The 134392-nt window shown below is 45.4% G+C and overlaps 1 protein-coding gene across 3 annotated transcripts; it reads left to right on the top strand.

Moving 5' to 3' along the window:
• Positions 1-28108: 28108 nt before the first annotated feature.
• Positions 28109-103157, top strand: BLK (BLK proto-oncogene, Src family tyrosine kinase). Of its 3 annotated transcripts, none has more exons than XM_038573650.1 (13): positions 28109-28283; positions 82053-82161; positions 84368-84419; positions 86178-86271; positions 87145-87243; positions 88418-88521; positions 91898-92044; positions 92488-92640; positions 93915-94094; positions 95209-95285; positions 97299-97449; positions 98693-98824; positions 99482-100773. In XM_038573650.1, the coding sequence occupies exons 2-13, from the start codon at positions 82054-82056 to the stop codon at positions 99685-99687; spliced, it is 1503 nt and encodes a 500-aa protein (XP_038429578.1). In that variant the 5' UTR covers positions 28109-28283; position 82053; the 3' UTR covers positions 99688-100773. The 3 variants fall into 3 exon arrangements, with proteins under 3 accessions (XP_038429578.1, XP_038429579.1, XP_038429577.1); XM_038573651.1 differs by lacking the exons at positions 28109-28283; positions 99482-100773 and adding exons at positions 79063-79224; positions 101133-103157; XM_038573649.1 differs by lacking the exon at positions 28109-28283 and adding an exon at positions 79063-79224.
• The last annotated feature ends 31235 nt before the right edge of the window (positions 103158-134392 follow it).

Below are 134392 nucleotides of genomic sequence, written 5' to 3'. Positions count from 1 at the left end.
TAAATTCATCTCACCTTCTCCCACTGGAGAATTTTTGTGCTACTCAAGGGCAAACCCCACTGTCTAAGGCTGCTGTATATCCCTCATGGTGATTAAAATTTGGTCCCCATTCACTGAATGAGACAAGGAAGGAAGACATTTCTCTTTGGCCACACTGTATGAGACCATGGAGGGGTGACGCCCTCTCCTGCTCCAGGGAGCAATTAAGATTTGCAGTCCTAGGCCAGAGTCCACTAGCTTCCATCATCTGCCCTCAGGAGAGACTTTTCCATCCAGAGGCCCCAGTGTTTCAAGAGGATCCAGGAAGTGTTTGTCATTTGGCATTAATGCTAGCAACAATAATGGCTGTTTTCTGCCCTTATCTCTCAGAAGGGGTTCATTTGGGCTGAAACATGGAAGGGAGCCCGGGGGCCAGTTCCCATCTTGTGGGGAGCTCATTAGGTCAATGAGCATTTGTAGGTGGCTCACTCTGTGTGCCCGGGTACTAGGCATTGGGGTATGGTGCCTGGGAAGATAATTAACAAGAACTGACTTGAGAACTGGACTCAGGGAAGTGATGGATGTCATCCAAGCCCAGATGAGAGGGATGAATGGGAACTGGTTAGGAGAAGTTTTGGGGAGGCCTGGCAGTGGCAGTGGAGGGTGGCAAGAGAGGGAAGGGCAGAAATGCACTTGAGCAGATGGCAAGAGGCCACAATGGACCCAGAGAAGGCCTTTGGAGATGATCCTGAAGGAATGGGTTAAGAAGGGAGCAGGTTGTGGCTTTTGTATCTCAGAGAGGCTGGACTGGTGTGGGGACAAGACAGGAAGCAAGGTGACCAATAAAGAGATCATTTGCATTTCACTGAGGGTGGGAGGCACTGAAATCTAGACCCATGACAGGGAGGGGCTCACTGCTTTTCCTGGGCGAGGATGGGTGTTGGGGAAGTAGCATGGTGAAGGGGAACAGCTGGTATCTGGAGGCAGGCAGACCCACGTTCAAGTCCTGGCCTGTAAAAAGTCACTCGAGTTTTCTAAGCTGCAGTTACTTCATCTATAAAACATAAATAATTTTAATAGTACTGTCCTCCTAATGGGCAAGAGGGCCTGCCTTGTATCCCACACTATAGAGAGCCCTGCTCTGGGCCTCTCAGAAAGGGTGGCCATGGGGTCAGGGGACATGCCCACTCAAGGTCCACTCCTTCCCTCCTACTCTAAGCTGTAAATATCCAGGACCCAGGAACTTCCAGCCCAAATTTGGGCCTTGTACAGGCCTCTTTTCTGATCTATGGAATGTGGGAGAGGGTTGGGGTGTCCCCCTGCTTAAGCACAGGGTCCTCATATAGGAAAAGAAAGAGGAAGGGCCTTGGCTGGAGCTGAGGCCTTCCTCTGCCCATCCTTCCAGGAATCCAGTGGTACAGAATTAGAACCTGCCTTTGAGGTTGTTATAAAGATATATTTGTCAAGGCAAGAGGAAAGAGCAAATATTGTCCAACAGTTTGTTAGCCTGGTTTATAACTCTCAAATATTTAGACACATGGCATGTGGGCCTCCATTTGTACGTTTGCCTTGGACCTCTCCAGTGTTAGTGGTAGGCCTGATTACAGGCCTGCCTTGCCGCCTTGTTTAAGACGCAAAGCACACTGCATGCTGCCGGCAAACAGGAGCTACTGCTCTCTGGCTCACTCACTCCCCTATCATGGAATCGCAGTATCTCCTGTCGAGTTTGTCCTTTTATCTTGTGGTCACTTGTAAGAATCATGATCTAGAAGATTCTGCAGAGATTATTTCCAGCACCAGCACCAGCACATCCTACTGGGAAGGAGGCCTCTCTGGACATGGGCAGGCAGTATTTGAAGGAAACCAGAAACCATTCCACTAATGTTGTCAGTGAAGTAGCCCTGATGGGCAGGGGAGAGCCTTCTAGATTCTTCTAAGCATTATCTCACCCAAGTAGCCTGTTTCCTTCGAAAGATGGAAAGGAACCAGGAGATCCAGGCTCTAGTCCTGGCTCTGTTACCAAGCAGACCTTGTCAAATCATTTCCTACCCACCACCCACCTGATCGAGGAGGTTGAAAAGAAGTATATTGTAGTGCACAGTTCAGGTTTTGGGGGCCTTGGGTCTCGTCCTTGGTCTGTCATTGGCCCTTAGGCTGCTTGGGGGCAAATATTTAACCCTTCTGAGCTCCAGTTTCTCATCTACACATTGGGGGTAAGTATCTTCCACAGTGGGTTATTGCAAAGATTAGAATTAATGCCTATAAAACGCCTGACATAATGTTTGGCATAAAGCAGGCACCCAAGAAATGATGTCTCTTCTGTCGTCTGTGTGCCAACTGATGCTTCGATTGTGTACCATCTGAAATGAGGCGTGCCTGTTGCTCTTTCTAGTCTAATGCACAGCATGAGCAAATGTTAAACAATCAGGCTGGCAGTACTCCCGAATATCTTAGCTGCCTGGTTTGTCTTCTTAGAACATGAGGTAGCTCTGTTTGGAATCTGACACCAGGAAAACAGGATGAAGCATGGGGCAGACAAACATGCCCTGCAGTTGGGCCACAGTTTTCAGGCCCGGATTCAGAGCACTCTTTGGTAGGGAATGCAGCAAGCCGCCTCAGCGTGGTCGGCTGCCATTCTGCTGATTAACATCTCATGACATGGACCGTTCCTGGTTCACAGAGAGAACCAGGCAGGAGACAGAGAAAGAATAGATGCAGGCACACGGAGCTGGGCTTCCTTGATGTTCTCAAGGATGGGAGAGACCAAGGCACAATTGACAGAATGATGGACACAGAGAAATCACTTCTGAAGGATCCCCTGATAAATCACTTCCAGGTTAATGTTTCATGATTGGTTCAAAATGTTCAGCAAACAGAATCAGCCCTCCTTGAAGATGGTTGTTTGTGATGATAGAAGTTTCTAAGAAGGAAGAAGAGAGTACGAGAGAGACATAGGGAGGGAGGGAAGGGGAGAGGGGGAGAAAGAAAGAGAAGAAAAAAGGAAGAAAAGAAGAGGAAGATGTTCAGAGTAGTGCTATGATCTACGTGTCCTCCCCCTCCAAATTCATATATTGAAACGTGACCCACAATGTGATGGTATTAGGAGGTGGGGGCCTTGGGAGTAATCAGGTCATGAGATGGAACCCTCATGAAAGGGATGAGTGTCCTTATAAAGAGACCCCAGAGAGCCCCTTCTCCCCATCTGCCATGTGAGGGCACAGTGAGAGGACAGATGGCCAGCTATGAACCAAGAGGTGGGCTCTCACCAGACACCCCATCTCCTGCAGTCTTGATCTTAGACTCCCAGCCTCCAGGACTGGGAGATATAAATTTTCATTGTTTATAAGACACCCAGTCTGTGGTGTTTTGTGATAGCAGCCCAAAAAACGAAGACAGTGGGATACATTCTCCCTCAGTGGCCTGGTCTCCTGGAGTCAGGAGCTTCTGTAAGTGAACATGACACAGCCAGAATGAACCCATAACCCAACTCTTCCTCCTGATTCTCCCCCCTGCTCCTCTGATGAAGATCTTGGTCCATGTAGGCCCTGGTGGTCTAACTGTTGTAGGAAGGGCAGGGTCAGCCTGGGGCTAAGAGCTGTGCAGTTAAGCCATGCCTTCTCTCTGTAGGACCCACTCTGTTCTCCCTGAACCTGACCTCCATTTCAAAAGCCAATTCCCCACATGGGCATTTCTGCATCCTTGCAAGTCAGGGCTCATGGCACAGAAGAGGTTGGGTTCTCTTAGAATTTTACTAATGGGGGTAAATGGCCTGTTGTCAGTAGAGAGAGAAGAGCAGCTTAGAATGACTATATAAAATCCTCTCAAGCCCCCTCCCTGGCCCCTCCCTCCCCCACTGTCCTTCCTTACCCTGAGGTCCAGCTGTGCAAAAGACTCAGGCCTGTGCAATCTCATAGGCTAAAAGAAATCAGATGGAGCCCAAAAGAAAGTAGTCAGAGGCCAAGTTTAAAATAAGACTCAAACTTTATTTTTTTTTTTAAGATTTTATTTGTTTATTCATGAGAATACACAGAGAGGAGAGAGAGAGAGAGAGAGAGAGAGGCAGAGACACAGGCAGAGGGAGAAGCAGGCTCCATGTAGGGAGCCCGACGTGGGACTTGATCCCCATCTCCAGGATCACGCCCTGGGCTGCAGGCGGCGCTAAACCGCTGAGCCACCGGAGCTGCCCCAAGACTCAAACTTTAAACATTATAGTCCTTCTGAGCTATGTCTTTACAAAAGACTTCTTGCCATCAGAAGAACCATTAGATTTTTTTTAAAACCCACTCACATACACACATGCAGACACAAATAAATCCCATATCTCAAAATATGACGTCCCAGGCTATTTATACTTGTGTGATCTACTTTAAGTGTTAGAAGCGAGTAGAGATGTTCAGTAAATGTTTAATAAATCTAGTCAGATGTCCCTATTTCAGATCCTAGAAGACATAGATTGTCCAATCTCTCCCTAAATATATTAATTCTGTTTCTCTCTTCCCTTCCCCCAATATCCACTCCTCTAGCTTGAGACATTCACCCTGAGGTCGAGTCCCTTGTCCCTCTCTCCTATAGATCCTAAGCCCTGTGAGGTGAAGGATGGTGTCTAACTTCTGTCCCCAGTGTCTGGGACAGGGCTGGAACTTGGTAGGCACCTAATCAGTGACGCTTGTATAAGCGAACAAACGAATGAGTGAATGAGCGTGAGTTCTTATAAAACCTTATGCCTAGTCTCCTCTGCTAAAGAAGGAATGGGTGGGAAATGAGCTAAGTCAGGGATGCCAGGAATGTTCCAGATGGGCAGCTGGCAGTGGGATGGGTGGTTTGAAGGCTAGGCCGTTTTTCCACTGGCACCTAAGAATGAGCTTGTTGGGATCTATGAAGGAAGTAGATTACCTTATTTCCTTTTCCAGAAGTCAGCAAGAGGCAAACTGCCACGTCCTTTCTGCAGATGGAGAAGCTGAGGCTAAAGAGAGGACACTTCCCAAAATGAAGGGAAGTGGGCTCTTCAGCAGTCCTGCTGCTAGCCCCGGACTTCCTTCTCCTCCAGCCCTGAGCTCAGGAGGAAGGCACCTGGCAATGTTTTCCATTCAGGAGTCACACCTAGGAAAGTTCCACGGCTTGCCCCACCTTCCCCCAAGCCCCAGGCAGCTGAGGTATGTCATGCACCTGGGTATCAGAATATTCTTGAGCCAAGCAGGGGCAGAGCAAGGGAAAGAGGCCCCAGTGGGTTTCCCACCTTGAATCTACTCCTGTGATGGTTGTCCCTCCTGATGGCTGGAGCCAGGGAGTGGAAATTCAGGCCCCCTCAGGCTTCAGGCCCTGTGGAGGCCGGAAACTCTCCCATGTGTTTGGGAGACTGGTTTTGGGCTGGAGTGTGGGAGTTGGGCTGAGGCAATACTAGTCACTGGGAGAGAGACTGGGTTGGAGGGTGTAGTGAAGGCAAAACAGGGGTGACCCACTTCTTGAGAGGCCCGGACAGAAGAATAAGTGAGGCCTATGGGTTAAGGCAGCCTGGGTCTTCTCACTGCTGACTCTGGGTCTGGCCTGGCCAGACCCTGACCTGCTCGGGTCACCACTGAGACCCTTGTTTCCAGAGATAGTCCGGAGACAGAGGATTTGTGCACTTGGTTTTTAGTTTGGTCCCATTTCTTTGCAGAAGTGGGAAATGTTTTGTGATTTTTTTTTTGAGATTTTTATTTATTCATGAAAGACATAGAGAGAAAGAGGCAGAGACACAGGCAGAGGGAGAAGCAGGCTCCCTGTGGGAAGCCCAATGTGGGACTTGATCCCAGGACCCTGAGATTACACCCTGAACCGAAGGGAGACACTCAACCACTGAGCCACCCAGGTGCCCCAGAAAGTGGGAAATTTTAGAAATAAGGAAATCAAAAGGTTCTAAAGGCAAAGAACAGTCATACATATTTCTACCATTCATAATTATTATTAATATTTCAGCATATTTGCTTCTACATTTTTCCATAGTATATATTAACAAGTATATTACCTGTAAGTAGATTGATTCTTTCCAAGGCTAAGCCCTCTGTGACCAGCCTCTACCACTTTGCCCCTCCCCAGGACTACTTCTTTCTCCTGCTCCTCCCAGAAATAAGCACTACCATGAGTTTGGGGTACATTTTCCTTATTCATGATTTTACTTTCACATATGTATGTATACAAAGCACACACACACAACTTCATTCTGTTTTTTTTTCCCCCCAGTGGCATAATCCTACATGTCTTGCTCTACAATTTGCCTTTTGCTCACCAGTAGGGTTTGGTGGTAATACACATGGGTCTGAGCCACTTGGATCCACTCCTTTCCTGATGGATATTTCCAGTGTTCCCCATCACAAGAGTGCACTATCATCCTCATCTACCTGTGCTTCTCCAAAGTTGGTTCCTGGGGTGACTTTTCGTTTTTGCTAGATACTGACGCATTCCCCTCCATATAGAGATGCAACAATTTACATCCCAACGGCTAGTACCCATTTACCCATTAACCAAGCCGACTCCTGGTACTGTCTGACCTTTTGTGTGTGATGTGGGATAATGGTATCTTGCTGTTCTTTTTTGTTTCTCAAGTTACCACTGAGGTTGAGTATATTTTTTTCCCTACCTGGATGTCCAAATACTCCAACATCATTTATTGAATCATTTATCCTTTTCCCACTGGTTTAAAATGCCAATAGGGGGGCGCCTGGGTGGCTCAGTTAGTTAAACATCTGCCTTTGGCTCAAGTCATCATCTCAGGGTCCTGGGATCGAGCCCCATGTCAGGCTCCCTGCTCAGCGGGGAGCCTGCTTCTCCCTCTCCCTGTCCTGTGCCCCCTGCTTGTGCTCTCTTTCTCTCAAATAAATAAATAAATATATAAAATCTTTAAGAAAAATAAAATAAAATGCCAACTTTTTAATATATTTTATGTTCATATACACACACATCATTCTAGTTAGTTCTACTTACCAAGTTGTCTATTCCCGAATCAATGTCACCCCGTTTTTATTATTATAACTTTATTATATACCAGTAACTATCTCAGTCATTCCAGGCTGCTATAACAGAATACCACAAATTGGATGGTTTAACAACAAACATTTATCTCTCATGGTTCTAGAAGCTGGGAAGTCCAAGGACAAAGTGCTGTAGATCTGCCATCTGTTGAGAGCTCTCTTCTTGCTTTGCAGATGACCACCTTCTCGTGGTGTCCTTACACGATGGAGAGAGAAACAATCTCTCTCATGTTTCTTATCATAAGGGCACTAATCCCATTCATGAGGGCTCCACTCTCATGACTAAGCCCTTCCCAAAGTCTGCATCTCCTAATGCTGTCACAATGGGGCTTAGAATTTCCATGTATGAATTTGTGGTGGGGGAGTGGGCATAAATGGTCCTTAACAGTGCCAATATGAGTTTGCTAATCCTAATAGAAATTCTGTGAGGGTACTTGTTTTTCTCTTTTTATAGATGAGGAATCGGAGCCCAGAGAGGTAACATGATTTGTCCCTGGTCTATCTCACTCAGGACCCAAGGCTGAAACAGGTTTCAAATGGGGTTCTGTTGATTCCTCTGCCTGTTTTGTTTTCCTCAGGTCTTGCCAACTTTGGTGTGACGTGAGCTGACTATGGTGCCCTGCAGAACACAGCCTCATCCCTGAGCTTTTGTGAGGAGTACTGAGGAGTTATGTCCTACATTATATAGTGTTCCCCACCCCCCTACCCCCAAGAGGACCCACCAGACAACTCTGGAGCATTGGATGGACTTTTTTTGTGTGACCTCAGCCTCAGAAGAACTGAGCTTTTTTGAGCAGCTGGTTTGGTTTTCTCTTTCAGACATTCTGATTCTTGAGCTGTGCTCTTCACTCTGGGTTCTAGAAAACTCAGAGCCAAGTGTCTGGCCCTCCTGAGCAAGTGGAGAGGACTTCATAGCAGGCTTTGGGTCTACTGTCCTCATTCCTGGTTCCATCTTCCTTTTCTACTCATTCTGTCCTTTGACTCATTCTTCCTCTGATTTTAAAATGTTTTATTTTAGTGTATTGTTGATAATGTATCTTTTTAGTTAGATTGCAGTCCTTTCTGGAACAAAGTAGTAAGATGACCTATAAATGAAAAGTTAAAGTATTTCAGATAGTGGTGGGAGCTATTTGGGGTGTGATCTCAGTAAGTTAGAAGTTTCCAAGGTTGTGTGGGGGCCTCTTCCACCTCAATGGGGAGAATTCTCCAGATTTCAACCCCTGCAGCCACTGAGTCTCTTCAGCCTCAGCCCCAGAACTGGCCTGAGGCTTGGTCTGTGTTTTACTGAGTTGCCTGTTTCAGTCTCAGCTTCTACTACTGCCCTGTGAGAGGCCAGGACCCTTCTGGGCACTCATCCCTGAAACAGCTTCCACTGACTCAGCCATGACTCACCAGCAGTGGGCCCCCAGCAGGCCTGGGGGTCCCTGGGAGGGTTGTCTGGTGAGGGCCTAGAGTTGCCAAGCTGCAGACATTGCTGACCTCTCTTCAAACTACTGAGAAAGTCTGATTTGTGGTATCTCAGCCTTCAGGGTTTGAAGCTCCTGGAACATCTGCTCTCAACCCAAACCAGTCATTAGTGGGATTGTGGAATGGAAGTCTGGGAAGAGTTTTCTAAACAGCCAAGTGTTGGAGAGAAAAGAGGACTGGACTATGGGTCAGGAAACTTGAAATCCAGTCCTGGTGTTATGGCTTGCCAGCTTGCAGCCTTGAGCAGATCTCTTTCCTTCTCTTAACCTTATAAAATGGGGATCCTTCAATTATTCAATAACCATGACCAAGCACCTTCAATGTACTAAGGACTGCTTAAGGGGCTATGGCTACAGTGATGGATGAGAAAGTAAGGCCCCTTCTTGTGGGGCTTACCTATACTCTAGTGAATGAAGACAAGCAGTAGAAACCAAATAAACCAATGAACAAGGTAACTTGAACTGTTGATAAGTACCATCAAGAAAATAAAATGGTGACTCAAAGGAAAATCCTGGGGAGAATGGAGTTGAAAAAGTGCTAGAGAAGGCCACTGATGCCTTGTACTGGAGTGACAGCCGTGGAAGTGGAAATAAATGGGCAGATTCTAGATCACTTTGGAGATAGTGCCCATAGGATTTGCTGATTGGGATCCAGAGGATGACTAGTAGACATTTTAGATTGAGTAGCAGAGTCAATGATGATATTGATTCATTGAATGGGAGAAGTAGGTCTGGGAGGCAAAATCGAGAGATTGGTCATGGACATGTTAAGTCTGAGATTCTAAGTTGACACTCAAGTGGGGATAAGATGAAGGCAGTTGGGCACCCTATTTCAGAGTGTGATATAGAGCTGTAGAGCAGATTCAAAGGGCTCGCACATGGTGAAGGGCTAGCAGAATTGTTTGTGCCAGTTTCTAGGGTTCTTTGTACATAGCCCACCCATTCCATCACCTTTCAAATATCCTCTCACTGGCCCCATCTCCCATTGCCTTAAGCATCCCAGTGCTGGCCCCAAACTTCCTCTGTAGGTGGCTCTGGGGCTGTACTCATTTCTTAGCACAAAATCCATACCAGTTACATCCTGGGCCCAGGATGGGCCCAGTTAACTGACAAGTAGGAAAGCAGTCACAGACTACCTTTTGCAGAGGTTATCAGTGATAGTGGGCATCTTTTTTCTCTGGTAGGGTATTTTCCCCCTCTCTTTCTGGGCAGGGGGTAGGGGGTAGGCGGAAAGTTCATGTAGGGGCAAAGGAACAATGCCCCAATCCAAAGGCGTCATTGGTGAAGTTGTTGGCATATTTTAGGTTGGGGTCTGGCTTTGAGCAGTTCAGTACCCTCTGAGGCCTTAGCATCTCCATGTGAGGAGCTTTCTGGTGCAGGGGAAACCCCCTTTCCCAGAGGGAACTTTAGAAGACAAAAAAGATGCCAGTTCCTGGTAAAGGGGTACACCAAAGACTCCATTTGGCAGCTCTCTTTCTTGCATCAGGCATTCTTGCATCTTATAGGTTTGGGTACAGCTTAGAGATACAGCTAAGGTCAGTAAACTCTGGGATAAAGAAACATCTAAGCAATTCTACAGATAATAAGCTCCATTGTCTCTAGGTTGTACTAAAGTGATGAGCATCTGATCCTTGCCCAATATGAGATCCCTTTCCCTGTCAGTTCTTTTTAAACCCCACAATCAGTCTGTTCAGTAGATATTGACATCTTCATTTGCAATCAAGGAGCAGGATGGCTGATTAGGCTGATTAGGGGCTGTTGGCCAAGTTGAGATCTTTACCTCATCCTCAATACAAGGCCTGGGATCTTTGCAAGAGGGCAGGTGAGTTCTGACCTGCTCAAAGGTCCAGCAGAGAATAGCTTATGCTCAGTGACCGAGATGGGACTCAGGGGCCAGCCCCATCTCCCTCTTGCCAGAGGAAGGCCAGTGGAGAGTAGAGGATGCCAATGTTATCTCAGGGAGGGTGGTTTTCAAATACAGTGTGTCTGCTGCCTCTTCCTTTGGGCACTATCAGCTGAATGACCATGCTTCTTTGTTCTCTGCCTGCTGGGGAAAATACCCACCCACTGTCTCTAGCTTAGTGTCCTAAGCAGACAGCACAGGTACTAGAGTCAGACTCTCTGGGTATCTATTCAGCTCAGTCTTTTGCTAATCTTGTGACTTTGGGTAAGTCATGTAACGTCTCAGGGAACAGTGAAAGAAACCACCCTATAGAGTTATTCGAGAACTAAAAGAGATAATACCCATAAAGGGCTTAAAACAGGAGGTGGACATAATAAGATAAAATCAAAGTTAGTTGTCATTACTGTTATCACTACAGCAATCAAAGGGCTCTTGTTGGCCATGCTGAGGTTTAAGACCAATCCCTATTGTCAGAGACGTAGGGTATTATGGCTGTGACCAGGGAGCATGTCTCCTACCAGAAGTAAAGGGATGGGAAATTTTGAGAGGCAGATAGAAAAGGCGAATAGAACAAAACAAAAACCAAAGCAAAATGAAAAACAACCTCTACAGTCTTCCACAGATTGCTCCATACTGTTTTGTCTACTGTCTTAGAGAACAGTAGGCAACTTAAATGGACACTTCAGCAGCATGTAGCCTGTGGCCGTCCATCTGGAGTTGAGTGTCATGGAACTCTGTATTGGATGACTAGTGCTACCATAACAAAATATCATAAACTTGATGGTTTACGCAACAGACATTTATCTCATAGTTCTGGAGGCTAGGAGTCCAAGATTAAGGTATCAGCAGATTTTGGTTCCAAGGCCTTTCTCCTTGGCTTGCAGATGGCCACCTTCACCCTGTGTCTTTACATGATCCTTCTTTCCTTTGTATGTTTGCATGTTCTGTGTCTCTTCTATGTATTCAAATTTGTCTCTCTCCTTCTTTTTAAAAGATTTATTTATGTATTTGAGAGAGAGTGTGCATGCATGCAAGCAGGAGGAGGGGCAGAGAAAGAGGAAGATAGAATCTTTAGCAGACTCCCAGTTGAGCATGAAGCCCAATGGGGGCTCAATCCCAGACCCTGAGATCATGACCTGAGCCAAATCACAGTCAGAACCCCCAAATGACTGAGCCACCTGGGTGCCCCTCTGTGTTCAAATTTCTCACAAGGATGCCAGTGGGATTGGATTAGGGGCCATTTCAATGGCTTCACCTTAATTTAATCACCTCTGTAAAGGCTCTACCTCTAAATACAGTCACATTCTGAGGTGCTGGATATTAGGGCTTTAATATATGAATTTTGAGGCGGGGGGGCACAATTCAGCCCAGAACTAACTCCATCCACAGAATTCTGAGATGTACAGAATAAATACACAGACTTTAGGAAGTTTTCAGAAATCACCAGCAGGAACTCAGGAACAGCCAGATGGAAGAGATGCATAAGGCAAAGTATGGTGAAAGGGGTTGGAGGTTCTATGCCTCTTTTGATGCGATGTTCTCCCCAGATCTTCACCTGTTCATTTACCAAGAAGTTCTCAGAAACCTGCCCTTTTGTTTTTTTTCAGGAAGCTTCCTTATATAGGCACGATTGATTAAATCATTGGCCATTGGTGGTTGAACTCAATCTTCAGCCCTCTCCATGGCCCAGAGTTTGGTGGTGGGACTGGAAGTCCTACCCTGTAATTACTTGGGTGGTTTCCTCAGCAACCAGCCCCCATCCTTAGGCTATCTAGGGGCTTTCTAAAAGCGACCTTATTAACATAACAAAAGACACTTTGTCAATGCACCACTTAAGCAATTCTAAGGATTTTAGGAGCCTTATGCCAGAAACTGGGATGAAGACCAAACATACATTTCACAATATCACATGAAGACTTGAACATTTGCCAGCCATCTTTATCCTGCATCTATCCCTGCCCCTGCCCCCAGCAACACCTGTTAGATTTGTTTTGTTTTTCAGTCAAGACTTTCTGCTGGAAATAATTGAAAACGCAACTGGAGGGAATTTACAATCTCATAAAACTGGAGAGTCTAGAAGTAGGACAGACTTCAGGCTTGGTTTAATCCAGCAAAACAACAACATTGCAAAGGACTGGTTCCTTTACATTTTTCTATTCTTTCACCTGCAATGTTGGCTTTCCCTAATCCTGCTCCTCTATGATCCTAGGATAGGTACCATGGGTTCCCAGACCACATTGCAGAGAGAGGGGTATTTAGAGAAAGTAGGACGTTCAAATCAAGCCCTCCTATCTTATAATTCCAGATGAGAGTTCTGTTATTCACCCTGGTTAGATCCACTTTGAACAATTTTCACCACTTAACCAATGGCTATGGTCTCAGAGATGGAATATGCTGATCAGTACCTAGGTAGTTTGGGGCCAGATTTCCTCAAATCACTTGGACTTGAAAAGGAGAGGAGAGGTTCCCCGAATAAAAAGCTGAGTTTCATGAAAAGGGGGAAAAGGAGTGGATATTATAGGCAACCACAGATCTTATGACATTCGCTAACTCTCTCAGCTGCCCGCTCCTGGTAGTCAGGCAATGACGGGAGTCCTCACCTCTGTCATTTGGGTATGAGAAATGTGCAAGTGCAAACTTTGCTCCAAACTCTTCTCAGTTCTCCCTCGCAGACATCTTTGCAGACATCTTTGATGAATGTCTTGTATATACTCAACACCTGCCACTCATTTCTTGCCTGGTTCTGATGCCTGAGTAGGCCAGCTGCCCAAATCCATACTATAGTTCAGATCCTAGGACATTCTGAGTGCTCAGACAGCCCTAAACAACCATATCAAGGCTCTGCCCATCCTTGTTTTTGCATATTACTCTAAGCTGGATTCTACCTCATGTTTACCTCTCTCCTCTGAAGCAGGGAGGGACAGTCCAAAGGTGTGAAGAGGCCTTCTAAGCAAATAGGTACAAGAGCAGTGCTTTTAAAAGATTTAACAGCAACAAGTCAATGCAGAGTTTGGCTGCAAACCATCGGTGCAGCTGTGCCAATATGGACGTGCCAAATGTTTAGTGCTCCCTGTCCTCCCTGGGGAAACTTGGCTCTTTTCTCACTGTCACTTGTTTCCTGAGTCCAGCCAACACAATTACAGTGATGATGGTCAACTTCTACACAACCTTCAAGTGTTGCTCCCATGGCAATGATAAATGTCTACACAGTATTCATGTGTCATTACAGAGATGGTGGTAAGTGTCTATACAGCATTTATATGTCAGAAATCATTCTAAGTGGGCAGCCCAGGTGGCTCAGCAGTTTAGCGCTTGCCTTCAGCCCAGGGCATGATCCTGGAGATCCAGGATCGAGTCCCATGTCAGGCTTCCTGCATGGAGGGAGTCTTCCTCTGCCTGTGTCTCTGCCTCTCTCTCTGTCTCTCATGAATAAATAAATAAAATCTTAACAAAAAAAAATCATTCTAAGTGCTTTGTATATATCAGCTCATTGAATCCTCACAAAACCCTAAGAGACCCTAAGGTATTATTACTGACACAATTTTAAGGCAAATAAACTAACCCCAGCTAGGTTAAACACTTCCCAGGTTCTTGGGGCTGTTAAATATCTATGGTTTGACTCAGGTAGTCTTACTTCAGACTCCAAGGTCTTAACCACTAAGCTATTTTAGTGAGGACTCACTTATAAGGACCCACATTCTTGGGGTATTGTGCCATCATTTTAAAAGAAAAGCTAATGAACATTTTTTGAGTGCTTTTTGAGGGCTGGGCACTTTGCATATCTGCTGCTCAAGAACCCTCAGGGTTGGGTTTTGTTATTTTAGTTTTAGAGTTGGCAAAGTTGATATTGGGGGCAGTTAGGTGACACAATAGATTCTCACAGCTGGGGATTTTATAAAGGTGGGATTTCACCTTCAACCTGTGCAATGGTAAAGCGTGTGCTCTTCACTCTGGACCCACTTGCTTCCTAGGCTCCCAAAAGTCAAGGTTCTTTATGCCAGTGGTTTTGGCTCCATGGAGCTTGATGACTGAATGGTAGTAGAAATCAATTTAGTATGTCAAAACCAGCATTTAAAAAACTGAAATAGGGCAGCCCGGGTGGCTCAGCGGTTTAGCGCCGCCTTCAGCCCAGGGCCTGATCCTAGAGATCCGGGATTGAGTCCCATGTCAGGCTCTCTGCACGGTGCCTGCTTCTCTCTCTGCCTGTGTCTCTGCCTCTCTCTCTCTCTCTCTGTGTGAGTCTCTCATGAATAAAATAAAATAAAATCTTAAAAAATATATATATATAAAAAACTGAAATAGAACAAAGAATAAAGCATACAGAAGAAAAGAGATAAAAATAGAATACAATAGTATAAAATAGAACAGAAAATATAAAAAAATAAGGAGAAGTATTTCTTGGTGAAACTTTGCATTTAGTTATTCACATTTATGAGTTGTAATGTAAACTCTGGGTCACAGTAAAAAAAAAAATTGGAAAATACTGCTCTGTGCTCTCCTGACCCTGTTTGTAGGTAACTCCTCTAAGGCCCAGGGGTTATGATATTTATGACAAGCCCTGTTCCCTCTCCAGTTTTGAACTGAGCTATTTCTGAAAAAACAAGTCCATTTCCTGTTGGTATACCCAAGGATAAGGGACAAGACCACCAATATGGTCAACTTCAGGATGGCTGCTAAAAAACACATTTATGAGGCATCCAGATGGTTTGGTCTGTTGATCTTAGGACTCTTGATTTCCGCTCAGGTCAAGATCTCAGGGTCCTGGAATGGAGCCTGAGCTCAGTGGGGAGTCTACTTGAGGATTTCTCTCCTTCCCCCTCTGCTCCTTCCCCAGCTTGTGCAAGCACTTGTGCACACTCTATCTCAAATAAATAAATCTTAAAACAAACAAACAAATAAACCACCTTTCCTTGCTACCTCTTCATCCAGCACTCAGATTTTTCTCAGCGCCACAGTCCCAGAGTCTCCCTTTGTGTCTGGGCACTATTGCACCTATGGGCAGAGAACATTTCCTCCCCATATCCTAGGTCATCCTGTTCTCTCTCTCGATTTTTCTTCTTTTAAAAAGATCTCATTTTAGTGTCTATTAAGGCCATACATGTATGTGTTTTAAAGACTCAGAGAGACTTGCTATGAAAACAAAGGGCTTTCTTTGCCTCTGCCAACTGCCTGCCATTTTCTGCTTCCCAGAGTCTTAACATTTCCAACTGATACTTGTGACATTTACTTCCATTTCACCAAATAGCATGCTTGGATTGCTATTTCTTGATCTTTCAGTTTTAGACAAGATCTTTTTACTTCTTACTATGAAATAAATTTAGCTCTTTTTCAGTATCTCAGAGACACCCTGCTTATCTTTCCTGTCTAGCTATATAATAATTTTTATTAGATAATTCATTGTATGCTGATTATAAAATCTACTACAGCTGAAAGATACAGTATACTATGCTTATTTTTTTCAAACACAATATTAAATTTTCCCTGGATATAATTGACTTGATTTTGCATTTGCTTCATTATCTATGTGTTTATCACTAATTCAACAACCCCCCACACCCACCAAACTAGTTGTCCGTAGTTGTGTAAATCTCTTCTCAACACATTGAAATACAACAAGCAATGTGGTAATATCACCTCACCAAAGAAATCCTCTAAGAGGCCTCTGACCTGCTCCGAAGTATATGGGTTGCTTTCTAAGCATGCTTCACAGCTGTACCTCTCCTGAGAATCAATGTTTTAAGATGTTGCATGCCCCCAAATTGACCTTATTCTGCTCTCACCCTAATTAATAGTTTGGCTTAAGACAGAATTCTAAGTTGGAAATAACTTCCCTTAAAATTTTGAAGACATTATTGTATTACTTCTTAGCTTCTGGCATTCCTTTGAGGAGTCTGAAGCTATTCTGGCCATTGGTCCTCTGTTCACTGGTTTCCTCCCTGGAGATGTGTAGATATTCCTTTTACTTCATTGATCTGATATTTTATGCTGCAGGCCTTGGTTAATCTTGACCCATTGTGCTGACCCTTCAACGAGTCTCTCCAATCTGGAAACGTGCATCTTTCAACTCAGACATTTAAACTAGTTCTTGAATAATTTCTTCCTTTCTGTTTTATTTTTTTTTATCTTTGTGAGGTTTTTGTTCTTGTTAATTTAAAAGTTGGACCTTCTTGATGGTTAATTTTCATTTCTTTTCTCTATCTCCTTTCTTTTTCTCTATTTCTTTGAGATTTCTTCAGCTTTATCTTTCAGCCCTTCCATTTCTTTGCTGATCCCTAAGACTCTTTTTATTTTTAAAGTCTCTATTTCTGGGATGCCTGGGTGGCTCAGGGGTTGAGCATCTGCCTTCATCGCAGGGCGTGATCCTGGGGGATCGAGTCCTACATCAGGCTCCCTGCATGGAACCTGCTTCTCCCTCTGCCTATGTCTCTGCCTCTCTCTGTGTGTCTCTCATGAATAAATAAATAAAATCTCTAAAAAAAAAATAAAGCCTCTATTTCTTCTTTTTTAAACATCCTGTTTTTCTTATATCATGGTTCAATATTATTAGCTAACTCTCTAAGAATATCAGTCAAAGTCTTTTTGAAGTTGTCCTTTCCTGTAAGGGTTCTGTTTCCTCCAATTTGTTTTTCCCCACCTCCTGTTTGTTTTGTCTCTATCTGATGTAGTAGAGGCTTTTTTTCAAATACTTATTCTTGACTAGTTGCTCATATTTCAGAGTAATGTACTCAAAAATCTTTTTGGAAACTCTGAGCCCATGGGTGGGGACTGTCAACTTGTTCCACTTAGAGAGTGATATGGCATGAGCTGTTTCCCTGGAAACTCTTTAGACTCGGGGCTGGTCAGAGCGCCCAAAGAACTTTCTATTCTCCAGCTTGGAAGCACAGGCCTTGATGCCTGTGCTTTGGACGTAGAGTTGGGAAGAGAGCTGAAGTTGGCAGTTCTCAATCTTTATTAAACAAATTTTCACTCACTCCCTCTGAGATCAGTATATAGCTGTATCTTCAGTTGTGCCTGGAATCTCCCAGTACAGGGTCCCTCTGTTGTAACTTGACTGAGAATAAACCTTTAGGCTTCTGCTAGGATGAAAAGGGGCAAATACCAATGCGTGCTGAGTAGGAGACAAAAAAGCAAGGGGGTGGAGCCTAACCGATTTTTAAGTAAACTTTCATCAATTGTTCTGTTTTTAGCATCCATTTACCCTCATTTTAAATTCCTGAATCTTCTGGAGATTCTGTGTTGAAAATGGGGTCTTCTCTTTTATTGATTGGTCTAAAGGATTATCAAAACTATCATTTGGCTTCATTGATTTTCTTTTTGTTACTTTGTTTGCCCTCCATTTCTTTGGCTCCTACTTTGATCTTTATTATTTTCTTTCTTCTACTTACATCAGATTGGATTTGCTCTTTTTTTCCCATTGAATTTAGATGTTTCTTTTATTCTTTTCTAACGTTGACATTTAAAACTATAAATTTCCCTATAAATACTATTTTTGCTGCTGCCATAAAATTTGATGTACTTTTTAAATTTTTGATTCAGGTCAAGATATTTCCTAATTTCCCCTCTGATTTCTCTTTTTTGAGGTTATTTAGAAATGTATTGTTCATTTTCCACATCTTTGGAGATTTACCAGATTTATTTTTATTATTGATTTCTAATATAATATCGCTTGTGGTTGGAGAATGTGCGTGTATAATTTCATTCTTTTCGCAATCGTTGGGGCTTCTTTTAGGCCTAGAACGGGGTTTATGCTGGTAAATGTCCCATGCAGACTGGAGAAGAATGGATATTCTGATGTCCCTGGGTGGAGTGTTTATATGTCAGTTAAGTTGAGTTAATTGATAGTTATTTCTCAGATCTTTCAACTTACAAGTTTTCTTTCTACTTATCTACCAATTCCTGAAAGAAGACTATCAAAATCTTCAACTATAATTTTTGGATTATAAACTACATTTTTAAAAATTATTTATTTGAGAGAAAGAGAGAGTGAGAGAATGTGCGTATACACATGTGCAAGTGCGGGAGGGGTAAGGGGAGAGAGAGAGAATCCTCAAGCAGAACTCCCAACTAAGCATGGAGCCTGATGCAGGGCTTAATCCCAGGACCCTGAGATCATGACCTGAGCAGAAATCAAGAGTCAGCTGCTTAATTGACTGAGTTACCCAGGTGTCCCTAAAGTTTTAACTTCATATGCTTCAAGGATTTCGTTGTTAAGTGCATACACTTTTATAATTTTTTACATTTTCTAGCTTTATCGACCTGTGTTACTTGAAATAAGCCTCTCTTTCAGTGATAGCTCATCTTAAAGTCTATTTTGTCTAATATTAATAGAGACACTCTAGTTATATTTATTGTTAACATCATATAGGTTTTTCTTTTACTTTATTTGTTGGTCTAGCTTTAATGTTGGTCTGAATTTATTTATTTTATTTTTAAGGATTTTATTTATTTATCTGAGAGAGAAAGAGAGAGAGGAGGAGATGCAGAGGGAGAAGGAGAGAATCTTGGTCAGATTCTACTCTGGGTGAGGAGCCTGATGTGAGGCTTGATCTCACAAGCCTGAGGTAATGACTTGAGCTGAAATCAAGAGTTGGTTGCTCAACCCACTGAGCCACTCAGGAGCCCTTAAATTGGTCTGAATTTAAAGTGCATATTTTGTACTCGGAATGAGTTTGGATCTTGCTTTTTGTTTTTCAGTCTGAGACAATTTTTGCCTTTTGATTAGAGTGTTTAATCCATTCATATTTGATGTAATTGTTTATATTTAGATCTATGACTTTACTATTTGTTTTCTATATGTCTCATCTCTATTTTGTTCCTGTATTCATCCTTTATTGCCTGATTTTGTATTTGGGTACACCTTTTTAATTCCTCTTTACTTTCTCCATCAGCTTTTTTCCTTTATTTTTCTTTCTTTCTTTCTTTCTTTCTTTCTTTCTTTCTTTCTTTCTTTCTTTCTTTCTTTCTTTCTTCTTTCTTCTTTCTTTTCTTTCTTACCATGTTGTCATAAATGGTAAGATTTCCTTCTTTTTAAAGACTATTATATATATATATGAGTGTGTGTGTGTGTATATATATATATATGTATACATATATATGTAAAAACTTCATCCATTCATCGATTCAGCAAACACTTATATTGTTTCCATATCCTATCTATTTTGAATAATGCTGAAATCTACATAGGAGTGAAAATCTCTTTGAGATGCTGATTTCATTTACTTTAGATATATGTCCAGAAGTGGGATCATAATGTAATTTAATTTTTTTTATTCCTTGAGGAATCTCCACACTATTTTACATAATGCCTGTATCGATTTACTGTCTCACCAATAGTGTACAAAGATTCCTTTTTTGTGGTGCCTGTGGTTCAGTCAGTTGAACAGCCAACCATAGTTTTGGCTCAGAGCATGATCTCAGGGTTCTGGGACTATTTAGTGGGGAGTCTGCTTGAGGATTCTCTCTCTCTCTCTCTCTCTTCCTCTGGCCCTCTACTCACTCTTTAAAAAGTAAATAAATAAATAAATATTTTTTAAAAGATTCCTTTTTCACCACATACTTGCCAACTTGTTATCTTTAGTCTCTCTGATAATAATCATTTTAATAGATGTGAAGTAATACTTCATTGGGGTTTTGATTTGCATTTTCTTGATGACTGGTGAAGTTGAGCACATTTTCATGTACCTGTTGTCCATTTGTATGTCTTCCTTTGAGAAATGTCTATTCAGATCTTTTGTCCATTTGTTTTGTTGTTGTTGTTGTTGTTTTCTTGTTTTGTTACTGAGTTGTGAGTTCCATATATACGTTGGATATTATTCCCTTATCAGACATGGTTTGCGAATATTTTCATCCATTTCTTAGGTTGTCTTTTCATTTCATTGATTTTGTCCTTTGCCGTGCAGAAGCTTTTTCCATTTGATGCAATCCTGTTTAGCTTTTTTTTTTTTTTTTTTTTTCAATCTGAAGAGTTAAAGCATTCCTGCAAGTCATGTGTAGTGCTGATCAACTCTATTAGTTTTTGTTTGTCTGGGAACATTTAACTCTCCTTCATTTTTAATGGATTATTTTGCTGGTTATAGTATTCCTGGTTTGTAGATTTTTCTTTCAATACTTTAAATGTATTATTTCAGTCTTTCTGGAGTAAAGAAAGACTATTCCAGAGTTATGGAAATGCAAGGTTTCTGCTGAGAAATCCACTGATAGTCTTATGGGGTTTTCCTTAGATGAGTCTCTCTTCTCTTGCTGCTTTCAAAGTTCTCTTTGCCCTTGACTTTTGGCAATTTGATCATACTATGTCTTGATGTAGTCCTTTTTAGGCTAATCCTATTTAGGGACTTTGAGCCTCACGAATTTGGATCTCTTTTCCTCCCAAGATTTGAGAATTTTTCAGTCATTATTTTTTAAAATAAGTTCTCTCTCTCCTTTTTCTAGAAACCCCATTATGCATAAACTGATTCATTTGCTAGTTTCCATAAATCGTGTAAGCTTCTTCATGTTTTCTCATTCCTTTTTCTTCTCTAACTAGATAATTGAAAATTGTTGAGTCTTTGAGTTTGCAGATTATTCTACTTGGTCAAGTCTGCTGTTGAAGCTGTCTATTGCATTTTTCATTTTATTAATTACATTCTTCAGCTGTTCAGTTCTTTTAAATGACTTCTATCTCTTTGTTAAACTTCCTCATTGTATTTATGTATTGTTTTCCTGATTTTACTGAGTTATCTATCTGTATTCTCTTATGGCTTTCTAAGCTTCCTTAAAAAAAAACAATTATTTCGTTATCAAAGATTTATAGATTTCCATTTCTCTGAGATCAGTTATCAAGACATTTTTGTGTTCCTTTTGTAATGGCATGTTTCCTTGATAGTTCATTTTCATTATAGCCTTGTGTTGATGTCTGCACATTTAAGGAAGACCTCTTCCAGACTTTCCAAACTGGCTTTGGTGGGGAAAGAGCTTCATCTGTGGCTGGATTCTAGGGCACTGCATGGGTGAGATGCTGCGTCTCCAGCTCTGGGTGCAGAATATGGTTTTAGCTTTAGAACTAGGGAAGGCACAGTGGTGTATCCTCTGTTTCAGCTCCAGCAGCTGAGGTCAGCATCAGCAAAGACTGCGGAGGTTCCCAAGGCTTCAGGTCTTCCCAGTGACAGTGATGGGTCCTTGTGTGTTGGGGTCTCTGTTGGCAAAGGTTTTTGGGATTCTCCTGTTCCCTTTATTCTCTACAGGGGAATGTTGTGGACAAGAAGATCTTTCTTGGTGCTGGGTTTATATGCAGTCATGTTCACTATGGTGGTAGCACCAATGTCTGAGTGCAGTGAAGTGGTCATAGTACCAGGTCTGGTGCATGATCATGTGTAAGGCATCTGTAGCTCCAGAGTCAGGGGTTCAGACATGCTCAGTGCAGCAGGAGCACTGCTGTCTAAGATGTAGGCAAATGTCAAGTGACCATGGCTCTAGAATCAACAACACAGGTGCAGTTGTGGTGGTCATGCCATTGTCTGAAGCATGACTGTACACTGAGCAGTTGCTGAGCTAAGGTATGAGGCATGCATGCAATTGTTGGGCAGGGGGGTGGCGGGCATGGCAGCCCCAGCCCTCGGGGATACAGCAGCTCCTTCTTAGGGCAGGGAGCACAGCAGTGGTTCTTTGGGGTCAGGGAGAGGGCATAGCAGTGGCTTCTTCTTTGGGTAGGGGGCACAGCAGCATCAACTCCAGGTAGCTTCATCATCTGAAGTCAGCAACAATAAATACTGTGGGAGTCTTTGGTGGTAAAAGCATTTGGGTGCCTGTAGCATTGGTAAGGTCTGCTGAGATCCTCTTGATGTCCTTTTTCCACATATGAGGAAGTCATGCTGAGGGAATGTCTTTTGATACCAAGTTATATCAGGGGCATAAGGTGGTCCAGATAAGATACTTTCCATGCTTTTCTACGCAGCCATTCTTGGTTTTGTGCTCCATTGCATTGCTGCAAGTTCTTCATTGTATTCCAGAGCTCTCTCAGTGCTATTTTCATTTTTTTTTGTAGTTCTTTATTTGTACTTTTGTTGTGTTGTGTTTTTTTTGTTTGTTGTTTTTAAGAGAGAGACAAGCACTAGGGACCTCCTACTATGCTCACTTGGTAAGATCACCTCTTTGCATCTTCAATTTATCACAATTGACTTCAAATGAAAACTGATTTTTTTTTTTTTTTTGGTGAAAAAAGAAACTTTGCTCTAGTATAGCTCCATTTCTCATCCTTCCTCCATGTTATTATTGTCATATATGTTTATGTGTGCTATAAACCCTCAGTGTGATGTTGTAATTTTTGCTTTGAACAATCCTCTGTGTTTTTAAAAGTTAAGAGAAGAAAAAAATGTATTTACATTATTTACCTTCATGCTTGCCATTTCCAGCAATTTTCATTCCCTTTTGTGAACTGGTTACCACCTGGTGCTATTTTCTTTCAGCTAGAAGGATTTCTTTTTTTCTTACTTTCTCTCTCTCTTTCTTTCTTTTCTTTTCTTTTTTTTCTTTCTTTCTTTCTTTCTTTCTTTCTTTCTTTCTTTCTTTCTTTCTTTTTGTAGTTTAAATCAGATAAAAACAATTTCTCTCACTTTTCTTTATCTGTAAAAGGATTCATTTCACTCTTATTTTTTTAAAAGATTTTATTTATTTATTTGATGGAGAGAGAGAGCGAGAGCACAAGCAGAGGAAGCAGCAAACAGAGGGAGCGGGAGAAGCAGACTCCCCGCTGAGCATGGACCCCCCCCCCCCCCGCCCCAACACAGGGCTTGATCCCAAGACCCTAGGATCATTTACCTGAGCCAAAGGCAGATGTTTAACCAACTGAGAAACACACCTCTTTGCTTCCATTTTTAAGATAATTTTATTGGATAGTAAATTCTTAGGTGATAATTCTTCAGTACTTTTTTCTTTTAGCATTTTAAATATGCATTTCACTGCCCTTCAGCCTCTATTATTCCCAATTAAAAGTCAATCTTGAGTTGAATTGTTACCATATAATGTGATGCATTATTTTTCCTCTTGCTGTTTGCAAATTATCTCTTTTCTTTGGTTTTCTGTATTTTGACCATGATGTCTAGATGTGGATCTCTTTGTATTTATGTTACATAGACTATGTGGCTTATAACAACATATACTTATTTCCCACTGTTCTAGGGGCTGCAAAGTACAGGATTAAGGTGCCAGCAGATTTGGTGTCTAGTGAGGGTCCACTTCATAGGTGGTTATGTTTTCACTGTAACCTCACATGGTGAAAGGGAGGGGAGGGCTCTTTTGGGCCTGTTTCATTCTTGGGCACTAATTTTCATTCTTTTCCAAATAAATACTACTGAGAGAATTTGATTCTATACAACCCACATGAGGCTCCACTCGCATGACCTAATCACCTACCAAAGACTCTACCTCTTAATACCTTCACTCCAGGAATTAGGTTTCACCATATGAATTTTGGGGAGACATAAACACTCAGATGATAGCATTGACTCTTTAAGCTAGTGTTATTTACTAATGGTGGAGAATTTTCAACTATGTTTTCTTCAAATTATTTTTCAGCCTTTCCTTTTTCCTCTCCTTTGGGGGCTCTATTATATTTATATTTGAACCATTTACATTGTCTGGCACATCTCTAAAGCTATGATCATTTTTCTTAATCATTTTTTTGGGGGGGGCGGTGCTATCCTTCTTTGGATTGGATTACTATTTATTGCTCTATCTTCAAATTCATAGCTTCTTTCTTCTGCCATCTCAGATCTGCTGTTGAACCTATCTAGTGAATTTTCAATGTTAGTTTTGTAGTTTTCGGCTCTAGAAAATCCATTTGATTCTTTTGTAAGAATTTCCATTTCTCTGTTGAGATTCTGTTCTTCTTGGTTCATTAACATAAACTCCTTTCATTCTTTGAGCATATTGTCCTTTAACTCCCTGAACATAACTATAATATTTGCTTTGAAGTCTGTCTGCTAAATACATCTGGGCCCATTTGGAATCAGAATCTAGTGACTTTTTTTCCTGTTCCTTTGCATGTATGATAGTTTTTAGTTGAAAATTGGACACTGTCATGACTCTGAATTCTGTTTTATTTTCCTGAAAGTTGTTGATTTTTTTTTTAACCAACTTACCTGCACCTAGATTGTGAAGTTGTTTTCCTCCATGGTGTGCAGCCACTGATATCACTGTGCAGTTCTTATTTTTGAGTATTCTATTTTGCTTTTTAGTCTAGCTTTCTAAGGATAACCCCTGTTTCTGCACTGTTTAATGGTCAGGCAATTATTTGGACAGAACTTATGCTCAGTCACCTTGAATAAGTAACCTTCCACCTTCAGCTGCCTGAGCTGTGTGTGTGGTTGGAGGAACAAATTCAAATCAAATCTACAGCAAGCCCTTAGGTTTCCCTTGGTTTTCTCTTTTTGCTTCACTCTCTCAGTTCTCCCCAACTCATGTACATTATAGCACTTTGCCAAAGAGGTAGGGGGTGTTTATTAGCTCAACCATATCATGGCTCTCTTACTTCCAGGATTTCCCCCCATTACATTTCTGGGTGATTTACTGCCAACTCTGAACAGAGGCTATAACCTCAAGCAAGTAAAACTTCAGATTCTCACTTCCTGTTTAGAACTGATTCCATGACCTTTAACCCATAAAATCAGATTTTCATCTCCTCATCATAGACCATATCTGTCACCACTAGATGGTAAGGTTACTGTTTTTCACTAACTAACAGCCCTCAAACCAAGCCCACCATTCATTCCCACTGGAAAGTCTGTGATTCTCATCACTCAAGCTAAGGGTTGAGAGACGGGGGGTAGAACCAGTAAGCAAGAAGACCATAGACTCATGGTCCTTCTAATGCAGTAGCAGTTTTTTAAGATTAAATACTTCTTAATTTGTTGTCTGCCTTTGGTCATTTTCCAGTGTCCTGAAATGGTTGGTTTTGACATCTTGGTCTAGTTTTATACTTCTTTTCTTCAAAGGGAGATTGCCCAGCTTCTCACTCCACTATTCCTGTAGTGAATTTTTGACTGGAGTATTTTAATGTTTCTCCTACTCAAATATTTTATTGACCACAGGTTTTGATTTTGATCAGAAAGGTACTGGTGTCAGGAGGTTGTTGTAGATACATGGAAGCAGAGCTCCAAATTTTGCATAAGTCACCTCAAAAGTGCAAAAATAAGTAGGGGAGCCAATGAGGCTGAACACTAAACTGGGGGTTTCAGAGTCCAATCTCAGTGCAGCTATTAAGAGCCCTCTCTGAGGTTCTCTAACAAACATATCTAAAAAGGATACTCCTAGCCTTACCTAACACGTTTCACTGCTTCCTATCTTCTCCCCTGGGTCCTGCCCCCACCTTCTTTCTGCCTTTCTCATGGATTCTATGACTCCGTGAGGGTGAAAATGGCTGAAATTAACTTTCACTTCTGCTCAGACATGTGAAACCCAAGAGCAAGGTCATTTCCTCGTTCTTTTCTGAGTGGCTGCTAGAATCCATTTTTGTTTTTTTTTCCGACCCCTGACTACTGGAGGTGGATAGAAAGGTGACATTTTTTTCCAGACCACACAAAGTCCAGCTTACCTTCCCCTTCCTGCAAACACTCACATCTTCTTGTGTTCTAATCTTGAATAGATAAGCCAGAGTCAGAGGAAAATAGATTTTCTCCTTCAGGAGGTAGATTTCCTGCTCCCCACTATACTCTCAATATCATCAGGTGCAAGTACATAAAATTTGTCCAAAAGTCACTTGTCTAGTCATTTATTTAAGTAGGCATAACGGGACATAACTCAGGCAGCATCACTACATCCTTGTTCAGTAAGACTCAACATACGTATCTGCCTCTGAGAGTTTGAAGGATTCTTAGTCACAAGTCATGTTCAAAGCCATCTGCTTGGTAACTTCCCCCAATAATCCCTGATATTCCTATTGCTCCTGCCTCTGTTCTAATACTGTGCCTTGTTGGGTTCCTACGGCCACACTTCCCACATCCCATTATAATGTGAGTCTACCAGACACCCTTCCCAGGCTCCCTAGGCTGATTCCCTCAAAGGAGGGTAATGCTCATTTATATCTCTACCCTGAGCATCTGACGTGTCCTTACCACAGAGCAAATGCTCAAAAAAGTTTATTGTGTTAATTGAATTGAAATAGTAAGGCTAGGGGATCCCTGGGTGGCTCTGCAGTTTGGTGCCTGCCTGTGGCCCAGGGTGTGATCCTGGAGTCCTGGGATCGAGTCCTGCATCAGGCTCCTGGCATGGAGCCTGCTTCTCCCTCTGCCTGTATCTCTGCCTCTCTCTCTCTCTCTATCTCTGCGTGAATAAATAAATAAAACCTAAAACAAAAAAATAGTAAGGCTAAATAATCGCAATTCAAGTCAGCAATTTTTAAATAAAAAGTTTAAGGAGTTTGAGATTCTTTAACTTGTGTTTAATGTTTAGATCCAACTCTTAGGTGTCAGGAGATGAATATAATAATAAATTAATAAGAGCTATGATTCACTGAGCACAGTTGGTTTGGGTCATTGTTCTGGGCTCTTCATTACCAAGGAAAAAATAAGAAAAAGCAGTGTTAAGGATCAAATTTGGGACTTAGATTAGGTGCAGTCACATCAGCTACCAGTTATTTGGAGTTTATTATGTACTTAACACTGTAATACATATTTTTTATGCATTAATCAATTTATTGTCACAAAAACCTTTTGCGGAAATCAGATGGATTGTTTTCAAGAGGGCTTAGAATCCAAAAACTCTTTGTTGCTATTACTATGAAATCTGTCAAAAAGCCCTTTCTTACCAAAAGTTCACAGCAAATTACTGTCTTGGTTCTAAAATCCATAAGGAAACTGAGATTCTGGACTGTGGCCCCAGGCCAGCAGTAGAAGCAAGCCTGTCTCAATCCTATCACTACCAAGGTTCCCAGATGTAAAGGCAGGAGAGGAGCATGCCCATGGGCTCCCTTTCATCCCTGTATCAGAAAATAGGTGAGCAGTGGCTTAGCATGTGTGGCTGGACCCACAAATCTCCTGAGGTTATCTCAGCAACCTTCGAGGTCCTATTGGTCCCTCAGCTGGTGTACTAGAGGACAGCACCTCATCACTCCAGATAATAGGGTCCTTCCCACACCACCTCCATCATTCTCTGCTCTCCTGAGTTTTCAGAGCCAAGTGAAGTAGCACAATTGAAGAGGCTCTGCCATCAGAATCAACGACTGGTTGGAGTCCTATTTTTAAAAAAATGAAGAGTTAGTGTTTATTGGGAACCAATTCTGTGCTCATCACTCACAGCCACTTTATCATTTGTGCCCATAGTATCTCTGGACTAGGTATTATCAGCACTATTTGGAAGACAAAACAAAACCAACAAGGCTGAGAGAAGGGCTGCCCAGGCTCACACAGATGGCACAAGGCTGCAGAGACCAAGCTCTTTCTTGTCTAGCAGATAAATGCTGCAAAGCAGAGTGAAATACCTTGTAGGGTTAGCTTGGAGGTTTACTAACTGCCAAGTTTGGTGCAGAAAAACACCACCCATGTTATTAAACCAAAACCCCATGAGAAAACATTCTAGTGGCAGAGGGTCATTGGAACAGTGGCCCAGGGCTTGAGAAAGACCAGCTGCTTATGGTCCTTCCTCACAGGTTTTTCTGGGTCAGCGGTGCCCACTGGACCCAGCAAACCCACAGAAGCCTTCAAAGTGCTTTGTGAGAGGGGCGGGGCTCCTTGGGGGAAGCTGGTGAGGCTCTGACCACAGACCGGTGAGCCTGCCACCCCTGCCTGGTGCTTGCCACCAGCAGGAAGCCACGAGCAACGTGAACCGATTGAGACAACAGGGATGGGCTTTTTCTTTGGGATTGTATCAAGAGTTGCTGGTTACAGCTAGAAGGCTGCTGCATCACAAGGGCGCTGGGATTGAAAAAGCTATGGTGACAAGCCACTGAGCATCATCAAGGTAAGTCTCTGCATCTTTTGCTTTTTCAACCATCTTACTCTTTTCAACTGTGCAATGCTCTGAGGCCTGTAGTTGGGAGAGGGGAACATTACTTTGGATGTTACAGATAGAGAAGACATTAATATGATCTTAGCCACAACTGTGAATAGATTGTCCCTTTTTTGGTTCATTTCTACATTAGAGAGTGTTTTGTTTTGTTCTGGTTTTGATTTATAAAAGTTCAGCCATCCAGGGAGATTCGCTTCTTGAGCTTTCTAAGCTGGAAAAGTCAGAATGTGCCACAGAGGAAAGACAGAAGAAGTGTGTGGGGTGGGAATATGGGTGGGCACATGCATGAGGGTTGTGGGGCTCCAGGCAAGTTACTCAGTCTCTCTATAAACAGGGTAATGGTACCTCAGGGGCAGACATAGGAGAGGTGAGCAGTGATGTATGGGGAGTGTCTGGCTCAAGGCAAATGATTGGTGGTTGCCCTTTTAAAATTTTGTTTGTTTTTAAATATATGGTTTTCCATTTTTCAGACTTCGGGGGTCGGGTGATGGAACAGGTTTAATGATGACGTTTTTGGCTAAGAGATCAGTTTCTGAAAAGGAATGAGCAGTTGATAACATATTTGGAGAGGAGTTTTAAAATTCTAGGGTTTAGACAACTGTTCCAGTCATTTGCTATTGGGCCACTGTTTTCACCCCCAACTATCCCAACATTACCCAGGAACTAAAGAATTGTTATCAGTGTGTTGCCATAGTTAGAAAAATTGTGCATGATATATGTAGATACTTCTCCTTCCTGGATGGAGCTTGGCTCCCCTCACCTTCAGTGCAGAAGGGACTTAGAATAAAGCATGGAAAGGAAAGAACAGTAGCTCTGTGGTGAGGAATGCTGGCAGACACCATCTTAAGCAGGTGAATCACGGGATTCATCTCAAGGGATAAGTTGTGTTGCATCATATAACTTTGGCTATGGTGCAAGGAAAAAAGTACTTCCCCTCTGTGCTGTTCTTCCCCCAAACCCTTAACCCCAGTCTCATTATGAGAAAACACCAGACAAACCCAAAGTGAGGGACAATCTGCAGATTACTTGACCTTTGCAATTGTCAAGGTCACCGAAAATGAGGAAAGATGGGGAAACTGTTATACATCAGAGGAGAGTAAGGAGACATGACAACTGAACCTGGAGCTCACATCTGGGATTGGGGATTGGAGTAGATCCTAGGGGGAAAAATACCCCCTGCATTTTTACCATTGTCTCTCCCAACTTCCCCTACCCCCCACCCCTCTTAGTCCTGGAAAGTTCTATATTTCTCTCTCTCTCTCTCTTTTTTTTTTTTTAAAGATTTTATTTATTTGATAGAAAGACAGAGAGAATGAGCATGAAGGAGGGGAAGAACCAGACTCTCTGCTGAGCAGAGAGCCCAATGCAGGGCTCAATCCCAGGACCCTAAGATTATGACCTAAGCCGAAGTCAGATGTTTAACCAACTGAGCAACCCAGGATCCCCTATATTTCTCTTTCTTTGTGGCATTTCTCATTCAATTATTCTTTTATTCGACACACATTTTTTTGACCTCTGTGTAAGGGGCTTTAGGGCTAAGTACCTCACCCTCTGTCTGTCCAGCAGAGTTCACTGTGCTGGCTCAGGCTCTCAGGACTCCAAGTGCATGCCCAGAGACCCAAACCTGACCCCTTACTTGGTGACGAAGTGGAAGGCCAGAACAGAAGCAAGTGAGGCCCCTGACCTTGTGTGGAATACCAGGATGGAACCTGCCATCCTCTGGGCCCAACCATCCCCACAGAATCTGTGGCCAGCCAAACAGCTTGAGCTGTGCTGGAAAACAATTCCTTGTGAGCCATGCTGTGGGCTTAGGAATGTAGGACCAGCTCCTGCTTTAGTGACAACCTGGCCTGGGAGCTCACTGTACTTGCTGCCCTTGAGTCTGCAGCAGCCAGACAGAGCCACGTCTGGCCCATGTCAAGGGGCCAGCATCTTTGTTTGTGAGGGTCAGGTGTGTGGGGAAGTAACAAGGGAGACAGAGAGACCTGACCCCACTCCTCCCCCCAACCCTCACTCCCAGGCCCAGCAGAGCAGGTGTGCCCTGGTTCTAGGGTGATGTCCCAGCCAGATTACAGAAAGAAAGAATCATGAAACTGTAGGAAGACAGCACTTAGATGAAAATCACAACACACAGATGAAGATCAGAACTGAGATCGTCGATTACTGCTGGGCCTGGAGTACTCTTCCTGTCACATCTCCTGTTCCCCCCACTGCCTCCCTGTCTGTTTTCACTAAGCCAGCCTCACTTCTCTGGACCACTCCAGGCCATGCTCCTGCTGCTCCCTCAACTTGGGACCCCCTCCCCACCTTCTCATCTGGGCAAGTTCCACCTCTTCAAACTCCTGGGATCAGTGCCACTGTCTTCTCTTCTATCACCAATGCCCAAATCCATCCCTGTGTCCCCGTGAACCTCTGACACATGCCAAGGGCTACTTGTTTGCAGGAGTTCTGGACCTTTGCTCCCCCAGGACAGGGAGCTGGTCCTCTTTCATCCCCCTCTGGGTGCCAGGGCTCAGGACAGTGTCTGGAGCAGGGCGGGTACCCTGTGAAAAGGTTTTTGAGGGAAACGGAACAAGGGCAAGCTCTGGAATGCCAGTGAGGATTAAGACAGGAGGAAGAAAGCTTGAAGGTAGAAACGCACGTAGATTTAATAATGACCCTTAGCCACAAAGAGCTTCAGTGCTGTCGCTGTGCCCAGGGTTTTAACGGGGGCCCTTGTGGCAGAAGGTGTTTGTGATTACGTTTCTGGTGTGTTCTGCTCACTGCAAGGCAAGGTGTTGGCCGAGGAAGATGCTGGGCCTTGGAGCCAGCCAGTTCTGCATTAGGACTGGATTTGCCACTTCCAGCTGGAGGAGTGTGAGCAAAGGACCCAGGTTTCTGTAAACTAGCATTCAGCTTCAAGCCCAAATATGAGAACTAGATTGAGCAGGATGATTGGAGCTGGAGCCTGAGGCATAGAAGAGGCTCTGCTGTGTTGCCTGCTGACCCTGCAGGACCTTCACTCATCACAGACTACTGTGTGCTTTCTCACCAGAGGGCTGATGTTTCCAAAAATCAGGTTGCAGAAGAAGGTTCTTCTGGGTTCCTTGTCGTTTACCTCTTTCTGCTGGCTCCTCTGCATACCTTGATACTTGAGCCGCTGGGCTAGGACTGGGGTGAGGCAAGTGAGTCACCTGGGGTGCAAAGTGTCAGGAGGTCCTCACTCTCAGGGTTGCTCCAGTGCAGGAAACGTTTGCGCCTGTTTATGTAGTGTCTTCAAGGACATGAGGTGGTCTGCGCTTAATGGATGGAGTTGGGAGTTCCAACCTCTGAGACTTCGGACCCTTGATGAGTGTCACGGGGTCTCGGAGCTCTCTGAACTTGTCTGCAAGCTTTTATGCACACACATACTCTTCCACTTGGAGCGCTCCTGGCTTCTACTACATTCCCAAAAGGATCCACTAACACCAAATATTTGGAATCACCAAGTCCGATATTTAGTAATGATAATTTAATTTTATCTCCCAGTGGGTTGTGGCTCCCATGAATTAGAAAGAATGTGGGCATAGGAGTACACCAACAAAGCAGCTGTGGCTCAGGGATTCTCTAACATAGAGGTTAGATGGCCAGCCTGTGGACCAGAGGGCTTGAGTTCGAGATAGCACTGCCGCTTCCTGACTATGTGACCTTGAGCAAGTCACCAAATGTTTTTGTGAAATAGCAATCGTTGACCTCACTCTGTACTGACATAACTCGGATAAGTTGCTTCTACCCTGGAGTCTTATTTCTTTATTAGTTGGTAACAGCACATCACGGTGTTCACAGGGTTAAAAGAATTAAACCCCAGAGCCCTAATTCTTAGGTGAGTTAAAACTGAAAAGTCCACAATATTTCCACCTAGACTCTATTCAGTTCTCCATGTGAGAATCACCAGAGGAGTCCTTGTAATTTGTAAAAAGCACATTTCACGTTGTAACTTTTAAAATTTGCCTTTATTCACAATATTTATTTTGAAATCTCAAAGGGAGATCATGGTTTTGTTATGTTTCTCAAAGAGGAAATGTGTTGAATACAACTGAGAAAAATGAATCTAGTTATTTTGGGGATGCCCTCCCCCCTCCCCCACCTCTCTCCACCGTCAAGCTAGTTGGTCCGAGAGCTGTGTGTCTGGATCTCAGGGATTGCATTCCAGAATCATGCTCGGGCACCCTTTCCTGGTGAGGGCATGTCATCCTAGGCTAGAGCTGATGGCTGCTGTAAGAAACAAGGTAGGGAACTTACCGTGTCATCGTAAGCATCGTAGCCGAGACTGCTGTCCACCATTCCACTCAGGACCACAGTAAGAGTTGCACAATTACTGTCAGGCTCCAGACTCAGGAAATCCATGCTTCTCTGGAGCAATGGATGTCCTAAAGATACTGACTCTTCACACCAATAATTTCCCACCTTGTGCTTTGGACTCCAGGACACTTAGAGCCTAATTTGCATTTAACCGCTAGAATTGGGTAGCCCCACCTCATGGTCTGTGTTTCTGTGTACCAGCTTTACCCTTAATTTGTTTCTCTGCCCTAATTTACACCTTGGTTGTGATTTCTTCATCTATTTTTCTCTCCTATTATTTCATGTTTGTTTTTATAAGTGGCTTCAAATCTTTCCAGAAGCACCAGAAAATGAATAAATGAACAAAAACGGGATAGCATTTTTGAAAGAGCTTGGTGCATATGTGGGTGCTCAATAAGAATTAGTTCCCTTTCTGATGAATACCTACCATTTTCTTTGATGTGAATGGAACTGGAAGGCATTACCCTGAGTGAGATAAATCAATTGGAGAAAGACAATCATCATATGGTTTCACTCATATGTGGAATATAAGAAATACTGAAAGGGACTATAAGGGAAAGGAGGGAAACTGAGTGGGGAAAAATTAGAGAGGAAGAAAAACCATGAGAGACTCCTAACTCGGGGTGACAAAGAAAGGGTTGCAGAAGGGTTGGGGGTTGAGGGATGGGGTAACTGGGTGACAGGCGCTAAGGAGGGCACTTGATGGGATGAGCACTGGTTGTTATACTATATGTTGGCAAGTTGAATTTAAATTAAAAAAATTTTTTTAAAGAATTAGTTCCCTTTCTTTGTACAAAACATAGACCAATTCCTTGTTTATTTGTTTTACCCAAGGGGCCAACCTATGGTGAAATACTTGGCTGTGAGTCTATTGTAGGTATATAAACAGCTTGTTTCACTGTCTATTTTTACAGATAGTCCATCTTGTATTGTTACAGAGATTATATGTAGTTGTTCCATGGTAAGATTCTCTTTATTCCTGCCATTTCTATGGTACAAAAAAAATTTAAAGGTTTTATTTATTTATTCATGAGAGACACAGAGAGAGGCAGAGACATAGGCAGAGGAAGAAGCAGGTTCCCTGTGGGGAACCCAATGCGAGACTCAACCCCAGGACCTCGAGATCATGACCTGAGCCGAAGGCAGACGCTCAATCACTGAGCCACCTCGGTGCCCCACAATCAATTTATTTTTAAAAAGAAAAATTTTTTTTTAAAGATTTTATTTATTTACTTATGAGAGACAGAGAGAGAGAGGCACAGAGACACAGGCAGAGGGAGAAGCAGGCTCCATGCAGGAAGCCTGATGTGGGACTCGATCCCGGAACTCCAGGATCACGCCCTGAGCCGAAGGCCGGCACTTATCCGCTGAGCCACCCAGGCGTTCCTAAAAAGAAAATTTATTTATTTATTTATTTATTTATTTATTTATTTATTTAGAGACCACATGCATGAGTTGGGAAAAGGGTTGGGAGAAGGGAGGTCAGAGGAGGAGGGAGAAACATCTTAAGTAGCCTTCATGCTCAGTGTGGGGCTGACGTGGGGCTTGATCCCATAACCCTGAGATCATGACCTGAGCCAAAATCAAGAGCCAGACGCTTAACTGACTGAGCCACCCAGGTGCTCCACAAGAAATTTACTTTTTTTAGTAGTATTACATTTGGAGATGGGATCAAAAGTAATAAATAATCCATTTCATGGTTTTATTTGGGTGGCTTAATGGGAAAGGCTCAAATCTATTTTCCCCGTGCATTCATGTGGAAAGGAATCATTTAATGTTGTGGTATCTGTCTGTCTGTCTGATGGGCTCCCTGGCAACTGTCAGTGCAGCGGTGGCGGGAGAGGGGGTGGTGGTGCGGTGGGGATGTTAGGTGAAAATAGGTATCTTCTAGACTGAGAGCAGTAGTATGCTGCTAAATGTTCAACAACCCAATCTCCGAGGAACAAATGTACACACACTCATACACACATACGTTTATTATCAATTTCACTGGTATAAAGAATATGTAGCACATAATTTACAAATAATAACAACATATGCAATATTCTTTATTATAAATAACACAGAGCCATTGATTCTCCATAGAGTGCTTTTGTTGACTTTCACCAAATTCTTGTATCCACGGTCAAGCTACGACTGCAATTGACATACAAGTACAGGGGCGGCATGAATGTTGCAGGTATTTTCATTTATGTTAAGACCGAAGTGACAAAGACATATTGGAATTGCACTTGGTAGGCAGTGAGGTCACTGGCTTCTTTGCCAAACTGGATAATAGTTTTTAAATACTCAAAAAACGTTTCTCAATTTTTTAGTGCTATTAATGGCTACACATAGGACACATTTTAATGTTTAACCTACATTCTTAACATTTTCTCCATCACTGTATGAAGCCCATACAATCAACAAAAAAAGCAAATCAACCCAAGTTTGAAGCCCTTGCCTCTTCCTGTGGTGTAAACACTCCTAGCTAGCCAACTTCAAGCTGCCAATGTGACCTGACTGAACAGGGGGCTGGGAAGAAATGTGCAGTAAGCACATCATTATACAGCATTTCCACCACCCAGACATGATTGATGTAAACAACCTGGAAAGCAGAAATAACAGTGAAAGGTAGTGAAATAAATAGGGAATGAGGACATCTGAGAATTTATTATTACCTTCGTTTTTAATATAATTCATTTAATTGTGTTTTGTATAATTTAATTTTGATTTTATATAATTTAAATTTTATATGGTTTAATTTTGAATAGTGATGTACTTAACAAATGGCTCCCAGAATTCCCCCAAATTTAATAACTGATTCCTACAAACCTGTACAAGTTGACCTGGACACACTGCTGATGAGAAGCAGAATATCTCAGTTTCAAACCACAGATCAGCATCTTCTCTGCATCTGTCTTTGCAAAACAGAGATGAGTAGAGAATAACCTGCCTCCTGGGATTTCCTGAGTTCTGAGCCTTGTGAAGGAGGCCCAGGCACCCAGGGAGTCCTGCTGTGTGTTTGGTGACAGGAAAAGAGAAGAGAGTGCATGATCCTAGATAGAGAGCCTCTCCCTACAAGGGTCATACCCCTACACCAGTTGCTGTGGCTAGTGACCTAACTTTTGGAGACCATGGATCCCTGATGAGTTTCCTGGAGCTTATGAGCTTCTGAAAGTTGCATGCAGGCATTTGTGGACATGGGCAACCTTCTGCAAAGACCCATTTCTGGCTTTCATCAGATTTCATCAATTCAGGAGGATTCGGGACTGTTGGCACAAAAAGGATTGGCTTCTAATTAACTGCCAAGGAGTAAAAGTGGCTTTCCCATGTCATGGGAACATGGGTCAACATGGGATTCTATTCCTGCTCCAAGAATCACCTCTGAGAGGTCTTTGCCACCAGTGTCAGCTAGATATACAAAGCAGGGGTGAACCGGGCTCAGTGAAGTATGGCGTGTTCATTGTTGGCAACTCTCTGAGGCTGAGATTGGCAAGGCGACAGCTGCTCAAGTCTGTCTTGACAACCATGCCTGGTGGCTCTCTCACACGTGTGGAAGAGGTAAAGTAGGGTGTCCTTTCTACCCATATTTCTGCCAGAGCCTAACCTTAGCTAAAGCTACTTGCCTCCTGGGCTGTCAGAGAACAGAACCAGCTCCCATCCTCTCTTCCCAGTCAAATACATCTTCCCAGGCTCCTTTGCTCCATCCTGTCACCAAGACAAGTGACCTCTGAGAACCAGCAAATGGGAAGTGGAAATAATACCCCCAGAGACGCTTCTGGCTCAGACATGAGGGGACAGGCCCTGTGACTGACATCTTCCTCTGAGCTAGGACTGTGACCTTTAGAAAGATCTCATTGGCTTGTATGATAGTTTCCTGGCAGAAAGATCACTGTTTTGTGGTATAGAAAAAGGGTTTAAAACCTTCCTCCATGAGGCCCCTTGGTGAGGCTGAGCATGGTGTGCAATCCTTTCAATGCATCATTCACTGGGTTCCTGCAAAATGACACTGTAACATTCATCCCTGTGGGTTTGGAGCCTTCTGCTTTCAAATCAGGTTCCTCTAATTGCTGCCTGCACATAAAGCCACTTGTATGATGTGCACTCCACCCTCCTCCCCATTCCGCTCCTCCTAGTTATTTGTGTATTATCAAACCTGCTACTAAGAGACTGCCTGTATGTAAGCAAATTGACACCTCTGTGTTTGGTCCTTCTCTTCCTGTTGATTGGAAAGCCCATTGACAATTGAATGAAGAAAGAGTAAGAACTATGGGCCCTTGGGAGCTGGTTTTGTCCATATATAATGCTGTCATGAGTTTCATATTTAAAACCTATGGATACTCATGGTTACATACCTTTAGCTCCTTGCAGTTGGGAGAGGCTGCTAGCCATTCTCCACCAAGCATGTGCTCAAAAATGTCTCCAATATGGTAGTTTGCTCTTGGAGTTTGGCCTGAGTGACTAAGGGTGTCCTGCATCCCCCACGCCCATGAGATTCGGCCTGAGAAGGGCTTGTGGTTTTAGCCTTAGACATCCTGGAGCTCTCTGCCATGTGGTGTTTGGGGGAAGCTGTCCATTTTGGACCTTGTTTTAAGGATTTTATAACTAGAAAGACAGAAAGTAAATCTCTTCAGGGAAGGAGGGTATTTATTTTTTTTAAGATTTTTATTTATTTATTCATGAAAGACACACACAGAAAGAGGCAGAGACATAGGCAGAGGGAGAAGGAGGCTCCCTGTGGGGAGCCTGATGTGGGACTTAATCCCAGGACCCTGGGATCACAATCTGACCCAAAGGCAGACACTCAACCACTGAGCCACCCAGATGCCCTGGGAAGGAGGTTATTGATGTAGGATATGGTCTCTCTCCATCTCACACACGCACACAGATACGCACAGATACGCACAGACACACAATCACGTGGACATGCGCACACACACAGACACACACATGCACAGATGTATGCAGGCACACTCACAGCCACAACAAACGCATACCCATCCACAACAATGAAACAGCACAAATGCCGTTGCAACAAAATGAAGGAATAAAGTCTGCCTTATAAAGAGATTCCCAAGCTTCATCTATTTTGTAGAAATCCAGCTGCCAAAGCATCATCCTCCCTAAAGTTGTTCTCATTCATTCTTTCCACTGTACAAAGTTTTCTGCTGCCAAATGGCAAGAAATATCTGTCTTCTAGTCTGAGTGGGTCCTGAGAAGGGAGGGAGCATCCCCTTCCTACCTCCCTCAGCTCAGAGCCCAGACAGGTACATGGATGGCCAGCAGCTCCCTGGGGGCTCAGGGCTCAGGGATGGGGGGGGGGGCTTTCTGTCACAGGAGAGGCCCATGGAGCAATAGAGAAGGAAGATGAAGGAGGCTCCAGGTGTGCCTCTTTCCCTGGGGGTGGCCTTCCTTTGGCTGATTCCACAGTGAAGAGGTGGGGTCTGAAGCCCTCAGGCTCCCTGTCTGGTCCTTTTGCCGCCCTGCTAAAGGTGACTAAGTCCCCTGGCATCTCTAGGAGGGGGAACTGTTCCCCACAGAAGAAACCTAAAGCATGGGGAAAGTGGGAATCTCTGCAGAGACCAGGGGGTGAGCTCACCAGTTTCCCTGAGTGAGGGCAATGCTGTAGTAACATCTGTCCCCGCCTTTCTCGGACATGTCCCCAGATCTCCATGGCTTCAGCTCAGGCCATTTGTGCCTCTCGACTGGACACTGCCACATGCTTAGAGCTCCTGCCTCCGCCCGCAGTGGCCTGCACTGCCCTCCGTCCTCTGTGTGGCCAGCAAAGTGTGTCTGAAGCTCAAAGGTGGCCCTGTCACCCCCAGGGCAAAATCTCCATTGACTCCTCAGTGCCTGAGAACAAAGCCCAGGCCTCACAGGACCAGACATCTGGGTGTCCCATCCTAGTTTCCCCTCTCGTCATCCTTCAGGTATGTGGCCCCAGCGGTCCTGTCCCTGGTGACTCCCTGTTGCCCCTCACACCTCAGAGCTTGTGCCCAGCCCTCTTCTCTGCCTGAAGTGCCATCACCCGGAGAGCTCCTGAGCATCGTGGAACTTCCAGTCCCGAGATCTCAGGCTTGGTGAGCCTTCCTGTGGCCAAGCCACCTCGACCCAGGCACCAGCAGGCATGGCTGGCAGCTTCTGTCACTGAGACCAGCAAGTGGCTATGATGGCAGAGGCCTCCAGCACTATACCAGGTGAACGCAGCTCTCCACCCTCTCGGTCCCCATGTGCACAACCCGCTGTGGTATCACCAGGTCCCAGTGGCACCCCCAGAGAGTGGAGTCCCTTTTTTGAGGTCACACAGCAGTAAGCCACCTGACCCTCAGGCTGGACCTCCCAGCTCCTCACTCTGCTCGGCCACACTGTAGGGTGTCTCCCTGAGGCAGCCATGAAACCACCCTGAAGCTCTCCTGTGACCCCTTTGCAAATCTTAGGGTAGACAACGCACTGCTGAATTTGTCCTTTGGCTTTATTCTCTTTTACTTTCCAAAGGTCACACTCAGAAATATGTATTTGGCTCATTTATCGTTCATTTAAAAGAATGTGCTATTTTCGAGAGCAATGAGGCTAAGGGGAAGTCTTTGAAACTTGGCAAGGACAGCAGCTTCATAGAAGGTAGACGAGTGGGTTGAGCGAGTTTATTATGAAGGTGGTCCTAATGTCTGGACAAATATCAGGAGGGCTCAGGGAGGTGATGACAGAGCAGATCTATGTGGGGTGAGTAGGAGTCTCGGTCCACACTCAGTGTTCAAAAACAGAATGTCTAGTCTGAGTATCTTGATTTCTGCTGTGTAGTGGAAAATAATCCCAGTGAGCTCAGTGCTCTCCTCCTTTCTCTAGGGTTGGGTCCCAGTTCTGGGGGATGCGGGCACAGGGCTTAGGACTTTGGGATGGCCCATCTGGTCTTCATTAGCAATCCACACAGGCTGCTGCTAGGATGTCTCATTCCAACCTATGACTCGAGTCTAGCCTCCCCGCCGCCCGCCCCCCCCCCCCCAGGACTTCTGGCCCACATCATGGGATGCCGGAGTCCGCCCAGCACTCCCGTGCCACTCTGGCCGGAGGGACTTTGGTGAGATCCCCTGGGCTCCTCTCTGTCCGGACCAACATGCTGCATTTCTCTCCATCTGAGCCAAGAGAGTTCTCTTGTTTCTGCTTTCTCTCTCCCTGTGGCAATGGCTTAAACATGGACAAGGAGCAAAATAATAAATGAATAGAAAAAAAATTCATTCACAACCCCAAAAAACATGTGTCTGTTCTACCTGCGGATGGATACCATGGATAATCAATGCTGGACTTGTTGATTAGATTTTTTTTTTCCAACACAGAGTGCCAATGTAAACCTTGTTTCCATACTGGATCTACACACTGGATTTTTTTTCTCGTTTGGAGAGTTTAATACATCTGAAGAAATCATTAATAAGTAAGGCCTTACACAATTGCCATTTTGTTTATTGTTTTCTGAATGTTCTGTTGATCCAGAACATTTCTGAATGTTGTTTTTTTTTCCAAGATTTTATTTATTTATTCATGAGACATAGAGAGAGAGAGAGAGAGAGGCAGAGACACAGGCAGAGGGAGAAGCAGGCTCCACTGGAGGGAGCCCGACATGGGACTCCATCTCGGGTCTCCAGGATCAGGCCCTGGGCTGAAGGTGGCGCTCATAGGAGCTATGAGAGCTCCCATGGATAGAGAAGAGTAAGGGGAAGGGAATTGAGGCAGGTGGAAGGAGGAAGGATGACTTGCCAACCAGTTCCAGCTCTGGGAGGAATGACACAGGAACTTAGAAGAAAGCAGAGCACCCCGCCTTCTTACCTGTGGCAGACCACCCCAGGAATGATCCTGGATCTGCCAAGTGTGGCCTAGACCACCAGGGGGGTATCAAGATGGGCGCTGATGGATCCTGCTGAGGTGGAGTGTATCTCCGCCTCTGAGGAGGGCAGATTACCCTGATTGGAGGGGAAGACAGCACCCACATCCTCGGAGCCATCAGAGGAAGGAAAATGAACACTCTAAAAGAACTTTAATGGGACAGAAGCCTGGTGACTCCAATGGAAATAAAGGATCCAGCTCGGGAGGCCAGACAGTACTTGGAATCTAGAAGTGGCCAATCAATCTAGAATTCTAATGGGCAGTCTTGACAGTTTGGGGAAGGATACAAGGGTTCATGTGAAGAAAGGGTGGAAAAGGTGGAAAAAAGTGGAAAGGGTGTCAAAGATCAGCCTGGCATTGGGGGGTGCAGATGACTTCAGTAAGACAGGATGGTAATCTCAAATTAGGACTGGAGGAGCAGACTGAGACAAATAGTGGGGAAGAAACCAGGAGAGCTGAGAAGAGAATGGCCAGGAGTGCCAAGCTAGTTCTGTCCCTGAGACTTTCTACAACTGGGCACTGGTGTCGCCATCTCGGCTGGGGCATTTCCTCTCTCTGGGCTCAGTTTTTGATTCTGCCAAATGAGGGGGTAGGCTAAATGGGCTCTGAGTGTTCCTTCCAGTCAACCCTTTGCTGATCTACTCGGCATATGATGCATATCCTGTCAAGTGTGGAAGAGCTGCCAGTACTTGAGTGCCAAGACATGCACCAGGTGCTTTGTGCAATGATTTCACTTAATTCCCACAAAAGCGCTGTGGTGTCATCAGGAAGGAACTCACCAAATACCAGAGCCCAGATGCAGACGCAGGTCTGTGTGACTCCAAAACCAGTGCTCTTAGCTTTTCATTATTTGGTCTTTCAGCTGCCCATTGTGAGTAGAACCCTGACCCAGGCCTATGGTACGGGCAAGAGAAACTTAGTGCCCACATCAAGGCAAAGGCTACCCGTGTGCTGTGAAATCCTAGCTTGCAGAACCACAGGCAGCAACTGAGCCAAAATGACAGCCAAGGATGGAGGAGCACAGGGTGGCCCTCACTTAGCATCCGAGAAACCTCTTCCCCAAGGAGGCATCTAGCACAAGCTTGCCTGAAGAAATGGCCCTCCAGAAAATGCCTCTCTTATCCTGTGGGCTGGGTCCTGCCAGCTTGCCTTTCCCCTTCTGGGTCAGCGTCACCCCTGGCAACCCAGTAGCTCAAGCCTCCATGACATCACTGTTCATTTCCCTGTTGCTCCCCACAGCTGTCCACCTTTGGGGATCTGTCCTCTCCTGAAATTCCTCCTGCCCCATTGTCTCCCCGCCCGGGGGACTTGGCTCAGTTGCCTATTGTTATTTTTTGTGACATGCACTAAATCAGCCAGACACACACTAGGCCGTGAGGACACAAATGAGAGCTGCTAAGTCAGACATGTACAACCACCCTCCCCACCCCAGTTTGTCTGATAGGCCTGTCACAGAGATCCTGCCATATGCTTTGGGGCCATCCGATTAGGGAGCCACTCATTTATCCAGGGGCCGGAAGAGCCATGATGGAAGAAGTTCAGGAGGAAGGGTTTTACAGGGCAGAGTGAACCAGGCCCCAGCTGAGTGCTCTGGGAAGGAAATGTGTGTGCAGCATGCAGGCAGGTTGCTGCCCCTACAAGCCACATGCCCTAGCTGCAGGCACCTAGATGACAGGGAGGCAATTAGGCACTTGTCCTGAGAAAAGTGAGCCAGAGGACGCACTTCTTTTACAAGTGGTCCTTCCAGCAACCTCATAGGCCTGGGTTCTGTACTGAGTAGTGTGTTGACTATGACCTCTAAGAAGGCCGGGTGGCCTCCTGATAGCTGAAGCTGCTGCTATGGCTGCAACTTTTCTGTAATCTCTTCATGTCTGTTGTGAGAGCTGCCAACCTCCCAGCACCAACCTGCCAACCTCTCTGATTCAAGAGACCCCATGTCTTTATCCGGCACCAGCAAGCATCAGACAAATCATTTACTTCTGATTCTGGAGGGTCAGCTCCCTTGTGTGTGGCATGAATCTGAACACCAGAGGCTTACACGGATTTGGACATGGATGTCCTCAGGCTGCTTGCATGAACCTGTCTCCCCACTGGCTAGGTTCAGATGCCAAGGACCTCGGAGGGTCCGCCAGGGTGGTGATGGAAGGTGAGAACAATGAATGGGCTCTCACTGCTCTTTCAGTGGCAGGCTTGGTTTTGTGGGGAGTAGGGGAAGTCTGGGGGGGCTCTGATGGGGTCTGCCCACCTAGCCTGCTCAGAAGGGAAGTCACAGAACGAGCCGGCTGTTTGGAGGCAGGACAGGGCCATAGCCACTTGGAAGAACAGGCTGGTTTTGTACAGATTTATCATTTATCTCCTTACTTGGCAATTGGGAACATTAGATAATACCAAAAAAAAAAAAAAAACTTGAAAACAGATACAAATCATCAATAATTCTACTAACCTCACATTTTTAATCCAAGTGCTACTTGTCTTGGGTCATAGATAGTTTTTATGGCTGGAATCATAAGGGGCATAACAGTTTGGATCCTGTTTTTCTTCCTTTTCTTCATCATAACATAAGCATCTTTTCCATGGTGACATGGCTTCATGATGATCATTTTTGTGGATGCGTAACATTTCATTGTTAACTCTACTTCACCATTTCACCTGGACATTTGGTTTGATGATTCTTCTTCTTCTTCTTCTTCTTCTTCTTCTTCTTCTTCTTCTTCTTCTTCTTCTTCTTCTTCTTCTTCTTCTTCCTCTCCTTCTTCTCCTTCTTTTTTTTACATTATAGAGGGCTATGATTAAAAAAAATAACATGTAGTTTGCAAAGCCATGCTGAGCTCTATGATGTAGCTGAAGCCTATTTTTTCCTGATCCTTTCAAGGAATGCCAATTATCCAGGGAGCCAAAATGTTCATTTTGAGGGTGGAGTCAGGTGGACTTTGAACTGCATTTGATGTCATGGTAATAGTGGCCTGTGTGCTTCACCCTCTCCCATCCAGCATCTTGTGGTCTGCAACCATGTTTGCCAGCTGGGGTGACCAATGTGGTCTTGGCCAGAGAACAGGCTTTCCTCTCTACGAAATGAAGTGACTCATGGAGAAACAAAACTGGGGTGCCTTGGTGGCTCAAGTGGTTAAGCACCGGACTCTTGATTTTGCCTCAGGTCACAATCTCAGGATCCTGGGATTGAGCCCCCTGTTGGACTCCATAATCAGTGGGGAGTCTGCTTCAGGATTCTCTCTCTTTTCCTCTGCCCTTCCCCCACTCTCCCTCCCTCCCTCCCTCTCTCTTTCTCTCTCAAATAAATAAATCTTTTAAAACAAATGGAAGAAATAAAACCCATTGCTTTAGCTTTAGCTTCATCTGTCCCAAGGTTCTTTTTTTTTTTTTTTTTTTTTTTAGGATTCTCTTTGTTTATTTGAGAGGGAGAGACAGAGCACAAGCAAGGAGAAGAGTGCTGAAACTGGGCACAAAACTTGGTACTGTGTGTACAAAAGTATATTTTCTGGGAAAAATATGTACTCTCATCAGATTCTCAAAGAAGGCTGTCACCCCAAAAATGTTTTAAAAGACAACTGATCTCTCTCCCATTCTCTCTTTATCTCCTCCCCCCCCCCCCGCCCCTGACCAACACACACACACTCCTCACAGCTCCTCTTGGGAGGCTGGGATTAAAATGAAAGAATCCTAAAGATTTGTGTCTATATACAGAGGTCCAGTCATGGGATGGAGAACATATTATCCCTATTTTAAGGATGAGAAAACTGAGGCTTGGAAATACTTCCAAGGGCTTACAGCTAGCTTGCAGGGAGCTTTGGATTTGAACCCATGTCTGTTTCATACATATGAATACCCATTATATGCATACCCATTATGCTAAGGTGCCTTATGGTTGAGAATTGTTTCTATTTTTATTTCTTTAACCAAAGCTAATTGCTCATGTGTTAAGGTGAGGGACTTTGCTATGATTATGGCCATCCATGGTGCTTAACTAAAGGAAATATTTTGGCATTTTTTAAAGCCTTGCATTTTTCTCCAGGGAGTCAGGCTTATACAGAAATATTTGTGGTTGGTTAATTGTTCTTTCCGGCTACAAGCATTAACCATAGGAGGTGAGCTGTGTTTATCAAACTGAAATGTTATCACTCAAGGCTTAAGGAGCCAAAGAAACTTTGAAATTCAAGAGACCAAATTCGATAGTTCAACCCAACAGGTGGGAGCTTTCGGCTCATGATCTCCTGAATATCATTGGGCTTTTCAAACAGATGTTTTATTAACAACAAACTACTTGGCACCAATAAGTGACTTTAGCTTCCTAAATGTATTTGACTTCCTTTCCCTTAGTATTCCTGTGCTAAATCTCTGTAAACTCCAGGGCTTACCTGGAGGCAAAGAAGATGGGGCGTAATTCCATTTCACTCTCCTTGCTTCCTCTGGGAACCTTTGCTAAATTACCCACTTATTATTACTGAAAATTGGCAGCCCTTCAAGGGGTAAGATTTCCTCAATGGTAATGTAATAGTTACTTGCGGTGAGCACAGCAGAACACATAGATTTGTCAAACCACCATGCTGTACACCTGAAACTCATGTAATATTATGTGTCAACTATACTTCCATTTTTAAAAAATAGGCGACTTCCTGAAATATGGGAAATAATTATGCAATAAAAGAAAGGAAATTATAATTTAATTTTGGGCATCTTAGATATGATACAACATTAAACATTAGATCAATGTGCTTTCTTGGTCTTGAAGTATTGGTTAATGATCAATAATCAGTATTTAGAATAGCACTGGCTTTGGTATAAATGGCACCTTTCTATCATTGTCCTGGTGAATTAAGCTGTTTACTCTTCATGGCAATAGGGTCCTAGGGGTGGGGGGATGGTTAAAAAGGCATTTTCTTATGTTTGGGTTTCTCTGATTGATTAATTCATCCATTCATTCAAAACAAGAGAAAGATTTACTGCGTATTTAATATGTTCCGAATGCTAGAATGACCCTGAAGATAGAAAGATTAAAAAAAAAATACTCCCTTCCCTTGAGTCTGATTTAGAAGACAGGTGTTACAACTGATTAATGCTTGAACACTACACCTGAAACAAATGATGTGCTGTCTGTTGGCTAATTGAATTTAAATTTAAAAAAATATATATATATATAAAGAAAACAGACATTAAACTATAGACCTAGTATACTGTGGTTGGTGCTATAAGAAGTGCTGTGGGCACAGGAGAGGGGTGACAGGACACAGAGAGTCAGGAAAGGCTCCCCAGAGCTGACAATGCCTTGACTAAGTCTTAAATGAAGACTTGTTCTTCAATCAAACCCATGGAGTGGGGGATCCCTGGGTGGCGCAGCTGTTTAGCGCCTGCCTTTGGCCCAGGGCGCGATCCTGGAGACCCGGGATCAAATCCCACGTCGGGCTCCTGGTGCATGGAGCCTGCTTCTGTCTCTGCCTCTCTGTGACTATCAAAAATAAATGAAAAAAAATTAAAAAAAAAAAAACCCATGGAGTGATACCCAAGAAAATGATGTTGGGTGTTCTTTAGCTCTTTTCTAGAACCTATTATCATTTCTTAACGTGATCTAATCAGGATCATTAGCATGAAATCCTCATTCTAAACACTGTACTGCAATCAACGTGCCAACACATCAGTTGTCCAACAGGGATGTGGACAGTCTGAAGACTGATGGTTCTAAACTTTTAGGCTTTGTCCCTGTGGTCTCAACAGAGATTTTTATATGGTGCTTTATCATTTACAAATTACTTAATGATTTTGTTTGATCCTTTAAGGCAAGCAGGAAACCTAGTCCTAACCCCATTGTATAAATAAAGCAATCTCTGAGGCTTGGAGAGATTTAAAAATCTCTTCCCAGTGGTGCCTGGTTGACTTAGTTGGCTAAGCACTGGACTCTTGATTTCATGATCTCAGGGTCATGAGATCAAGCCCCATGTGAGGCTTGTGCTGGGTGTGTGGAGGCCTGCTAAAGATTCTTGCTTTCTTTTTTCCTCTGCCCCTGCCCCACCCCTGCTCACATTCTCTCTAAAAAAAAATCTTGTCCCAAATCACACAGACTTCAAGATAAATAAATATGATTGTTTCTTGATGGTTTGGAATCACTACTATTATTGTACCATGCTATAATAATAACAACAACTGACATTTATTTAGTGCTATACTATGTGGTAAGACACTGTTCTAAAGTACATATTTTGTCTTATTTGATATAAAGTCATTCAGGAACTTCCCTTCATAAAAGCATTTTTTACTTTTTTGCCTTTCGCTCATTTTACAGATGAATCCAGATTATTCACTTTCAAGGTTTTCTGGGCAACATAACATGATTGCCTTTCTAAAACATTAGTTATTTATTCAAGGAATACTGAAGTGAGTTTTTCTCAAAATTTTTTGGCCCTTGATAGAATATTTCTTTTCATATTTTGCCACAATTTACCTCATCCTTTACCTCCACACCCACTGCCTGGATTAGCCCCTGACGTCTACACCCTGGGCCTGGTTGAGGCTGCTGATGACACTGTGTGGCTGGTTCAGGAACCAGGACTCTGAATCTTAAAGTGAGTGTCAACAGGTTGGGAGATAGAGCTGCCCAAGGCAGTGCAGTGAGCCTAAGGGTGGCAGAAATGAAGATCATGTGATTCATGGACCATGATGAGGGCAGAGGGAGTTGAGAGGAGAAGAGAAACCAGGGATCCCTGGGTGGCGCAGCGGTTTGGCGCCTGCCTTTGGCCTAGGGCGCGATCCTGGAGACCCGGGATCGAATCCCACGTCGGGCTCCCGGTGCATGGAACCTGCTTCTCCCTCTGCCTGTGACTCTGCCTCCCTCTCTCTCTCTCTCTGTAACTAACATAAATAAATAAATAAATAAATAAATAAATAAATAAATAAAATTAAAAAAAAAAAAAGAAACCAGAGAACCATTCCCAGTGGGATCTCTGAAATCACCACCTTGGGCTCCTTTGGGCAATGAGAATGCAGGGGCAGAATCATCTCTGTATTCCTCCTCATTATCAGGAGCCTTCAGCAGAGCCCGGGGTTCCCCCAAACTCCACTGTTCTTCTGCACCTCCAGAAATCTGCAGTGGAATTACAGGCCCACAACACATTAGGGCTGAGGGCTGAGTGATCATCCTTCTAAAGCCCTTGTCACGGGTGAGGAGGTGGAAGCAAAGAGGGGAGGTGGCTCACCGGAGATTGCACCATGGGTTACTAAATTGATACTGAATGACCCAGGGAGGCCCTGAAGGCATTACAGAATGCTAAAGTGCCTTCTGAATACTCAGAAAGAGATAGGACATGCTTGGAAGAGGCTAGGAGCATTTATTAAATTCCACATTACTTAAACTTGGTCAGTTGGCAGACCGCTTATCTTGTATTGTACGAGGAGGCTGTGTGTGAACAAGATTTTGGGTAACCAGAACAACCCACCAGCCAGATCTCAGTGTTTACCAAAACGGAGAAGCCTATGCCTTCGAGGGTATTTAACTTATTGGTATTTTGTGAGGGGAATATTTAGGATTTTAAAAAAGATTTTATTTATGCATATATGTATGTGTTTATTTGTTTAAAGAACTCAAGTGGGGGCAGGGGCAAAGGGAAAGGAAGAGAGAATCCCAAGCAGACTCCACACTGAGCACAGAGCCTAATATGGGGCTCGATCTCACAACCCTGAGATCATGACCCAAGCCGAAATCAAGAATTGGACACTTAACCAACTGTGCCACCCAGGTGCCTTAGGATTTTTTCTTTTATTGGTCTCAGTGGCTATGACATTTTACTATATCGAACCTAATGAAACTTGTAATGACACCTGGTCTGCTGATCTGTCTGAACTTTCCCCATCTGGTACAAGGGACCATTTTGTTTCAATAGCTAGGAGTTTTAAGGACAATCCTCTCTTTATATAAATCAGGTCTAGACAGGTTCTCTGTCCCTGATCCCTTTTACCGTGTGCTGCTAATTGCTGAGTCAAGTGGTCCTTCCGGCTCAGCTGAAAATCACAATTAAAGTGATAGGGCCACAGTCTGTCCATGGGGTCCTCCCATCACTGCTCTGTTCACTTTGAGATAACCCAGTTGTCCCTCTGCGAAGGATGCATTCATGTCTCAGTCCCACTCTGAAGCCAAAGTCATAAGCAGAACTAAATGTTGGGACAAAGGTATCTGGGTACCATCGGTAAGATACCTGCAATGGCCTCCCTCGGGGTGTCTGAGGCCCAGCAGACCACTCAGTTCTCACAAGCCCTGAAGAGCAGAGTTCTTGCTCTGAATGCTGAGCTCTGAGAGGTGGGAGGTGGGGAGGAGGTAAGTGTGTGGAGGTGCAGGGGTAGGGAGCAAGCAAGCCTGTGCAGAGACACTCCTGGCTGCCCTGCCCTGTGTGTCTTCTCTGCCCATCCCACCCCTGCAACCATCCCATCTGCCCGCCTCTGGGTTAGAGTAGCCCCTAGGCCACTGTCTCCTGGCAGCTTCGCTGGTGAATGTGTTTGTGCAGCTGGCAGCACTCAGAGCTGGAGGAGGGTGGCAGAGTGGGGGATGTGCTTTAAAAATACAGATACCTGGCCCCACCTCAGACTTCCTGCATCATGTGAGGGAGCCCAGGAACCTGTTACGGTCCCAGATGGTGCCTAACACAACCGGCCAGGATGCTTTGCCTGCACAGGAATTAGGACCCGCTGACCTCACCTCTGTCCCACCTGTTCCTGGCCACTTGCCATTCCAGGGTCAGTCACAATGGCCCAGCCTCCTTTGGAATCCTCCTACCACTCCCCAATCAATGCCTTTTCTGGGAATCCTTCCCTCCCACCCCCCGCCTGCCACCCCCACTCCCCGGCCCAGCAGTCACCACAAACACCCATAATCCTTATGCATATGTCTTCAGGGTTTTGCCATCCTGCTCATAGGCATAGCACTGTAAGGAAGAGCACCCTCTCTGGGCTGACAGTGGAGATGGCCACAGCAGATGAATGAAGGTGGGCAAGCCCTGGGTTGCAGCCCAGCCTGACTCCACACCTGGCTGAGGAATCTCAGGCAAATCTTGCCTCTGTCATCCCCATTTTTTTTAATTCGTAAAAAAATTGTAAATTTATTATTTTTTTTATTTTTAATTTGTAAAGCCTATGTGGTGGTGGGGCTGTGTGGGTGGGATTAAATGGGAGCTAGAACAGAGTGTGAACCCAGGGAGCTTGTCAGTAGCTTAACACCACATCCCCAGGGACTGGCCCAGTGCCCAGAACAATAGGTCCGTGGCACCCATGGGCTCTCCCCTTGCTCCTTTTAACTTGGCATATTTCTCAGGACATGACTTTCCTTTCTGTTGCCCTGTTTCTTTGTTTCCTGTTGCCCTAATCTGTGCATTTTGTTTTCTCCTCCCTTCCATTTTCTAGGACTTACTCTTTTCCTTCTTACCTCATTCATTTGCAGGTCCTTGCTTTTTCCAATAGTAGTAGATGCACTTAAAATACAATTTTTCCTTTGAAGGACAATTTTAACCCTGACACTCCTTTCTATCTAATGCTCTGCACAGTCGTGTTGTGCAGGGGCTTTGTAGGACATCAACTCCCTGAGTCACTTCGTTCGCCTCTCTGTTTCAGAGCAGTGGTTTCAAACAAGGAATCATGGCCCATTAGTTGTTTATAAAATCAACTCAGTGGATTGTCACAAACCTTTAAAACATGAAATAAACAGAATAGGAGAAAATATTTGCAAATCATCTATTTGATAGGGGATTAATATCCAAAGTATATAAAGAACTCCTACGACTCAACAGCTTAAAAAACTACCTGATTTAAAAATGGGCAAAGGACTTAAAGAGACATTTTTCCAAGGAAGATACACAAATTTCCAACCCCAGCATAGAAAAGATGTTCAACATTACTAATTAGTGAGGGAAATACAAATTAACAGTGCAATGAGAGATCACCTCTCATTCTTTAGGATGGCTACTGGCAAAAAAATAGAAAACACTTGTTGGTGAGGATGTGGAGAAAGGGGAACCCTTGTGTACTGTCGGTAGGAATGCAAAGTGGTACAGCCACTCTGGAGAACAGTACAGCAGTTCCTCAAAAATTAAAAATCGAGCTATGATACCTATGATACAGTAATTGCATGTCTAGGTATATGCCCAAAAGAATTGAAAGTGGAGTCTCAAAGAAATGTTTGCATATTCATTTTCATGATGGCATTGTTCATTGTAGCCATGCTTGAAGGGATAAACAATGGATAAGTAAATTGTTGCATATTTGTGCAATGGAATATTATTCAACCTTTAAAGGAAGGGAATTCATTTTTTTTTTTAAAGATTTTGTTTATTTATTCATGAGAGACAGAGAGAGAGAGAGAGAGAGAGAGACAGGCAGCGGGAGAAGTAGGCTCCACGCAGGTAGCCCGATTTGGGACTCGATCCCAGGACCCCAGGATCATGCCCTGGGCCGAAGGCAGGCACTAAACCGCTGAGCCACCCAGGGATCCCTGGAAGGAAATTCAAACACATGCCACAACATGGATTAACCTGGAGAGCATTATGCTAAATAAAATGAGCCAATCAGAAAGGATGAATTCTGAATGATTCCACTTAGGTGAAATAGCTACAGCAGTTAAATTTATAAAGACAGGAAGTAGAGTGGTGGTTGGTTGGTGGAGGGAGAATGGGGAGTTGTTCTTTAACAAATATAGAGTTTCAATACTGTAAGATGAAAAAGTTTCACAATTGGTTCCACAAAAAGAAAAAAAGAGAGAGAGAGAATTGGTTCCACAACAATATGAATATACATCACTGAATTTCACACTCAAAAATTAAGATGGTAAATTTTATGTTATGTATATTTTACCACAATTAAAACTTTTTTTAAAAAATGAAGTAGAATAGAACAGAAAATATCCAAGTGCTTTGCTTAAAGTAAGAGTAAAAAATGTTTCATGAACCTTTGTTTCATAGTGGTAGTGGTGGGTGTATGCATATGCGCACCTGCGTTTGCTCTAGCTTACAGATGTACAGTATTTCTTATCGATGGTCACAGTGAAAAGGAAAAAGAATTTTGACAAACACTGCTGTGGACAACCTCAGACCGCAGGGTGCAGGGAGGGCCCAACCACCTGTGTGGGGAGAGCTCCCCTCCCTGTGTGGTGCCCCAGGGAGAGGTCAGAAGAAGGGCTGCTGGTGATGGTTCATCCCTTCCCAGGGTCTTTCTGAACTATTCAAGAAACACTTGCTGATGTCTGTTGAGAAAAAGATAATCTAGTATGTCTTATACATTCTTCATCTTCCTCCATTTTGCCCAAGAACTAAAATCAGAACACTCAGTGGGTATGGAAGAGAAAAGGAATGACAAGTATTTAGCACACTCAGTAACTGTGGAAGGAGGGAGGGAAGGAAGGAAGGAAGGAAGGAGAGGGAAGGAAGGAAGGAAGGAAGGAAGGAAGGAAGGAAGGAAGGAAGGAAGGAAGGAAGGAAGGAAGGGGTCCCAGAAGGCAGGAAATAGGTGGGAATAAAGATGGATTGGTCTAGATTTCCCAGGCTTGCAGGTTTTATGTAAACCATCTGTGCCCTCAGGAAGCTAAGAGGCTCATTGGAAGCCTTCCCAGGGCATGAACAAGGGTCTGGAAATCTCAGGTCTGGTCTGTAGAAGTGACAGGGAGAAGCACTCCGTTCTGTGGGGTCTTCAAGGTGTACAGTGTACACACCAGGTCTCCTGGGAAGGGAAGAGTGCCTAAGGACTGCCTTACCGGTGTGCCCAAAGGGAGACATTCTTTCTCTCTAGCAATTATGGAGGGGAGCCTATTGAAAGTGAAAGTGTGGTGCGTGTGTTTAATAAAGCAGCTACCATTAGCACGTGGCTTGTAACTTTTATAGATTGCTGCACACATCAGATGCCAGCAGCTCCTCTGAGGGGCTCCCAGAGGTGCAAAGAAGCCGCCTGAGCTGTGACTGACAGGCATTCACTGTGATTTGCAAATCCTACCCTTCCTGCTACCTTGGGGAAAGTGACAGCAGTGGTCTGGGCCCTGAGGTGAAGAGAAAAGCAAGGGCCTGAAGTGAGGGGGAGGGGTTCCTGTTGCTTCATCGTACCCTCCCAAGCTCAGCACCTTCTCCTCTAGAACCTCCCAAGGCTGCTGCGAACACATTAGATGACCTGTTGGATGGCCACTGTACATACTAGGACCGGTGCCTTGCTGGAAGAGGGGCCAGCGTTCATCCAGCCAAAGGGCTGTGCACGGTTACCACGTGCAGGCAGCGGAGTTACATCCAAGGGCAAAACAGAGGCCTGCCCTCAGGGGGCTTACTTTCCAAGGGGGGGAAGCGGATCCTGAACAAATTAGTAAATACACAGTGTCGTGGGGCGATCGGGATTACGGAGTAAGATAAATGAGAGTGGAGGCCTGGGATGGGGGTAGATGGGGTTTGTGTTATCTTCCGAGGGCAGGGAAGGCCCCGCTGCTACTCAGGGGGCATTTGAGCAGGGTGACATGAGGTGAAGGAGCCACAATGTCTGGGGAAGGATGTCCCAGGCAGAGGGAGAGCGAGGGCAGATGCCCTAAGGCGGGAGCCTAGTGGCTTGTTGACTGCCCAGTTGGGAAGCAGTGTGCTGGGAGCAGTGGGCGCCGGGAGAGTGGACGCAGCCGGGAGGGAGAAGAGAAGGGTGTGGATCATGGGCTTTGCCTGACATCTAAGGACTCCGGGGGGTGGGGTGCACGTGTGCACGCAGTAAAATATGCATCTCGGGGAAACGGGCCATTTTAGGTGCACAGTTCAGTGGAATTGAGTACAGGGGCATTGCTGTGTTACCCAGGACTGTCACGGGCCTCCCAGCCTCCAAGCACACCTGGACCCTCCAGACGCCTCTCTGTCACAGCTCCTGCCTTGCCCTCTGCGCCTCACCTGCTCTCAGTCCTATCTGACACAGAGCTTTCCCGGGCTGCGGAGTGAGTGGCACCTCGTGCGTGCAGAAGCCAGCCGCCGGCTCCTGAAGCGGGGCGCAGCCCAGGGCGCTCCGCACTCCCAGCTCTCGACCCTCTGATATGGGGGGTCCTGCTCCCCAAGGCCCCGAGGATAGGACCGGAGTCAGGGGCCCCCCTCTCGGAGCTGAGCGGACTCCCGGAAAGCCAGGGAAGTACCTCTTGCCTGCCTCACCCCACCCCCCCCAGCAGCCCAGCAGCAGCAGCCCTGTGCCCCCAGCGGGGATCAGCGGGGAGCCCAAGGAAATCATCAGAAAGCTGTGGGAGCTGCCTGTCAGTGGGTGCCAGGCTCTCAGAGTGCACTTCACAGAAGGGGAAACTGAGGCCGGGAGAGGGCAAGGGAATGCACAGGGTCCATAGCCCATCGAAGGTTGAGTCAGGCCCAGGACCTGGTCGTCCCCGTTGCCGCAGAGCTGGTGGCTCCCCAAGGAGCAGCCCCACAGCCTCACACAGGCACCAGGACCCTTCACCCACAATTCACAGACCAACTTTCTAATTCAGGCCCCAGTGGAGGCTTTAGATGGTGGGTGCCCCCAGATCAAGTACCCACTTCCACCTGTGCTTACTCAGCGCATTCAAATTTCACAACTGGACCTGTGAAACCCCTGCTGGATACGGGGTTCTAATTCTGAATGCAGACGCCCTGCAGCAGGGGGCAGGGTGTGCAGCAGGAGGTTCTAACTCCTCAAGAGGTCGGAGGATAATCTCTTCCCTCTCCCCTGCCCGCCACATCTGAAGGTCATCCCCACCGTGTCATTGGCATCCTCCCCGTTTCTATGAGCTCCCCCCATTTCCACCGACAACACCCTGTCTCACTACTTGTCACCGTGCCTCCTGGGCCATCTCCTACCTAGTGACCCTGCTTCCGGGCTCGCACCCCACAGTCTCCTCCACGCAGCAGCCTCACGGATCTCTCTAAAAGGTAAGACAGCTTTGCTTAAAATAGCTTAACGTGGCATTTCGAGAGAAAGCCCAGCTCCTTCTTTGCCTGCCCCCCAGCTTTGCCTCTGCCTCCCTGCCTTCCTGCGCACCCTGTCCCAGGCACACCGACCCTCCTGCTCCTAGGATGTGCCAAGTGCACGCCCTCCTCGGGGCCGGCCCTGCTGCTGTTCCCAATGCCCTTCCCGCCCTTTGCAGGGCTGCCACCTCACTTTAAAAAGCTCCCTCCCCCCTCAGGTCTTTCCTCATCATCTGAATCACCCAGTGCCTCTGAGGTCATTCTATCACACCGTCCTCTACTTTCTGCCCAGCGCTTACCTCTTTTGGAAATGATTGGCGTTTACTTATTTCCCCTCCAGCTTCCCCTTCATTGGCCACCTGGCAACTAGAAAGAGCTCTGGAGAGGGAGCCTGGACTGTCTCGTTCCCACTGTGTCTGGTGCTCACCCCTCAGTGTGGCCCAGGGGACAGATCAAGGTCCTCACACAGAGGAATGAGACAATTCTGGGCTGCTCTGGGTGCCAGAGGACCCTGCTGCAGTCAGGTGGGGCTCATTCTCACATGCAGCTCCTGGGAGCCCACATTGTCACAGTCATTCTGGAAAGCAATTTGACAGTTTGGGTGAGGAATGCTGAAACAGTTCCACACAATATTGATCCAAAATAGTTTTTCTTCCGAGAGCCTAAACCAAGGGGGGATAAACAAATCTGAAATGTAGGCAGCAATTTGTGCACAAATATTAGATAAAGCTGTATATGTGTGTTTGTACACACATGCAGTGTGTGTACACAATTTTTAAATTGTGTTTATTGTAAGTGTAAATGATATGAAAAAAGCCTATGGTGTAGTATTCAATGATAAGAGGAATACAAAAGTGTACTTAAAGCCGGTAATAGCTAAAATGTATTCAGAAGGTATTTGTACCAGGCACCATGCCGAGGACTTCTATCTCCCGCTTCTCTTTCTCCCTGGGAGGCAACTATTATTTTACTGACTGGGAAAATGTGATTTCAAAAGATGAAAGATATTGATGAATGTGATGTAGTTTATAAATCATAAAGTCAGGATTTAAATCCATTTCAAAGATACCATTTTCAACCATGCTGCATACTGATTTCAGTTTTGGAAAAACGCCATCCCCCACATTCAAAAATGACTAAGCTGAAATACACCAAAATATTAACAGAGGTTGCTCCTGGGTGTTGGGATTGATTATAGGACATTTTCTTCTTTGTAACTTCTTATATTTAAATTTGTTGCTATAATGAATACAACAAATATTACAACATTTTTAGTTTTATGAAAAAATAAGTTGTCACACACAAAACTATAGATAAATTTGGCTGATCAATACAGGAGCAAAAATATTTTTTAAAGCAATTTGAGTCAAATATTATATTTAATATATTGTAACTAAGCAGAGTTCATTCCATTCTGAAAGGGGAATTAAACATTAAGAAAAATGTCAATCTGTCCCATCAGCAAGTCAAAATAGAAATATAATTGTTGACAATTGTCCTGCTAGGTATTTTGAAAGACATTAAACAGAATTCAGTGACATTCCTGTGAAAGCTTCTTGTAACCTACGAGAAAGGAAAACTTTCCAGATATCTATTGAAAGCCAATAGCCAAATTCAAGATAAATGAGGCATGCCTAATGTTGATATTATTAGCTTTCTTTTGGAAATTTTAGCCTGTGTGATATAAGAAGACAAAGCAGTAAAATTACATATTTAAGGAAAAGACATAACAGGTGATATATTTGTCTTCCTGAAAACTCTAAAACAAGTAATTGAAAAATTATCAGAACTAATACTATAACTCAAATATACAAAGACCAATACCTTTCTTTTTCCTTTTTCTAAAAAAAGATTTTATTATTTATTTATTCATGAAAGACACAGAGAGAGAGAGAGAGAGAGAGAGAAGCAGAGACACAGGCAGAGGGAGAAGAAGGCTCCATGCAGGGAGCCCGACATGGGACTTGATCTCGGGACTCCAGGATCAGGCCCTGAGCCAAAGGCAGGCACTAAACCGCTGAGCCATCCAGGGATCTCCTACCTTTTTTTTTCCCAATAATAACATTAGCAAACCTATTTTCCAAGAATAATGCATGGATTTAAATGTAACACCAACAAAAATTAACACAGTCATTTTTAACTTGTCAAAATTATTTTTAAATTATGTTAGAAAAGTGAGAAAGAATAATAAAGCCTTAAAAGAAGACATTGAACTGTATTATTAAACTGAAGTAATTAATACGTGTGGTTCTATGCAAGAACAAATAGAATCCAGAAATAGGCCCATGAATATGTGGAATTTGAGTATGTGACAAAGCAAGTGTTTCAAATCATTAAAAAAAGGATTTTTTTTAAAAAAAAAATTTTAAAAAGGGATTTTTAAAACTATTTGTTTATTTATTTATTTATTTATTTATTTATTTATTTATTTATTTATTGAATGAGAATGCAGGATTTGGGGGTGAGTGCAAAGGTTGAGGTAGAAGGAGAATCCCAAGCAGACTCCTGCTAAGCCTGATATGGGGCTTGATCTCACAACCCTGAGATCATGACCTGAGCTGAAATCAAGAGTCAGGCACTTAACTGACTGAGCCACTCAGGTGCTCTGAGAAAGATGGGCTTTAAAAAAGAAAAAAAGGGATCCCTGGGTGGCGCAGCGGTTTGGCGCCTGCCTTTGGCTCAGGGCGTGATCCTGGAGACCCGGGATCGAATCCCACATCGGGCTCCTGGTGCATGGAGCCTGCTTCTCCCTCTGCCTGTGTCTCTGCCTCTCTTTCTCTCTCTGTGACTATCATAAATAAATAAAAATTAAAAAAAAAAAAGGGTCATGTCCCCATTTAAAAAAATAAAAAATAAAAAAATAAAAAAATAAATAAAAAAGAAAAAAAATTGGGGATCCCTGGGTCGCTCAGAGGTTTAGTGCCTGCCTTTGGCCCAGGGCATGATCCTGGAGTCCCGAGATCAAGGGCTTCCTGCATGGAGCCTGCTTCTCCCTCTGCCTGTGTCTCTGCCTCTCTCTCTCTCTCTATGTCTATCATGAATAAATAAATAAAATCTTTAAAAAAAAAGAAAAAAATTATCATGTAATATTTGATTTGTCAACAAAAATATTTCTCTTTATAATTGAAATATTCTATATACTTTTCAAAAGTTCTAATTTTTGCCCTTGACATTTCATTCTTCCATCAATTTGAATTGGACAATTGAAAGCAATTGTAAGGTAAGGATACAGTTTCATGCTTTTTCTATAGGGAAAATCAGTGGTCCCAGAATTGTGCATTGAATGGCTTGTCATTTTCCTGGTCATCTTCTGTGTCTCTTCTGGAATGTACTACTTTTCATGTGGGTGAGGGTCTGGTTGGGTCCCTCTATTCCGTTTCCATGTTCTATCCGTGCACCTCACCTCAATTGCGACAGCTTTTAATAAGTGTTGATATCTCATAGAGGTCTCCTATCTTATTCTTTTTCCTCAGGGATATATTTCTTGTTCTTGAGCCTTTGCTCATGTGTAAAATCTTAAAATCAACTTCTAAAGTTCCTCAAAGCAATAGTTGGAATGTTGATTGAAAATACATTCAATATTTGAGTGTTCAGGAGTGTTCAGGAAGAACATTCATTTTCAAGATAGGAGTCTTCCTAATCATGATCATAGTGTAACTCTCCTTTTCTTTAGGATATTTCTTCAATGTCTTCCAATAAAATTTATATCAGCATACAAATTTGCCCATTTTTGTTAGATATATTTCTAGGCAATTATATTTTTACTTGGTATTAGAAATGAGTTCTTTTTTAAAAAATCTGTCTTTATCTAAATGGTCAAAGGATATGAAGGCCATACACAGAGGGAAAACCCATATAAACAAAAAAATCTCAAAAGTAATCAGGGAAAAAGAAATTAAAATGAAAAGATTCCATTTATCACCCATCTGATTATAAAAAGTAATGCCTTATAACAGGTTTGGCGAGAATATGGAGGAAATGGGTACTGCTGATGGGAATACAAATTGGTACTTTGGAGACCATTTTGGGAATTTACAGTAGAGCTGAAGGAGCTCTCTCTCTTGCCCTGTAAGTCCACAAAGTCACTTAAAGCTACATTGTTGAGAGAAATTCTAACAGATGGGCACAAGGGGACATGTTCATCACAGTGCAGTTTGTCTTGATGAAAAAGTGGAGCCAACGTCTCTCAAGTAAGAGTGAATAAATGGATAAATAAAATGAGGTTTTTATTCACTTAATGGAATAAGATAAAGAAAAGAAGAACTAGAGATCTATGTAGCAAAATGAAGAAATCTTAAAAACACAATCGTGGGTAAAAATAAAAAAGCAAGTTGCAAAAAGGTGACGTGCATTATGAAGTCATTTTTGCAAGATATACTGAGCAAGAGTATATATTGTTTGTGATTGCTTATCCATAGGTCACAAATGTACAAACTCATACATGGTGATAGGACTCACTAACTTCAAGATAATGATTACTTTGACGACAAAGAAAAAGGAAAAATAATGATTGAGCTTTAGTTTTATCTGTGGCATAAAAAGGAAGAAGAAAAGGTATGAAGGAAGGGAGGGAGGAAGAGAAAGGGAATCGAAGGAAATGTACATAATATAAATATTTGTTTGATATGAGTGCTGTTAACAGTCTCTATGCTTTTCATACACATAAAATATTCATAATTAATAGTAAAAAATTTTAAACTAGTTGTATATTTCTATCATCTTGGAGTGGTAAAGATATTTCTTTTTTTTTTTGGTAAAGATATTTCTAAGTGTAAATACCAAAGGCAAAAATTGTTAAGGAAGATTAATAAACAGACTAGATAAAGATGATGCTCCTTTGTGTATAATAAATACCATAAATAAAATTAAAAAGCAAAAGATAAGTCAAGAAAAATAATTTACAATATATATGACAAATTAATGTATGAATTAAATACAATTATCACGAAAGGGGTCCTATATTATCATTGAGAACATGATAAGCGCCTGAATGTAAAATGAGGAGAAGATATGGACACCCAGTTCATCACATGAGAAATACAACTGGTTGATGCATACAGGACAAATATTATTAGAAAATGGAATTAAAACTATATTGTCACTGCAAGTTGAACAGATTGATAAAGATTCCTTTAAAACTTGATAAAAGGGGGATCCCTGGGTGGCTCAGGTTTGGCGCCTGCCTTTGGCCCAGGGCGTGATCCTGGAGTCCTGGGATCGAGTCCTGTGTTGGGCTCCCCGCATGGAGCCTGCTTCTCCCTCTGCCTGGTCTCTGCTTCTCTCTCTCTCTCTCTCTCTCTCTGTCTGTCTCTCATGAATAAATAAATTCAATCTTTAAAAATAAATAAATAAAACTTGATAAAAGCCACTGACGAAGAACCAAACGCCCTTCCAAATGGGTTTGTGCCATTGCTGTGAGAATGTCAATGAGCATTACCTCTGCAGAGATTTGTAATAGTCAAAGGTTGCAAATAACTTATTTGGCCAATTTTGGTTAAATAAATTAATGCTGAGTCTGTACAGTGCCATGCAATTAATTATAGGTTACTGTACTGTTTACTGAAATAACTATATTATAATAGTGTATAAACAGTTTGGTCCCATTTTTTTTAAAGATTTACTTACTTATTTACCAAGACAGAGTGAAAGCACTCAAGCAGGGCAAGAGCAGAGGGAGAGAATCTTCAAGCAGAGTCCCCGCTGAGTGCAGAGCCCCAAAGGGCTCAATCTCACCACCCACAAAATCATGACCAGAACCAAAACCAAGAGTCGAACACTTAACTAATTTAGCCACCCAGATGCCCCTGGCCCCAGTTTTTAAAAAGTGTATAGGCATCTATAAAAACTCTAGAAATTAATCATCAAAGTGTTCATAGTGGCTCTCCATATGTGGTGGGATGACGGGTAATTTTTATTTTGTTCTTTGCATGGATCTGAATTTTTCTGACTTTCAACATGCATGTATTACTTGCTTATGAAAAATTAGGTTAAAAAGTAAAAGACAACTTTTAAAAAATAAATTAACTTAGTAAGTATAAGCAGAATAATAACCTCTATCAGAGAAGGTACAAGGAAATACACACTTGTATACTGTGGTATGAAATGCTTGAAGGCTGATTTGGAAAAATATGTCAGAAGACTTCAATGCATTATGGTCTTGTGCCTAGTAATCCCACTTCCAGGACTTTTACCTCAACCAAGATTAATGGGGGACATGATCAAGGATAAGTATATGAGCAAAGGGCATCCTTGCAGCATTCCTTCTGAGACTAAAAGATGGAAACAGCTTGGGTGTGTACAAAAGAAATGGGTAAAATAAATATGGTGCAACTTATTGATAATATGCCTTGCAGCCTTGCATACTATGCTAACACGCAAAATGGGTAATGCCAGGAACAGATGGCCATGGTACACACTTTTAAAAGCAGGTCACCAAACAGGATGTAGATAATGATCCCAGCTTTGCTTTTTTTTTTTTTCAAAAATGGCAATGGAAAATAACTACCAGAATGTTAATAGTGGTTATCTCTCGGGATGATGGTGTTGTAGGTAATTTTTGTCTTCCTCTCTACTTTCTGGATTTCCTGTAATAAAAGCAGATGATTTGTGTAAAGAGGAAAGCATATTTAATGTGATTCATAAGAGGAGGCCGAGTCCCCCAAGTATGGGTGGAGTACATGAAGGATAGAATTCCATCACCTCGTTCATCACTCAAGAGCACATGTCCCTATGTATTTTTAGGTAGTTGGCTACTTTCTTTTTTTTAACTTCACATTTTAAAATGATATTTTACAGTATTACATATTTAAGCATATTACTTTGTGTTTAATCCAAACTGTGCTGAGGTATGTAAAGCAAAATTGTAAAGTCTGGGGCACTTGGGTGGCACAGTCGGTTAAGCCCAAGACTCTTGGATTTTGGCCCTGATCTCAAGGCTGAGATGGAGCCCCTGCCCAGCTCCACATTGGGCTCTGTGCTTAGCAGAGTCTGTTTGAGATTCTCTCTCCCTCTGCCACTCTCACGCATACTCTCTTTCTCTCTAGAATAGATAAAAATATCTTAAAGAAAAAATCTTCCAATCCGTTGGCCTGTGAATTTCATTCTCGAGAAATGTCTGTCAGCAGTTTCATTTATATGAACGGCTTCCAGACATTTTCTTTTCATTTGCAAATATATTTGTACACTGCCAGCCTCCCCACTCTCCCCCACTCCCGCCTACAAGGATCAACATGACAAGGATCAGATTATACAAAGCTCCCGCAATTTACTCTTTCCATCACAATAATATATTCTGGACATTTTCCTTTGTCAGTTAGATCTCTTTTATTCTTTTACTAATTAACCTACCCATTTGTTTACTGAGTTAGATTTTATTATTATGTAAGTTATCCATGAGTATCGCTTTTCAAAATGTGCAGAGCCCCAAAAGCTCTAAATTGAAAAATGAAAGTTTTCCTCTCTGCCATCACCACAGAAATAAGCAATAAGAATAGTTTTTGTGGCGGGGCACCTGGGTGACATAGTTGGTTGAGCATCTGACTCTTGGTTTCGGCTCAGGTCATGATCTCAGGGTCGTGAAATGGAGCCTCACAGTGGGCTCTGTACTCAGCACGGAGTCTGCTTCTTAGCTCTCTCTCCCCTTGCCCCCTCTGCTGTGCCCTGTCTCTCTTTCTCTCTTAAATAAATAAATAAATCTTTAAAAATACTTTTAAAAAAAAGATTTTATGTATTTATTCATGAAAGACACACAGAGGGAGAGAGGCAGAGATATAGGCAGAGGGAGAAGCAGGCTCCCTGCGGGGAGCCTGATGCGGGACTCGATCCCAGGAAACCAGGATCATGCCCTTAGCTGAAAGCAGACTCTCAACCACTGAGCCACTTGGGTGCCCCCCAAAAAAATTTTTTTAAAGAATATTTTTGTGAATAAATGTCTTTTTCATTACTTTTACAACTTAAAGCATACTAACACTTTTAAATACATCTCTTGGCTAATTATATTGATTCCCATTCTGAAAGATGCAGAACACCTTACCTTCCGTCCACCTGTACCCTCTCCTCTCTAACCCCTATGCTTCTACCAGTTTTTTTCATCCTTCTAGTTATGGACTTTATGATTTAAAGTAACATATTTAAATCTTTATATCTTGATTTATGAGCTTGAGACTATATCTACTGACCCCACCCCCCTACACACACATTCTCCTTTCAACTTCACAACCTACTTTTTGTTCTCTTACCTTTTACATAGGCTCCCACATTTATATTCTGTTCTATGTCTTTATTACCTGTACTGTGCCTCATTGACAGGTTCATACTTGAAATTTTTAAAACTGACAAATAGTAATTATAATTATTTGGTTACATAAATGTTTTTTGTAGAATCAAGCAGAAAAATTGGATATACAGAGAAGTATCTATGATTAAAATTTGTCACTAAAATTTGTCATTTGAGGGGGGGATTTTCCAGATATCAGGGTTTAATGTAGTCTCTTTTATTTTCCCTTATTTATTTGGAGTCACACTCAGTTGACACTATTTCTCTCTCTCACTCTTTTTTTTAAAGTTTATTTATTTATTTAGTAATCTCTATACCCAACATGGAGCTCGAACTCATGACTCTGAGATCAAGAGCCACATGCTCTACAGACTGAGCCAGCCAGGCGCCCCTCTGCCAGTATTTCTTTTATCTTACATGCCATTGTCTTTCTTGGATACTTTTTTCCCTCATTTTTTCTAGAGTCATTTATTTCATACCATAGTGCTATTAATTTTCCCCTATGTACATATGCGCTTGTGCCTGCATGTGAGGGAAGGTTCCATTGCTATTAAGGCTTAATTTAAGATGTCTGGACAGGAATAAGTCTTCCATCATGCTAAGAACTCAACATACCATGGAATATACAACTCAACATCCTTCCATGGCTTCCAAGTGCTCTTTTGAAAAAATCAACTTTAATGAGGCATAAATGACATTTCATAAAACTCACCCATTTTAAGTGTACAATTATGGAGTTTACAAATATATACACTTGGGTAAACACCACAGCCAAAATATGGAATATTTCCATCACCCGCGAAAGTTTCCTTGAGGCCTGTTTTGTTCAATCCCTTACCCCATCCCCTTGCCCCTGAGAACCATCGATCTGCTTTCTGTTACTGTAGTCTTGCCCCACACAGAGTTTCATATATGTGGAAATGCACAGCATGTTTTCTTTTGGGTTAGGCTTCTTTGTCTTAGCACAATGCTCTTGAGATTCACTCAGGTCCTTATAGGTACCAACCGTCTGTTAACAGTCACAATGTTTTAAATCCATTCATCAGTTAATAAAGGCTTCAGTTGTTTACATTTGGCAGCTAACATGAGTAAAGCTCATGTTACAGATGCATGCAAGTGTCTCTGTGGTCCTATGGTTTCATTTCTCTTTGATAAATAACTGGAAATGAAATCTCTGGGTTAAAAGACAAGAAGTTCCCAGACTGTTTTCCAAAGTTTCTGTTCCATTTCTTTCTTTTTTTTTTTTTTTAAGGTTTTACGTATTTATTCATGAAAGAAACAAGGAGAGAGGCAGAGACATAGGCAGATAGAGAAGCAGGCTCCCCGTGGGAAGCCTGATGTGGAAGTTGATCCCAGGACCCCGGGATCAAGCCCTGAGCCAAAGGCAGATGCTCAACCACTGAGCCACCCAGGTGCCCATTTCTGTTCCATTTCACCTTACCATCAACATTATAAGAAAGTGTCAGTTTCTCCACAGCCTTGCCACAACATGATATGATCAGTCTTGATATTAGCCATTCTCGCGAGTGTAGGGATATCTCATTGTGATTTTAAATGCCATTTTCCTAAAAATTGATACTATTGAGCACCTTTTTCTGTGCTGGCTTGCCACTCACCTATCTTCTCTGTTCAAGTATTTGTTCAACTGAATTTTTATCTTTTTTTATGAAGTTATAAAATTTATTTATATATTCTTATATCAGATACATTTTTTTCCAAATGTTTTTTCTCAGTCTGTGGTTTACCTATTCATTTCCATAGCTGTGTCTTTTATTTATTTATTTATTTTTTTATTTTTTTATTTTTTATTTTTTTTTTGAGAGGGAGAGAGAACATACATGAGTGGGGGGTAAGGGTAAGGAGGGGGCAGAGGGAAAAAGAATCTTAAGCAGGCTCCACGCTCAGCACAGAGCCCAATACAGAGCTCCATCTCATCACCCTGAGATCATGACCTGAGCCGAAATCAAGAGTCAGACACTTAACTGACTGAGCTACACAGGTGTCCCCATAATAATGTCTTTTAAAGTACAGAAGTTTTAATTTTGAAAAAGTCTATTAATATTTCTTCTATAGTGTATGGTTTTAGTCTAAAAGATTTTTTACCTAAGATTTTTTTACCTGAAGATTTTCTGCTATCATCTTTTTATAGAAATATAATATATTTATTTGTTAGCAGCTTTTAATTTTTTTTACGAGTGGGTTTTAGCAATTTGATCATGATATAATTTCATACCGTTTTCTGCATACAGGAGATTGATTGATTTTCTTGAATCTTTGGTTTTATAGTTTTCAACACCTTTGGATTTTTCATCTTTCATTTCTTCAAGTATTTCTTTTTTTTCTTCCAATTCCTTTCTGATAGCCCAATTACATGATTTTTTGACTGCTTAATACTGTCTCGTGGTGCTCACTACCACCCTGTTCCTTTTTCCCAGTTTTGTTTCTCTCTTTGCTTCACTGGATAGTTTCTACTGCTATATCCACAACTTCAATGACCTTTCTTCTACAAGGTCTAAAGTGTTATTAATCCCTTCTAGAGACACTTTTTTGCCTGTTTGTTTTACAGATCATAGTTTTCATCTCTAGAAGGTTGATTTAGTCTTTTTTTTTTTTCAAGATTTTATTTATTCATGAGAAACACAGAGAGAGAGGCAGAGACACAGACAGAGAGAAGCAGGCTCCTCGCAGGGAGCCTGATGTGGGACTTGATCCTGGGACCGAGATCATGCCCTGAGCCAAAGGCAGACGCTCAACTACTGAGCCACCCAGGCGTCCCTAGGTCATTTTTTTTTAATAAAGATTTTATATATTTATTTGAGAGAGAGAGAGAGCACAATTCAGGGGAGGGACAGGATGTGGGGGAGAAGCAGACTCTCTACTGAGCAGGGAACCCAACGTGGGGCTCGATCCCAGGACTCTGGGAACATGACTAGACCCAAAGTCAAATGCTTAACCGATTGAGCCACTCAGGAACCCCTGATTTAAGCCTTTTATCTTTCTTTTCTGTTCCCATTCTATTTCATGATTTTCAATTATACACTTGAGTCTATTTATGTAATTTGTAATGGCTGCCTTAAGGTTCTTGTTGACTAATTATATAGACTGTAATTTCTGGTTCTGTTCTTGTCGATTCACTTTTCTCCTGGTTACAAGTTATGTTTGTTTTACTGTTTCTTTGAATGCCTAGTAATTTTTTTCTTTTCTTTTTTTAATTATATAATTAACATACAGTGTTATATTAGTTTCAAGTGTACAATATAATAATTCAACACATCTATACATTACTCAGTATATAAGTATATATAAATAAGTATACTCTTAATCTCCATCACCTATTTTATCCATCCTCCACCCACCTCCCCTCTGGTAATCACCAGTTTGTTCTCTATAGTTAAGAATCTGTTTTTTTTTTTTTGGTCTCTTTTTCCCTTGTTTCATTTATTTTGATTCTTAAATTCCATGTATTAGTGAAATCATATGGTATTTGTCTTTCCCTGTCTGCCTTATTTCACATAGTATTATACCCTTTAGGTCCATCCATGTTGTTGCAAATGACATGTCTACTAATTTTTATTGTATGCCAGACACTGATTTTTATCCAATAAAAGTGAGTGTTGAATATTGCTGCTTCTTTAGAGAGTGCTAGGCTTTATTATAGGACACTATTAAGTCTCTCGTGGAATACTTTGATCATTTCAAGGCTTGCTTTTAGGCTCTATTGGGGCCTGTCCAGAGCCTTTATTTTAGAGCCAATTTAGCCCCACTACTAAGGCAAGAACTTTCAAATAACTTTGCCCAATGCTCTATGTACTGTAGAGTCTTTCTACCCTGGATGGTGGGAAGTTGAACTATTTCCAGCCCTGTGTAAACTCTAGAAATTGATAAGACTACTGTTTCCTAGTGATTCTTTCTGGTGGTTTCACACCTGCATTAATTGATATTCAAGAGGAGACCAAAGACTTAAGTGCATCCCTCTATGATTTGTGGTGCTCATACTCTCTTTGTCAGCAGCTCCCTCTTCTTCAGCTTTCTGCCCAGCATATTCTAGGCACCTTGGCCTCTTCATTACTCCAATCTCTGTTCTCTCAACTCAGTGAAACCACTATGTTCCTCAAAGCTCTGGCTTAGGATCTGCTTTCTCACAGTAATTGGGACAATTGTCAGACTTCATTTATATCCTCTTTCCCAGGGATCATAATTCCATGCTGTCTGTCCAGTATCTGAAAAGAGTTTTCGGTCCAAGTTTCGACTTGTTTTGGAGAAGAGGGCAATTTCTGTAGAGTTAAATATTCATGAGTGGAGGTAGAAATTTTTTAATATATATACAATGTAATCTTGAATTTTCTGAATTCTTGCATATTCAAAACTGTCCTTGCCTTCAAACTGGATTGATCATTTTACTAGATTTGGAATTCTAGGCTTGAAGTATTTCCCATGAGGAAACTTAAAAACCTGGCTCCATTTCTAGTATCAAATCTAACGATCATGTGTGCACATTTCCTATAGGAAAATTTTTTCTATGGAAAATTTTAAGGCCTCTTATGTATTCATGGAGTTCTGAAATTTTCTCAAATATGTTAATATCTTTTTAAAAGATTTATTTATTTTAGGGATGCCTAGGTGGCTCAGTGGTTGAGTGTCTGCCTTTTGGCTTCAGGGTGTGATCTCACGACCGACTTAATACATAAAATCTTTAAAAAATATTTATTTATTTTAGGGAAAGAGAGAGAGTACGCACACAAGAGCAAGGGGAGGGGCAAAAGGAGAGGGAGAGAAAATCCCAAGCATACTCCACGCTGAGCATGGAGCCTGAGGTGGAGCTCGATCTCACAACCCTGAGATTATGACTTGAGCCGAAACAAAGAGTTGGACACTTTTTTTAAAGACTCTATTTATGTATGTATGAGAGACACACAGAGAGAGGCAGAGACATAGGCAGAGGGAGAAGCAGGCTCTCCACGGGGAGCCTGATGCAAGACTTGATCCCAGGACTCCATGACCACGACCTGAGCAAAGGCAGACACTCAACCACTGAGCCACCCAGGCACCCCAAAGAGTTAGACATTTAACCACCAATGCCACCCAGGTGCCCCAAATATGTTTATCTTTTTAAGAAATCTGTCCAGTTACCAGAGAGTTGTTTCTGTTTTAAGACTTTCTTTTTTGATTCTTGGAAATTTCTTTTATTATTTTTAATAGTATTTATATTCCTCTATGGTCTTTATTCTTTTTATGGTACTCTCATTGTATGAGTGGGACTCATAGTGCTATTTTCCTAATGATTATTTCTTAATTTCTCTTACATGAATTGATCATATATTAGCCTTTTTTAAGTTAAAAGACTTTACTTTTTGGAGTTTTATGTTTACAGAAAGATGAATGGAAAGTACAGAGAGTTATCATATACCTCCCTCACTTTCCCTATTTTCCTCTATTATTATCTCACATTTGTGTGGCACATTTGCTATGATGAACAATATTGGTTTATTATTATCTAAAGTCTATAGGTTAGGGGCGCCTGAGTGGCTCAGCGGTTGAGCATCTGCCTTTGGCTCAGGGCATGATCCTGGAGTTTTAGGATTGAGTCCTGCCTCGGGTTCCCCACAGGGAGCCTGCCTCTCCCTCTGCTTATATCTCTGCCTCTCTCTGTGTGTGTGTGTCTCTCATGAATAAATAAATAAATAAATCTTTTAAAAAATAAAGTCTAGGGGATCCCTGGGTGGCTCAGCGGTTTAGCGCCTGCCTTTGGCCCAGGGCGCGATCCTGGAGTCCCAGGATCGAGTCCCACATCAGGCTCCCTGCATGGAGCCTGCTTCTCTCTCTGCCTGTGTCTCTGCCTCTCTCTCTCTCTATGTCTATCATGAATAAATAAATAAATAAATCTTTAAAAATAAATAAATAAAAAATAAAGTCTATAGTTTATATTAGAGTTCACTCTCGATTTTGTACATTCTGTGGGTTTTGACGAATGCATAGCATGTATCTACCATTACACTATCATAAAGAATAGTTTCACTGCCCTAAAAAGCCCCTGTGCTCCACCTCTTTGGCCCTCTCTCCCTCTCTCCCAACCCCCTGGCAATCACTGACCTTTTATTGTTTCCATAGTTTTGCTTTTTAAAGAATGTCATAAAGCTAGAATCATATAGTATGTAGCCTTTCAGATTCTCTTTTTTCACTTAGTAGTATTCATTTAAGTTTGCTCCATGTCTTTACATTGCTTGATAGCTCACGTTTTAAAAATACTGAATCATATTCCATTGTCTGGATGTACCATAGTTTGTTTATTTATTCACCTGTTGAAGGACATCTGGGCTGTTTTCAAGTTTGGCAATTATGAATAAACTGCTATCAACATGCACATACAGGTGTTTGTGTAAACGTAAGTTTTCAACTCCTTGGGTAAATATCAAGGAGTATATTTGTTTAATCATATGGTAAGAGCATGTTTAGCTTTGTAAGAAACTGCCAAACTGTCTTTCAAAGTAGCTGTACCGTTTTTAATTCTGACCATTAATGAATGAGAGCTTCTCTAGCTCTGTGTTCCCACCAGCATTTGGTATTGTCAGTGTTTTGGATTTTAGTCATTTTATTAGGTGTGTAGTAATATCTCACTGTTGTTTTAATTTGCAATTCCCCAACAATATATGATATTGAGTATCTTTTCATATGCTTATCTGCTATCTGTATATCTGTTTTTGGTGAGGGATGTGTTCAGAACTTTTGCCCATTTTTAAATTGGGTTATTTTCTTATTGTTGAGCTTTAAGAGTTCTTTGCATACTTTGAGTACCAATTCTTTATCAAAAATGTTTTGCAAATATTTTCTCCCAGTATGTGGTTTGTCATTTCGTTCTCTCAACAGGATTCTTCACAGAGTACAAATTGTTTATTTTAATGAAACCCATTTATCAATTTTTTTCTTTTGTGGATTGTGCTACTATCACTATATCAAAAAATCATTGCCTCCTCAGATCCAAACCAATAACTTCTTCATGTAAACCATCTTCAAGATTGGCAAAGAGGCCACCTCTGACTTTGCTAGCAATAATTGTCCTCCAGATTACACTTCTGAGGGAGCAGGGATTTGGCACAGAATTTGCTTTAAAAGGGAATGCAAAAAAAAAAAAAAACAAAAACAAAAAAACAAAAAAAAAAATAAATAAAAGGGAATGCAAGAGTGTCTCTCATCTTTGTGTAAAAAGAATAATTGTATTCATTCTGACTTTTTAACTGTTTGACTCACTTTTGTTAGTTTGAAAAAAAATAATGGTTTTTCTACTTGGCTTTGAGGAGGACAGAAACATCTCAGCTTTCATCAGTATGATATGTAGAGAGTGCACTCTTTAACCAGACATCATTGCCATTAAATTCCTTCTGAGCTTCATGGAAAGACTTTTTATGTTAATCAGACTTCAGGAGCCAAGGGGGTCATTTATCCAATTGACTAAAAAATGTGGTGATACCCATTTCAAAGTCTCTTAAGGTTTATGCTTAAAAAAAACTTAAATAGTTGATCAAAAAAGTTCTATTACTTTATCCTAAGTTAAATTGGGGGAAATGTGTGTTTAGTTTCTACTTATTTAGAAACTGTAAAATAGGTGTAAAATAGGAAAAGGCATACATTTTATATCTTCTGATAATCTAATGAACAAAATTTTGGGTCTGCATACAAATTGCTGATAAAATATTGACTAAGAAAGGCTGAAGATAGAACCCTGAAGTATGTCACTATAGTCCTTCCTCAATGTGAGATTAATTATTATTTAGCATTACTCAGTAAGGTGGCTCACTCAAACAAATTTGCCTGGCTCTGGGATAACAAATGTCCAGAATGTGACTTCCAACAGTGATTATAGATAAATGAATAACTTAAAAATCACCAAGATGCTCGTCCTATTGTAAAATCCTATCAAAATCCACCTTTAATTGTCTATCACTCATGTATAATTTAATCAGTTTCACATTCTTCACAGATGTCATCAGAAGTGTCTTATTTTCATTACTTCCCATACTTTGGAACAGAGTAGCATCAGCCAGACCTCAAAGCCAGATAGAATTGGTTTTTAAATATGTCATTCACTATGGTCTTTTTTTTTATTAATTAATTAATTAATTAATCCACACAGAGAGAGGCAGAGGGAGAAGCAGGCTCTTTGTAGGGAGCCCAATGCGGGACTTGATCCCAGGACTCCAGGATCACAACCTGAGCCAAAGGCAGTTGCTCAATCACTGAGTCACGAAGGCACCCAACTCCCCCTCCCCACCCCAGGGTCTTGAGCAAGTTCTTAAACCTCACCGACCCTCAGTTTCTTTGCATTTAAAATGGGAAGGAATATGCTGTCAGGCCTAGATATACTGTATGTAAAGCACACAGCATAGTGTCTAGCCTTGAGTGAGAAGGAGCACTAAGCACTGTGCTAGTGATCATTAGCATTCATATTTTCATGTAATAGGCAAATCCTACAATGAAAATTTTTATATGTTAATTTTAAATCTCTGTGTCTCTAGCTGGACATCTGTGTCCTTAGAGCCATTTAATAATCACAATTAACCCAAAAATGTCAGAGGCTGAGACCTCTTTGTTCTTTTCTGTTTCTGTCTTTAATCTTTTCCAGCTTCATCTCTGAAAGCATAAAATAGAATCAATTTTTCCAGTTCATGTGTGCCCCTTGCCCCCTGAAACCTGATAGATAGAGGAGCTTCCCTGCACAAGCCTCCCTTCTTTTTACACATTCCATCTCTGGGTTGTGTTTAATAAGCGTTGGAGAGGTGGCTTGAAAAGACTGAATGATGGATAGTGTGGGGTTTTTTTGTTTGTTTGTTTTGAGAGAGAGAGAGAGTGCACACACATGCATGTGAACAGAGTTGGGGGCATGAGAACGGCAGAGAAAGAGAATCTTAAGCAGACTTTCCACTGAGCACAGAGCCCTATACAGGGTTTAATCTCATGACCCTGAGATCATGACCTGAGCTGAAATTAACAGTCACATCAACGGAGCCACCCAGACACTCCAGAGAGTATAAAAAACATATATATTTTTTTAAAAAAATATTTTCTTTAAATTCAATTTGCTAACATATAGTATAATACCCAGTGCTTATCCCAGCAAGTGCCTTCCTTAGATAGTGTCTTTTTTTTTAATAATAAATTTATTTTTTATTGGTGTTCAGATAGTGTCTTTTTAAAGAAGTTCAAGTTGTCGACAGACAGGCCTGGAGAGATATCTGTGAGATCAGTAGGAGAAAACAAAGCTTTGAAGATAGAGATGAGACTCAAATTCTTATTCTGCACTTCAGTTTCTTTACCTCTCTACTTTCACTGTCCTGTCTGAGAACTAGGAGGATGATGGTAATCTGTTTAGCTGGGGATCCCTGGGTGGTGCAGCGGTTTGGCGCCTGCCTTTGGCCCAGGGCGCGATCCTGGAGACCTGGGATCGAATCCCACGTCGGGCTTCCGGTGCATGCAGCCTGCTTCTCTCTCTGCCTGTGTCTCTGCCGCCCCCCCCCCCCCCCCGCCGTGACTATCATGAATAAATAAATAAAATCTTTAAAAAAACAAAAAAAAAGAAAGAGTAAATTTAAAAAAAAATCTGTTTAGCTCATAGGGTCATTTTGAGGTTTCTAAGATACAATGTATGAAAATGCTTTATGAACTGGTATCATAGAAATGCTAGCTGTGATTACAGAAAGGGAAGTTATTTCCCCCACGTCAAAAACTTGCAGAAATATATTAATATATAAGGAATATATGTAGAGAATAGAAAAAATTCATTTCATTTAAAGACAAGAGGATCACTGGCAAAAAAACAAGAGTATTATTTATGAGGGACTCATGTGAAGAAATACCCAAAGCTCTGCAGGACTGTCTTTTAAACCTGTTTACAAGTAATACCTGCAAAGTGCAGCCAAATTAAGAAAGGGTTTTGTGGGGGCACCTGAGTGGCTCAGTGGTTGAGTGTCTGCCTTCAGTCCAGGCTGTGATCCTAGAATCTCGGGATCGAGTCCCACACCAGGCTCCCTGCATGGAACCTGCTTCTCCCTCTGCCTGTGTCTCTGCCACTTTCTCTGTGTGTGTCTCATGAATAAATAAATAACGTCTTTAAAAAAGAAAAAAAAAAAAGGAAACCTCAGAACTCCACTCTGGTCCAAATAACAGAACTGCTAGAGCTGGGCCTCAGGAATTTGCAAACTCCCAGTTGGTTGTATTGCAAACTGAGGTTTGAGAATAATTGTGCTAAGGAAGTATTATTGACTCCATCAGGCAGTAGTGAACTCATGATTTGATTTTTCGTTCAATTTTTTTAAAAATGCAAACAATGCCCCCAAAATTTGGAAATTGAAAAGTAAATTAAGGCCCCATAGTCCCATCAGTACAAAGTATAGCAGTAGTTGTATTTATGCTTTGGCATATCTGTGGCATGTTTTAATTATCACTACTGTGGTTTTTTTGAAAATATAAATTTGCAATTTGTCTCCAAATAAAGGAATTTTATTCACAGGCTAGTAATTATAACAAAATCTTAGATATCAACACTGTGCCATTTTTCCTCATAAATGCCTACCAAGTTTCAAGCTTCTCTATGTCAGCAGAATCAAATGTAGGTGACTCAGTAAACATGTGTTTGCATTTCACTTAACATAGTTTCACGAAGAATGCGGTCTTCCTTCCTGAAGTTTGCCCAGCACCCTCAAACTTCTTACCACTTGAAAATCTTTCCTACTAACTTGACCATGGTGGGGAGTAAATTTCCACTGTGGAAAGATTTTTACTCTACAAAGTTGAAATAGCTACATGTGTGTCTCCTCCTCACTGTGCCCAAATTGTCAGCCATTCTGAACCACAACCATGTCTCAAGTCATCACTGCCAGCTTGTCCCCTGGCAGCGGTTTGTATGTGCCTGGGGGCTCCACATGCTCAACCAGGAGTTACAACTCTGTATCTGGTCCTATACCAGTACTGAACAAACAAGCTACTAGTATTTAAAAGTATCGCACGGGAGCACCTGGGTGGCTCAGTCAGTTAAGCGTCTGCCTTCAACTCAAGTCATGATCCCAGGGTCCTGGGATTGAACCCTACGTTGGGCTCTCTGCTCAGTGGGGCATCTGCTTCTCCCCTTCTCCCTCTGCTTCTGCTGCTCCCCCTCTTTGTGGTCTCTCTCTCTCTCTCCTAAATAAATAAATAATCTTCAAAAAATTTTTAAAAGGATTGTGCAAAGTAGAAACTGACGTTTCTTGAATAATCCTATTATATGCTTCATAATCCAGTGTATAGAAAAACTCTTCTTGAACAAGTTTCCTATCTCCATGTCTCTGGGAAAGCCCTATTTGTTTATATGCAAATACTACCCAACTCTGGTAGAATTATGATGGCATTTTTTCCTTTCTGATCCTTTATTTTCTCAACTCCCCACCTAACAAATGTGGAAGGAATGATGGAATTAGAGCATCAGTATTTAGTAGTATTTAGTAACCCTTAATGGAAACATTAGTTGAAGTGTTGATGAGGAGCTTGTCAATGGAGAAATCAGACCAGCATCACTTGAACCCAGATCTGTCTTAGCATCACTAAAGTGGTGCAGCCAGACAGTGAGAGCCTCCTGATAGTATGTGAGGTGGAGCACATGGTCCTTCCATAAGACATCCCTAGGAGAAAAAGATGAACCTGGATCTAATGGAGCCCATAGAGTTAACTCTATGTATGAGGAACAGGGAGAGAAACAAGTCATCAAAATCCAAAATGCAGAACATTCTATAGGACCACTAAGTGGATTTTTACAAACTGATGGCATAAAATTAACCAAAGTGGGGATTGTGGGCTCCTCGAGTAGAGGGAGAGACAGAACAATCATATATGTGATGTATGAAGCTTGTTTGAATCCAGAATGGGACAAACCAACAGCAAGAAGCCATTTTTGAGATTGGAAATTAGATAATACTACGGAATTATTTCTAGCTTTGTTAAGTGTGATAATGATATTGTGGTTATGTGAGAAAATGTCTTCATATTTTAGTGAGGAATGCAAAGTGTGTGGAAGTGACCTGGCATGTTTCACAAGCCATTTGTTTCATTTGGTTTCAGAAAGTTTCAATCCTTTATTTATAAAATGATTTGTCTTAATATCAAGAAAGTAATGTACAATTACTGAATGTGGATGATGAGTATGTAGGTGTTCATCATACTCTTTATTTTTATATTTTAAAATTTTTCATTAAAAATAATTTTAATCTAAAAAAATTACATGTGGGAGCAGCTGAGTGGCTCGATTGGTTAAGCTATTTCTTAGACATACTATTAAACTATATTATCCTATACTATATATACATACTCTATATCATGCTATTTTCTTAGGCATACATAATCTAAGGCCAAAACAACTGGCACTTCTGTGAAGTAAAAGTAAAAAAAGTAAGTAAAATATAGTTGTGGCAGATATTTGTGGCACAAAGGAAGCAGGAAGGATTTTGATTTTTTTTTATTTATTTATGATAGTCACAGAGAGAGAGAGGCAGAGACACAGGCAGAGGGAGAAGCAGGCTCCATGCACCGGGAGCCCGATGTGGGATTCGATCCCGGGTCTCCAGGATCATGCCCTGGGCGAAAGGCAGGCGCCAAACCACTGCGCCACCCAGGGATCCGGATTTTGATTTGATTTAAGAATTGTCATGACTGGGAGCGCCTGGGTGGCTCAGTTAGTTGGTTAAGCATCTGCCTTCGACTCAGGTCATGATCTCCGGGTCCTGGGATCAAGCCCCACATAACACTCTCTGCTCAGTGGGGAGCCTGCTTCTCGCTCTCCCTCTCTTGCTCCCCCTCACTCCTGCTTGTGCTCTGTCTTAAATAAATAAGTAAGTAAAGTAAGTAAGTAAGTAAATAAATAAATAAATAAATAAATAAATAATCTAAAAAAATTTTTAAATAAAAAAATTTTTAAATTACATCTGAATTGTCCTTCAAGGTCTAGCTAGTATTTTCTTCCAGATGGAAGTGATTTCTTCTTGCTGAACCCACGAAAGCTCTCTTTAGTATGTAATTCTGTCTACCTTGAATTGTTGTGACTTGTGTAAATGTCTCACCTCTTTATCCTACCATGAGGGCAGACTCCTTACTTGTTTCCTATCTCACTTTTTCCCTGACACAGTACACGGTTGACAGCAACTGAATGAACACAAAAATATAGAGCTCTAAGAGCCAACACTGCTACTGTTTCATGTTTGCATGTGGAGGGATCAATATGGAGGCAAAGGTGAGGTGGTCTCATTCAAGTTGAGTTATCTTGAAGTTGAGACTCAAAAAATGGGTGTCAATTCAAGTTCTTTGGTTTCTTCTTTGATTCAGAGTCACAGGGCCATTACTATACTTTTCTCGTCTAGGAAATGGACTTCATAGGGGGCAGGACTCAGAATGCCTGGATATTGGCAAACATTCCATGAGGAAAGGGAGAACTCACCGAAGGGAAGCCAATATCTCATCATGGCAGTCAACATCCGGGGTGAGCCCTGGCTTTGCACAGGCTCACCTGTTCCACCTCAATGCTGCCCACCCATGCCTGACGGGTCAAGTAAGAAAAGGAAAGCTTTCAGCTACTAACAAGGCAAGTTTCCAAATTGCCGACTTAGGAACCAGTCAGAACTGGGTGTAAGGTCAGCACCACCGCTTACCAGCTGCTTGACCTGGAGAAACACTATGTCCGAAGTTCATCTGTCTGTAGAAAGAGGGTAGTCAAGCCTATCTTACACAGTTACTGAAAAAATTATTGGTAATTTGCATATGCAGAATAATAGCAAATAATTTATTAGACGCTGACTTTAGACCAGGCTTTGTTCCAAGATGTCCTCAGAGCCTGTAATAACTAATTTAATCCTTGTAACACTGTTGTAAACTGGTATTATCCTAAAACTAAGAGACAGAAATGTTAAGCAACTGGCCCAAGGATACACAAGTAGAAAAATAGAAAAACCAGGATTCAGAGCTCAGTATTCTTGTCTGCTGTGTTGCGTGGTCTCTCTCAAACACGACAGTGTATGTAGTGTGTCTGGCACATGGGAAACACTTAACACATTATAGTATCTGCTATTTAAAAAAGTAAACCAGGGCAGCCTGGGTGGCTCAGCGGTTTAATGCTGCCTTCAGCTCAGGGCGTGATCCTGGAGACCCTGGATGGAGGCCCACATTGGGCTCCCTGCATGGAGCCTGCTTCTCCCTCTGCCTGTGTCTCTGCTTCTCTCTCTCTCTCACACACACACAAATAAATAAATAAATCTTTAAAAAAAAAAAAAAAGGTAAATCAGAGTCAACTTGAGTTTTCTGTCATTCCATAACACATAACATAAATGTGTGAGACTTTTCTTCAATCAAATCAAGCCTTGGCTCTAAAATAACATGCTTGAGCCTCTGGAACAGAGAGTACAGGTAGAGGGACTCAGAGCCATCAACACTTTTCTGGGCCGCACAGCAGCCATCACCTACATTGGCCTTTGTCGCCCTGCCCATCAACACCACCAAATACCCTGGTTTCTAAAAAAAAAAAAAGAAAAAGAAAATCCCAGTGAATCCCAGGGCCACCTTTGGGTACCATGAAGCTCTAGAGAGGGAAAGTGTCATCCAAGGAACTCTGGGTGTCCTCTAGTTAATATTTATTTAGCACTCGCTATGCTCTGTTCTTTTCCCACCCTCACCTTTTTGGTTCGTGTGATGACCAGGAGAATTATGTACAAGCTGTTGGTCTTGACCTTTATAAAACCTACATATTTGTGTGTCAATATCCCAAAATATTTTCCATATGTTGCATTTGAATTTGAGCACGTCAGCTGGTGGAATGAACATTCTCAGCATCACGGGGGCCTGTGACCACCTGCCAACAGCTTGGTCTTGGCAGGACAACGATTTTCTCCTGGGTAGTAGTGTTTGCACAACTGGTTTAATATTTTGGGGCATTTTTCTCTAATTTGACACAAATAGTCAAATAGTCATTGAAATTACGCCCATAATGATGGGTGAGTGCATAATTCAAAAACATCTGTGAGACGCTGAAAATAGACAGTAAAGATTTGCCAAAGAGACAAGACGTAATTGAGAATTTCATAATATGGTTTAACTCTGCAGAAAACTGCTCTCTCCCCACAAAGCAGCAAAGTCAATTGTTTGACTTTTTTTTTCAGCATTCACCTTTCAGTATGCTTTTTCAGAGAGGCTTTATGTATGAAACCAGGAAAAGTTTCATACTTCCCCACTTTGTAGGCCAGGAGACTGAGACTCAGAGAGATGAAGGGATTTGCACAAGCTCACATAGCCAGGCCAGGACGTAGCTTGCTTCTGAGTCCAGGTTCCTTGAGCTCCCGACTCCCCACACTGCACCAAGGAGGGGAGAGAAATCTGCCTGAGTGTGCCCGAACTCCAGGGGGGCACACAGCCCCCAGACGTCTCTGCTCCAGCAGCTACCCTCGAGGTTTCACCTCTGGATGGAGGGCTTCTGAGGCAGGTGGAGGTCCCCACAGAGGACTTACCGGGGTATCTAGACCTGAACCTGAACTGTGGGTCAAAGGGGATGGAGCTCCAGGCAGGGCCACCTGTGCACCTGCTTTGAGCAGTGAGTCCCAGGCAGTACTGAGCAGAGACCACCTCCAGCTCCTGGCTCTGTCGCCTCAGCGTGACCTTAGGCACCCACTTCGCTGCTCTTATCTTCAGCTATAAAAGGAGGATAATTATAACCAACCTATTGATACTTTCATGAATATCAAATAAACGCTATATGCCAAGTGTTTTCTACCTGTGAACTGCTAAACAACTGTAAATAAAGGTTTCTAGTTTCTCTATTTTTAGTTGCTGCCTCCACCAAATCCCCTGTCAGGCTGCTGTTGTGTGTCAGGCTTTGAGTATCTCAAAGGGGCAAACACTGACCTCCCTGCTCTGGTCCAAGTCTGCACGGGAGGGTTGAATCCATTCCAAATATACAAATAGAAGTCCCTTGCCTCACCTTCCCATCCTTTTGCTAGCCGCACCCCAACACACAAGCACACACACAAGCACACATGACATGGATACATGCACACGTTTGCTCTGTCACATACCCCCATACAGGTGCACATGTGTACACTCTCTCTCTCCTTCCTTCCCCACTCCATCTCTTTCTCTCTCTCTCTCTCTCTCTCACACACACACACACACTTTTCTCCCAACCATCCTCTGTCCTTCACCACTGGAAAGGAGGCCAGTGTCTTCTCAGGGCAACAAAGCCACCTGGAGCCCCCCAGGACCTGCACATGTTACACTTTGGTTTTGCATGGACTTCTGCATTTCCTGGCTCCGCCCAGTCTGAAACTGCTGGGCGAAAATTTCACAGCAGGGTGGCAGCCCCAGCACCCAGTCACAGCTCTAGTTGTCACTTGGCCTCCTGAATAACTCTAGTCTCCAGTCAGAGCCACTGGGGAGGAGGGACCCACAGAGAACCTATGTCTTTATAAAAACCATGGAGAATCATCTGTGTATACCCTGCTAAGGAGTCAAAGGACAAAGAAGTGTAAGTAGTGGGTGATTTGATTTTAGGAATTTCCTTTTTGTCAAATAATTTAAATATTCAATTATGTTGTTTAAGTGGACATAAACATTTGTTCAGGAAGTTTATAGTTGGTGGCAATATGGCTGACTGGATATGGCTGATTATTTGGTCAGTAACAGAAGCAGAAGTCCAAGTTGGGAAAATTCTAGAAGCTGCTGCCTGCTGACCCTTCATTGAGCAGGAGGCAGGGAGAGGTCAGGAAAGGCGTGAGGCTCAGGCAGCCCTGGTGGCTATTCAGTGGCCATTCTTAAGAACAGGGGCTGACCCTGGCTCCAGGCCTTGGGCCTCTCTGTTTTTGGACAAGCCATCAGCATTTTCTCTTTATTTTTCTGTTTGTACCAATAATATATGCTTCCTATTAAAGAATTCAAGGAACATATAAAATTATACAAAAGAAGGTAAAAGTCACACGAAGTCCTATCACCTGAGATAAACAACATTAACATTTTAGGAAATAACTTTTGGGCGCTCTGCCTCTCAGTAACACCCACAAAATGCATGCACTCTCACACACGGTTTTCAAAATTTGCTTTTGTTTTGCTTTGTTTGTTTTGTTTTCCACCTCCCTTGTCTGTCTCTACTTCTCCCCAATAACGAAAGTAAACAACTTCATGTTCATCCTCCCAAACCTCTCTCCATGTAACATAAAAAGTGTATGCATGTATCTACATAGAGGTTTCTTTTCTCATTCTTTCGTATTCCCAAATATGGGATAACTTCACACACCTCTGTGTACCTTGCTTTTCTCACATAACAGCATGTTATAGAAATTTCTCTCAGCTTCACTTGTAAAGATCTAGCACATTCTTCTTAAGAGTCGCATAATATATTAGACTTTTAGAATGCAGATTTATTCAACAATTCCCCAAATGCTGAGCTGTTACACAGTTTTTTTTTTGTTTTGCTTTTTGCAGCTGCAAATATTGCTGCCATAAACATTTTTATATCTCATACATTACTACATAATGATGTTTGATTACTTTCTGAGATTTCCAGAAGTAGGATTGTAAATTGAAAGGTATATGTATTTTTAAATTTTAATAGAACTGGAAAAATTTTTACACATTCAGTAATATTTCATATTTTATTTGTCTGATAAATATTTATTAAGCCCTTCCTGACTCCTTGCCAGGCACATTTTAGCAATTTGGATTCAACAATGAGTAAGACAAAGATCCCAACCCATATAGAGGGTTTGTCGTAAAAATACAGTGGGGAAGAAGAGATGAAAGAACAGTAACTATAATACTTTCATATTAGAAATGTATGAAAGCACAATTCTCCTTTGCTTTTCCATCAATTGTTGATACTATCATTCCTTTTATTTTTTTCCCAATCTTACTGATGTAATGTAATATTTTATTACCTTAATTTGCATTTTCCCATTGGTAAGTAATTTTAACATTTTTCACATGTTTATTTAGCTACTGGGATTTGTGTTAGATAAACTGCCTGTTTACAATCTTTACTCATTTTTCTATTGAGTGGGTTGTATGCTAGACCCATACTTCTTGTTAATTTTCATGAGCTCTGTGTATATTATAAATACACATTTGTCTGTGGTATGCTTTGCAAATCTTTTCCCCAATCTATTGCTTATGTATTGACTCCATAATCGTTTCTTTCACCATAGAATACCTTTCACGTTTATAAATTTGTCTTTTGCTATTAATATGTCTTTTTGAAAAAAAATAATATGTCTTTTTGTCCTCTACAATCATCAATTGTAGAACATATCATGGTTTCAGAGACATTGAAATGTGGGGAAAAGGTGCATCTTGGAATCAAAGAAATGCCACAAACACATTCGAAAGCAGTCTGGAACTCTCCGCCAATCACACTGTCCTTCAGACAAGAGCAGAAACTGAAGGCCCTTTCCTCTAAATGTCTGCATCTTGAAATGGGCCAAGTGCGAGGTGGAACGTGCTGGTCTGGGGTCAGCCAGGGCTCCAGAATTGGCTATTCATTGGTTAACTGACCATGAACCAGCTCTTTAACATGTCAAACCTCACTGGGACAGGGATGAAGCCTACTTACACTTACTTGAGAGTGAAAAGGGTGACATTAGACAGGGTTTACGAAAAAGAAAGTTCTCCATCAAGGGTAAGCCCTTCCTAAATAGCCACCCCTGGAGCAAAGGTGGTGCTGATGTGATGGTGATGTTGGCTGTGGTCTCTAGCATCTTCTCTACTTCTATCAATCTATGATGCTTTACCCAAGAAAGATCTTGGCCGTATTTCTCTCACCTCTAAGGAAGATTTCCTGAGATTACTGAGAAGAGGCAGTTGGCCTCGGATGCCTGTACCATTGCTGTGCCCTGAATTTATAGCATCTCACCTGAAAATCTGAGCAGCCCAATAGATTCTAACACAGGCCAAGAGAGGAACGTGACCCTCCCAAGTAATGTAGCCAGTGGCAAAGAGAAGACTAGAACCCAGGCCACCAGACACATTAGCAGACTTTTTCTGGATGCCAGGGTTCCTGTACCTCAGGACACTGGGGTACACCCCAACAGTTTCTGGCAGTTCACTCAGACCAGATGATCCCTGTGTCCTAAACCCAGTGGCTCTCTGGGCCACTTCTTGCTCTGGGAAAAAAGACGGATGCAAGCTGCGTCTGCCAGACCCCCTACTGACTCTGTTCTGATTTTTACCTTCACTGCCCTCCCCCACTTCCCTCCCTCCCCCCTGCCTTTCTAATTGGCCATCCGGAAGGAGTTGAGGGGACTTTTCTGTACTAAGGCTCTGAAGACCTATTCACATCACCAATCTGCTGTGTGCTCTCAACAGGATGGGAGTGGTGAGCAGCAAAAAGCAGGTGAAGGAGAAGGAGAAGGGTCAATGGAGCCCTGTGAAGGTCAGCACCCAGAGCAAAGATCCTCCACCACTGCCACCTCTGGTGAGTGACAGCCGTTCCCAGCTGGAGAGGGAGGGGGAGGAAGAGGAGCAGAGAACATGTGTCTCCAGCCAGCCCTGACACCATCCCTAGATAATTCAGGGCTTTGACAAATAGGCCCCCTGTCCCTGCTCCTGCCACCAAACATGGCACTTCATGTTGGTTGGCAGTATAGTAGAACGTTAAGCAGCTCGATTGCTGGTGTTTACATAGATTTAGCTGTGCTTTGAAGCAGGTTACTTAACTCCTCTGTGCCTCAGTTTCTGTATCTGTAAAATGGATATAGGGAAAGTGCTGTTCAGGGATGTAACAATATGTGATGTCTATACCAGCATGCAATTCCATAACCTTTAGCCCAGGACTGGGCATGGATAGTCCCCAGTAATTCTTAGCTACTTGTCATTTCACAAGGGAAGGAGGGCAGCCTTGAAGGGAAAAAGAAATTTAAAAGGCAGCTGGAGAAGAGGGTGTGGTGGGAAAGAGCCTGGGGCATCTAGCAACATCTCCTACCCAGAAGCTCCTGGAACTCATTACCCCTTCATGGCACTGCTGCTGGCATTCCAAGGAGCTTCCTCTCCAGGGACGAGCAATACTAAGACTATCCACACCTCCTCAGCAAACCCACGCGTTCCCTTGGAGCCCAGGATGCAGTTCTGGCTTGTTTACAGGGCAGTTAGCACCCTTCCACAGAGGTTACTGCAGCCCCAAGATGCATTTTTAGGTGATTGTTAATGATACACCCCTCCCTCACCTGGCCACCTATCCCTTTTTGGTTTGGGGCTGTTGGGAGTCATGCCTGGAACCCGCTCTCCTACTCTCTACCTCCAGGGGCACCTTCAACTGGCCATCACTTTATTCCAACGCGTGACCTGATGGGAGGTGGGGATTGCTAATCCCATTCCTTAGACAAACAAGCCATTCGATCTGTGTCCCAACCTAGTTCAGGACTTGGCACGGAACAGTGAAATGTTCGTTGAATGGGGAATGATGACCGGGGTAAACTCAGACTTAGATTGTATAATTTCCCCAAAGTTACATACTAATAAGTTATAGAAGCTGGAATGTTTTTAACGTTTTAAAAAAAAACCGCATAACATATACTAATTATGGGGGGAAATTATAAATATTCACTATTCTACTAGCCAGTGATACCCGGAGTTGGCACTTCAGAGCTCCTGTCCCCAGATCCATCCTTATTTTCGATGTTATTTATATTACGTGTTTTATTTTCAATGGAGCCATACTATAGATACCGTTTTTGTAAAATGCTACTTCAAAATTGTGTTCAATAAATATGGGATACAAAAAAAGAATATTCATAACACATCTGTCAAATTAAAAGAATAATGCACTGAACCCCCAGCACAGCCTTTCCGGTCTTCAGAAGAAGTGACGGCTGTCCCCCAGTCCACCTCAGGACCCTACCCTGAATGTGTCTATCATTCCTCAGTTTTGCTTTTTCTGTATCATTACATGTGTGCATACTCCTAAAGACCATTTAGTTTAATTCTGCCCATTATGAACTTTCAATCAATCGAATCAAACAGCATGCGTTCTTCTGAGAACGGGTTGTCACATCTGCGTTACGTTTGCGAACTTCATCCACGATGATGCATGCAGCTAGATAGAGCTCAGGAGCTCCAAAGGTGGCAGAGAATTTCCTTGCATGACTCCGCCCCAGTTTGCTTATTTTTCTGTCATTAGTCATAAGGATGCTTCCCACCCTTTACAATTTTTATGTATTATTACAATTCTTTGCTGGGAGCATTCCCATACATGTTTCCTGGTACACATGTGCAAAAGTTTCTCTACAGGGAATAAACCTAGGGATATATTTGTGGAGTTTTAGGGAAATGCACTTTCAGAATAATTTTCCTGAGAATAAATACCCTTTTGCAACTTCATCATTTAATGGCAGAAGCAGCATTTGAATCCAGGTGATCATACTTTCCACCACTCCCACCCCAGTTCCATAGCTCCCTCTTACAAAGCGCACAGCCCTCTCCTCTAGCCTAGTGTATGGTCCAGGGGTCTTGTGAGGTGGTACTGGTCCCTGAGGAGCTGAAATAGCAGCTCCCTACAGACTATCCAGCGGACAGGTGCCAGCAGCCTCCTTGTCACACCAGGCCCTGCCCAGGCCTTGGGGGTTGAACTAATACAGCGTGTGTGTGTGTGTGTGTGTGTGTGTGTGTGTGCACTTCTGCTCCAGATCCTGTTTAACCACCTGACTCCTGCACCTCCAGACGCATGCTTGGACCAAGGTAAGAAGGTGCTGCCCTGGAAGCTGAGGCTCTACAGGCCACCTTCCTTGGGCCTGGGCTGGGTGCAGGCATAACAGGGGCTCAGTTAGCAGCAGCTTCCTGGAGAGGATAGGGCCAGCTCTCAAGGGTCGGAGATGAGAAGGCTGGGGATGGGGGGAGGGTGCTGCAGCAGGCAGAGCTAAGGGTGCCTCCCAGCCTTGCCCCAGGCTCCTCCTGCCCAAGGCCTCTCCAGGAACCAAGCCCTATTTCTGTACCTGAGCTGGGGTGGATTTTTTTTTTTTTAAAAAAGACTTTACAAACCGTAAATGAGACACAAAGAAAAGCATTACAGTACATACAAACAGCATAAAAATAAACCCAAGCTTTCAAAGATTCTAACTCCCAACCTCAAAAGGCAAAGGCCGATGGGTCTGTCTTCCCTCCTGCCCTCTGTCCCGTGTACAGAAACACCATCTTTCCCCCCACTTGCCCACCTACAAAAGCCTCTGCTGACCTTCTGACCACTCACCCCTCCACACACGCACACACCGTCTCTACTTCCATTCGGATGGGTACGAGGACAGTTGGCAGTTGCCTAAGGAGTGACCTTGGCCCTCCTGGGCCAGGGGTTTGGACCTTGGAGACACTCACAGGATGGCAGCATTGTTCGGAACTGGCTTACAGGAGAGCTGCACCCCAGCACCCTCATGACCCACCTGCACACAGCACCAGGAGCTCTCCAGGGCATGCACCAAGCAAACAGTACCCAGAGCCTGGCTCTGTCTGAATACTGGGGAAGCTGAAATATTGAATCAGACACGGCTCCTCCCTGAAAGAGCTCAGAGTCTGTCCAACTCATGAGCAAAGGCTGAAACGGGATTAGTTATCTTACCTGCTGTTTCTCATCCCTGCTGGGGGAATCACAATTAATTCCCGCAGGGTTTATCCTTCACTTCCTCCCAGGGGGCTCACATCTCCATAAGGAAGCCCCTGGGAAAACAATACACTAACCGCCTTTGGTACAATAACTCAAATCTCAGAACTGGAGGAGGCCACTGTCATCTATTCCAATCCCCTCTCCCCACCGTGGGGAGGTAACTGGCCCATCACACCACACATCAGTGACAAAGCTGAGTCATCCACTCCTAGGTAAGCTAGGTGGCCTCCAAGTGACCTGGAAAAGGGGTCTTGGCACCCTGGAGGTGTATAGAAAAGCCCTCCCCATTAGCAGGGGCTATTTGAACATCCATTCCAGGCACCAGCAGCGAGTCGGGGGTACTGCTGCCGGGGGCCCTGTGACACTGCCTTGGGCAGGTTACAGATCACTGCTAAGGTGGCCATGTTTCCATGAGCACTACCCCCTTTGGAATAGAGGTGGGAAGGGGCAGGCAGGGAAGGGGAAGAGAAGGGAAGCTCATGGGCCTCTGGGCCAGTAAGGAATCAGCCAACGTGCATTCCCAAACGGGATTGCAGCCACCAGCCCCATACAGCCAGTCTCCCTAGATCTTCAGGCCGCCACTCCCCTAGAGCATGGCCCTGTCCAGCCTGAGGCCTTCGACGTGGAGACCTTGTTGCCGGCAGCAAGGTCAGGAGGCCCATCTGCCAAACAGGAGTTTCCTCTGCTGTGTGGGTGGGTGAGAAGGCGCACCACAGCTGCCCCTCACCCCTGTGTCATCCTGACCTGGGGTAACCGGAGAGGGCCCACAGCACAGACTCACCCAGGCCCTGCCCTTACGCTGCTGGGCTGGAGCGTGCGGATCTCTTCCTTGTTCCCTCCAGAGGAGCGTTTCGTGGTGGCCCTGTATGACTACAGCTCAGTGAATGACAGGGACCTGCAGATGCTGAAGGGAGAGAAGCTGCAGATACTGAAGGAGTAAGTTTCTGGAATGTGGCCCCGCGGTCAGAGGCCTCTGTGTCTGCCTATCACGGCAGGACTGCCCGCCAGCCTGACCTGGTCGTCGTCCTCCTAGCTGCCATTCCGAAGTCTTCCTCACAGGGTGGTTTCCATTCGCTATCTCCCGCCCCACTGTCAAAATCCTACTCCTCCTTCAAAACCCACCTCGAACATCACCTCCTCCGTGAAGCCCTCCCAACGGGCACAGCGCTTGCCTGGCTGCTCCACCACTGCGTTGTGTGTCTCCCTTGCCAGACAAGACCTCGCGCAGGATTCCACCCATGAAATCAGCTCTATTCCCAGTGTTCCCTGTTCCCTCTCAGAAACTCCTCCAAAGTCTGCTCTCTCTCAAATGTCTGGCTTGCTCTGTGGAATCCTGTGGTTCTACTTGTGTTCTTGAACTTCTACAGTGGCCTTGAGCCCAAAGCGCGAAAGCCCCGATCTTCTGGGCCCATGTAGGCCGCCGGCTCCCCCTTTGGGCAGCAGTTCTCTGCTCTTGCTTTTGTCTTTCCCGTTCAGTCCCAACTCACTAAATTTGAAATCTGTCCCATTAATCAAGATCAAGGCTACTCACTGAAGACAGGGGCCTTCTGTGGGGGTCAGGCTGCCTGGACAAACTCTTCCCCTAGAGGCTGCATCACCCCCTTCCTCCCAGGACCAGGGACCCCTTGGGCCTGTCAGATGCTCAGCAAGTTAGCACCCCTTCACTGAGCCTGTACAGGTTCGCTCTTGCGGGCCCTCCGGGAATCCTCTGCCTCGGGAATGACATTGTTGTGGGGAGAGGGCTGTAGGGTGACCCCAACAGAGGCCTGCCTGAGCCACTGCCCCATTTTGGTTTTCCCTCCTCTGTAGAGCTGGGGACTGGTGGTGGGCCAGGTCTCTCATCACGGGAAGAGAAGGCTACGTGCCCAGCAACTTTGTGACCCGAGTGGAGACCCTGGAGGTGGAAAAGTAGGTGGACGAACGGAAGGCCCCCTAAAGCAGAGGCGTGCTTGCTGCTTCTGCTCCATGGGCTGCTGGGCGGGGAGGGGTCAGAGAAGGGGGGGGTGCTGTGAGCTCAGCATGGAGGGGTGCAGGAAAGGGGCATGGAACTAGAACTGCTGCGCAGGTTTATCCACATCCTCACCCAACAACCTTCACATCGCTGTCCGGTGCTCAGCGGGCCTCCCCTCCCTGCTCACTTCACTCTTCCCATCTGTGAAATGGAGCTGCCCGTTTCCTGGCCTACTTGGATAGAAACTTTCCCTACTTCCCGCCTGTGGCCTCACAAGCTCTCTGACCTCCAGTGCCTCCAAGTGGGCAGGACTCAGGGACTCAGACCTCAGGGCAACTCGCAGAGCAGTGGCCTCATGCAGAGCAGTGGCCTCCAGAGAGCAGTACTCCCCAGCATCCTCACCACCCACTTCCACACAGCACCAGGAAGGTGGACCTGGGCCACTCATCCATCCCTTCATGCAGCACACACTGAGCAAACAGTACCCCGACTCTGACTCTGTCCAAGGACTGAGAAGACTGTAAACATGAGTAGGATGTGGCTTTTCCCCCTGAAAGAGCTCAGAGTGTGTCAAACTCATGAGCAAAGGGCTGGCACTGGGTGATGGCCTCACCTGGTATCCCTCCGCCTGCGATGGTCACCTTTGGGAGGGCTCTGTGTCTGGTACTCCCCACCCCATGCCCTTCCCTGGAACAGCATGTGAGACCGTGGGCACTGCTGGGCCATGCTGAAGAGGAACACGGGAGGAATCTGTGTTCTGAGACCCTCAGCACTTTGTGGAATTCATACTTGACCTCAAGGAGGGCGTGCTTTGAGGGAAGGGGATTGGGTGCATTTCCCCTGAGTAGAATTAACAAGGGATGCCCCCCAAAATGTTCTTGTTTCAAGAGAACAGTAAGTCCATCCACTGATAGGAAGTGGAAATAAAGGGGGGCCCAGGGACCAAAGGGCATTTCATGAATCAAGGTGTGAGGGGTGTTGTTAGTTCAGGGCTAGCTAACCTGAAAACAGGGAAACACTGTCTTATTTTGGGGGTGGGGGAGGGGTACTGCTTAGAAGCGAGGGATGGATAAGAATATTCCCAGAAGCTTGGTCAGCCTGTGAGGTCTGCCTGCCTTTGCCCTTTTCCAGATGGTTCTTTAGGTCAATTAGCCGGAAAGATGCTGAGAGACAGCTTCTGGCTCCAGTCAATAAGGCGGGCTCCTTTCTTATCAGAGAGAGTGAAACCAACAAAGGTAAGCGTGGCAACCCGCACGCCCTTCCTATGCAGACCCCAGGAAGCCCCACCTGAGGCTGCTTCGGGGGGGGGGGGGGGATGCCACCCAGGGGAACCCGGGCTTCCGGGCCTCCCGTCTCCCTCCCAATTCAGGCCCTGCCTGGACAGCCTGTCTAGTGCCTAATAGCCGAGTGTGAGGCTGTAGCACCAACTGGGCTCCACCGGCTGGGCTGGAAAAGTACAGGGTGCAGGTAGGAGAGGCGGTTGGAGGGCTGCTCCCACCCAGACCACGGTGCATCATCTCAGGCTCGCAGGGGCGGGGGCACTGAAGCTGGGGGGTTCAGAAGAGGGGGCATGACCCAGAGTCACGTTTTGGAATCAAAGAATTTGGAAGCCGACAGACTTCTTAAAGATCATCTCAGCCAGAGGCTGTGACCTCAGACACTTACAGGAGCCTGGGAGGTGATGGAATTTTGGAGAATGGCTCATGTGGCTGGATGTGAAAGAAGGACGTGGCACTTGTGGAGAACTGGGAGCACTCATGGATTCAAACCTACTGACTGAGCACAACATTTCAGCCGCTGCTCACAGTCCACTGGGCTTTCTTTTTCTCTTTCATTTGGTTTTCTCTCCTTTCCTTCTTCAAGTTCCTTTTGTTATGAAATATAAAGCATATAAAAGTTGCATAAATTATAAGTGAGGGTATAATTATAGACTCATAATAAGTAAACACTTGTGCAGCCACAAGAGAGAGAACATTCTAGACATCCACAGGCCCTTTCATTGCTCCACTTGTGCCCCTTTCTGATTCAACCAACCCACCCCCCAGAGATCACTGCTATCTCAACTTTTAGGGAAATCCTCTCTCTCTCTCTCTTTCTCTTTTTAAAGATTTTATTTATTTATTTGAGAGAGCACAAGCAGAGGAAGAGGCAGAGGGAGAAGCAGACTCCCTGCTGATCAGGGAGGCCAACTCGGGGCTTGATCCCAGAACCCTGGGATCTAACCTGAGCCAAAGGCAAACACTTAACCACTGATCCAACCAGGGAGCCCAAATCTTTCCTTGCTTCTCCTTGCAGTTTTACCACCCATGTTTCATATATTCTTCAATTTTATGCAAGTGGAATCATACTATTTTAATCTTTTGTATGTCTCGTCCCTTCCACTCGACATTGTTTGTGACATTCTATATTCATTTGCTAGGCCTGCTGTAATAAAGTGCCAGAAGCTGGGAAGGCAAAGCACCTATGACCAAGAAATGATATGGAAATCACTGGAGATGACATACATGTTTTGTTTTTATAGAATATTTCAAACATGTACAGAAATAGAATAGTATAATGGAATCCCTTGTACCCAACACTCAGCTTCGACAATGATCACACAGCCGATAGTGTTTCATGTATATCCCCACCCATTCCAATTATTTTGACGCAAGTCCAGAATCCTGCAATTTCCCCCTGGAAATGATGTCTCAGTCATTGTCTATGGCTAAGGTGCCCTCTGGGGAGAAGGGGACCCCTGACCTTAGGATGGAGGAAGGAGTTGTCTAAAGCTGGGAATATCTGCTCCTGTCCTTGCCCACCCTGGGGAAGCTAGCTCAAGCTGGAAATTGGCCAGATGGAGCTGGGGCTGCAGGACTGTCCCAGCATCATGAAGCCCATACACATATACACACCTAGATATGTGCACACAGGCTCCTCGGAGCTCCAAAGCAAGTGCCCTCCATCTGCATCTGGATGCAGCCAGAGGATGCAAGGCAGAGAAGGCTCCGTTGCCCTCAGAAGCAGGGGAAATGAATTCTCGCCTCAGTGTTGGCCTCCAGGACGTCCCTTAGCCTCTCAAGCCTCAGTTTATGAGTGTGAGAACCAACTAGTTTCCCAGTCTGAAGGCACAGTTCTGCAAGTGTTAAGAAATCTCAATCTCTGAGAGCCCTGTCCCAGCAGATAGGATTTGGAGGTCCTAAAGAAGAATATTAAGAAGAAGAATATTAAACTGTGGAAAGAAGAATATTAAACTGTGGAAAGAAGAAGAATATTAAACTGTGGAAAGAAATAGGAGACAGGCCCTTAGATGAACTGCAGAAAGTGAGGGGTCCTAAATCATGAGCTCCCATAGCAGCATCCTGTGGAGGAGAGCAGAGCCCCCTTGGCTTCTTATGATGCATCTTACAGAGGGTGTGGGGCGGGGGGGGGGGGGGGGGGGGGGGACGCCCTATTGTTCACTAAGGTGGGTGGTGCGGTGATGCAAGGTTGAATGAACTCACTAGAGCCACTCTCTGGTTTCTTAGATACTGGGACACCGGTTTCTTAGATACTGGGCGTTGCACTTGCACTTAGGGGGCGAGTCCGGGGAGATGGTTTGCAGCTTGCAGGGTGGAGCTAGGGTCGTGGGCGTGGATGGGTCTGGCGCCACCAGGTACACGCGTTATCTTGCATCCTTTTGCAAGTAGGTGATGAGAGGAGTGATAGCTGAGATGAGAGGGAAAGGTGGTTTGCGATAGAGGCAAAGGGCACAGCGAAAAACCAGGTGTGCACACCCAGAAGAAGAGGTGTCCGAGCCTGACACCTGGCGGGAGAGCGTGGTATTGCTTACCTTAAATGCATCCTCAGGGAGGCTCGGGAGCATTCCAGCCAGGTGGCTAACCAGCCCAGTGACCCGGAGCAAGCCACAATCCCCTTCCCGGCTTCAGCTTCTCATCTTCCAAATAAGAGTGACAGGTATGGTAGCCAGAGAGCTGGACAGAGGCATTTTATAAAAACAGCAAGTTTGTAGAAATAAGTTTCTCCAGTGGAAATTCTTTCCCACTAAATTGCTCTTACCCTTTAGTATCTCCTATCCTTTGTCTGCCGGCAGACCGCAGTATACATGACAAGTGCATAGACGTGTATGACTTTGAACAGAACTCCTGGGAAGTAGCTTATTATGTCCTTCTCCATAAGGTTAGGATTTGCTATTCCTTATGGGAGTAGGGCCAGTCTTTTCAGCCAGAATGAATGAGCCAATGAATCCATGAATCAATCTCCTAGTTCCTCCAATAACCCTACATTTCCCAATAGTCCACAGCGAAGAGTCCCCAAATGACCAGGTGCCCAAATGGGGGACAGCATGTTTGCTATGAGAACGTCCGGCCTGCTCCAGAGTTCTGGGATACCCTGGCTGAGTTTTAGGAAAACTGGAGGAGTAACATCGAGATCTGAGTTGGGTGGAGATGAAAAAGAAGGCTTTCTGGAGAGTTGAGGTTGAGATGAAACCAAGGTAATCTATGGTGGAAAGGGTCAAAATAGAGAGCAGAATTTGTGGAGGCTTTGAAATGAAGCCCAAATCCCAATCCTGATCTCCCCTGTGTATGCCCTACTTTGTTCTCATGCGTGTGTCTTTATCACCCCCTCTAGGTGCCTTTTCCTTGACTGTGAAGGATGTGACCACCCAGGGGGAGATGATCAAACACTACAAGATCCGCTCCCTGGATGAAGGGGGCTATTACATCTCCCCCCGCATCACCTTCCCTACTCTCCAGGCTTTGGTGCAGCACTATTCTCGTAAGAGGGGAGAATGTGACTGGGGGGCCAGAGGAGCCCTTGTATTTATCACTAAGACCTCAAGATCATGTGAATCATTGGTGCCATCTTGGGGTGGGGGATTATCCGAAGGCTGGACAAATATCAACATAATGATTCAAAGTCTATGTCCCTAATCCCTTCTACTGGCTTGCTTCAGCATGTGACCAGTTGAAGAATAACAAGTATTTTCAATCTTAGAAAGAGCAGGTCAACGAGAGCATGCCTTGCTTTATACAAAATGAATGCAAATAACAGAGCGTGTGTAGTATACGTGTACCTGTGCACATGTGTACCTGGAAATGGGAGTGTGGTTGGCCAAAACGAGAAGTGGATACGGCTGGGAAGGATATGGTGCCCAAGGTGGGGGAGGTGATTTGGCTGCTCTGGTAATCTCCAGCCCCACTTCTTCTCCTCTAACACAGAGAAGGGGGATGGCTTATGCCAGAGGCTGACCCAACCCTGTGTGAGCCTGGCTCCTCAAAACCCCTGGGCCCAGGATGAATGGGAAATCCCTCGGCAGTCTCTCAAGCTGGTCAGGAAACTCGGGTCTGGGCAGTTTGGCGAAGTCTGGATGGGTGAGTATGCGGCAGTAGGAGCCTCTCTCTCTCCCTGCCCTGTGTCCTGAAGCCCAGAAGTCTTAGGATATGCACACTTCATTGTGCTTCCCCAGAGGGCTTCTTCGGGAGAAAGAACAGAGATGATGGTACCCATTTGACAGATGAGGTAATGAACGCAAGCCTGGAATGTTGAAGTTAGTTAGCCCTTAGTTGTTAGGATGCCATGGTGGTGCAGTAGGACTAGACTCCAGCTCTCCGGACACCTTATTTGATTCCCTTCCCCACTCTACACCGCCCGGGACTAGCTTGCCGTTGACTGGTGTGTGAACTTGAACATTTGGTTGACTCCTCTCAGCTTTGGTTTGCCAGATGGAAATGACTTGTTCAACAGGGTCAACAGTGACCCGGGAGCTCCAGGAAGTTAATGATAGACCAAGCCACTGCTTGTAGCTGTGTGACTCTGGCCAAGTCACTTAACTCCCAGGTCCTTGTACGTGTAGCCAATGACCACTCTCCTGCTCACTGAAGGTACTATCACACTATAAAAGACAGTGCTTTATTTTATCCCTGGAATGAGCCATATCTCTGGGGCATGATATCAAGTAGGATCCTGCTGCGTCCCAAGTCCTCCAGCACCCAGGGCTGATGCCTGAAGCATGTGGCAGGAACTCTACATAGGTCCTTGCAAAGCTTCCGTGAGAAGGGTGGTCCAATTATTATTTATCTTTTACCTTTCAGGGTGGATGGGGACTTGATGGAGGGAGGGGAGAAGGTGGAGTACAGGTACCATGAGGAGCAGGAAAGGAACAACACAGGGCATAGTGAGGAAGGAAGGGAGTCTATGAGCCCCCTCTGCCTCCTAGACAATCTTGCCATGAGCTGAGATTCTAATTTCCATACTGAAGCTATCGACCATGGGGTAGAGGAGACTCATGTAGGGAAAGGAGGCAGGCTATATGGGGGACAGAGGGGACACGACAGGGACATGGTGTGGGAGTCAGGAGGTAAAACAGCCCCCACTCCAGGCAGGTAGGTTCCTCAACTTCCCGAGACTCCAGTCAGGCACAGGAGACTGAGACAGGCTGGCCTCCTGCAAGAGAAGGCTCATCTCTTACCCCAGGAGCCGTACATTCTAGCCCGGGCCCCTCCCTAGGAGGGCAGCTCTGGCCTCAGTGCTTATAGAATAAGGATGGCTGCTGGAAGCTTATAGATGTTTTAGTTAAGGGATCAACTCCCATAGTGTCTGGGTCTTCTGAAGGGTTTCTTTATTCTGTCCCCGGCCCCGGGCTCAGGTTATTACAAGAACAACGTGAAAGTGGCCATCAAGACGTTAAAGGAGGGAACCATGTCTCCGGAGGCTTTTCTGGGTGAGGCCAACCTGATGAAAACTCTCCAGCATGAGCGGCTCGTTCGTCTCTACGCTGTGGTCACCAAGGAGCCCATCTACATCGTGACGGAGTACATGGCCAGAGGTGGTGCCCTACGTGGGCTTCAGGGGGGGGCAGGATCTGCCACAGTGGGTCTGCTGGTCAGGGTGCATCTGTGGAAGTCCTTGGGCCATGGGTTGGATCAGTTGGCCAACGTCCTACAGATCTACAGTATTCCTTATGCCTGCGGGGGGAGGCAGGGCAGGAGGGAAGGACAGAAACAAGATGGGTCAATGGTTCTTACAGAGCTGTGTCCCCCGTTCAGGAGGCACGTCCTCTGGGCCCAGCCACTGTTTGATGCCCACTAGGGAGGACAGAGCATTGCAAAGAGTGGTCGACTAGGCGACCGGAGATGGGTTCTGGTTCCACTTCTGCTACTTACTAGCCGTGGACCTTTGACAACTGTAACTGGTGAGAAGAGAGGTCAGGCCAGCTGGCTGTGGGGGTCCACAGTGGGGCCAAGGTCTCATGAGGCAGTGGATCAGGGGTCTGGCCTCAGCCTGTGACCTCCTCCCCACCACCTCCCGTGACCCGTATTGCCCACTGCTTCCTGTAGGATCCTAACATGACATGTTAACCTAGGTCCCTAGAAATGGTCCTGAAGGGGACCCCACACTGAGCTGGGAGCATAAGGGCTCCCCTGTTCTCCTCAGCCCCACTTCGGGTGACTGTCTCTCCTAGCTCTTAGATGCCATGGCGGAGTTGCATTTGTCCCCTGCACCACACCCCGGGAGACAGGTCTCTCCATTCTGGCATTTTCTTGTACCCTTGGTCCTCGGAGGCAGAATCAGCCAACAAAGGGTGAAGGGGGCAAGAAGATACTTTGGAATGTCGTGCCAGGAATAGGCATGAAACTTATCGTCAGAAGAGCAGGTTCTGCTCCTGGCTCCGGGCTGGGGGGCTCTGAACCTGGATGAAACCTAACTTCCTCGGAGCAGCTGGGAGGGCAGTAGCTGCCTCCTGGGGTGCTCTGGGGACGGAGACTAGAATTTCTGTAAAGCAGAAAGCACTCTGCAGCTGTGGGTGGTTTTATTCTCTACGTACAAGAGATCTGACAGGGCGCCTCACACTTCCTCATGCCAGCCCACACGCGGAAGAGGCTGGCACCAGCAGGCTGGGATCATTTTGCAGAGAGCAGATGCAACATCTCTTTCCTTAGGATGCTTACTGGATTTCCTGAAGACGGTTGAAGGCAGCAGACTGTCCCTCCCAAGACTGATCGACATGTCAGCCCAGGTTTGTGAGCTACCGAGTGCAGGGGAACCTGAGGGTAATGATGCCCAAATGGATCCAGGACCCCAGGCCCTCTCCTCTGTGCCCTGTGGCTTCACAAAATTGGCTGTTTAGAGGTTGCATCCATGAAATTTAGATTGAGCTGGGAAGGACAGAAAACCCCAAATAATGTGCAAACATCCAGAGGTGAGCATTCTGGGGCACGTAGGTGGGTCTGCCCCTCAAAGATGCAGGGACCCACATTTCTTCCACCTGCTGGGTACTTAGCATGTCATCTTAGATGACAAGACGGCTGCTCATGCTGCTCACGCTTTACCATCTTGTCCTCTTCTCAGCCAGCAAGGGGGAGGAAAGTCCACCTTCTTCCCTTCAGAGACATGTCCCCGAAATCACCTACTATACTTGTTTAATATCCCCCCCACCCCAGCCATGTCACCTGGCCACAGCTGGGCTGCAAGGGATGTTGGGAAATGTAGTCTTTATTCTGGGCAGCCCGGATGGGATGAGGGTGAGTCCTATAACTAAGGAGGAGAGGGAGAATGGATGGTGTGGGAACCCAGAGTTCACATGAATCCCATGTAACCACGTAGGCAGGTGTTTTGTTGTGACCTTCTTTCTTCCTGGATTGTGCCCAAATGCCTTCCCTAGTAGATGAAGGACAGTCCAAGCTTCACGAGGAGAAGAGAGAGGAGGGATCTTTCCTCCCCAGGGATTTTAGCTGAGCGCTCTAACTGGCAGGAAAACACATCTGGTGGCCCTGGGTGTGTGTGTCTGTTAAAACTGGAACTCTCAGCAGAAAAGCTCTGGTCTGTGGTCGGCCGGTGAGACACAGAAACATACACACATCCGCCTACAGAGAGGAAACCTCCCCCTCACCCCATCCCCACCTTGTCTGGTATTATCTGTTATTAGTATCAGTGCCGGAACTGATATCACGACGCCCTTTTTTCCACTGAGGTAAGCGCAGATGAGTTTGAGTAGGCTGGTGAGTGGTCTCGGAAAATTAACACTGGCAACCACTTTTAAACCACATAACAGTGATAGGTGTGTCTACCCCTCTTTTCTTTCTTTCTTTGCCTTTTCTCACTCTCCTCTGTCTCTTTCTCAGTTCCTGGGGAAATCTTGGGTCACCCAGGACCAAAGGACATGAAAAGCCACCTGCATTTATACCTAGGTGCGGCCAAGCATTGAAGGGTTAGGAAACCAGAAAATCACAACCTTCCAGGTGAACAGCTTCTAAATCACATTCTAATCATGCTAGCTCTTCACCATGCCCGTGTGTACGCACACTACCTACCCTCTGGGCCTCCTTTACCTGCTTTGCAGGATGAAATGCAAATCTCCCCTACAATCATAACCCATGGCCACATGTCTTGTGGGGTGCCCACCTCAACTCCGTACCCTGGAGACTCCTTTCCTCATGTTCCAGGTCAGGACAGTGACCCCTCAGGGAGTTGAAGCACCTCCGACCCATGGCTCCCTGCTACGGGAACACTGCTTCCAACTTGGCAAGAAGAGAAAATCCTTTCCTGCCCACCTGCCCTGCTTATTTCTCCCTCTGCCCCTTGAGAGACCTTCTTCTTCTCCTGCTTTCACTCTGCTGTCTTCCTGTCCTGCAGACACTTGGAAGGAGACAGAGTGGGTGAGAGGTTCAGGCAGCTCTGGCTCTGACGCCAGCACCTCTGCCTTTCTGGATTTCGGAGGGCTGGGGTTTATGGCCTATTCGGCTGAGGAGCAATTGAAGCCAGTTTTCCCATCCACTCAGGAGCCTGGTCCTTCTCCGGCAGCATCCCCCCACCCCCTATGCACCTGCCAACAAACATGAACACACACCCAAACCCCCAAGTGCCCACTCCAGGTGGTGAGAGGGTGAAGGCTGGCCCTCCCGACAGGAGGCGGGGCAGGTGGGCAGGGTCCTTCCTCTCCTCATGTGGGCCATGCAGGGGTCGCTGGGTGGGCTCCGTCCTTGCTTGGAGGTCCCTCCGCTGTCCTTCACTCTGTGGCCTGTGCCCTCAGATTGCTGAAGGAATGGCGTATATTGAGCAAATGAATTCAATCCACCGCGACCTGAGGGCGGCCAACATCCTGGTGTCTGAGACCCTGTGCTGCAAGATTGCTGACTTCGGCTTGGCCCGCATCATCGACAGTGAATACACTGCCCAAGAGGGTAAGCGGAGCCCCCATCTACATGGGAGACCTTGGGCCTTACCTTCCCCAGCAACTCCCCGAACCCCCTTGGACTTCTTGCCACTCCAGAACAAATCCCTGTGTAAAGAGATCTGAGAGCTTTGTGGTTTTCTCAATTCTGGCCTTACTCTCAGGTAGATCGGCATTTCCCTAAAGATACTCTGTAGAACACTAGTGCCTGATGAGGAACAGCTTTGTGATGAAGTACATTTGGAGATGCTGCAGAGTCCGTTCAGGCACCCTTTGGAGATTCCCGATGCACACCAACATATAAAAGGCACTGAGAAGGCCTGCAGCCAAAACAAAAACAAAAAACAGTGTATAATTGCTTCACTGGTCTCTCCCAAACTAATTTGAGCCCAAGTTACTTTTTCCACGTAGCTTCTATTACTGTCCCACAGAATTAGAGCTTCACAGAACACACTCTGGAAAACACTTCTCTGAAGCATGAACAGCAAGGGCTTATACTCAAGATAGGGTTTCCACACAGCACTCTGCTTTCCTTTGCTATTATAACTGAGGTAAAAATCCTTTTCACAAAAGGATTTGAAATGGTCAAATACATCTATCAAGTACCCTAGCAAGCAATATTAGCTGAGCATATGAATCAGTTGGTACCGGAGAAGGATTAATAGGGCTTGTTCCCTGAGGATGTTTCAGGCTGGCTGGTGAGACCAGGAAAGTAGGGCAAGGGAAGAGGTAAACCAGGGCTGAGCTATGTGCAGTAGCTTGAAAGCTGGCCAGGGCTACAGCCATCCACGGGCCGTCATGGGACAGCAGGCTTGGAATGCCCTCCTCACTGTGACCCATGTACATAGGTCGTATGTCATCATTTCCATTTTGTAGGTAGGGATTAACTGAGGCAGAGACAAGTTAAGGTGATTTGCTCAAGCCATGGATTCCTGTTATTAAGCATGTGATGTGGAAAATGACTCTTCTGTCTCAGGTAGTGACACATGTGGGTTGTCCTATGAAGTCCCACTGAGCAAAGATCCAAACAGGGTGATGGTGGTGGTATCTATGTCATGTTGTCCTCTTGTGCTGTGGGCCCCCAGTGCCTGCACATGCCTGGTCATGTGTCCGAGTGGGTCTTAATAGTTCTCTGGAAGTATCTCTGTTGTGTACAGTGATCCAAGCCCTGCAAAAGGGGGTGTGGGATGGGGACAGGTACATAGGGACAGATAGTCATGGCCTCACAAAACTGCTCATGCCTTTTCTCACAGGGGCCAAGTTCCCCATCAAGTGGACTGCCCCAGAGGCCATCCACTTTGGAGTGTTCACCATCAAAGCAGACGTGTGGTCATTTGGAATCCTCCTGATGGAAATCGTCACTTACGGGCGTGTACCATACCCAGGTAGGTGGCTTCGTCCTGCAGTGACTAGAGGGGCTCCCGGCTGTCCAGAAATGGCTGCGATGACAGAGAGCATACCCTTGGTGCCTGAGGCTGCCCACGTCCATGCCAGAATGGAGGCCCCACAGTCGGAACAGAGGCCCATGCATGTCACTCTGGGGGCAACATTGCTTTTGGCAACGGACTATGCCTCCTTCATTCAGCAGAGGTCAGTGAGCCCCCAAACCCGGAATTAAGTGCAGGCCAGGGTCTGAACTCAAGTTCACTCTAAATTGGTTTGTTCTCAGTTGAGAACAGGTTGTCTCTCCCTCGGCCTTCTGCCTTGGGTGTACTCCCAAAAGCTCTATCCCGACGGTGAAGTTTCCCAGCCACCCCCACCCCTAATCCATGAAGGGCTTGGGCAGCTTAGGAGCTGAAATCCAGCAGTCTCCCTCAGCTGGCTGGTGCCTGCACCTGCCCAGGGAGCCCGGGGCTCGGGCTGTGCGCCCATCACGGGTAAGCAAGACAGGGTCCCCCACACGGAGGAACTGCGCGTCCTCCAATGACCGGTGAACGGGGTATGCTTCTCAGTGGCACCAGCCAGGCAGCCAGGTGGCCTGCGAGGGAGGAGTCGGTGGGCCCCTCGCCCCTCAGCCGCGTGGGCGCCCCCTCTCCCTCCAGGAATGAGCAACCCCGAGGTCATCCGCAGCCTGGAGCGTGGCTACCGCATGCCGCGCCCCGACTCGTGCCCGCCCGAGCTGTACCACGGTGTCATCGCCGAGTGCTGGCGGAGCCGGCCGGAGGAGCGGCCCACCTTCGAGTTCCTGCAGTCGGTGCTCGAGGACTTCCACACGGCCACCGAGCAGCAGTACGAGCTGCAGCCCTAGGCCCCGGTGCGGGGACGGGGCTCGGGCGCCCGAGGGGCCTCGGGGATGGCTCGCACCTGCCGCCCCACCTAGCATGACAAGGCATATTCACCTCGCAGCTTTTATTCCAGCCCCGACGGGGTACGCCCATTTCTCAGATGAGGAAAGTAGAGGTAGAGGCGGCCTGACAGGTGGGTCACAACAGCATAAACTCTGGAGATCTGATCGCTGTCCCACCCTTCTCTGGCTGTGTGACCTTGGGCAGGTCACTTAGCCTCTCTGTACCTCAGATGTCTCATTCGTACAATGGGGAAGAACCACAATAGCACCTACCTCGTAAGTTCCTCAAGACGATTATGTTAGTTTTTCCACGATGTTCAGAATAGCGCCTGGCACACGCCTGGCACACTGTTAAGTGTTTGGCATCACGTAAGACTCCCCTGTGCCGGCGCCAAAAGCCAAGATCGAAAAGCCGGCTTCGGGGCTGGAGCCCCGCTGCTCCCACCTGCGCTGTCCGCGCCCGTGCTGCCCCCTCTCTGCTCCCCCAGAAGCAGGATTGTGTCCTCCGAGATGTCCGCTCAGAGAAGCATCCACCGGCCCTGAGCTAGACTGAGCTCCAGCACTTTGGGGACTTTTCCTTAATAAAGTCACGAGATCTGAGCTTCGCCATGTCGTTACTGGTGACAAGCCTGGACATCACTACATAACGTAGGTGGTTTGCATGAGTGGCGCAGCGAGGGACTCGCGGATCCGTGGAAAGTGAGCCTCTAGCCCCAAGGACAACAGGCAGACCCCAAGGTCATTGCCTTTTAGGGGAGGTTGAGCAGGGCCAGCAGGTGGCGCCTTCAGCCCAGAAATCCCTGGGCTCCAGGTCTGAGTCGGGGGACCCTTTGCCCAGCAAAACCCCAGAAGGGACAGTGGGAGCCGTGCTTGCAAGCGCCCTGGGCTCCCAGTCTTGCCACCAGGAGCATCAGCGGTGTATGGATGACGATGGCGTGCTAACACCAAGAACGGCCAAGGCTTTGCGCTGTTCAGGAAGCGCACTATATGTCATGGTTCTTTTGGTTTTATTTATAATAGATTATTAAATAGACTTATTATAATACATTTTATGAGTACTCAGGTGGATGAGAAACAAGCAGAATGTACAGAGAATGTCCCTTTACCCCCTCAATTTCCCCTATTATTAACATCTTGCAATAGTACGGTACATTTGTTACAACCGATGAGCCAAATTAACACCTTGTTATTGACTAAAGCCTGTAGTTTACATTAGGATTCACGTTTTGTGTTATGTCCTATGGGTTTGGACAAAAGTATCATGACATGGCGCCAGCATGACACTATTATACTGGATAGTTTCAATGCCCTAAAAACTCCTTGTGTTTCTGTGCATCCCTCCCTCCCTTTGAACCCTTGGCCATCACCTTGCCATGTGTTGACTCTTCTGATCCTGAAAACCCAAGGAGGTGGGAATAGCATCATACCATGTACGGAGGAAGAAAGCCAAGCACAAAGCGTATTCCCAAGCCACACTGCTCATTGGGATGAGGATGCAGATGCTGGACTGTGGCAGCAGAGGACTAGAGGGGAGCTGCTGGGCTGGGAGAGACCTCACCGGGGGACTGCCTCTGCAGGGGAACAGAGGTGACTCAGCAAAGAAGAATGCACATCTGTCCTTGCGATTTCCAGAGTACATTCCCATAGATCCCTATAGATTCCCATAGATCCCTATAGATTTTCAATCAGCTCTGGGAAGGCATCGCCATTGTTATTATGCCTACACACTTGCACACAAGAAGTAAACAGCAGAGACTCCACACCACTAAGTTCGTCTAGAGGCTCTTAGCTGGCCAGTGCTGGACCCCCCCACACACAGATTTGAACCTATTCTTTGCCCCCAGCCCCTTGCCATAAACTGCTCTGTAGGGGAGCATGACGCTCTCAGGAGCAGGGCATGTTTGTGCAGGTAGGCCAGGCAGGCTCACTGGGCAAGTCTCAGTGTGTGTGTGTGGAGAGGGCAATGTGGTCAGATGGGGGCCTGGACAGATCTCCTCTAGGCGGTCCAGGATTTGGGAGGTAGAGGGAACCCTGTCCTTGGGGCAGTGGGGGTCTCCAGAGAATTGCCTCTGACCTCTCTCGGGAAGGAAGGGTTCTTTGGGGGAGTTGGCTGCTGAATCTTTCAGAAAAAAATTTGCAGCTCAGCCTCCCATACTCTGGAGGAGGCTTGGTGCCCGCACCCCATCTCCCCAGAATCTCTGGGAATTGAGACCATCAGGCTCAAACCCTGGGACGAGGGGTATGGCTGGAGGGAATAAAGCTGGAGTTCAGGGCACCACAGAGTGGACTGCCGCTGTGGAGGGTGGGGGAGCACACCAGGCAGATCTGAGCCCGTAGGGTTCACATGAGCAGGGCCCTGAGAGGACCTAAGGGTACCTTTGGAGGTAGGACTGGGAGGAGCTCATATCAGCAGGATAGGAAATGAGTCCCTCCTTCCCCCTTAGCAGCCTGGGCACCACCTCCCTGCCCCTCAAGGCCCCTCTAAAGTGGTTTCCCACGACTTGGGCCCCAGCTGTCCAGAGCTGCAAGGCCTAGGGCTGGCTGGCCACCTCCTTGAACCCCACCACCTTCCCATAAAGATGGAAGGGTCTCCCAGTGCTTTGTCACTGCACTATTTATAAAAATCACTTCCGCTCCTTGTTTTGAAAGACAAGTTTCTTGGGGCACCTGAGTGGCTCAGTCGGTTAGGCATCCCACTCTTGGTTTCAGCTCAGGTCGTGTTCTCATGGGTCATGGGATCAAGCCCTACATTGGGCTCCATGCTTAATGGGGAATCTGCTTGAGATACTCTCCCTCTTCCCCCCTCCTGAGCTCTCCTCCTCTAAAAATAAATAAATCTTTGGAAAAATTAATAAGTAAGAGACAGGTTTCTAGTCTTTCTCTGAGATTCTGATCCAGAAGGTCTAAAGTAGGATCTGGAAATCTCATCTTTCCTAAGAACTCTAAGTGATTCGATTAGCTCCCAACCCTGACTTTGGTTCAAATCACCGGGAGATGGAAGGCAGGCACATCTAAAAATACCACTGTCAGGATTCCAGGCGGGGCTAACCATGGGCACATTTTAGATGCCTCCAGCTGGTACTAAAGTTCAGACAGGATTGGAAACTACTGGGTAGACCGTGTGGGGTTTGGAAGTACCCTTCCAAGAGGGCAGGCTGCAAGGCACCTGGCGTTCCGGTCTTGATGCTCGGGTCCTGGAATTGCAGGACTCGCTCGTGTCTGTGGCTTTTCCCAGTTCTGCATGCAAGCTCTAACCTGCAGAAACTAGGAAAGAAGCCCATAAGCCTGGCACATTGTCAGGCACACAGACGGTTCCTTGGAGGGGAGGCTGGAGGGGAACCTTGAAGGATTAGGGAGACTTCTCCCCACCAGGGGGCGGACTTGCCTCAGCGGTGCCCAGAACTGAGCCTCAGTGTCCCAGAGGGTGGGTTTCCCTTAGGCATCTAAGTGAGTTTGTAAAGGGCAAGAAGCCTTTCAATTCCCCGTCAGAAAGTGAAGTGTGGGGACGCGTGGGTGGCTCAGTGGTTGAGCATCTGCCTTTGGCTCAGGTCATGATCTTGTGGTTGTGGAATCGAGTCCCGCATGGGGCTCCCCGCAGGGAGCCTGCTTCTCCCTCTGCCTGTGTCTCTGCCTCTCTCTGTGTGTGTCTCTCATGAATAAGTAAGTAAAACCTTAGCAAAGAAAAAAGAAAGTGAACTGTGAGAGGATGTGGAGATACAGGATGACAGAGACATAGAGACAGAGAGAGACAAGACAGAGAGAAACAGAGACCCAGAGAGAACACGAATGGGCAAAGGCTGCATGTCCTGCTCTGGGAATTGGTCTTCTACGTGGGAGGGCAGCTTACTCAGGGCGGCAGAGGCCTTAGTCTCCCATCAGGATCTGCATGTGGGGGGAGGTCGCAAGGGGGCCCCAGGCCTGAGACATTTGCTGGCTGCCCTTCACCCAGAGCTCTGGGGAGGAGCATGCTTCCCTGCCTGGGATGGAGACGGAGCCTTCCCTTCTGTGTCCCTCCACCGACTCAGGGCACATGCAGCACTGTTGGAAAATGAAGAATAGCAAGCTCTGCCCGGTTAGATAGACCCGGGTCCAAATCCAAGCACTTTCCTTTCCCAGGATGGGTGACCTTGGACATTTTGCTGGATTTCTCTGGGCCTCAGTTTCTTCATCTATAAAATGGACATAATAGAAACACCTAAAATGGGGGCAGCTGGGTGGTTCAGGTGGTTGAGCATCCAACTCTTGGTTTTGGCTCAGGTCTTAATGCCTGTGGGCAGGCAGGTGGTGAGGGGTGGGATAGAGCTCCATGTTGAGCTCTGGGAGCTTAACTCAGAATATGCTTGAGATTCTCTCCCTCTTCCCCTCCCCCAGCTTGCACTCTAAATAAATAAACAAACAAATAAATATCCTTTATATAAAAATCACCTAAAATATAGGCTTGTTTCAGGGTTTAGACAAAATAGTTTATGTGAGGCATGTATTACAGTGCCTGTCTTCTGGTAAATGCTCAGAAATGTTAGCTCTTGGGGCACCTGGGTGGCTCAGTGGTTGACCATCTGCCTTTGGCTCAGGTCATGATCCAGGGATCCTGGCCTTGAGTCCCACATCGGGCTCCTCACAGGGAGCCTGCTTCTCCCTCTGCCTGTGTCTCTGCCTCTCTCTCTGTGTCTCTTATGAATAAGGAGATAAAATCTTAAAAATACAAAAAAGAAAAAATAAATGTTAGCTCTTATTACTGTTAGCATAGCCCCCAAAGAGAGGCCTTCAAGGATGCTGACTCACAACCTCCCACACCTTACCTGGGTTCCCCCATCCCCTGTGATCTGTCTCCAGGCTGGGCTTCTAGTACCACTGGTGTTTTGACCTCTTTGTTGCTGTGATTTTTCTTTCTCTACTTTCATGCCCCTTCCTGCTCTCGATGCAGACCTGCAAAAAAAAGCAGGTGGGTTTTGAAGTCAAGGACCTCGATTTAACCTGGACTTTCCAGCTGGCCAAACTTGAGTAAATAGCTTGACTTCTCTGAGCCTCAGCTTCCTTTTCTATGAACAGTGGAGAACAATGACTCCCTAGCAGAGCTGTTTTAAGGACTTAAAGAGTATTTTAAAAATAGAATGGTAGGGACGCCTGGGTGGCTCAGCGGTTAAGCATCTGCCTTCAGCTCAGGGTGTGATCCTGGAGTTCCGGGATCAAGTCCCATATTGGGCCCCCTGCATGGAGCCTGCTTCTTCTTTTGCCTGTCTCTCTGCCTCTCTCTCTCTCTCATAAATAAATAATTTAAAAAAAGTAGAATGGTATACCAAGCTGCCCTAACATGTATCACAGACTGGGGGGACTTCAAAGACAGAGATGTATTTTCTCATAGCTATGGAGACAGAAACTCCAAAATCAAGGCGTCGGCAGTATGGTTTCTCCTGAGGCCTCTCACGTCAGCTTATAGATGGCCACCTTCTCCCTGTGTCCTCACATGGCCTCCCCTGTGTGTGTCTGTGACTTAATCTCCCCTTCTTCTGAGGACAACACTCAAATTAGGGTCGACCCTAATGACTTTTAATTCCATTACTTCTTTAAAGGGCCCATCTCTAAATACCATCACATCCTAAATTACTGGGGGTTCAGGCTTCAACATAGGAATTTGGGGGGAACACAATTCAACCCATAACAATAGTAACACATAAAGATAATTATTTCTTCTTCCAAATCTTCTGCTATCTCTACCTGGCAGTAGGGACATGGAAGGTGCCAGTGTATTCTTGTGACTGATGAGTTTCAGAAACTAGAATATTTGGTGTGGATAAAACTCTCATCTACAAATAAGTAAGATCCACAGCTAAGCTGGAATACTAGTGGACCAGCTTCTTCTTCTTCTTCTTCTTCTTCTTCTTCTTCTTCTTCTTCTTCTTCTTCTTCTTTTTAAGGTTTTATTTTTAAGTAATCTCTCCACCTGACATGGTGCTCAAACTCACAACCCCAAGATCAAGAGTCTCTCCCTCCTTGACTGAGCCTGCCAGGAGCCCCACCAGAGGACTAGCTTTCAGCAAACTCATCTGTGAAAGTCCAGGTTTAGACAAAAGATAAAGCTGTCTTTAATGATTTATTTTATAAAATAAAGTAATAAATCATAACTAGAGGAATATTTTATATTCCTTAGGTATTTTAAAAGAAGTATTTGAGTGTCCTCAGGTCTCATGTTGTTATTGGTTTTGGTTTTGGTTTTAACTGTGGTAAAATACACGTGGTAGCATAAAATGTGCCTACCACCCTAGCACTGTTTTAATGTAGTGTTCGGCGGTGTCCTGTACATTCACACTGTTGTACAGCCATCAGCACCATCCACCTCCAGAACTTGTTCATCTTCCCAAACTGAACCTGTCCCCAGTAAACACTAACTCCCCTCCCCGCTGATCCCATCCCCTAGCAGCCCCCATTCTACTTCCTGTCTCTATGGAGTTGACTACTCTCAGTATCTCATGTAAGTAGAATCATACAGCATGCGTCCTTCTGTGTCCACTTACAGCACTTTGCATGATGTCCTCTAGGTTCATCCATAAGGTAGCTTGGGTCAGAATTTCCTCCTTTTTTAAGGCTGAAAAATATTTCACTGTATGTTGTATATTTTGCATTTTGTGTATCCATTTATCTGCTGAGGGACACCTGGGTTGTTTCTGCCTTTTGGCTGTTATGAGCATGGGTATACAAATATCTCTTCAAGATTCAAGCCTGGATCATAGAGTAGTTCTATTTTTAATTCTTTTTTGAGAGAGAGAACACATGTACACAAGCCTGTGGGGGACGAGGGGTGGGCAGAGAAAGAGACTTACGCGGACTCTCTGCTGAGAATAGAGCCCCATGTGGGGCTCTACCCCAGAACCCTGAGATCCTGACCTGAGCTGAAATCAAGAGTTGGATGCTTACCTGACTGAGCCACCCAGGCATTCCCTATTTTTTTCTAAAGATTTATTTATTTATTATTTGAGGGAGAGAGAGAGAGAGAGAAGAAAAAGAAGCAGAGGGAGAGGGAGAAGGAGAGAAAGTCTCAAGCAGACTCCATGTTGAGTGCGGAGCCCGACATGGGGCTTGATCCCATGACCCTGAGGTCAGGACCTGAGCTGAAGCCAAAGTCAGGTGCTCGACCGACTGCCACCCAGGTGCCCCAACACTCCTTATTTTTAATTTTTTGAGGAACTGCCATACTGTTTTCCACAGCAGCTGCTCTGTTGTGCGTTCCCAGCAGCAGCACACAAGGGTTTCAATTCCTCCACATGGATATCTTCTGCTGGTTTCGCCCTAGCCCTCCCACTGGGTGTGAGGTCGACAGTGTCATTTAATAGCAATAAACCCAAATTCCTTCAAATCTGGGCCCCACGGAACCTCAGCCCTCTCTGACATACCTTCAGGTGACTGGTTTCTAGGGGAGGTTTTTTTTCCACTGTGTGTGCTCATGATACACGGCTTCAGGCCGATGCATCTGCTGTCTCCATGGGGCTCTGGGGCTGAGGGGCCTCCATGGGCCTGGCTGACAGGTCCCAGCTGGGTGGAGGTCCCCGGGTGGGGAACAGGACTCTATTCTGAGGAAAGAGCCTTTGGCTTCCCACTGTCTGCCCCCTGGGTGAGACAGTCCCATCACCACCTCAGGATGATACAAGCCTGGTACTTGCACGGGGCTCTTACTAGACACCCCCTGGTGGGCACACACTCAGGTGTCCACAAGGATTTGTGTGACATGCGTCGTCTCTGTCATCAAGTCCAGTATGGAGCACTCAGCCACAGAGGAGGGAGCAGAAGGCAGTGGCCACCATGACCCCAGGCAGATCAGGGAAGATGACAGACACTTGGGCCTCCGACAGGCTTGCAGTGAACCCTGTGGCCATGCTGAGCTCTTTTATTTTATTTTATTTTATTTTGAGCTCTTAAATTCTCCTGCAATAGATAGCCAACCTTGATACTATGTTTAGAACTTAGAGAGCTGAAAAAAAACCTTCATGATCAGTCAACATTTGTTCGGTCTGAAGTGCCATCCCAAACCTGGAAAGGTAGGTCCTCTGATCCTCATTTTATACATGAGGGAACACAGAGAGGTAAGTAACTGGCCCAAGGACACACAGCTGATAAATGGTGGAGCGAGGACTCACTGCTTAACCACTCATCGGAAAGAATCTGGTCTCGATGCTCTAAGCTGGGCTCCTGGGAACCTTGGGGATCTATGGTGGGATCTCAGGAGTAGGAAGCTCACAGTAGGATGGAGCTGGGAGTCAAGAAGGTCCCACACGCCCCCACACTTCTGGTACCATGGCCCCTCTTATGTCTGTTTCATACATTCAGCTGCCTTACAAGGGTTGTTTGAACTCAGTGTGGCTTTAAAATTGTCTTGAAGATTGGTCATCTGGTCCAATATCCTGACCACCTTCTCCATCTCACAAATGAGAAACTGAGGCCTAGATCGGAGCCCATAGCCACAGGGAGCCCATACACTAGGGCCCAGCCCTCCAGACACTTGCACTGGTCCTTTCTCTGTTCCCCCCAACACACTCAGTTTCCTGGTGGACAGATGTTCATTGATTCCAGGTTTTTCTGAATACAGAAATTCTTATACCTGAACACTCTCCAAATCAGGTTAGTTGATTCCCTAGAAAACCTCATTCCTTAGTCATGCCAGAATAGCTATTTATTTCTTGGAACGGAGCATAGAGCCTTTAAACAGTTCCTCCTAAGAATGGGTTGCCAGTTTACAAAGGAGTGTCTTCGCTCTGTGTTCCCTGGTGTGTTTGTCTTTGTTTCTCTTCATTCAGGACAGGAGGAAGGCAGCGATGCTGGCACGTCCCTCGCTATCACATCACATCATTAGAGAGTGGAGGGGCCAGAATGCAAATTCTGGGCTCCTGGCTCTGCACCCGGCACCTGAAGGATCCAGCAAGTGTGCTGAGATTAAAAGTGCTCTTGAGAAGTGAGGAACAGGGCAGACACAACCGCAAAGGGCCTGTGGAGTGGTCCTCGTGGTGCAATCCTTCTAATAAGGTTAAGCAAACCGTTCCAAGAGGATGACAAGGAGGTTTTGTGAATGCCTGGTGGAAAAGAAGCAGGGAAGAGAAACATCTGGCACTTATGAGGCCACCAGGCTTAATGGATTCTCCTACTTGAGACAGTAATGCAGACCCTGGAGAGGTGAGGTGGCCAGAGTCCCCATGCATGAGGTCAGGAACTGTGCTGATGATTCATAAGGTAACAACTCTGCCTGACATCAGCCAAAGACCTAAATATAGCCACCAGGGAATGTCCAGAAGATAATGGGAGAAAGTTAAAATTTGTGGGCTGCATGGTGGGTGCACATGGAAAATGTCTAACTGGCACTTGTAGGGACCTAGTGACCTCTCAGGTCCTCTCTTGACCCTGAAGAGAGCAAGACAAGAACCTACACCCAGAGACTCTAAGGGTAGCTGGAAGGAAGGTGGAAGAGGAGATGAGGTAACTGGGTGGTGGGCATCAAGGAGGGCATGTGATGTGATAAGCACTGGGTGTTATGTAAGACTAATGATCACTGAACTCTACCTCTGAGACTAATAATATGTTATATGTTAATTAATTGAAAAATTTTTTTTAAAAAGAACCTACACCCAAAGTACTCTTAAATATAGCCTCATCCTTGGAAACTTAAATCTCCTATCACCGTGTTCATAATCGAGGATGCTAGTAGCAATGCCACCTCTCTACATTTTATGTCAGGTGCTCTCCTTAAGCTCTATGTGCAAAAACTCATTTAGCCCACAAGACAACCCTCAGAAGTAGGTTCTGTTACTAGTTCCCTTTTGTAGATGAGCAAACCTAGGCTCTCAGGGGTGAGGTCATCTGCCAAGCTGACGCAGCTAAGACTTGAGCCCAGATCAGCCTCTGTGCCCAGCCTCCTCCAGCGAGAATTCCCTAGGAGAGGGTGGGAGCTAAGGCTTTGTGGCTGCCCACCACTCAGCAGGCTGGAGGCAGAGCTGGAGCGGGCCCCGGAACCCACTGGTAGGGGCTTTGCCCATACCCCTTTGGCCTCTCTCCCTTGCCTGTCACAAATCATGTTGTGGACAAATAGGCTTTGAAGGAAGCAGACGATGTTTTTGCCTTACCTCTTGGCTGTGGCCTTATTGGCTACGGAATCTCTGACAAATTATTTAAACTCCTTGAAACTCAGTTTTATCATCTTTAAAATGGGCACAAGCATACCTCAAAGGAAAGATGGGGATGAACTGAGATAGCATGTTATGAAGCTTTGGGTACAGGGTTGTGCATCCAGTAGGATATCAATGCATGCACGCTTCCTTCCCCCGTCAAGGCTCAGGCCAGACAGCATCCTCCTTGCGGTTACCTGGGAGCCAATATAGAAGCCCAGCCCGCCCACCCCCATCCCATCAGCCTCCATGTCCAATCAGCAGCTCAGGCCCTAGGCCACCAGGTCCCTTTGGGCAACAGTGGCTGACAGGGGCTGACGGGAGCCAGTCCCAAGGGGCCTGAAGGCAGATTGCTGAGGACTGATGAGGTGAAGAGGGATGGCTGCCATGAGCTGACAGCATTGCTGGGGACAATGGGAAAGCAAGAGGGTAAGGGGGTTCCCTAATCTCAGCCTGATGTCTTTTGGAAGGGCGCTGGTACCATCTGGGGGCTTCTCTGCTGGAACTTTCCTTCCGTGCCAAGGTCACTCTGCATCTCTTGATTAAAATTAGCTTCCTGCTCATTGCTTGGGATCAAATGGCCTTTTCCCATGAACCACTAGCAGGGCCTGGGCTGTGCCCTCCACTTTCCAGATAGCAAATAGAATACATGCTTCCATTCAGGAGGCTGGACAAGAGAGTGGGGGTGTGTGCATAAGAGTGTGCACACATGTGTGTGCATGACTGCACACATGACCAACCAAACTAGGGCATCCAGGGAGGAGACTTACTCACAGAGTTGTGTAAAGCTTCTCATCTTTGGAATCATTCTTTTAATTTTTTTTTTTCAAACGAGAGAGAAAGTGGGGTGGAAGGCAGGAGAGGGAGAGAGAGAATCTTCAAGCAGACTCCTCACTGAGCACAGAGACTGACACAGGGCTAAATCCCAGGATGCTGAGATCATGACCTGAGCTGAAACCAAGAGTCAGCCACTTAATGAACTGAGCCATCCAGGTGACCTTTGCATCATTCTTTGGTTGCATTGCTTCTTTCTTACATCCAAGGCTCTGGTGACATCATCTTACTCCTGGTAAACTCCTAGCATTAAACAGGAGGCCCAACCCACCCCCATGCACCAAACCTGAATCCCAGGAGATTCACAGATTTTTTTTTTCCACAGATATTTATTAAGTGGGTAAGCAAATGACAAAGCAAAATGAACAAAGGTTAGGCTGGACTGTGGGCTCTGTTGAGTTGGGCTGTGTCTTTTTCTAACATGTCCCCAGCTCCTGGCACAAGAAAGTGCATGGGGCATATGGAAAGGGCACAATGGATATTTATCAAATATATGAATGAATGGGGACAAGTTGCAATTTTGCTCTTTGCCCACATCCCATAGATAGTGACATATAAGCCAAAACATGCTCCATGAGGGCCCAGCAAGGATGGTTTGAGCCACATTAGGAGGCTGAAATTGGGAAGAGAAGAGCCCAATGGTCAAGGCTCTGGAGGCTCAAGTCTTGATTAGCTGAATGGCTGATTCTTCATGCACCAAGCATATCCAGTAGTCAGGGGCCCTGCCTGGAGTGGACAAGACAGTGCCTCTCCATTCTCCTACAGAAAGCCTGGCACACAATGGACAGTCTACTTAAGGGTAATTGTTCATATTTTCACTAGATTTCTACCGGAGAAATGTGACTTAAACATCCAGAAACATAGGATGCAGAGGAGACCCTCATGCAGGACATGCAAACAAGTTAAAAGTTAAGTATTAGATGGGAGAAAACATTCGTGGTACTTATATCAAAAGCATTACTGCAAAGAAAACCTAAGGAGTTCTTCCCATTCCAAACAGCCTGAAACAAATAGACAAATGATAAGACATAGGAATTGCACCGAAAGAGAACTTCAAACAGCTAAATTCCTGGGCCACTGCATAGGGAAACGTGCCCAACCACAGCAACAAATGGGAAAATGCAAATTAAATAACAATGCAATGTTTTTTTGCCATCAGAATGGCAAAATAGTGACACTGCTAGTATCTAATAGTATTGGGGGTGGTGTGGGAGAATGATTATCCTCATCGAGAGCTGCTGGAAGTGCAATTTGATAAAGCCTTTTGGGGGGGGCATATCTTGGCAGCATCACCCCAAATTGGAGATACATACACTCAGTAATAGAGCAGTTACCCTTCTAGAAGGTTATCCTACCTTAAAACATGCCCTGTTCTCAAAGGTATATGTACAATACCCTTCATAGCAAGCATGTTCACCCTCCCAAACAGCGAACTTTGAGAACAACTTAAAGGTACAGCAGTGGGAGAGATAAAAGCAAATTGGAACACGTTTATTTTGTAAATTTCTGTTCTGTCATTAAAATGAGCAGGGTACTTCTATATGTACTGATATGAAAACATGACCAAGACGTGTCAAGGAGGGGAGAAAGGTGGAGAAAACCATATATGGCATGATTTTACACCCACACAATGTTATATTTATCTCACACACACACACACACACACACACACACACATTTGTGTGTATATAAATATGCAGCAAAGGGATCCAAGTGATACCCACCCAGGAGAGCCCTGTGGGACCTCTGGGGGTGGGGTATGGCTAATGGGACAAAAGCAGATAAGGGAGGGCACTCACATTTTATTCTGTTCTTCCGAATTGCTCTAGACTTTTAGTATGAGAATGCATTAATGCATTTGGAGAACAACAACAAAAAAAAAGACAGGCAGAGGTCAGTGATGGATTGCTGGGTGCAATTGTGCCTGGTGGCAGAGAATGGATGACGTGACCCCTGGGGTTGGGTCCCGCCCTGGGGCTGTAAGCAGCCTCCTGATGTTGGGCCTCACTCACCTACCCGCCCCCCACCCAGTTCCAGCCTATTTCCTCTCCAGATAGTGCCTTCCACCAGGTTATCACCCGCCTCCAAGCCCTGCACCACGCCTTTAATGTGCCATCACGTGGCTTATCGGCTTATCGTCCCAGCCCCGAGCAGGGCCGGTGGGAGGTCCGGACACTGCGCATCACAAGCGGCGGACCGGTGCTGCTAGATGGTGAGGAGCTCCCACCCCTCAGCCCAGGGCAGCGTGGGCTAATGCGGTGGGGGGTCGGGAATAAGTTCCCACCACCAGCGTCTCCTCTCTCCACGACTGTGACATGCCTGTGACATTCTCCAGACAGCCGTGTCTTCCTATGAGAGCACCTGACGTGGATTGTATGCCTACTATGGGCCAGCCCCCGTGTTAGGCAGTGAGTATGCTTTGTTTCTTCTTAATATGGACCCCATACTAACAGATAGTTCCTGGAGTGCCCACATCACAGATGAGGAAACACTCAGAGATCTTAAGCGACCAAGGCCATGAGCAAACGTGACAGAACTGGGATTTGGACCTGGGCCACTGCATGGACTTTTGCCTGGAAAGCAGGGGGTCCCAGTGGACCTCATCAGTTCCAGCCCTGGACCACGACCAGATGCCCCTCACCCGGCAGCGACTCATTCTGTCCCCTTGTCCTTGGTAGTTGGCAAGAGACCCTCTCCATGGAGGGTGGCTCACACAAATGTCATTAAACTTAGCCCAGCTAATTAAGAATTTGTGTCTCCTGGCTTTTTGCAAGAGTACGTGGGGTGAAAAGAACACTTCATGGGATCAGAGACCTGGCAGGCCTCCCTGAACCTCAGCCATGCCATTTGCCAGCCTCACTTTTCCCATCTGTAAAATGGGTATAATAAAAGTGTCTGGGGTAGGGGTGAGGGGGTAAAGGAGGCGTTAATATACATCATGCCTCTTGGTGTCAAGTAAATGGGTGTCAGGAACTGTGATGTCATCATCATCACCATCACCACCACCCTCGTTTGCGCCAATCTCTGGGCCTCAGTTTCCTCATTTATGAAGTCAAGAGACTGGGAAGTTTAGATGATCTTTTAGGTTTCTCCTAACTCTTTTTATAATCGTGACAGGCCAAGGTGAAGCTTCCTTGGTACTTCCTTTGAGAAAATAGGATTGGCCAAACCAGAGTAAGTGAGACTGCAGGGAAAATACTACTGAGTTGAGGAAACATCTTATGCAAGATGTTTGGCAGGCGTCCAAGAACCTCTGGAAACCTACAGAATGCACTCACCATGGACCTTCTACTCTGAAAGCAATTCCCTGGCAACTCCATTGGCCTGCCTACCTCAAGTAACTTTATGTCCCTGAAAGTATCGGGAACAATCTTACTTTTAAAATCTTTAACTTCTCACCATAGAGCTTCTGTGGGTCAGGCTCACCCTTATCCCACTGGAAAGGGTTGGCATGATGGAACAGAAGGACCCTGCTGTGTGGCATCCCAGGGAAGTATGAAGGAGTCTGGGATCTGGGGACCTTTGGAAAAGTTCTGGAAAATTCTGGACAAAGCCCCTTCATGAGTTCAGGGAGTAGGAATTTCTGGTCTTTAGAGAAGCTACTTGGATTTCCAGAGACGTGACACCTTCTTCTAGCTCCATCCCTATTTGGTTATGAAACCACAGCTCCTTCCCAGGTTGTGATGCCATTTGCCGGTGGGGAAAGCTGTTGTAGGCCCCAGTATAGAAGGGACCCATAGGGGCAGCCTGAGTGGCTCAGTGGTTTAGCCCTACCTTCAGCCCAGGGCCTGATCCTGGAGACCAAGGATCAAGTCCCACATCGGGCTCCCTGCGTGGAGCCTGCTTCTCCCTCTGCCTGTGTCTTTGCCACTCGCTCTCTCGTTCTCTCTCTCTCTCTCTCTCTCTCTGTTTGTGTCTCTCATTAATAAATAAATAAAAGCTTTAAAAAAAAGAAGGGACCCATAGACTGTCAGAGCTGGAAAGTCTCACAGTTCCCACAATCTCTTCTACCTGTGCCCAACCTCCAAGTAATTGCTGGCAAGTGTTCTAGATTCTCTGTACCTCCATTTTTCTCTTGTGCAAATTGTAGTTTGCTCCCCGCAGGGAGCAGGGAGCAGGGAGCAGGCCCACAGGGAGCCTGGTCTCCCTCTGCCTGTGTCTCTCATGAATAAACAAATAAACTCTTAAAAAAAAAAAAAAGACTTAGAGGAACCAATTCGAAAAACATGATCAATACCTTGGTTCTCCCAGAGGCTTTTGGTGACTGTGTGCCATTCTACCAGGACCATTTCTAGGGTGGCTGAAAGTGTTCGGGACCCTGTCCCTGGTACAGGAAGAAGACCAATGAGTAGTAGGTGTGTCACGGGCATGGTGAGCTTTGGGGAGTGGAGTTTCATGGAAGGATGGGTGTGTTGGGGGTTAAGGTGTCACGGTGTGGGATGTTTTGGGGGTGGTTAGGGAAGGATGGGTGGGTCATGAGGGTATGTCTTAGAGGGCATCAGCCTCCCCAGCCAAGATCCCTACCAGCAAGTCAGACATGTTTATGAGGCCTCTGGCAAGATCACACCCAGCAGGCTGTAGGAGATGGAGCAAGCAAAGAAGATGGATGGAGAAAGGCTAGAGTGGACTATGGATAGTAGCCAGCAATGGCTTCAGGCACCTGCAGGTGTCCTCTAGCAGCTGGGTTGGGGTGAAAGAGATTGATGCCAACGTATCCATTCTGGGGCATGTATCTTCTGAGCTGAACATTGTTCTTGGTGACTCAGATTCAGCCAATACACTTAAAGATTGGGTGCCTGGCACAGAGCCAGATGTTTCCCATGTATCATTGTGTTTCATGGCACAGAAACCCTGTGAGAAGGCACAGATGAAGAAACTGAAGCTCAAGAAAGTTGGGTGAATTGTTCAAGATCGCTTTAGACTTCCAACCCAGTACCCTTTGCAGGATTGCCACCCAGCTACCCGCAACACAACTGGCTCTGGAGAATACTGTGCCAAGACCAGTCAGTTGGTTGAGCAAAGACTTGGGGTAAAATACGATTTCAGAGCTCCAATCAGGGGCTTTCCAGTAAATTTCTTGGGTCAGTGTCATCCTCTCAAGTATTGGTTTGGACCATATGAAATTGCCATCTTTGTTGGTCAAAAGTAATTGAATGTTAGCAATCTCATGTGGTTCAACCCGGTAGTATTTGGAAAAATCTTTAAAAAAAAAAAAAAAAAAAAAAAAAGGTGGAGACAGGGGTTGGAAAGAAAGACCTCTGTCTGGCTCAAGGATTCTATAACTTGTCCCTCGAGGTTAATCAAAACTATGACCAGCCTTACTAAGACGATGGCTGAGACTCAAGAGATACTACAACCACCAGTATTGTCATCCCACTCAGAGGAGGTGAGGCAGGGTCTTGGGCAAGTTCCTTCCCCAGTGGCTGGAAGAGCCTTAATGCTAACATCCTGTGGGTTGATGGTGAGTTTCAGTGTGGAGTGGGACTGGAGGGGGACCACTGGTGGGCTATCTACTCACCTAACACTCAAAACACTCAATCTTTACCTCCCTTGTCTCTCTGACTTCCTTGTGTCCCACAAGGATTCCTGACCCCAGACATTGATATAAATAAAAGCTTGGTGGGAATTTGGGTGGGGTTCAGTCCAGGGCAGTAGAGTGAGGTGAGCACTGGCCAACACACCCGGATGACATTCCTGGCACTGTCGCTTCTCAGGTGGGGAGTGATCCCGCTGCAGCATTCACCGTTTCTCTGCTACATGTCTGTTCCCCCAGCTACAGAATCTGGCTATCAAATGTAACTAACTACCTCAAGGGCTGTTGAGAAAATAAATGGAGAAATGTCTGTCATGTGCTCAGTAGACAGTAGCCAGTGTCTGGGTTCTCGTACATTAAAGCAGGAGGTATTTATTAAGCACCCGAGTGGAGCCAGGACAGGGTCCATGGGCCTGAGGGATCCTCCCCTGGCTTCCCCCTTTGCTCCATCACTGCTCTTGTCTTGGCTGCATCGTTGGTGGTCCCGGGCCCACCGCAGGACTGTCTCCCTGTGATAACTCTGGGGTCAGGGGGGTCAGCCCAGGGCCAGCAGCTGGTCAGGCATCTTCGGTCGCTCCCTGCTCCCTGCTGCTGGGGGACCGTGTTGGAAGCTTGAGGCTCTCATCTCAGAGACAGCAGTGTAAACACTAAGATGGACTAGCAGCCTCCACAGCAAATCTGGATGAGCTGGGAAGCACCTCTCCTGCTGGAAGCCACAGGCCCTACGGGAGGATGGCCTGGCCAAGAATGGCAGCATCCCAGCATCGGAGGGCCTGCACCAAGGACCCAGTGTCCCACAGGCGTGCTCATGGTGCATTAAGGGATGTTCTCTGAGGCCTCCTTCTCCAAAACATTGTCCCTCTAATTTACATACACCTGGAACTCCCCCTTATTCTCCCTTGAATTCTGTGGGTCCACTGTGACCTTCAGTCTCCTCCCTGGGAGCTGCCACAGAAGCAGCCTGGTCTGTGCAACTCTTAGTGAAGAGAATGTGATGGAATTACAGAACTTTGGTGCTGAGAGGCCCCCATAGAGCTGGGCTGGCCCAGTCACATTTCTCTACTTTATAAAGGCTACGGAGCTAGTGACTCACTGGCTCAGGTTGGATCTGCAATTTCAAGTCGTGTGGGCTTGAAGCACGCCCTCAACCTCCAAGCCTCAGTGTCTTGGTCTCAACAGGAGAATAATGTCAATATCTGCACCACCAATCTCACACAAATGAGAGGAGGTACAAGAAAAAGCTTCTTAAATGTAAAGTTCCTACTAGTTATTTGCATTGTTTTCAGATGTTCAAGTAGCTAAGTGTTTCCCCAACTTAGCTCGGGATCGGACTCACCACAGCCTGACCTTTGTGCCTCCTCCCTTTCCTGGTCCACAGAAGGGATGAGGTGGCCAGTCCAGGGAGTGGAGCTGTGCAGCCCTGGGGCCAAAGGCAGGCTCTAGCATTGACACTCCTAATTCAGTGCTAATAGCTGACGTGTGGGACCCCATCCTGTGTGCCAGGCCCCGGACATGCTTGGCTTATTAATCTTCCTCCTGGCATCCCCAACATGCAGATGCCCTGACTTCCCTTCCCAGTCTTCCTGTGTGCAGCACATGCTGGGCATTATGTTGTGCCAAGGAACACACACACAATCGGGAATGACCCTGTCCACCAGGGGAGTATGACTTAATTATAGTCGTGACCACAAAAATGATGGTGGCTGCCACTTACTGAGTGCTTACTACACCCTTGGAGGTTGGTCCTATTACCTACTTCTGCCTTTTTGCACTGGGGCATACTCTTAACCTCATTTTATAGATGAGAAAACTGAGGACTAATTAGACAATCGGCTGAGATTAGATCACAACCTGGGTCTTTCTGACATCAGAATTCTTGCCCTTCTTTCTACCATTCTTCTAAATACTCTTCCTCCCATCTCCTTCATCCTGTGGAATAAGCCTCTGCTCCAAGCACATCTTCCAGCTTCTGGTAATTCTAAAAATGTGAGCCATTCTTTTCGGCCCCCTGTGTAATCCCGCCCTCTTTCCTTTTAAACCACCAACACTGAGCCGTCTTTTGGAGTAAGGCTGCTTCAGTTATCTTCTGAAGGATCCTGTAGACTTCTGAACTCTGGGGTCCGCCAGGCCCCATGTGACCCAGATCAGAGTCATGACGGTGACAAAGAGGCTCAATCTATAGCCCCCCATGAGCTTTCTTCCCCAAGGGCAGTGTCTTCTCAATTCCTAGTCTCTCCCTTCCACTCCCATATGAAACAATGACATCAAAGACAAAATTAATATCTAGACTATTACCCTTCTCTACCTACTTAACCCTGCAATTAATTAGTTTATGATTAATTAATACATGAAAGAGAAAAAAGAGAAGGGAAGGATTCTCATCCGTTAGGTCTGAGGGAACCCATCTTGGCTTCTAGAAATTGCCACAGATTTTCTAAACATTTGCAATACCTGAAGGCAAGCTCCTTTGTTCCCTAGAACAGGGCTTGGCATATAGTAAGTTCTCAGCAAATACTTGTTAAATGAATAAATCTGAAGCCCTTTCTGTGTGGTTCCCTCCACCATATTTGTTCTGGGTCCTGGTGGCTCAAAGAATTTCTCTGGGCTTTGACTTCTCCTCTCTCCCCATCACCGAGCCTGTTTTCCTGGGGTTCTGCATGCTGCCTTGGCCCTGTCTCCTGCCTCAAAACTTTTCCTGTACCAGACGCAGGGTCCCAAGCACATTGACTCAGACTCCTCCTGTTTGAAAGGATAGAGATTCAGGAAAGAATTGCCTAGTGATTGATTAATAAGTCAAAATCTTCAGATACTTAATTCAGTCTCTTTGATTTCAACCTTTCACCTTGGTCAGAACTATTCATAAGAATCTCTGTTAAGGGCAGTCCTGGTGGCTCAGCGGTTTAGCGCTGCCTGCAGCCCAGGGTGTGATCCTGGAGACCCGGGATCAAGGCCCACGTCAGGCTCCCTGCGTGGAGCCTGCTTCTCCCTCTGCCTGTGTCTCTGCCTCTCTCTCTCTCTCCTCTCTGTGTATTCTCATGAATGAATAAATAAAATCTTAAAAAGAAAAAAAAAAGAATCTCTGTTAAAAGATTTACATTTCCTCTCATCTCTTTTCCTCTGCACATGTCTTAGAGTAAGCAAAGAGGTGGCAAGAGACACTAGGATGAGAAAATGAGAAGTCTGGAAAATCCCCAACTAACAATCAAGACTGAGTTTCCAGAGCTCACAACAGCTAGTCTAGTAGGTTTGCAGACTGTAGAACATAAGAATTTTGGAGCCAGGTGAGACCTGATTTCCCATTTCGTCAGCCTGTATGTCCAGTTACAGAGGGGTCTCTAAGGGAGGTCTCACACTTGCCTGTGGGCTCGTATTCTTTATTGTGCTCATCTGGCCTCACCCACCTAGAGCCTCAAGATCATTTCATGTCCTGCTTCCTTGAGTTCAGAATCTGCCTTGGAGTCTCTTGCTTTCTATTTCCTGCCTCCGGATTCTGCTGGAATAAGGTTGAGCCTTTGATGCATGACATACTAACTTGCTTGTTTGGAGTGAGCCATCCACATTACTCACTGGGCCTTCAGCAGTACCCGGAACATGGCAGGCCCACAGAAAATAGTGAATGAGTGAATGGATGAATGGAATGAATGAATGCCCTAGTGGAAACCCTGCATGTCCTCATTCCCACCTCCCACTCTACCCACCATCTTCTTTTCCCCTTCCTCGTCCGAGACTAGCAGGCAAATGCCTTGGTTTTAACAACCCATGTGGAAGAGACCGTTGGAAGTCATTTGTTCATGCTCCTTCCTCTAGGAATAGGAAGCAGAATGTTTCAAGCAATCAATGTCTGTGTTCTTAAAGGCCTCCGAGGAAGAGGTCTCACTAATCCCTGGGGTTGTGTTTTAAACACTCTTTGATTGATGGGACATTCTTCCACGTTGTTCTCTGTTCTGATTTAAATCTCCCACACCCACCCACCCAATTCTTTTCCCCTAAGAGATGTGGGAGGCAGCTAGGAGAAACAGGTGGAGAGTGCCACGCTCGCTAAAGGGAGAAGAGTGAGAAGAGCTCAGTCACCTTTTAAGTAGTACCAGCCAAGACAAAATATCACGAGGATTGATGAGGTTTCTCCTGAGGCTGGAGATGGATTGTGTGGCCCCAAGAACTCCCCTTTCCAAGTCATGGAGTTCTCAGAGTTTGTGAGGCCACATGAAGATGGCTCTGAAGAGCCCAGGCTGTGTGAGCTGCCATTTTGGTGCTTCTCTCTGATGAGTGTGTGTGTTTCCAGGACTCAAAGGGAGGCTAATTAGTGGTTTCTGAGTCTCAATGAAAACCCAAAAAAGTAAAAAAAGAAAGAAAGAAAGAAAGAAAGAAAGAAGAGAAAGAAAGAAAGAAAGAAAGAAAGAAAGAAAGAAAGAAAGAAAGAAGAAAGAAAGAAAGAAAGAAAGAAAGAAAGAAAGAAAGAAAGAAAGAAAGAAAGAAAGAAAGAAAACAAAGAAGAGACACCTCGATGTCTCAGTGGTTGAGCATCTGCCTTTGGCTCAGGTTGTGATCCTGGGGTCCTGGGATGGAGTCCCACATCGGGCTCCCTGCTTCTCCCTCTGCCTATGTCTCTGCCTCTCTCTCTTTCTGTCTCTTATGAATAAATAAATAAATAAATAACTTTAAAAAAAGAGAAATAATCGTGCAATAAAAGGGCACCATGGGAAAATATGAACAAATAATGTCAAAACTCATAAAAACAAATTAAGCAAATGAATTCTATCTGGCAACAAGAAGGGAGAGGATCCCTGACTGAAGGATCTGCTTGGCTGAAAATATAAGGAAATTCTTAGATGGCCTGATCTCCTAAAATCCTGTTGCCTTATTTGAAGTTGAATCAGTTTTCCATAGATCTTAAAGATTATGAATAACTAGTGTTATAAGAAGACAATATGTGTAGTGGATACATGGTTAATCAAACATATTTGCAGAATATACACCACTATGGCCAGGTGGTTTATTCCCACAAAAGTAATCACACTGATATTTTCCAGTTAGTGCACTTCACGTGAGAATCGATACAGGTATTATATCAGATATTTCTAAATGATGTGCTCTATAGCCTAATATAATCAGAGACTACTTGAGAGAGCAATACCTAATTAGCATTTTTTAAAATGTGAAAAATACTTCAATAAAGAAGTCTGTGTCACCTTGCCATCTAATATTTCTCCAAACTAATTTTCTACAAAAGCCTCTGTCCAGCAATATCTGTCACTCTAAGGAAATAGAACTTCTTGGGACATATTTAAGAAAGTGCTTAAGTATGTCATTCAGATATCCTTAACTCACTCCATGATTCATTAAACAGTTGATGTCCATTCATAGAGATGGACTGCAGAAGCACAAGAGACACAGTCTTTACCCACCTGAAACTCACACTGCACAGTTTGAGTTTGGCAACTGGCTTGGCAGGGGCTGTGTAACGCCATGAAACAATTCAATAGGAGTTAGAATAGAGAAAGCAGGGGCAGGCGCAGCAGTTTAGCGCCTCCTGCAGCCCAGGATGTGATCCTGGAGACCTGGGATCAAGTCCCACATCGGGCTCCTTGCATGGAGCCTGCTTCTCCCTCTGCCTGTGTCTCTGGCTCTGTGTGTGTGTGTGTGTGTGTGTGTGTGTGTGTGTGTGTTTCTCATGAATAAATAAATAAATAAATCTTAAAAAAAAAAAAAAAAAAGAATAGAGAAAGCATAGGCTGCTGGAGACACACAGGAGGGCACTTACCCCAGGTAGGCAATTAGGGAAGGCTTCCTGTAGAGGAGCTAGCCAGGTTCATCTCTGACAAAGGCAGCATCCCGGCAAGCAGTTTTTATCAGGGAAGCCAACAGACTCACAATGGATAACATTCTCTGCATAGGCAGTGATGAGCAGGTGGTTCTGGCATCAGGTGTGAGGCCTATGGCCTGAGACCAGAGGACAAGACTTCGACCCTGGGCAAAGGGAGGAGAGATGAGATGGAGATGCAACAATAATAGGGAAGCTTTTTTTAAAAAGAGGAAGCTGTGGTGAAGAGGTAAAAGAGGGTAGTAGGAACTGGTACAAGTGAGAACTTGGTGTCAAGGACAAAAATCCAAAGCTTTGGTGATACCATAATAAGATCAGCGGGTAAGCATGACAACCAGAGCTCCTTAAAACTGTGGTGACTAAGATTGAGATGGGTGTTGAAGCTTGGGGTGCGGGTGGTGATTAGGTGGCCTTTGCTGTGAGGTGGAGGAGCTTCACCAACGCTGGAGACCAGGCAGGTCCCGGAGCACAAGTTGGTGAGAAAGCAACAAAACTGTTCTGGTCTATGCTGCCATCTAGTGGCCGGCCATAAAACTAGGAGCCCCAGATCTACTGGCGCACCATCTCCCGCTTCTCTTTTGAGAAAACACTGTGCCCTCACCTCTTTGCAACATCCCTTGGGTCGCCATCCAAAGCTTAGTGCACTCCAGAGCCAACACTCGCTCACATTAACACTCCTCTGCTGTCCTAACTCCCGCATCTCAGCCTGAGAGCTCATCCAGGTGCCTCGGAGGAAAGTTTCTGATCTTGTTTTCTCCTATTCTTTTCTGCATTTTGTTTTGAGACAGAAGCAGATTTTCTTAAAAGACCCCAATCATAACTGGAGAAAAGATAGCAAAGGGTCTGTACTAATGGAAGAACAATGTGTTAGGCTTGAAGCTAAGGACAATTTTTTTAAAACACAGCATCTTCACAGTACAGCACGAATTGGTGCTCAGGAGCCCCCTTAGATGAATTCAAAAGTCTCCAACTCTCTCTCCACTTCTGATTAAACCTATCTCTCCTCAGGAGCTTGCATTCAAAGAAGGAAACTGATTGCTTTTTTTTAAGAATTTATTTATTTATTCATGAGAGACACAGAGAGAGAGGCAGAGACACAGGCAGAGGGAAAAGGAAAAGCAGGCTTTATCAAATTTGTCATTTTGTTCCTTTAAATTATGAGTTTACGATGGCATTTACTTTTCATTACAAACATATGGCATTTTAGGCCCTGGGCTTAATAGATTTGAGGGTTTGGAGGATTGGAAGTATTACTGTGTTTGTACAGGGCGGTGTGTTACAATTTCGGGATGAAGCCATCTGTGAGCAGGGGCTGCCTGCGCCACCACTTCCTCAGCTTTAAGGCTGAGACAAGGTCTATGGCGACAGGTGGAAGTACACTGGGGACACCAGATCCTGACTGCCTCACATGAAGAAGACAGAGAACTCACTGACTGCATTTGTCTTTCTGGAAGTACTACCAGGACACCTGTACTGGACGGGGGAGCCAGGGGCCGAGGGCAAAGCCAGAGCGTTGGGAAAACCAGTTACTCCTAGCAGCTGTGCTGTCTTTGCACCCTGGGCGGGGCACCTCCAGACGGGAGGCAAGGTGTCCCTGACAAGTCCACAGGCAGGACTTCCATGAGAGACCAGCCAGGTCTGGCTAGCCAGAGGAGCCCGGGCAGTGACCATGAGGCTCCCCCAGAATGCACACGAGTTAGGAAACCAGAATAATATTTTCGGGCACCAGTACAGCTCAGCAGCTCCAGCTGCAGTTCCAAAGCCTAGGAATGATGGCTTCTGTGCTCCTGGTTCTGGGATAGGAGGGGCTGGTACGGCTCCTGGATGCCCATCTCTGCCTGCCTGTCCTGTCTGTGTGTCTCTCACTCTGTCACACACACACACACACACACACACACACGTACACATGCACACACATGCACACATGCGTGTAAGCCCATCCTCACCTAAGACCTCTCCTTATTTGGGGCTGAGTGGTGACCCGTGTTCTCCCGGAGGCCAGAAGAGCCACAAGCCCCCCCAGGGACACTCTGCTCCTGCATTTGTAGAGTGACCTCCCAAAAAGCAAACTGACAAATTTCACTTGAGCAGAAACTCCTGGCAGGCTCTTCTCCTCCTCGGGGCCGCAGAGGGCACACTCTCGCCCTGCAGTGGAAGGACTGGGGTCCACGGTGGCAGCTACAACAGTGACATGCAGGACTGCAGGTGAACTCTACGCTCTTGTGATTTTGTAAAAGAGACTATTGATGACATTAAGGTTTGAGTTTTTTTCCTCTGTCTTTTTTCTTGTTTCTTTTCTTGACCCTTCCTTTCTTTCAGGATTTCCCATTCCTTTGAACGCCTGGGTGGCTCAGGGGTTGAGTGTCTGCCTTCAGCTCAGGTCATGATCCTGGGGTCCTGGGATTGAGTCCCACATCGGACTCCCTAGGAGGAGCCTGCTTCTCCCTCTGCTTATGTCTCTCCCTCTTTCTGTGTGTGTCTCTCATGAATAAATAAATAAAATCTTTTAAAATTTTTTTAAAAAAGGATTTCCCATTCCTATTCCGTGCCTTTGATTCTGGAATGTCCACATAGAAGGGTCTCCAGGCTTTTCTGCACAGCACTTTTCATAAAGCTACTTGGAAGATTGGGGGTGCCCAGGAGGTTGGGGGGGTTCTGAGCCCCTCTGCTCACTCACCGTGCCCCGGCCCGACTCCAGTCCTCCTCTCAGCCCCCATCTCTCCTGGTCCCTGTCCCTCCCCTGCAGACTGCCGTCGTCCGTTTCACTCCTTGCAGCTCTCCTGTCCCGCAGGGTGGCTATCTGGCTGCCCATCAGCTGGACAAAGCATTTGTCAGCTTTAATGGACGTTCAGCTTCCAGCCCTGACATGTTTTATGCATCCCCAGGGGGCTTTGATCTCGTTGTCTGCAGACATAAATGAGAGGATTACCGGGACATCCAGAACAGGGCACCAAAAATGTCTTTCACTGAGGTGCTTTTGCCTCCAGCAGATAAGAGTAATAAGCTGCAATCCCCGGGAGCCATTAGGGCCCTGAGCTAGAGGGAAACTTCACTCAGGAGAAATGGTGTAGGGAGACTGGCCTAGAAGGATCTCCCTGTCATGATTCCCCGATATTGTTTATATCTGGGTGATGTGGATAAAGAAACCGATCACTTCTGGCACCGCCTTACCTCCCTGAAGATTACAAGCAACTGTGGCTGACATTTGCCAAGGGTGCTTTGACTGACTCGGTGGTGGCATATGGTTACTGTCAGGATTTCTGGACGTGGGGGCTGGGAGAGGACACTGGGCTGGGGACTGGTATTTTTAGGACACTTGGAGTCCTCAGCTGGACTCAGGCCAGCCCTCCAGACTGTTATGAAGCCTCAATGTCACTCCTGCTTTGCCCCATCTCCTAAGAGAGAAAAGAAGAGCAGAAGAGAGTTTGGGGGCTGTTGCCCTGGCCATTTACAGCCAGTGGATGCTGGGGGCTGGTGTTTGGGGTGGGGATTCTTTGAATGCACACCCACAGTTTCAAGATGGCAATGCAGAAAGCTGAGCAAGCAACAGCTCCATCCCAATTCTCTGACCCTCTTTTGTTGAATAGGCTACTCTATCTACTGCCGTATGTATCATATGTGCCCATATGTTCTAGGGACAGAGAGTCCATGACAAATGAGGCATATATCTTTCCTCAATAAACTCAAGACTTTGCCATCATTTTCTTCTTGGTGAAATAATGGTAAGCTTTCTGTGTTGGTAAGGGATCCTGAAAGACTGTCTAAACCAACTCATCTAAAGTTTGAGCATCTTTTACAACATCACTAAGCTCGATCACTTCTGGTGATGGGCACCTCACTATCACAAATCGTTGACACCTTTGATTATTATAAAGCTCTTCCTGTGTTGGGCCAAAATTTGCTCTCCCCTATCATCTACTCCTTGGTCTTCATCCTTGTCTCAAGGGCTGAGTAGAATAAGTGTGACTTACCTCCAAAGATCCAGTGTGGAGTAGTCTCTAACCTACTGGCAGGGCATACCCCACATTTGTCAAATGGCAAAGGAAAATCAGGTAATGTCTAAGTCCTGCCCTCCACCCAACCCCAGGCCACCCAACCCACACATGGCCTTTGTGGGAGTTAGAAAATGGCATCCTTCTCACGGACTCACTACTGCCACCTGCTGGAAGATTGTGCAATGCTCCCAGGGGGATGGACAGACTGCACACCACTCCCTAGGGTCCTGGCCTCCCTAGGGCCCCAGGCCCCAGAGTCAGGGCTCTCTATTTCCTTCTATTCACTCTGGGATGTGAGAAGAAAAAAAGTTCAGGAGTCTCAACAAAGGAAGGGGGCTGGTGATGTGTCATCTAAAGCCAAAGTGATTTCTTAAATTTGTTGTAACAATCAAAAAATTCTTAAGCATCTAGACCGATGCTCCCAAATTTCAGAAAGCATCTCACAGTTCCAGATACTTTTAGCCTCTCTTCTCACCCCCTTTTTCTTTCTTTGTTCTGCCTTTTCCTTCTTCTTTCCTATGTTGGTGCATCATTCCAGGGCCCCAACCCCTGCTGCCTCATTCAGGATTGGATGGAGAGGTTCTGAGGCAATGAATTATGGATGCCTGCTAAAGAATAAGCCAGTTTTACCATTTTTCCCAGCTGCAGCAAGCAGGAGAGGCAAGCTCAGTCATCTGCACTCGCTCAGGCTCTGAGTACTGTGCTGGGAACCCCTGTGGGGGCAAGAGGCCCAGCCTCACCCTCCAGTAGCTTCCAACCCAGTAGAATATCTGACTTGGACTCGAGACACACATTTCCTTCTTGGGAGAAAACACTGCTCCATCTGTCTGATTTATTCAGTTACTTCCAACAAATGACTTTCAGTGCCAGGCATTCAATACTGAGCCCCGATTTGACAGAGCCTGTGAGCAACATGCAGACCCTTGCTGTCTATCCTGTTCAGGCCACCTGAGGATGCTGGGTAGGAGAGGGCCTGCATCCCCAGTGCGAATTCCTGGACAGCTCTCATCCACCAGTCCCGGACACAATTATGTGCAGTGCAGGTTTGTGGAGGAGGTGACATTTGAGCTGGGTCTTGAAAGTAGGTAGATTTGGGCAAGTGAAAACAACCCAAGGGATCCCTGGGTGGCTCAGTGGTTTAGTGTCTGCCTTCAGCTCAGGACATGATCCTGGAGTCCCAGGATCCAATCCCACATCAGGGTCCCTGCACGGAGCCTGCTTTTCCCTCTGACTGTGTCTCTGTTTCTCTCTCTCTCTCTCTCTCTCTCTCTCTCTCCTCTCTGTCTCTCATGAATAAATAAAATAAATAAAATCTTTAAAAAAAAAGAAAAGAAAAGAAAAGAAAACAACCCAAGTTACCATGGATAGGTGAATGGATAAACAAACTGTGGTTTACAACTGGTTGTGTGATCTTGATCAAGTCACTCGATTCCTCAGTCTTGGTTAACATCATCTGTAAAATGGGGTCCACATAAGTGCCCTCAGGAGATGTATCAGTCAGGGTTCAACCTGGAAAAAGAAAAGTGTTCTGACACTTAAAACTGGGGGATTTTTAGCAGAGGAACTGGTTAATCAGATGACGCAATTGCTGCCAAGCCTAACAAAGTGGCAGTGAGGCCCCTGGAGATGAGCAGTGCAGGAAGACACCACCCTCGGACTGGGGGCACCAGGAGGAGGCTGTGTTCCTGAAGCCCAGGAACCAGAGAGGTCCAGACAAGATGAGAACATTGAGAGGGAGCAAAGGCATGGATCTGAGGGCAAATAAGACAGAACAGAAATGAGGTCTACTGGGCACCCAGCCCATGCCCTTGTACCAGTATTGAATGCTCAAACAACTTTGCTTGACAGGGGCAACTTTCCCTCATAATCCAGCCTAGCAGAGGCCTGAGGGCATGGAGGCGGCCACAGTCCACGCAAGTCAGGTCCTAGAGTGGGCCAGGTGGGAAAGTGGGGCCCAGGGAGATGTCTTGCACTTCATGTGCAGGAGGGAGCACTGGGCCCTTGAACCTGCAGTGGGGGCTGGAATTCTCTAGGCTCTCTCTCTACCTCCGCATGGGTCTACACTGGTTGGGTCCTGCCTTGAACTGGAACCCTGATCTGGGGCTGACAAATCACTGATCCGGTCTTGGGCTTGGTCAGGGCTGATGTAGCCCCACCTCTGCCCTGGTTGGGAGTCTGACTGTCCTTCCATCCTGCCAGAGTGATCCCTAAGCCTCAGCCCAGCCACCTCCCTGGAGGCTCACCCACCCAGCAGGGCTCAGCCAGCCCCATCATCTGGGTCCCTTCCCCACCACACAGGACTAACCCAGAGCCTCTCCACAGCTTATCATCCCGGGCAATGGAGGCTTTGCTCTGACGTGGCACCCTGGTCAGTCACCCTGAGTGGCGGTCCCTCCCACTGCACCACAAGGCACAGAGCAAAGGCCCCCATGGCATCCCTATTGCCCGCACCCTGCCTAATCTGCCAGCCCCTCTAGGAGCTGTGTGGCCAAGAAGAGGCTGGGGTACACCATCCCACCACCCACTTCCTTCTACTTCCCACTGTCTCTTCTTCCATCCTCTGGATGCCCGGTCGCAGAAGGAATTCGCTTCCCCTCCATTGGGCCAAGCCACTCCTTCGGGTCACACTCGTCCCACTCCTGAGATGACAGCTGCCTCCCCCTTTCCTCCAGGCCCAGTGCTCTGGGGGGTGAGGTGCAGGAGCAGGAAGCCAGCTGAGCAGTAAGGGAACAGAAGTGAGAAGGAGTTTTGTTCAGGTGACAGTAAACAAGCTGAGCTCGGGCCTGGAGGGCAAAGCCAGAGGGCCTCCCAGTTGGCCAGAAGCTGCCCTCTCACCAGTTGGAGGATTCTGAAGCTCAGCTACCTTTTGACAAAGGTGCGGGAGCCCTTGTGAAAGTCAAAGTGTCTTCTTTGCTTTGGATTCATAGATTTGAATTGGGTGCTTTGGGCCTAAATGAATTGAGGTAATAGACATACATTAGTCAAAGATAGAGTCTATCCAGTTATCCGTTATGAAGAACCCAGTATTACAGGCCAGCTTCACCTTCCTGAGGGCCCTCTCCCACAAACAGCCATTCAGGCCCAGCCAATCTTTTTTTTTTTTTTTTTTTTTAAGATTTATTTATTTATTTATTTATTTATTTATTTATTTATTTATGAATGATAGAGAGAGAGGGAGAGGCAGAGACACAGGAGGAGGGAGAAGCAAGCTCCATGCCAGGAGCCCGACGTGGGACTTGATCCCGGGACTCCAGGATCGAGCCCTGGGCCAAAGGCAGGCGCTAAACTGCTGAGCCACCCAGGGATCCCCAGGCCCAGCCAATCTCCTCTCTCAGCTCTCCGAATATCCTGATCCCAACTAGAACCACATCACCTTCCTCCTCCCCTCCCTGTCCATGTCCCTCCCTCTCTGGATCCATCATGCTCCTGGGAACCCTTCCCTCCGTGCACTGGGGGCATTCTTCCTTCAGCCACATGCCTGCCAGGCTGAGATGTGCTCTAAGTGGAAACTTGACCTGATCCATCGGTCCCCTAGACGCTGAACCAACAATCACCACTGGGGACCATCACACCACACCAGGCATCCGCCTGTGTAGCTCTTCTGTGGGTGGGACAGATGGAGGAGCCAGCGCACAGATGCAGAATTAGAAGACCTGTCCTTAGACTTGCTCTTCTACAGCCAGGTCACACTGTGGATCTCCCTCATAAGAACTGGGAGTAAAGCAAGACTGGGCCACTTTAAACGACTTCATTTTCAGTGACATTCAGCTCACATCAATTTGGGGTTTTAAGTGTGATCACTTCACTAATGGAATTATCTCAGAGCAAGATGTGGGGCTGCAGGATGGCAAGATCCCCTTACAAGTTCTGCCAGTGCTCAGTCCAAAGGGCCAGCCCTCACCACTCCAGCTCTGTGGGTCCCTCTCCTTGCTGCACCCATGAACAAGTGTGTGGTGAAAGCCTGAAATAAATAAGTATAAAATGGAAACTAAAAAAATTAAAAAAAAAAAAAAAAAGAAAAGAAAAGCTGCAGAACAGTGTCATAGTATTACCAACAGAAGGCTCTAAGTTTTTTTTTCTTTTTTTTTTTAGACCCCTCTTTCAGAGCTCCTGTTGAAATGCTGGTTATGTCAGCTCAGGCCCCGTCAACCTAATTAATATTAATATTGATTGTTTGAAACATGTGGAGAAAAGGGAACCCTCCTGCACTGTTGGTGGGAATGTGAACTGGTGCAGCCGCTCTGGAAAACTGTGTGGAGGTTCCTCAAAGAGTTAAAAATAGACCTGCCCTAGACCCAGCAATTGCACTGCTGGGGATTTACCCCAAAGATACAGATGCAGTGAAACGCCGGGACACCTGCACCCCGATGTTTCTAGCAGCAATGTCCACAATAGCCAAACTGTGGAAGGAGCCTCGGTGTCCATCGACAGATGAATGGATAAAGAAGCTGTGGTCTATGTATACAATGGAATATTACTCAGCCACTAGAAATGACAAATACCCACCATTTGCTTTGAAGTGGAGGGACCTGGAGGGTATTATGCTGAGTGAAATAAGTAGATCGGAGAAGGACAAACATTATATGGTCTCATTCATTTGGGGAATATAAATAATAGTGAAAGGCTCTAAGTTTCAAACCGCTCCAAAACTCTCTTGCCCGTAGACACCCCTGACAGGCTCCACCCACAGGCAGAGAGGAATGAATCACAGGAGGCCTCCAGATGCCACGGATTCTTTAAAATATGTCTATTTCAGTCTCTGAATTACTGTTTTAAATTTCTGAAATGCCGGAGAAGCAAAAGCTGCGTCTGACCACGTGTTGCTGCCTCCCACCCTGTCTCCCGTCCTCCCAGAGGCCTCCCCCCCCCCCCCCCCCCCCGTGAAGGGCAGAGGGGCCTCCCCCCGCTGCTCCGCACTGCACGGCCCAGAGCCTGGCGCTTGGAGCCGGTCCAGCCCCGAGCCGAGCCGGGATAACAGCGCAGCTCTCCTCCGAGCATTTGAGCCAATTAAAAAGACAAATGACCATCCGCTTATCTTCCCTCCTTCTCTGCCCCTCTCTCCCTTTCCACCCCCACACTTCGGGCCCTCCCCTCCAGGGAAATGGGGCTAGGGACCTCCAGGCTGTGATTCCCTTCTGGGACAACTAGGCTTCCCACCCCCTCACCACCATCCCACCCTCTCTCCTGCCCCTCAAACCCGCCCCGGGCCTTTCAAGGTCTTGATGGATGGAGCTTCTCCAGCCTCCTCTTGGAGCTTCTGAGTGTTTCTGAGACCTTGTGTTGATGGGAGGACAGTGGAGGCTAAAGGAGTGGACTGGGAGAAATCAGAGCAGAAAGGACACAGGCTCAAAAAAATTGTTTTTTTTTTTTTTTTTAATGAAAAAGCCTTATTTTCCAGATCTGGCCTTGGGGCCTGGAGCTTTAGGACCAGGCTCTAATTCTGGAGGGGTGTTTAATATATTCACTCCATGGTTAAGATGACCAGGTCCTCTGCCTTGAAGGAGGGCCAGCCTTTCCAGGAAAGAACAAGACTTTTGGAGATGGAAAGCCCTGGGTCTAATCCAGCCTCCAGCCCTAGTGAGCTCTGAGGCCCAGAGCAAGTTACTAAAGCCCTCTGAGTCTGCACTCCCATATGTCAAGTGCCTATCTCATGGGAGGGTTAGAAGGAATAAGTAATATTTCATGCATTAAGTGCCTGGCATGGCACTGGGACATCCAAGACATGCTATTAATATCCCTTCCTCCTTTTATCCTAATTTCTCTGTGGCTCACACCTTTACCTTCTATCATGACCTTAAGGGTCTCATAAGTATTGATAGGAAGTTTATCATGAAGTCTAACTGAAAGGGGGAAAAAAAAAAACCTTTGTTGGTACCTTTACTCCCTAATGAACTCCTATTCATCCTTCAAAACCCAGTCCAATTGTCACCTCTCTGGCTTCTCCACTGTTCTCCCAGAACCTTGATCACACTTTCATTCTTATTCTGTAATTTTGTCATTGTTCCATTAAGTTAGTCAATTATCTACTGAATGTCTGCCACATGCAAGGTACACTTCCAGTTCCAGGGACTACTTTGGTGAGCAGGATGCAGGAAATCGCCACTCTCCTGCAGCAAATATTCGAGCTGGAGGAAACAGACATTAAAAAAAAATTCTAAAAAATAAGCAACGTGTCTGTCTCCTAGACAGTAGACTCCTTGTCTTCTTCCTCTTTATATTCTGAGAAACCACATAGTGCCGACAGAGTGGAAGCACAGCAGATGTGAATTCTCCTCTCTAGACCACACTTTATTTTCCATGTTTCTCTCCTCTGGGAAGATGACGAAGGCCTGTTCACAGGCCCTTTGGGCAGTCAAGGTCCATTGCTCCTTAGGTCTGAACAGCTCTGAGCGCCCGGTGTCATGGACATACCACTAGACTCAACAGCCTCCCCTGAGACAAAGTTCGAGCAAAATTTCGCTGCCTCTGAGGTGGAAAACGCAGCAAGGAGTCTCACCTGCTGCTCACCACCAAGCTGGGACCCCGGCCCTGGGGTGAGGGCTCCCTCCATGGGTGTGTGTGTGCAAGCTGGAAGGGAGTCTTGCTGACAATCAGGAACTGCCTGCTGACTCGTGGAGCTGCTTCCCAGAGGACCCGGAGAGGCAGGAGCCAGGCAGGAGCTGGTTTCCTTCCTGTTCCCGGCTGGGGCCAACTTTTTGTAGAGGAGCATTTGGGGTAATGTTTGGCTCAGCTGAGGCCCAGAGTCACTGGGATCCTAGAATGATGGAACGAAAAAGGAATTCAGAGGTCAGCCAGCTCAATTCTCTCATTGATAGAGAAGACAACTGAGACTCAATGTGGGGAAGAGTCACATTTTAGACTAATAGGATCTTACAGATCACCTCCTTCGAGAAAGGAAAACTCATGGATTTCATGCTCCTAATCCACTTTTTGCACACCTCACCAATCAATTTTGGCACTTTTCCTGCTGAACGGAAACAAGACCCCCATCCTCCCAGCATGAACCCCCAGGCCAGATTGTGAAGCTAACACATCAAACAATAATGAGGGTAATGATTATTTAGAAACTTGTTCTGTGTCGAATCTCTACATGCATGCCTCATTTGACTCTCACAACTCTGTGGGTCACTTTTATCATTCCTATCTTGCAGACAAGGGAGAGGAGAGAGAGAAGTGACTAACTCACCCGAGGTCCTACAGCTATAACCAGTGCTCACACAGCCTTTGAATTTGAGCCATGGTCAGCAAGGAGGGAGGACAGGTGTACAGAGAGGCAGGCTCATCCTGAGCCACAGGTGCCAACACATTTTCTCAGGACTGTACATCAGGGACTTGGCCCCCACCATGCTAATCAAGGTATTACTAGTTGCCATTTACTAAGCTTCTACTACCCATCAAGTGTAGCGCCAGATAATTGATATACGTGATCCCATTTTCATCCCCAAGGCAGGCCTACAAAATAGGCATCATTGCATTCATTTCACAGGTGGAAAAACTAAGGTTCAGAGAAATTAATTAACACCCACAAGGTCAAGCAGCTCATCGGTGGCAGCATCAGAATTTGGACTTGGGCTCTGACTCCCAAGCCCATGTTCTATTTTCCCATGATGCATGCCTCTTTCCAGGAGTGGTCACCCCCAGCAGAAAGTGTTGGGGAAAGGCTAGGTGCTCCTATGGTTGTAGGCTCAAGAGCTGCAGCCAGCACAGTCCCTGGCTCATTGAGGAGATGTGGCAGCTGGGGCAGGGACTGCGTGGGCTAGTCCCCTGGCCAGTGCACATACTCTCTGCCCTTCCAGCCACCATTGGTCTCAAGAAGCCACACTGTAATCACACTGAGGACAGGGCTTGGTCCCAAACCTACTGGGTCCCACCTGTCCCAGGAATGGTGATGTGATGGAGGAAAAAGTGCCCGAGATCTGAAGTCAGGAGAATCCATTTAAGTCAACTCTGCCACCAACCACCTGCATGATCTTGACCACTCACATAATCCCCGAGTGTCAGCTTCACCTGAGAAATGAAATGCACTGGACTCTCCTGTCAGGGTTGTTGGGGGGATCAAATGAGCCTGTGCAGGCATAGAACACCCCTTGGCAGCCAAAGGGCTGGTTCCCAGCTGCAAACGCACCACCTAACAACTGAGCAACCCTGGGAGCATTATTCCACTGTGCTGACTCTCAGTGTCTTCACCAACAAGATGGGGGTATGGGCACCCCTTACTGTGCAGACCAAATGGAGGGATATCTGTGAGGAAACTCTAGATTATTAAGCACCAATTAGATGGTATTTGCCACATGCTCAATAAATAGCCACCCCCTGACAAAACAAACCCTTATTTGCA

Source organism: Canis lupus, chromosome 25 (assembly GCF_011100685.1).
Source record: "Canis lupus familiaris isolate Mischka breed German Shepherd chromosome 25, alternate assembly UU_Cfam_GSD_1.0, whole genome shotgun sequence".
In the NCBI taxonomy this organism is placed as follows: Eukaryota; Metazoa; Chordata; class Mammalia; order Carnivora; family Canidae; genus Canis; species Canis lupus.
Note: the sequence above shows the minus strand (reverse complement) of the source record. Positions and strands in the feature narration are given on the sequence as shown.

What these genes read in the sequence shown, in the direction of transcription:
- BLK (XM_038573650.1), top strand. Translation starts at nt 82,054, where the DNA reads ATGGGAGTGGTGAGCAGCAAAAAGCAGGTGAAGGAGAAGGAGAAGGGT. An exon ending in TTTGGTGCAGCACTATTCTC is followed by an intron (nt 92,045 to 92,487) that starts GTAAGAGGGGAG and finishes CCTCTAACACAG; the next exon opens with AGAAGGGGGATGGCTTATGC. An exon ending in CGGGCGTGTACCATACCCAG is followed by an intron (nt 98,825 to 99,481) that starts GTAGGTGGCTTC and finishes CTCTCCCTCCAG; the next exon opens with GAATGAGCAACCCCGAGGTC.